Here is a 110,877-nt window from a genome sequence, read left to right on the forward strand (position 1 = left end):
ACAAGTCTAATAATGGAGTCTTATTTGGAATGTTATCTGATATGAATAAGCGGCATTCATTTCTTTTTTTTAAAAGTGCCCTTTATTCGAGGTATAAACAATATGAAATGCATTCCAATTTCATTATCAAAGAGTGATAACTCACTTTCCTCTATCATTTAGTGCAACTTTAATCTCTTAAAACGAACGTATTATCAATTCGTCTTCAAAATAATATAAAGTACGTCCTCTCATTGTCAAATTTGTTTGTTTTTTTTAAGCAGGATGTAATATTTGTCCATTTTGCCTGATCCTTACAGATTCCAACAATTAATGCTTCTTCCAGGTTAATTAAGTGTATTTGTAGCCTTAAGTTTGTTCCGCATCAGTCCCTCAAATCCAAATATAGAATTATCATTTTTTATCCATATACATATATGACAAAAAGGTATCATTTCACTTGAAACTAAACAGTTGTTCATGTGGTATTTATAGTTTTGTGATCTAAAATCGCACTGTCAGTTTATATTTAAAAAATACAAAATCTCAGTGCATTGTACAAAACAACCTAACACGAAAAAGTGAAAAACGATTACTGGCGAACACACAGCCTCATCGGAGAAGCATGTATTCCCCAGAGAAGAGATTGACATCTCTACCAAAATACAATAATTCCCAGTAAAAAAATTAGACTTGAAGCTCAGTTTCTTTTATCCTTATATTTCTGATTACATAAACACCAAGGGAAGTTGTGAATTTTAATTACACTTCATATTATAGTTACTGAATCATTTGATAGACGTTATGATTTGTTTTCTCTTAGAGGTTACCTAAGGCGCTAAACTTTATAAAGGTACTAATAAAAATGAAAGAGATAGCAGATTAAATCAGTACAATGGAAAATATCCACGTTATTGTAATACTATTCTCTTAATTAAGTTCCTAAACCATGATGAGATAAATTCAAAGAATCTGTCGCCGTTGTATGGTTTTCTTTTCCCAGGGTCATATCCTGATTTCTCTGTTCATCTACAATAATTATGTTTTGTCTTTATACAACGAAAGAAAGTTGATTGACATAATCATAACTTTTGATAGAAAACACACATTGTTTATTGATTAAAGTGATTTTTAAGATTTGATGAATTAATTATGTAAAATTACCCCCCTATCTATCGCCACATGCTTCTCAATATTCAAATAAGAGACTAGAATATGCAAATGTTGAATATTTTCTTTTCCATATCACGGAAGATACCATTGTTATAAGATCATAGTGAAAAACGCTTAATTTGACATAGAATATGATTAAAACCTTAGTAGTTTTGAATGTGTTATATTGAAAATTTGCAAACCAAGAAATGTATATAGGGGATGACAAAGGGTATTTTAACTTATGTATGATACTGTAATATATTAATTGAAACAATAAAACAATAGTTCAAAACTTTTCAAAGCTGAACTTATTTTTAAGAAAAAAACTATATCAAAGAGATAGAAAACATGTCACATTCAATATTTTTTGTTTTTAGATTTATTTTATAGGGAAGGTGAAAAAAAATGCAAGCCTTATGTTACATGGATACCTATACATACACTGTTATATTGGTATAATGTAATTCACTGTCTTGCAGATTACTAGTGGTTTTGAATCTGTTCTTAGATTCTACTTTATATATCCCTGAGATGTTAAAATTCATATTACTTGTTGTCGTGGCCAGTTTGTCCTTACAGGAGACGGAGACCAGAACACCGAGCAGACGAGGTATGTCTTTTTTTAAAATGTATTTATTCTCACTACTGATTTTACCGATTTTAAACTGTGGTAGTTTATGCCACCAGAGAGGTATGGTAATTCATGGCACCTGTTTATATTGTAATAATCAATCATTATGAAAGCGGAGGTTAGGCGTACTGTAAAATATGGTATAACACACACATACACACACACACACACACACACACACACACATATATATATATAAAATCCCAGAATGTGACGACTCTATTTACTAAACTGCTCCATCGGATCAAATTGATACAGGGAAGATAAAGTAAGCATAGAAAGGTCTTAAAATTCCCAACGATTTCAGAACTGTCAAATTTGCAAAGCAAATGTTTGGTCGCTCTCTCCGCGTGACTCGAACTCGTACCGCTGTGACGCCAATGGCAACTACGCAAGCATAAAGTCCAGCGCCCTAGACCACTTGACCAGCTAGGCTATATTAGATTATAGCTTTCGCTGGCCGGGTCATTCCTCCTCGTATGACTAGTCTAGGGTTGTGACTTAGTACACGATGTATGGTAGTACAGGACAGTTCATCTAGATGTTATTATAGGATTATTGATACGAGACATAATTTGATTACTCAGTTCTTTTTTTAACTTCCAAATGATGCTTTGACATTAAGCCTATTTTCTCAGAAATCATTTCTCATTCCTTCAAATATCAGCCAAGTCGGTTCCGCTTTTTAAAAAACCCATGTACAAATTTAAGCATCAGTTTTTGTCCTCGTAGGGCTACACTGTAACATAGTATATAATTAATTACGTCGCATCTATCTCCATCAGAAGAATGATAAATTACTTTTCAATTGGTCCAATCAATATATTCTTCGAAAATAACATTCGATCATGAGAGTGTATTTGTTCATGTTCAGCACTTTTTAAAATCATTTAATTTATAACGAAGAGTATCAAATCAATGTTATACTAATTTGGGTTATTTGACTACACTTTTGCTACACGTATTTTTAGACGCCTGTATCAAATTCACTTGTGAGAATGGGGGAAAACGAAAACTTGTTAGGCCCTCGCATAGAACATATGGCTATGGTAACAGGTATGGATATCGTTTGTGGCGCCGTCGGTTCTTTCCTGTATGTGTATGCAAAGGGGAATGGTCAGGAAAACAGTGTGAAAGTAAGACTTAATATAATTGTGGGAAGAACGTCTTCTCTAATTAAATTGATATTTTTTTAGCTTGAATAATACATTTATTCTGGAATATTATAACGTGTATTTGTTTCTCACATTCCTCGGCAGACAATCTTATGTTACAGCTTCTTAAAGTATAAACAGTGAAATCTGTATAAACCGAGTTTGAATAACAAGAAAACCTGTCTTACAGTGATAATTATTAAAACTCCCTATTTATAAATCAAAATGTACTTTGAACTTTGGTAAACTAAACATCTGTCTACGCAAAACAATTTTTCGAGTCCTACACGGGTTTGATTTAGACAGATTTCATTGTATTTCATATCTTAAAGACTGTATACATGTATATTGTCATGGTTTATTCATGGAATTTAGTTGTGTTGTTGGTGATAATCTATTATTGCATTTACAGAATGATAGCAATTTATAAATTATCAATTATGACGTAATAATTTGGATTGCAAATGTGACGTCTTCATTTACGACCAAGAGTACTTTCAGAACTGGTTTTGGCTTTTATAATACTTTAAAACAAACTTCTTTTGTGAAGTTGACAATGCATTTGAGTTGTTAAAGTATTCGATGTTTTTTATATGCACAATATTTTGTATAACTTTCTGGATAATACTGTTTAGTAAATCCATGTACAAATGTGCAATGCAACGGTGGAAAATGTATTATCGACGACAATGGGAATCATCAATGTATTTGTAATCTTGGTTGTAAGGGACCACATTGTAGTGTTGAAGGTAAGTCATCTTTGATTTTTTTTAACGAAAAAAAAAAAAGATTAGAAATATATATCGAACAACACGATGTTGTACTGAAGGTAAAATCGGACTGCTTTGTTATATTTGTGATTCGCTTACGATTACTTCAACTTGAAATCGTATTAAGTTTAGGTCATTACACTCACATTACAATATATATATTGTAATGTGAATGTGTATATGTATTACATTTTGATATATCTTTTTTTATTAAATGTTAGTTTGGATTATAAATCTACGTCTGCTCACTATCCATCTGTGCATTTATAAAGAAAAGTATCATTTACCAAATATAATATTTATGTATCTATACATGTATATTCTAACATTCATTATACAAGTTACATATTTTGTTACAAATTATAGCCAATTCTGATTGCTCAACTAACAATGGAAGTTGTAAAGTTGGTTGCACTGATACAGAGACTGTAGTCCCATACCCATGTTGTAACAGAACTGTTTGTTGTAGGCCCTTAGGTAGGTAAAGTAGAGGGCCTTCTTTGATATACCTTCTTTACACTACTGTTGCGTGTTAAACAAGATAATAATACATCCAACCGCCTTGCAATTCAGATAAACATCAATGCAATAGCAAATTCTGAACAAGTTTAGCTTCATACAGAATGATTATAGTATTTATTAATATATATATATATATATATATTGCTATATTGATGAAAAATTTAAGTTCACCAATTGTAAAACAACCAAATTTTCTACAGTTGTGTGACATCAACATGCAACACACTAAGCTCCAAAACAGCGTCAGACGTTCGAAATTATTTCTAGACGCTGCAGTCAGCTTCCACAGAAAATACAAAAATCTTGCAAAGTCGGGAAAATCTCACTACATCACCTAACGCAACAGAACTGGTTGTGTGGTCTAGAATGTGTTATTGCAAATAACGGGAGTGTCATCTTATCCTCAGGTTCTTTGTCATTTAATTATCAGATAACAAAAGATAAAATACGAAGGTGTATATAATTGTCACCTATCCTTTTATTCTCTAGATGAAGTGTTCAAATGTCACATATGAATAAATGAATAATATTAATCTAATGAAACCATTAGATATCTTTAGATTAATTATCGGAGTTGAAGCCCTAGATTTGCATATAAACTGGAAGTGCAAATATTTCAGTTGACTTCCTAAATAAACCAATGATATCGAGGTGTTTTAATCAATAAGTGGTTAACAATCATGTGAAAAAAAAAAATAAATAAAAAAAAAAAATAAAAAAAAAAAAAAAAAATAAAAAAAAAAAAAGCAAAAGGCCTTTTTTAAAAGATTTTTCAATGAAAGGATATTAATTTTAGGAGAATTACCTATTCTTATTTTGGTTGGAAAATTTTAAAAAAAACTTTGTCTTTACAATGCTATCTTCCAGTATCTAGGTTTTGAGCTGAATGTTGATTACTTTTATTATTATTGTGTTCATTAAGGACCACCTGTTGTTATGGTAATTCAAACTGAGGCTAACGCACTTTTGAATGAAAATGTTTTGCTCAATTGTTCAGTAGAGTCTGAACTTCCTATCATTGATATTTATTGGATAAAAGACGGGACAAGATTGAATTCCTCGATGAATGATAGATATACTGGTGGAACAAAAGATGAACCAACACTTAAAATTGTTCAGTCATTAAAGACGGACAGTGGAAATTACAAATGTGTGGCAGTAAATATTGCTGGATCAAATGAAAGCCTTCTGATTACTGTGACGGTTGGATGCGATAGTTGTAAGTTTTGATTTAGAAAGTAGAAGTAAAAATGTATTTTGGTGAGTGCTTTGATATATAATTATTTAGTAGCTTCATCAGAAGCAATGTTATCCCACATGTTATGTTTCCATGATTATTGAACCAATGTGAAAAAAAAACACTCTCATGTCTAGGCAATGCAGTGTTTGTAAGGATTTTAGATGAATGTATGTACTTATTATGGAAGTGTCGTACAATTTGCCCAGAATCAATAATCCAATAATAGTGAGGGCCGAACTTTCAATTCAGTCAAATATGTACACAAGATTAATACATAGTGTATGAAACATGTTGCTATATTTCTTATGTATTAAAAGCGGCGTTTATGGTAATATGATAAACAAAGTATAATGAAATTCAGAGTCAGACAAGTCAGACTACTGGGTTGTTGAATACCATCGGTGACCTTTGGTCCACCAGTAGTGGCGTCGACCTAGATGTATAAAGGAAACAACTACAGTTATGTATTTTTCAAATTTCGATAAGCTACACACGTGATGATGTCGTCGAACTTTTACCAAAGTCTTCAATTGAGTTACTAATTTTGCTGTCTTATTTTACCTTCCAGTGTCAGTTAACGTTACTACCAGGACAGTTAGTGTAAATGTGATTGTGGACTGTAATGTTCAGGTGAAATTTGACATTAACTTCGTCCTTTTCACCAAAAACGGTGAGGCCATGGTTATGAACATGACTGATGAAATCAGCAAGATTTTCGAATCACACAACTTTGATGGACTCGAAAGATTCAATAAATATCCTAGCAAATACAGTAACATAAGCGATCTAAATTCTCCTTCTTTAACAATTTTCAATGCGACACAAAGTGACAACGGCTTATACAAATGCTTTGTCTGTATTGTGCGGAATCCTCTTTCAGATATATGTGTTTGTGCTGGAGAGGACACAACCGTTGTCTCCATAGAATGATTATATAGAGGATGTAAGTATACTTCGATAACATCGCTTTAATAATAATTATAATCATAATAATAAAGGTAACTTTTTTTGTAACTGAAAATGTCTAACAAAATAGTTAAATGACATTCTAAAAGTTAAACTTTTAAAACGCATTTAAACTGCTATCGACTAAATGGGTGCCTTCATCGTCACGTGATTTTAGAGTCTCGGATTGCGAGAGAGGATATTACTACAGTTTGTCGGTCATTCCATCAAATCTTTGCGAACGACTCTAATACATTTTGAGAATGACTTTATTTAAATTTGTAGTCAAACAGAAGAATTTGCATCAACTTAATTGATAAGAAACCAATATATATTGTTTGTAAGGTTATATAATATCATGTCTTTGATCGTTTCTAATAAGTAACAATTTACATTGTCTTTGATCGTTCCTAAATTGGTATCATTTATTGTAGGTACTGTTCCTTATTCACTGGTCATGAAATTCAACCATTATCAAGGTTTCAAGGACTGGAAGACAATGATCTAAATATAGTTCTTATGACCCAAATGCATTGGTGTAAATCCTTACTATAGAATAACGTTCTGTTTATTGACCTTGCCCTACTTACATATGAAGGATACGAACTTAATCTAATTAGTTAATGTATTGTCCAGCTAATATGAAAGAAATAATTGATGGGTTTGATGATAAAAGTAGCATATTTGGTATAGTAGTAATGTTTGACATCACAACCAATATCACAATATCAGCTATAGACCCACCTTCAAAATTTAAACATGGTTGATTTGCTCAAGATGGCCATCAATGTTTATAAAAATGAAATGTTTCGCAAATATGATAAGCGAATTTGTTAGCATACATCTTTAAGCCCTTGAAAAAAGAACAACTTACAAAAAATCAATTAAGTTAAACAATGGTAAAAATTCCGTACATAAAAAGAACTGAAGTTTTTAACCCTTGTAACTAAAACATGGTGAGACATATTTCAAAACTAACTGAAAATGCAGGTGTGGATTTTCACGAGAAAAGCAATGAAAAATATTTCAAAATCAGATAAAAAATTTAAAAGCTGATTTTTCGGGGTTGGCCCTTCTATAGGCCCAAACAGACTTAAAACCTGTTGAATATATTAAAAACATAGTTTTATTAAAACAAGTCGAAATTGAAAGAAAAATAAACCTTTTATATTAATTTAAAACACTTATTTAATCCCCTCGGTCCCTTGTGATAAGAAGGTAGAGGCCAGTGACCCAATTACGAATAACAAGCATCCTCAGGCAGCAAGAAGCTATATACCAAAATTTGATGACAAATGAAATTTAGTTCACTTCAACTACAGTGATTGCATGGAAACGAACAAAATTACCGATGCCGACGAAAACCAAAACAGAGCGAGCACGCCACGTGGATTCAGTGTTGAAATCACGTCAGTTCTCAACATGGAAACAACGTTGAAAAATGGTATTAAAATGAAAATTGAAATGACGTGGAAATCTGACGTTGAATCAACGTTACGTTATGACTAAAAATCCACATATAAAGAAAGTTGAAAGTTTACTTAATATCCACGTTGAATTAAGCCTGATCCTTAACTGCAGTTATTGAGTTGAAATAGGCCATGTTATCACCAAGAAGATTTTTATTGATGTTTTGTTTTGTTGTCATGTAACAAAATTTGCTTTTGTTTATTTAGTATATTTTGTTGAATCGACATCATCTGCCTTTGAAACACTTGTGAAATTATATACCTTCTCTTTAAGTTAGAACCACATTCTGTCTACCAGCAAAAGTTTGATCTCAATATTAAGAACAAATAACTAAGGAATGTGTATCCGTCAAATCTTTGGAAGTTTAAACTGATATGGCAATACTTTGTAAACTTGCTGCTTTTGTAATATTTTTAAATCTTATCTCATTGCACTCACAGTCACACAAGACTTTCATTGATATATATATAGACCACTAGGCTATATAGCTTTCGCTGGCTGGGTCATTCCTCCTCGTAGGATTAATCTAGGGCTGTAACTAAGTACACGATATATGGTAGTACGAGACAGCTCATTTAGATGTTATTATGTAGGATAGAGGATCAAATTAATGATGCATGTCACAACAAATCAATATTATACAACGTCTCAGAATGTGACGATCCTATTCGCGACACTGCTCCATCAGATCAAATTGATAGGGGGACGATATGTAAAATAGTCTGAAAAATTCCCACCGATGTTAGAATAGTCAAATCGTTCCCTCCGCGAGACTCGAACTTGTACCGCTGTGACATCTATGGCAAAACCGCCAGCTCATAGTCCAGCGCCCTAGACCACTCGGCCAGCTAGGTTATATAAAAATATAGCTTTCGCTGGCCGGGTCATTCCTCCTTGTAGAATTAATCTAGGGCTGTAACTTAGTACACGATGTATGGTAGTACGGGACGGTTTATCTAGGTGTTATTATGTAGGATAGAGGATTAATGATGCATGTCACAACAAATCAATATTATACAACGTCTCAGAATGTGACGACTCTATTCACTACACTGCTCCATCGGATCAAATTGATACAGGGAAGATAACGTAAACTTATAGAAGGGTGTGAAAAATTCCCAACGATGTAAGAACTGTCAAATGTTATGGTCTAGGGCGCTGGACTTAGTGCTTCGCAAATATGACAGTTCTAACATCGTTTGGAATTTTTCAGACCTTTCTGCACATTTACATATCTTCCCTGTATCAATTTGATCAGATGGTGCAGTGTATCAAATGCCATCGTATCAAATGTCATTTTTTTCATGATTTATAAAAATTGAATCAGCCATTTGGTCCCAATTATACTAATATTCCGGATTGAAACAGAGTTGCTAAAAGCCCTTGTAAAATCATGTACAATTTTTGTTACAATTGAGTACTGTTGGCTTAACAACATTCTAGAGCTACTGAAGAAAATAGACAAACTTAATGTACATCTACATATTATGCCTGAGATTCCTAAATATCACCACATTCCATTGATCAATTAGGGAGGTATTGCGCTCGGAAGAAACAAGAACTGACAAAGATACGATTAGGGGGTGACATGCAGGTTGTGATTTCTATATGTTCATCAAGGGAATATAAAGACTATTCTTAGGTTTGTGATATTAATAACATATGTAATATGTACTTACAGGAGCAGGTGTGATTGCATTGTAAGCTCTTCCAAGTGTTACCAATTCTTTTTGTACCATATTTATTTTCCATGACTGTAACTTCTTTTCAACAACTCAATGCAACTTAAGTGTCCTGGAAGTGAAGGTATATTCGATAAATTCCGATAAAAAGCAAACAATGTATAAAACAGAAAACATTTTTTCAATCCGAATCAAATTATTTATCAACATGGAATAAAGTCAACATCGAATCAAGATTCCCTCCCCCTTTTTTTTCGAATAACAGTAATTATACTAAATTTATCATTAGTAATACGAACTAAGATAGTAAATAAGCAGTCTTGTATACAAATACAAATACAAATACAAAATCTTTATTTCACGTCGATATGTTAAAACAATACAACATAACCTCCTTGGAGCTTTTAAAATCGACATACATGCACTACAATAAATAACATTTACATCACAAGTACAATACATGGCAACTATCTAGTCCTTTTCATGCAAACATACATAAATCATCAGTCAACATATAAGGCAAATAGTAGCAAATGTAAAATAGGATTAACATGAAAGAGCAGCACTATAAATAGGCAACAATGTAAAGCATAAAGCAGAGCTGTAATGTATAGCAAGAAGAACAATGACATGACCTTCCATGACTTTAGAAGATTCTTAAATTGAGTAGGAGATGAGTTACTACGAAAGTGGTCTGGTAGGACATTCCAGGTTTTTGCAGCAAAATATTTAAAGGAGTTTAACCCATACCATGATGTTCTGATGCTGGGTAGTTTTGCTGTGTTCTGATATCTATATTTAAATTATATTTATTTTCCTTTATTTCAATTAGGTCATGTAGATATACTGGGCTCTGACCATTTATTATCTTGAAAGTTTCAACTGCAATATTTATAATTCTTCGTACTTTCAGGGATGGCATTTTTGATTTTAACAAAAGCCCCTCATATGTGCTAGTATAGTCGTTATAGATAAAGTTAAGGACCATTTTTTGATTTTTCCCCCATTTTATTAGTATTAGCCTCACTACAGAAGTGCCAAGAGACAGGACAATAATTGAAATTGGACAAAATAAAAGAGTGGTAAATTGTTAACCTTCCCAGTTTATTTAAGTGTTTCCCTATCCTTTTTAAAACATTTAACTGTTTTAAGGCCTTTTTGCAAATGTTGGCTATATGGGTATCAAATTTCAACTGGTAATCTATTGTTACTCTTGTCACATTTATAATAAAATAACTCATATTTTGAAATAAATGGCTCAATCTGCTCTGTAATCGGGGTTTTCTTCTCCCAATCCGTGTATATTTACCTTCTTCAAATTTCAAAAAATTCAAATGTCGAAAAGCGCCTGCGCGGAGTGCAATTTAAAAACGCCATTCAGAAATCCTGTTATTTTCGTTGGATTATATCGTACAAGCTGAGTAGTTCCAATTGCATTTAGTACACATTGGCGGTAAATATCAAAATTATTTAAAAACATTTGTTACATCACATTTGACAAGTAATCAGCGTCAGTGTTTTTACGATTTCTCATAACACTATACAACTATTTAAACTCAGTTTGGAATACTGAACTGTTCTATAACAGTAAGCTTTTTAAAATTATTTCTATAGTATGACTCTGAAGTAGAAAAACCTTTAATGAATTAATGTTTAAATTATTGAAACAACTTCAGCGTTGATACAATGTCGACACATCCATGTTGATTTCATCGACGTGGAAACAACGTAGACATTTCGTCGGAACATCAACGTGGAAATTATCCACATGGATACTACATGGAATTGACGTTGATCCACGTCGCCACCAAATATCCACCATATTTCTACGTTGATTCAACGTGAAGTGCCCGCTGGGAATATATAAAGCACTAAACAGGAAATCGAATCTGTGAATTACTAAGTACTACACATCTTGTTTGCCCTTCAAAACTTCTGAATAGTGTCTGTACACTAGCACTTGTAGATAATCTTGACTATTATCTGTATCTGAGCTAGACTCCTACACAAGATTTATGTATGGCACTGGTTCGTGGATCGTGATTGTTCCAGCATCTGGTTCCATGACATGTGGGAATTGATAGATTGAGTGTTTCAATAAAAGTAACCTCAGCTAAGCGTAAATTTCTTAAAGATTTGTTAACCATGGCACTGCTTTTTGTTTCACGAAAAGAAAATTCACAGATATCGAAACTGTCCCTATTTTAAACGCCTTGAGAAACTCCCGCGAGTTGAAAAAAATATTTAATAATCTGTTTATTGCTGTTTTGCTGAATTGTAAGGTCTTAGTTTTTTTTTAATTTTCAGTTTTCCTGACCTAAATATGCGGCGACGTGCTACGTGACGTCACGTATGTTGTGCAGCAGTGAAAACAAATCGGTTAATTATGACGGTCGCGTTTAAAATTTGTGGAATAATTTTGGGATTTATTCATTCTAACTGGGTAAGATACTGTATTTAATCATTTTCCATTGTAGACTAAAAAATATTGCCACAAATTAGCTAATATTTTATACGCAGTAGACAAACAGACGGTTATTTGGGTCGTCAAATATTCCTACGTTGTTGCTTGTATGTCACGCGAGGACATAGAAACTGGCAATAATTTTCATTCTCACTTGACTGGCGTGAGATTGAAAATTATCGTATGGCAAGATCAAAGGGATTTTAAACAAAATAGCGATAATATACGGTTCATTCCACTTGAACCACAGATTCGTGTTCCATTATTGGTTCGTATGCAGTGTTTCGCCTCAGATGACGATTCAGACGAAGCGGAAACAGAATTATGGAAAGTTGGTTCGTACCGGTTAATGGAAAACAAGACTGGTTTGCCATAAAAAACGTTCGAATAGTATCTTTGAACCAGGACTTTTAGATGATCCTGACCAATTTCCGTGTTCAACTTCTAGACAGGATTTTTAATGGCGTTGGTTCATGTTTTTTGACTGTCCCAGCATCTGGTACCATGAAACATTGGGGTTTGAAAGACATTATACATCGTTGTTTTTCCAAAAAGATGGTACACCTAGATACAAATATATAGCTCTTGGTAGAAATTCCTCATACTTTGTAAGAAATAATTCCAAATCATCTTCCAAATATACAGAGGAAGATGATTACAAAATGCTGGAATTTTTAATCGACTATATATTTGTCCAGTGTGGTGGGCGTGTTTTTCAACAGACGGTCGGCATTTCAATGGGAACAAATTGTACTCCTTTACTTGCTGACCTATTCCTTCACTCTTATGAGGCTGACTTTATGGCTGATCTGATCCGAAAGAACGAATATCGTTTGGGTAGATCCTTTAATCTCAGTTTCCACTATATAAATGACGTATTATCTTTAAACAATCCTAATTTCTGGGATTTGATACATCGCATCTACCCGAAAGAACTTGTGATATAGGATACTACAGACACTGTGAAGTCAGCCTCATATCTTGACCTACACTTAGAAATCGGTGGTAAAGGAAAACAACTGACCAAACTTTACGACAAACGTGATGACTTTTCATTCAGAATTGTCAAATTTCCTCCATCTGTGGCAACATCCCGTCAGCACCTGCGTATGGAGTGTTCACAACACAATTCATACGTTATGCCAGAGCTTGCCGAAACTACGCAAACTTTTCGTATCGCCCTAGAACTCTAACAAATAGGGTTCTGGAACACGGTTATGTTGCTACAAGATTGAAGTCGTTACTACAGAAGTTTTATGGTCGTCATCATGAACTCGTGGATCGTATGTTGTATCCATCTGAGAATCAAGTAGAAAAAAAAAAAAAAAAAACAAAAAAAAACAAAAAAAAAACGAAACTACAACGACTTGACTATTTTTATATTTTTCAATGGTTTTGTATTTCTCATCAATACCCATTTATAGAATTGATATGCATCATCTTTGTTTCGATGTCGTCGAAGGGGGTCATGGGAAATATCATTTTGAAGGGCTAAATGTGCACATTTCAAAAATCTAAAGTTTCAATACCGATTTTTCATACATGTTTGAAGAATAGGGTATGGATGGAAGATAGAGTAAAAAACACATCAAAGCAAAACAAACAAATTAGTCTAGAAACGTATTAAAATGCAAATCAAAGAGCCATTATCGTACTTACAAACAACACTGAATTAGGAATTAACATTTAAAAGTAAAGTCGTTCCATGTTTTATGCTATACAAACAAACGTCAATGCAAAATTAACATACGTTATTGCAAAATTAATGGACAAAATTTTATAATTAACACCATGTGGAACAGGTAGCCGAGAATTAACGCTTGATGAACGGCTTTACTTTCCTTTATGGGCACATACAAATTCATGTCATAATTGCGTTATTTATAACGCGCTACTTCTTCTAAGTCTCTCTCCGACAAAGTAGCGCGATGTTTTTGATATGTAACGGGTTACTCTTCACAAGTGGCGCGTTTCTTCAAACTTACAGCGATGTACCGATATGCCAATGACCCTTCTCGTTTTTCGAAACTACTGTCAAATTATATATGCATGTCTCATCTTCACTGTAAAGAAAGAAGAAATGTATTAAAAATTTAGTGCGTGAAATTTCAGTTTTAATAAAAAAGCAAAAAGGAGACGGAAGATTTTTAAGTTTATAACATGTATGCAAATATCGCGAGAAAATCTAACTAGCCTGAAGTCGTTGTATATTAAAAGATGATTGACTTCAACTGAACGCTATTATGTGCAAAACAAGCGCACTACTTTTTAAAAGTACGACCAAGGAAACACACTTGTATTATATTTTAACAATAGAATTGCGCTATCTTTGTAACATAAATGTAACGCTCTACTTCCAGAAGGTAGCGCGTTAATTTTATTATGTAGCACGTTATAGTGCGTGGGGTGAGATAACCCCGTGTACTCCAACTCATCAATCGATATATGATTTTCAGCTACCCTTATACCTTCTATTTTCGAATCATTTTGTCGGAAAAAATACACTGAAGCATTTTAGTAACTTTTGCTTATTTTTAAAGCTTATGTTTTTTTTTATTCTTCGAACTTCTATTTTTACAAAACAAAGTAAATTGACAAATATTGATATCAGCATGTAGCCCAAATGTCTCAGCTTTGCAATGGTATCAAGAAAGTTGCAGTATCACTTAGCGTCTATGAGTAAAATAAAAAAATGCATCCACCACCAAAAACAACGCTTAAATTGACATTTTTTCTTTCAAATTAAAAACCCTAAGAGAAAATTGGTTCATTTGATATTTTCTGTTAGTGTTATCACAATTAATACTTCTTGGTTTTTTTATACCTTGAGGCGATTTTCGTAGCCAGGATTCATCAAACTCGATGTTCAAGTTATTGCTGAAATGTAACATCTCATATTTTGTATTATTAGATTGATGATTTAAGTTTCTACATAAAAAAACAAGAAAAACCTTTTTTTATGAAAAGAATTTTCAAACCACGTTAACACAAATAACCCCAACCCCTAGAAAACTGGTTTTGGTATCAAAATTCTTATTCACAGCATATCGACAGTGTAAAACTCATGTTTTAGGATTTCAACATAAAGATAATGATGTACCAAAAATATCTGATCAATTCAGGCATTTAGATTTTCTTTTTGGGGTTACAATTACTATTAAATCGAAAAAAAAGGGAATTTTCAGAATTTCAGAATTTCTTCTTTACTACCTGTTATTTAAAATACCGTTGTTTTAACAAACTTTTGTGTGATACAATACATTTATATAGTGCCTTAATGTTCAATCTTTTTCGAGTCAATTTAGGTGAAAAATTGACAGACCTATCCATGAACAAATTCCTGAAGTAAAATGTTAAACGGTGTAGAATAGAAATGTTTGGTAATATTGCTTAAATTATCGATGTATCCAGGATATTGGCTTATTTCAGGAGCGTATTTTTGAGTTTCCATGTGCCAATAATAAGTAATTTCCTTAAAAGGAATTTTTGGAAATTTCATGTTTTCGTCCATTTCACCGGGCAATATTTTTCAAATACAGTTCCTCAAACAAGCTTTTGAATGTTCAAATGCAATTATAAAAAGTCCAGTTAGATGAAAAATTGCCAGCCCTTACCATGAAAAAAATATCTCAACATGAACCCATATGTAAAAGAAGTCATATTGGGTACTAATGTTTAGTTATCGGTGTATTCAACATATCTGCTGATTTGAGATGCGTACTTTATTTTATTTTATTTTTAAGGTGACAATAATGAGTTTTTCATAATGAGGAGAGTTTTCGAAATTTCAAATTTCTACAATTTCAGATGTAATGTGCAATGTTTTCAAGTACCGTACTTCAAACGAGCTTTAGTATGTTCAAAAACATTTATGAAGCATCTTAGCTTTCTAATGAGCCAAGAGAATGCATTATTAAACGTATTCCATTTCAGGCCATTTTGGCGACAAATGTTACCTCACCCACTAAAATCTGCCCAATGTGAAAGAAAATGATCGTTTATAGCATACACGAACTGTACGCAATGTCTGTCTGACATTTATTAGGAAATCTTCGTTTATCAATCATATTGTCGAGCAATTATGTTATAGGTATTCGGAAGACGACAACATATTTTAAAATGAAATTTAAGAATTAACAGATTTTCATGAATTGTATATTTTGTTTAAAATATTCCAGTTTTAACATGATTTTGTTTGCTATCATTTTTTTGATAAATATAAGGTTTCAAAATGTTGATATTCCTGATAATTTTTAATTCGGTATCGTTTGTATTAAGAGTAATTATTCTGAATTAATTTGTTTGTTTCATTTCATAATGTGTCTTTTTTCCGCCCATAGTAGGGTCATTAAGTGCAAATATTAAACAAAATTTGAAGGTAAGGTAATATTAAACGAAAAGTTATAATCTGTACATCATAAATATGAATTTTGTTTCACTGAAAAAGAATCTGATTGGGGTCAATACATGCAAAATGCTGAAGTCCATAGAAAATAGGGTTGTTGCATATCAAATGAAATGTTGTCAAGTGTACATTAAAAAATCATGATGAAAATCTCGACATTTGCATTTGATAGGTCACTAAGTACAAAAAGGAAATTGTTTTAGAATGTTAGGTTGTTATATGTGAAGCAAAATATCTAAATGTAATATTGTAAATTTCGGATATTTGCCAACTATTTCGAAGTTGTCTACTAAGATGATGATAAGTTAATATGAATGATTACACCCAAATGTCAACAGTTTCGCGGAGTTGCATTCTTGTTGCTAGGTTATTTCCGGATTAGTCTCAATTGCAATATTGCGGCCGTCGCTGGCAGAGCAGTACACTTTTTTTAAATTCGTTTTGGTATATTGTGTTCACGTTTAGACCATGTTTTCCGAATTTCAACGTTATTGAATCACTCCGCTTCATGCGTTTTTTTGTCTTTTGTTTTGGTGATACTTGGACAATTTAATTTCGCAGGAAGAGTAATTTATCCTTCAAGATCCTTCGTTAGTCATTGAATTATTACTTTTAATGTTGACAAAAATTTAAAAGCAAGTTCACTTCGTTTATCTATAACGTGATTGTCGGGGGATTTAAATATATGGCATACAAACGGTGAATTTTCCGGTTATTCAAACGCAAAATAGGATAGTAGTTTATGTTTGTTATTGTAGCTTTTTTTGTTGGAAAAATATGTTACAAAAAACAAATCGTGTTTCATTGCGATAATGAGGCCGAAATTATTATAATACTTCATGTCAATTTGCTTAATTTTAATTGATTCAATACGAAGGTAATATTCTGCTCTATCACATGGCTCCGAGGGTGATAGTTTTTTTTTGTTTATTACCGTCTCATGAAAAGCTTAACTGGTTCTGGAAAAAATAGGTACCAGTTCGATTCTATTTTAGTGATTTTGTGTTTGATGGATAATCAATATGCGCAACGTTCATATCAATAACTGATAACATTAATTAATAGGTGTATTTATTTTCTGTACTTACTGAATGATGCCAAATTAGATACTATGAATCTATACCTAAACTTTTCGAATTGTATTGTCAAATTAAGGAGTGACTGCGGTTAGAACTGAAAAAGAAAGTGTTAAAATGAAAATTTATGTCATTGCTGTTAAATGTCAATACACTGCATTTTTGACTTTTTTGTGTTTGTTTTGTTTTGTTTTGTTTGTTTGTTTGTTTTTCTTGCTATTGTTGTTAACCATGTAAAGACCTATGGTAGCAGTTGTATTGAATAACTATATACAAGAACACTTAAAACAAAGAAAAAAAAAACAAAAACAAAAACAAACAAACAAACAAACAAACAAAACCAAAAACAAAAACAAAAAATCATTTTATTGACATTTGTTTTTTTTTTAATTTGTGAACAAGAAAAGGTCCACCATTGCTACATTGAATACAGATCCTAAACAAAAGACAAAAGAAAAAACATACGAAACTGATTGTTAGGACTTACTTTCAAAAAGAATGACAATGGAACATTCAGTATAATAAAATAATAACATATGGCTTAGAGGGTGATAGAAATTTTGTTACCCCTTGAAAATACGTTGTCACCTTCGGCTACGCCTCGGGGTTAAAAACTGCTCCATCAACCTCTTAGCTATATGTTATTTATATAATATCGTCAAAAAAGGTGATGAAAAATGCATGATATTATGAAATTGATGCATACCTTAACTGGTTGTCCATTGAACATAACTTCACTATACAGTAATTAATTGATTGTTGGGGTTTAAAGCCCAAGCAGCAATAGTTCAGCTATATTTAGGCGATGAACATGATAGGGATGATAATATGTACATGAAATGATGATGATGAAATGAAAAATGGAATGGGACACAAGGATAATTGCTTGAGAAATTTTGATTGCCACTGGAAATAGGGAGAAGTGGGTAGGATCAGACAATTTAGCCTCCTGTGGCGGAGCCCAATGGTTTCTACTTTTAGAGAAAACACAGAAGGTTATTTGAAGTGCGAGGAACGTGGTATCTTTTCCAACACGTTGCAACACCATGGTTTGCAGTCAGGTTTCCGTATTATGGCCTGACGACGACCCCAGCATGTAACATGCCAGGGGTACCCTATTCCACTACCTGGAAAAAACAACCCAGTTGCTCTGTAGACGGAGCGCCCTAGCCCCGGCTAGGATTCTGAGCACTATTTAGTCCCCTTTTACGACACGCTTAGCTATTGTTTTGACACCCGGATCTGCACGGGGCTTTTATGGAAAACAAACTTTAACAAAGTTGTGGTTTATTACACAATTGTAATTTCAGCTTTAATTATTAGGTTACGATTCGAATATTTATAATGGTCATAGTTTTAGAATCGGGGTACCACATTAGCCGCAACAAAGATGGAAGATATCTCATTCAAACTCTTGATTGATCAATTTCTTTGCGTTACACAAGAAATATTCACATGCCGAAATCTGTCATTAAAGAAATTCAGTTATAATCACATGATAAATATAAGGTGTAAAAGCAAACTTATTTCTTCCGTTACAATTTTGTTGTCAAGTACATCATTTTAATTTCCTTGTCAAATAGTTAAACGCCAATTATGAATCCGAAAACAAGGACACAATTCAGCTGGCAATTAGTTTGGTTTGATTAATACGGTACAAACAGTTATATGCATATATATGTGCCAATTCTAATTAACGTAACTAAGTTACATTGTAATAACAAAGCTTGTATTTGTGCTTATTACTATAAGGACAAAGTTTTATAATATAAAAGTATTATCTTAAGTTTATAATTTTTTCTTTATACTATGACCTGTTAACATTATTTTCCACAATTTGTCTAATGATAGCTCTTTTTTCCATAATTATTTATCAATTATACAATTTTGCTGGTCCAACTTTCTCTTTTTGGACCAGGTCGACTCCTGTTCTCGGGCAATATTTTTTTTTATCTATAAACAAAAATCCCAAATTGTCATAGTGTTTTATTACACGGGGAGTCATAACATTCTTTAACTTTGAGCTTGACCATTAATTCTTAGACAAAGGTTTATACTATTAGTTTCTGCAATCCATATATCTCATCCATGTGTGCCTCCATATACATTTTCGCAACAATGAAAAATACGGGTCACATGACAAATGCTCATCTAGTAGTCTTAGAATGGACTAGACACTGGTCACACTCCAGCTGATCTGATTTTGTCTGGTTTAAGTTCATGTCTGACAAGCAGTACTAGTTTGCCTACATGACACAACATGTATTATTGTGAAAGTATTGTTGTTCGTGGGTACCAATTTTCGTGTATTTCGTTGATTTGATCAGCCACAAAATTTGGTTCCGAACTAAAAGGAAATTTTCCATTCGTTTGAACGATAGAGTCGTCAAAATCCACGAATTCAAGAATCTACAAACTGGTCACTTTCCCCCAGAGCTCGGAAATTGGTACCCACGGAAAAAGTACTTTCACAGTATTAAAAGTAGGATGTTGCTATGTATTTCTTAGTCAGCCATATGCCAAAATATTTATTTTAAGTAGTTAGTCATATGAACTGATAGTTTTTATCTTATCGTGTTATTTTGTAATATAGACAAATAAATTTTTCATACTCTTTTTGTGTATAAAGACGTATTAAATTTCGGATAGTTAATCAATTTAAATCAAAATTATAGAAACATGTGTCAGTGTCATTTTTGCTATTCTTTTTATGTTCTATAGTAAATCATGATATAAGATCACAACTCGACTTGCTCTCGTAAAAGTGAAACATGGCCTTTGAAATAAAAGTTGGACCGGAGGATTATAAGAATGTGATTGATATCAGAAGTAATGTTTATGGTGGATTTGATTATCTTCCCGCTATATACCACGACACCCATCTTTTCAAGGCTATGTAGCTGTTAAAAACGACAAGTTTGTAAGTATTATCGGTAACAATTTTAAGTAAATGTCATTAGAGAAAATAAATCTTGAATAAACGGTGATTTTGTAAGTTTTTTTTCTGACATTAGACGGCATAAGAATTGATTTTTGATGTCTGCATTGCACATTTATTTTTATAAATGCATATACTTATTTTGGATAAGCGGAATGGTTTGGGCTTTCATTTTATATATGTTCAATCATTTCATTTATATATGTTCAATCAATGTATTTCTTTTAAAAGTTAAATGATGCGTGTTGCAATTATTTGAATTGAATTCAAAGCAGCTAAATAAGCGATGTAACGGAGAATTAACAAAATTAAGGAGGTTAGCCTAAGGTAATTGACGCAACTCTTACAAATCATTGGAATGCTTGTATTCAGTACTTTACATCAATCTCATATAAGCATCAAAGTGATTTCATTCTCTTTAAAATTAAAGATTGATAGGCTTTGTTGGAGTTACTATGATACAAACATATCACCGATTTCAAGAATTATGTCCCTGACCCTAGTTTTACCTTCAGAAAAGACCTCTTTAAAATCAGATCCAGATTTTTGCCATTTTTTTTCTTAAATGGTTTTCAACATTTTCAATTATAAACAAACTCTTGAAAAAAATGTCTTTTATTCCTCGTGGAAATTTCCAATTATATTTCCATTTCTTCTGTTGGAGTGACCATGTAAAAATTATATCTTCGTGACTAAATTTAAAATAAAATCCATGTGTTTTGTTCCTTGTTTAGTGTGACAAGTTATTTCCTATCATAACTGACAAAACTTCTTGTATTTGAAATTGTCAAGCTAAATATATATCAAAAGCACCTGATTTTTCAAAGTTTGTTTAATGTGTGAAATGTATTCGACGAAAATTTGATAACTTCTGATGACAAAATGCACTATACCCAAATTCATGTGGTTTCAAACTGCAACAAACGAGGTATAGAATATAAAACGTAAACACATTGGTTTAATGATTATATCATTTTTATAAGAAAAGTTCATGCACTCAATGCACTGTTCATTTGGACTTGCGTGCTCTGTTTTGTATTTTTCTAGATTGCATTTACACTTTCTATGCGAGTAGATGGCGGGAAAACACTTATTACGCGAGCATCAAGGGTTGGTTTGTTTGTTTGTTGGAGTTTAACGTCCGAGCAGCAATATTTCAGCTATATTCAGACAATGAACATGAAATGGATGATAAAATGAACATGAAATGAAAAAAAAGGATGGGTCACAAGGATAATAGGGTCGACAAATTTTGATTGCCACTGGAAAAAGGGGGATGGGTAAGGTCAGGCAATTTAGCCTCCTGTGGCGGAGCGCAAAGGTTCCTACTCCTATCGAATACCACAGCAGGGTTCTTTAACGTGCGAGGAACTAGGCATCCTTCCCAACACGGTGCACCACTATGGTTTGCGGTCAGGTTTTCCGTATTATAGCCTGACAACCCCAGCATGTAACACGCCAGGGGTACCCCATTTCACCACCTGGGGGACACATCCCAGTTGCTCTGTGGGCAGAGCGCCTAGCTCCCGGCTAGGTTTCTGAGCACTATTTAGTCGCCTTTTACGACAAGCTTAGCGCTGCTGCAGGCCTATTCTTTTAACACCCGGACTTGCACGGGGCATCAAGGGTTGGAGAAGAATATGAAGGAAAAGGGGTTTTCGGACAGTTCAAAAAGCAGGTCATTGAGTTATCAAGTCATAGAGTTTCGCAAACTTATTTCTGCATTTGACAACACAAACAAAGCAATTACAATAAAAGTAATTAGGAACTTATTCATACATTCAATTCAGTGTGTTATAATTTTCATATAGACAGCGTTTATTTCATCTAATGAATTTGTACACTTTTGTTTTGACTGATTTTTACTAACGGTATATCACAAGACAAACATTGTGGAAATAAGATACCTTCACTTTCACAATCAGTTAATAATATGCCCTTAATTCAAAATAATCTATTACAATAATATTATAAAATAATCGAATACGTACGCTGGACCGGATCAAAGTTCATGCAATCGCCGTAAAAATGCATTAACGTGACTAGACTTCTAGAAGAAGACGACATCAAATCTATTTTAAATTGTTCGAGAACATGTGGATAACTTTTCCCTGAAAAATGACTAGTTTGTAACTGGATACCATTCCGTCTACTGGAAGAAAATATTCAATTAGTAATGTTTACTTCAACCCTTATTGTCGGAAGTTTCACTCCAGATTGTTCTTTGTTGTCATGTGGAAACTCATATCTTTGTGCAAGAAGTGTGATTTGTCATATCAATATTTACGGAAACGAATTGGGAAACTTAGGGTGAACACTTAGAGAAGCATATTATGCAGTGTAGTGAGAAATTAATTGAGGGGGAACTCATTATATTAATTCATTGTTTAGAGAGTGTGAAAATTAAGACAGACGGATTAATGAAGAAACATGGCTTCATACGAAACCCGAGAACACCATTTCATATATATCACATGGTTGAAAACCCCGTTTAAAAAACGTTAAGGTATTTTATGCAGTGAACAAAAAGCAAAGCAAAAAATATATATGTAAACGTAGTTACCTGTTTGTTTGTTCTTTATTTATATTATTACATGTTTAACCGTTTATATAAATATACGAAATATTTCTTAGTTTAGAAAGTCATTTTCCTTCATATTCAATACTTAGTTTGTTTCGAATCGTCTTTCGGTATTTCTGATATTTGTTTATCTACTTCGTAGCAAATGCAGCGGCAAAATGAACGTGTACTAAGACGTGTATTCCTAATATAGTATTAAACTAAAAGACAATTTAAATCCTAATTTTCACAGGTCATCGTATTATAATTTTCCGCGTTATAGTGTATAGAGGGATTTTTTTTTGTATTTTTTGATCGAGTAGACCAATAGTATTTTGATCACATGACAAGTTTTTGTCACCTCTACACCAGTTAAGACGTTTCAAATTAATTTCAAAAGTTTGCAACATATGGCTGTTGTCATTTTTTATCTTCTATTATATGAATTTTGACATTTTTTCAGAGTAATTATCTTGATACGGTTATCGCATTGAGTTTTAGTTCGGTGTTTTCTGACCGGCCATGTTTTTGTTAAAAAGAGTCATTGTTCCATGTTTTCGGCATATTTAATTTATCTATTGTTTGACATACATGATTTATGTTAGTGACATGTATTTTATTTTTCTGTGTCCTCTATGTTCTGTAAACTATCGACAATCGTATAAATTGCTTGATTTTAATTTTGTCTAAGAGTATGGCATAAATACTGATGATTGTGTTGATCGTTGTTTAAACTTTATAATTTCTCATTTTAGTACAAAAACGTTTCAGTGGATCGAATGTATTGATTAATGTTGATATATGTATACGTAGTTGAAACTAATCATTTTCAATTTGGTCTCTTGTCTTACTATTCTGATTAAGCACGTTTTAATAATTTATTATTTTCTGATTAAAGGGACCAACGGCCTGTAATCACAAGACAAAAAAAAATCCGGATTATTTTTCTTACCCCTTTGAGATATTGAAGCCATTTTTCAGCTATTACCTTCACTATGTGTCCGTCATTCGTCGTCATTTTCCTCCGTTGTCGCCGTCCGTTAACTTTTCAGACATTATCTCTTCTGAAAATACTAGAAAGATTGTAACAAAATTTTCCTTTAATGTTCTTTTGGGTATATTCAAAAATTTATAGATGAAGATAATTGATCTGACATAAACATGGCCACCTTAACTAAAAATAGATCTGACGTCGAATTGCAGAATTGTGCATATAACTCAAAAACTGTTGGGTTGAACTAAAATCTGGTAGTGGGGTGAAGTTGTTCAATATAGTGAGACGGACCTACATGTATGTCGAAATTTTCGGAACGATCCGTTAACGCATGCTTGAGCTATGGGTCCTAAAATAAATTTTACCGAATTTGACATTCCCAACTTAGAAACCTTCTGGTTTGATTGTAATTTAACTTGGATTGAACGTTCCGTAGGAAGTCTCTAACCATCTCTTTGTTGGGACTTTTGCTTCAAAAAAATATGGCCGCTGTTATGTAAATATACCATAGAGGTCAAATAAAATATTAAAATTAATTAAACACCAATGGGTCTAGCTGGATCCTGATAGGGTAAAATTGATCAGTATGGTAAGGCGGACATGTGCCCTAATTTTCAAATAGATATGTTGACCGATGTTTGGCTCATATCATGGAAGAGCCAAAAAAAGACAATGCGAGATTTATCTTATAATTTGAAAACCGAGTGATAATTAAGATGTTTCCATTGATCAACTGATTCTTACCAATTTGAGATTTTTTTTTTTTTAAATAAAATTCGGGTCTCAACAAGATTTAAAAGTCAAAGACTATTGCGCCTTGCTGAGTTTTTCACTGCTACTTAAGGGGCTTGATAAATAGATGTTGTGCTTTGAGCACTTATGTAAAGTCGAGCACGTCGAGGAATTAATTCTACATAAACTGCACACTTAAATCTTAAAGAAAATGCATTTCTTTCGTATGTTTGTTTGAATTTGGTAAAGTCTTTTAATAACGCCTAACATTGCTCGCACTATAGATGTGCAGTGCAACCAAAACCCGGCTTTTACGTTGAGTGATTTTTTTTACATTAATTCTAACGTCCGTTAAAACCACCAAAGAATATGCACAGTTACAAAAATTGTTTTACTTCCAAAATCGATAAACTATTCCAACCTATTATACGGCATGCAACGAAAATCCATTTAATAGTACTTAATTTGAAATAAGAAACGGAATGAATTTGATAGTATTAAAATATAGATATAATTTTCGAATTGACTTTGTGTATATAAAATAAAACTTATCTTACATTCAGGGGAGGGGAACAGGGCCGAAACCCTTGGGTAGCGAAGATGCATTAATTCCACGATTTTACCCTCTCGCCATGTAGTAGTATTAAACTTGAATTATGGAACGGAGTTAATTTGAGACTTTTAAAATAGATAGAGTTATCGATATCTAATTAAAAACTGACTTTGTGTAACTATATAAAATTAAACTTACCGTTAATGAGAGATAACGAGATTTAATTATAGACTTAAAACTAAAACTTTCGGTATGCATGTATATGATAACACTGAGCCTGGCTATTTGTTTCGGGTTTTCTCTATGATAATCCATAAGGACAAATTTAAACTTCCCGGATGTGAGCCTGGCTACACAAAATGAGCCGCCGATGCAATAAGACAATCTGCATCTAAATACAGTCTACGTCGTAATGCGTTTTTGACCCTCGACACAATATTCCGGCTATTACACCATGTCGACCGAGAAACTATTCTTGGCTGCGCGGTTGATAGGAGATGGGAAAATTTCACAGATAAAATGTTTCTATTTTCTCAATGAACTCTTTTTACAGTATAAAAAACATAAATATCTATACAATCGATTGTGGGCATTGACGTTGCGGTCATATTTGACTGTAAATGATGCCTATCAAACTATTAATGGAGGCGTACATTAACAGCTTTCCGAATAAAAATTATTTATTTGTATATTTATATATAATTTATAACCTACACTTAGAAATCGAAGAAAAAGGAAAACTCATGACAAAACTAAACGACAATCGCGGTTATTTCTCAATCCAAATCTTAAATGAACATTTCTGTATTTAAGGTAATAGCTTCGTTGAATATATATGCAATAAATACAAAAATAAACAAATAGCTCATTTTAATCGAACATTTTGATTACATGAAAATGTCTTTTAAATATATACAACATATATTAGTCATATAAAATGTGATTAATTTTTATTCTTTTTAGATAAAATGAGTAATCAAGGGAACCAAGGTTATAGCGGTAATCAAAAGAATGTAGTCATGGGACAAAGACCAGACATGGAAAACAGACATACACAACAAAGAACATAAAGTAACTAAAATCATACATATAAAGTAACAAAAGCAAATGAGCAACTCGGAATCCACTAAAAACTGGGAGCATGGACCAGGTGCACCGGTAGGGTAAGCGTCCTCTGCTTTTATATAAGCATCCGCCGAGTTGCTCATAAAAAGTCAAGTCCGGGGTAGACAAACGAGGAAAGGAAAACTATGACACGTTGAATAAATCAGTTTTCATGGTGCAGATGGATACACTATAATGATCCACGAGGGCATAACGACGACCATAAAACTTCTGTAGTGATGACTTCAATCTTGTAGCAACATAACCCTGTTCCAGAAGCCTATTTGTTAGAGTTCTAGGGCGATACAAAACGTCTGCATAGTTTTGGCAAGCTCTGGCATAACGTATGAGTTGTGATATGAACACTCTGTACGCAGGTGCTGAAGGGATGTTGCCACAGATGAAAGGATAGTTGACAATTCTGAATGAAAAGTCATCACGTTTGTCGTAAAGTTTGGTCAATAGTTTTCATATACCATTGATTTCTAAGTGTAGGTCAAGATATGAGGCTGACTTCAGAGTGTCTGTAGCATCCTTTATCTCAAGTTTCTTGGGGTAGAGCCGATGTATCAAATCCCCGAAATTAGGACTGTTTAAGGATAATACGTCATCTATATAGCGGAAACTGAGATTAAAGGTTCTAGCTAAACGACATTCTTTCGGATCAGATCAGCCATACAGTCAGCCTAGTAAGAGTGAAGGAATTAGGTCAGCAAGTAACGGAGCACAATTTGTTCCAATTTGGAATGCCGACCGTTTGTTGAAAAACACGTCCACCACAATGGACAAATATGTTGTCGATTAAAAATTCCAGCATTTTGTAAACATCTTACTCGGTATATTTGGAAGATGATTTGGAAATATTTCTTACAAAGTATGAGGAATCTCTACCAAGAACTATATATTTGTATCTAGGTGTACCATCTTTTTTGGAAAAAAACAAAGAGGTATAGTGTTTTTAAGTCGGGATTTTAACTGAGTATGGGGAATAGAAGTATACAGTGTTGAAAAAAATCATAGGTTTTAATGCTGTTATATTCAGATGATAGTCTTGAACTGATTGTCTCTAAAAGATCTTTCGAATGTTTCAGGATCCACATTGAATTACTACCACTACGGGATGACAAGTGTTGTGGTAGGACTGCAGACCCTCTTTGACAGTTGTGAGTATAGAAGTTGAAAGTTTTGAAAAAGGTATTGTGGTACATTTTGCAGATCCAGATATGAAACTTTGTTTGTATGGATTATTACGGAGTTTAGGAATCCAGTACATAAATGGTAAATCACAATTATCGTCCCTGGTAGAGAGATCAAAAGAGGATAGCACAGATTTATGGTTTTCCACAATCTCTTCTTTGGAGAGTGTAATAGCAGTATAGGTCTTATCACTGCTATTTTTTTTCTACGTCTACCTCTGATAATAAACATTGGATGTAAAACGTTTAGCAGACAAAAACAATGTTGTTTTGGGCTTTGTCTGCTGGTACGACAACATATTTGTCATGTATAGTAGACAATGGTTTTGCTACATCGGGGTCTTTGAAAAATGATGTAGCCATGGCACTCATTGATCTACTTAAACCTGTCATTCGTTTCAAAATTAAAGACCTCACGGCCTTTAACAACTCTGACAAAGAATCAATGTCTTCTTGTTCTCGTTATCCATTTTCTTGCATAGTCCCCGACGGCATCCATAAGAGTTAATGACAATAATAATAAGAAGTAAGAACAAAATCACAAATAGTATAGGTAAATTTCTAGTCTTTATTTATGACGAAGAAATGAGAGTATAATAGTTATTGTGGTCACTTTTCTCGAAGTACTAATTGCAACAATATGGATAAAATTTTAAGCGAGACAGCTTTTAACTGGAGATTTAATATCGGTCGCGTTTTTGTTTATAAGATATAAAAAAATACCGTAATGACTATATATACATCGGATATTAGAAACATACCTTACATAAAATGCAAAATACTCAATTACACATTTCCTTCATTTCATTTTCATTCAATACCAACATGTATGGGTAATTTATGTCTAGATTACTTTTTACGTGGATGAAAAATCAAAGAAATCAGTGCAATAGAATACCGATTTTAAATTTGCAATAAATAAAAATGCAATATTTCATCACTTTTGATTTGCAGATTTGGAAGTTATAGTAATACCTTTATATTCAATAAAAAATCATGGAGTTTGAAATAAAGGAAGTAGGATATGAAGATTAAAAGAATGTGATGAATATCAGAAGTAATGTTTATGGTGGATTCAATTATCTGCCCGATAATTATCATGACGTCATCCGGCATTCATCATATCAGGGCTATGTAGCTGTTAATGGCTACTTTGCAAGTGTTATCGTAACTAATTAATTAATTAACGTAATTAAGTTGATAACAATATAGAATAAAACATCCAGCAGTGCTATGGATTTCACTCATTTTTCATGTGACGGGTGCCGCTGGTAGAGTTACAAGAAATATTTATACGATATGTTTTTTTCATTTTGGATTCTATTAGCCACAATGTGTATGTAATTCGTCATTTTCTCAGTACTTTTTGTTATTAGTATTTTCGTTAATTATTATTTTGATTGTCTCAACTGTTTTATTTTTGAATATCATAAGCAGTCAAAAACCCGATTTTTTTTAACAAGAATGTTAATTAATTGTGCAATTCAGTAGACTGTTTCTCTGTGTAAAACTATGTTTAAATGACTTGGTCCGGCTTTCGACAATTAATGTTTTATATCCTTAACCTTTCAAACAATTTTCACACTGACGGTGTCCTGTCTTTCATTAATATTGTAAAAACAAACAAATTTTTGGCACCATAGTTTTATACAGTATGTACAAAGGTTCGACGAAGGTCAATTTGATCGAAACTATCTTCTTTAATCTATCCATTGACAATTACCTCAGTAGTGATACAAATGATACAGGCCGGAAATAAAATTATTTGATTTGTTTTTATTGTCATAATGTTAGGTCGCATTTATTCTTGGAATGAAATTGGATACGACTGCAGATACAAATAAAGCAATGACGCAGAAAGCAAAAACTACAGAATCAGAATTTACCATCTCTATGGAAATGGTTAGTAAATTATAATTACACTTAATACTGTAAAAGTATGAGCAGGTAATGAAATCTTATAACTCTCTTTTAACCAACGCTCATTTGATCGAAAAATACAATCTGCTGCCCAGATGATATATTTGCTATTTCAAAGCTTTTCACCTCTGCTATGTTAAGTAATAAATTCTGCCTGCCTATTTATTCAAATCAGTTCAGTGCAATAGAAACAAAATCGCGGCTTTGTAATTAATAATACTTATGCCTTGTGAGTTTTTGTTTTTATATCCTGCCAATAAGCTAACAGAATGATACGTAGTAAACCAGGAGGAAGTTTTAAATCCGCAGAGGAGATTCTGGAAAATAAGTTTATGTATATTGGCCTCATTTCATACAATATTAGTCCTGTTCTGAAAACATTGATTTACCAGCAGAAAACTACAAAAAAATATATTCAAATGTTATGTTGCATCCGCGTGTATGTCGTCAATGGTACATGTACAATCTGTGATGAATCCAAAAAGGTATAATCAAGCTACTAATTGACAGGTCACGAGCTTTTAGTCTTGTGCTGTTTACTTGGGAGATATTGTCCACAATTCCGTTGTTTTGTTTCTTAGAACTGAACAGTAACGGCTTCTTTTTGTGTATAAGAAAGTGATCAAGGAACCAAGATTTTAGCGGTTATGTCATTCAATGACAAAGACCAGCCATGGAAGACAGACACACACAAAGAACAAATTAACCAACATAACACATACAAAGTGACAGAAGTGAATGAGGAACTCGGACTCCCTTAAAAACTGGGAGTATTGACCAGGTGCACTGGTAGGATAAGCGTCCTATGCTTTTCTAGTTAATCATAAAAAATGTCCGGGTTAGATGAAAGAGGAAGGGAACAATGTGACACGTTGAACAAACCAGTTTTCATGGCGCAGATGGTTACACCGTAACGATCTACGAGTCCATGATAACGACCATTAAATTTCTGTAATGATGACCTGTTACAACATAACTCTGTTCCAGAAACTACTTATATGTATTCTAGCACAATACAAAAAGTCTGTGTAGTTGCGGCTAGCTCTGGAAAAACGTATGTGTTGTGATAGGAAAACTCCATACGCAGGTGTTGATGGGATGTTGCCACTGATGAAAGGAAAGTTGACATTACTGAGCGAAAGGTCATCGCGTTTGTCGTATAGTTTGGTCAAGAGTTTTACTTTACCATCGATATTGATTTCTGGGTGTGGGTCAAGATATGAGGCCGACCTCACAGTAGTTTCCTTTATCTTAAGATCTCAAGTTCTGTGGAGTAGATGCGATGTATAAAATACTCGAAACAAGGACGCCTATTTAACGATAATTCGTTATTTATATAGCGGGAACTGAGATTAAAGGATTTAGTTAAGCGATGTTCCATTATTTTGTTCAGATTAACAATGAAGTTAATCTCATAAAATTGAAGGAATAGGGCAGCAGTAAAGGAACATACCACACTGAACAAATATGTTGTCGATAAAACATTCCAGCAATTTGAACACAACTTCTTCAATATATTTGGAAGATGATTTAGAATTGTTTTTTTTTTCAAAGTATAAGGAATCTCTATAAAGAACTACAAATAACGAAACATTAAATGTACATCGCATTAATACTTAGCTTAGCTACCAATTGTGAACATTCAAATACATTTAAAAATCCCTTTAATAGACTGTGATTAAAGATGTCTATGGTGTAGTATCTTTTGATATGGCACAGAGTCAATTTTATCTCATCATTTTATTTGTGACAATGTAACATTAAACGTATTGGGATGTCAGAATAAATGGCAACATTGCTTTGGGTTTGTAATGTAGATGACAGGAAATGTTCTTTAACAAAATAAATTAAATCATGAACCGATCATTAGTTGTTTTGCTACTTCTTAAAATTGCCTTTTATGTATTTTATCACATTTTCACCATTTCAGTCAATTACAAAACAAAATTAATTGCTTAATAAGCATCGAAATCTGTTGGATATTATTCTTTTTAAAACAATATTACATTTGTAAGCATCTGCCATCCACCTTTGTTGACACCCTTTTCAAACTACCAAAACAAATTGTTCTCTGTAAATTAATTTCAGGAACAAATTCCTTATGAATGACCAGTCACTGCAATTTTCATGCAAAAACTGTCCTGTGATACGTCGTTTAGAAAAAAAAAACATACAGGCAGCTTTTCCCAGAAAACAGACTTGTTCGTGATTGTATACCGTTCTGTTTGTTGGAGGAAAATATCCTACACTGTCCCACTTATCATGCTAAGTTCAACCTTAATTGTTGGAAGTTTTAATTGCGTTCTGATGACTTGTCAGAAGTCATATAAATGTGTTAGAGGTGCAGTTTGTAATATCAATATTTATGGAAACGACTTCGAGGACTTGGATGAACACTTGACGAAACATCTCCAACAATGTAAAGAGAAATTCACCAAGGATAGAAGTTTGATAATGATATATTGCGTAAACACATCAAACGAAAAGGCAAATAAATTGATGAACAAATATGGATTAAAACAAAACCATTCCCCAAGGTTTCAAAATTCGTATGTAGTCGAAAAAGCATGAAAAGTGCATGAAGTCAATTTATCGCGAAAACAAAAATTGGAGATATGTTTCTCACATAGTTAATGTTTATTTGTCTATTCTCGTAATTTTTATTTTTCAATCACGAAAAGAAATTCATCTTGAGTGTCTATCGTTACAAGTAAGGCATATGACTATAGGGTTATGTTATTTTTAATTAATAAATAGTTATATGGATTTTCTTATCAACGTTCCAACAGTAATTGAACCGATCTAAATTGAAATGATATTTCCAATTTAGAATCACTTTATCATAAATATTGGGAAGCTGTCTGAAATACTGACAACTGAAGAAGTTATGTTAAAGAGCAATTCAGTACAAAGGTATCAGTGACATATATGCACCCATAATTGCTATCACTTATCCATCACCGATCAGTTTCCGATCATTGATCGCTTCAATTCTGCATCACGTGACCGATGATCAATTTGTGCTTTTTACGGATTTGTTTGTTTCGATTTTTTTTATTTTTACTTAAACACAACATGCAATAAATTCGCATATTAATTCGTTTTCTTTTCTTTTCAATTTACAACTTTTGGTAAGAAAACAAAATGTTGATTTTTAGTCTTTAGGCTGTCAGTAAATCTACTACGTCATTTCATTTGATTCGTTCCAACCAGAATTCGGAAACCGATCATCCCTCGATCAATTTACATAACAAATCACCAAGTGACCAGAAAAAGTGCGCAATTAATCAATGGTCCAATCATCACTTCTTTTCTTGCTTGTTATATTGCGTTTAACTGATACAGGAAGTTTTTCCTAGCATTACGGGGATAAGAAGTAACCCATACATCTCTTAGCTTTGTCCAAAAGATTGTAACCTTAAGATGCATACATTGGACTAGTCATTAAAGCTACGTATACTCTCGAGGTTGTCAGTAGAAGCTGGTAGATTAAGTAAACCCTACATGTACTTAAGTCAGTTACGTACAATATGAACTATTCTAGAGTTTTGGTGCGCTGAACGGGACGTGAAACATGTGAAGATCATGCGAGGGCTCATGCTCATGTTTTTTTTTAATTAAAGATTTAAACTTACATTTTACGTCATATCCAGGTTTTATTCGGGTTCTGAAAATTTAGCACTTTTTAAAATTGCATATTTCTAAAGAAATCAATAAAATCACTATACAAAGAGTTATCTCCCTTTAGAAACATACCTTACATAAAATGCAAAATACTCAATTACACATTTCCTTCATTTCATTTTCATTCAATACCAAATAAGTTTGCTCACTCAGTGCTTAAATAAAATGAAAAAAAGAGGAAGGGGTATACTTCTATATACATGTATAAATTTCAATTTATATAACAAGAACGTTTGGATTGTAAATAGCATCTTAAGAAAGTAATATCCCAAGTTTTAATTTATTTCTTTTTGATAACTCCTCTAAACCAGTGAAATTATGTCTTCTCTTTTTCAAAGTTTGAATGAAATGTACTGTAAACATAAGTGTTCACATGTTCTTGTATCTTTCTATGAAACTTCTCTTCAAGAAAGTAGAAAATCTTTCAGTCTAAAACACAACAAAATTTAGATCTATGATCTTCAATGAATATGAATGAAACACACATTGTATTTATTATATGAAACACTGAATACACTGAATGCAAACAAGGCAAATAATATATCTGGAGATTTGTTACTGGCATATGTTTTTCAGCACATACATTGTAAACACTAAGCAAACTGAAAAACTACAATGTAGGGTTACAAAATAACTGAAGGACTAAGGATAGATTATACTGCTGAAAATGATTAAGTTCAATACGTAAAAATTCATACTTAATATTTGTCAAGTTAGTAATCCTCATCTTCAAAATGTACTGGTATACAAATACACAGATCATATTTTTGTTTCTGAATTCAAGAAACTTGAATGTAGGCTTTTGTTTGTTTGTTATTTTTTGTTTGTTTTTTGTTTGTTTTTGTTTCACAAATATACATGTACATGTTGTACTTGCATTATATAAGGTCTGCTTCATTAAAAAAAGTGTTCACAGTTGAAATAATGTTTTACCCGTTATTTAGTAGAAAAAGACTCATTATGAAAATTATAAATTTTTTTTGTTCGTGTAAAATTATATTCCTATTACATGTACTACAAACTCCACATTCACACTCATTGGAGACTAGTATACTTGGAGAAACGCTCACTTATTGATTAAAATGCAAAATAAAAACTTCAAATATGATGAAAAAATGTGTGGAAATTTCAATGAACTCTTCAGTTCCATAGCCTTCTGAGGAGTTGCCAATTTACCGATACACGGCATGATCAATATATACTCAAGCTTTTCATTATCGTGGAGAGAAATAATTAAACAGACATACGCTGTCTGTAACACTGAATGTTGTAGATATCTTTACATTCTAAATTTCCATATTTAATGCTGGTTTTTCTAGATAAATACACACATATCAAAACTTTTTTATCGATTTGATTTCAATTTTGTTTCACAAGTCAAATCACACAAATTCACAGTTAACAATTTTTCAGCAACTCGGCGGGTGTTTCTAGTAAAGCAGAGGACGCTTACCCTACCGGTGCACCTGATCCATGCTCGAGTCCGAGTTGCTCATTTACTTTTGTTACTTTGTATGTATGATTTTAGTTACTTTATGTTCTTTGTTGTGTATGTCTGTTTTCCATGTCTGGTCTTTGTCCATGGATTACATTCTTTTGATTACCGCTATAACCTTGGTTCCCTTGATTACTTTTTAGTTACATAATTTACAGTATAGTATACTTCAGTTCATTCACATAAAGTACACCAAGAATCCCACTCTGTTCTTCATTTTCGTTGGTTTTCATAGACAATTTCATTCTCGGTTTTGTTTGTTTTGTTGTGTTGTGTTTTGGTTGTTTTTTTCCTTTTTTGTTTATCTTTTGTGATATGAATTGACATGTAGATCATATACTGTTTAACATCAGCAGAAAATTGTTTAACTACAGCAAATCAAGTTTTGTTTTTGTTTTCTGTGAATTCTAATTACTCTCATTAGATTAGCTATCCAATAATTTGACTATTTATATGTTATTAATGCGTTTTTCAAGAGAAAACTACCTTCTGAATGACTTGTCACAGCTAGACCCTGAGCATCGTAACCTCCATGTTCAGTAAAACATCTCTCATATTTGAGCTGTGCACTTCATCGCTTTATCTGACATGGTTCTTTCTCGACATGAAATATTGAGACAAAATAATAGTTCATGCAACCATACTAAAACATATCGCCGTTCTATTCAGTGTGTATGTATAATATGGCTAATACAGTACTAATCAATGTTGTATTGATCAGCTGTCTTGGACACAATGCCCAGGATTTTTAGTACAATAAGGACCATTTGTTCCATTATTTGTACACTAAACTGCATCACATTGATATACATGTAAACTATTAATTTGCCTATGTTAAGTGAATATTTAGTAAGGTACATCTTCTACTACATTGTATAATGTCTTACACAAGAAGGCCAATGTTTTATCTTAATATCTTCTTTTTGTATTGATTGACAGATTTAAAAAAAAACATTCAAGGTATTTGAGTTTGATCAACTACTACATGTAGATATTTGATAACATTGAAATTCAATTTTATATACATCCATGAGTAGGGTGTAGTAATGCCCAGTTAGCAATATACATGTATTTGTCTTTTAAGGGGTAAGTCCAAGGCACACTGCTGTTGTGAGAATACTTGCACCATTTAATATAGGCCAACCTTTCATCTTTAGTTCAATTTTATGTTACTTGAGTATAAAGTGGCAACTCTTTAGCTGTACCTGTGTAATATGATGTTTAGAGGACCAGGTGCAGCATGCTTTAAATTGTGATATGCAGGTTTCCTCGTCGTTCATTAGAGACCAATGGGTGGCCTTCAGCTGACATTTTCATCCCGGTAGAGTTGTGTCTCTTCGACATATACACCACACCTTTTCTCGTTCTACAATGTTTACATTTTTTTCTATTGTTTTTTTATCATTTATGATAAAATTATTGAATCTTAAAACCCAATCGGTTTTAAATCAGCTGTTATGATACGATGCAGAGTGTAATGCAGTTTAGCTTATCATAACACCTGATTTAATTAGAACTGATAAAGAGATACGTTTATGTTTTATGTCCTGAAAACAAATATTTGGAATAATTGTTGGCTTTTATATCATTAAACAATTTTCACTTGAGCCAGTCTAAATGGTATGTTCCCTGAAATGATATTTTCAATTTAGAATTACCTCAACTTAAGTACCCGGAAGCTGCTTAAATACTAACTACTGAAAAAAATCATGTGAAAGTGCAATCGAGTACAAAGGTATCAGTGACATATATGTCATGACCTGCATTTGTACATGCAAACAAACAACCTCTCACTCATGCTCATAAGAATGTGGCAGTTCATGGGTTTGCTCCCTGGCTTAGACACGCAAGGATACAAAATTCGTAGTCACTGCTTCTCTGGCACGCGTTTGCAATATAAGAGGTTGAATTATGAATGGTTGGCTGTGAAATATACATGTATCAATGAGTCTGAGTCGGTGCTAACATGCCTAACTACAGGTTGTTGCTTCAGTCAACTCTTACAATATATACTACCCTAAGCAAACTAAACATATATTTTTAAACTGTTAGTCTTAATATGCTGAATACCAATAGAATCGGATACGGAATATAAGTGCGATGGACATTACGTCAGTGACATTCGTACTTCAAATGAGCACGGCATTCCCACTTACATGATTTTAGTTCACATATAAAAAGTTTTATCAAATTTTGATAAAAAATAAATTGAAGTGATGCAAAACGGTAAAAGAAATTAATGTTTTTCAATATTTTCTACTTCGAGCTCTTACAGGTTTTACCTGCCTCATATCATATTTATTTGTAGTTTAACTTATAAGAGTCAACTGGTACAAAATTCTTTTCTGCAACCAGTGGTAGCACAAGTTCTTCCCTGGTCTGTATTTTCAATGCAGTAGATACAGAAACATCTTATAGAGAAATAGAATATTGTTTTCCCGAGTAGTCTGTATGTTTATGACTGATCTTAAAATCTTTGTTGGGACCATATTGACTCCTTTGTAAAAAAGTAGAAATGGGCTTTCTGGTATACTTACAAGTGCGTGGACTGTGAATGATTTACACTTGCTCAAGAGTTTTAGAGTTTCTGTCCTGTATGTAGAAATATTTTCTACTCTCTAACACGTGATATAGATGGACAAGATGAAGTGAGTGGAGGTTCCCATTTTGCAGTGAATCATTTTACCTCACAACAGAAGAGTGTTTGCCTTGTTGACTACCAATGCGGAAACAATTTATTTTTCATATCTTTTAGAGATTTCAATGGTAATTTGTCAGCAAAACAATAATTAAATACTAGATATAGCTTTATTTAAACAATTTGCTGACATTCATTAGCGGAAATGATTGCTACAAGCAAATTATTCGAATGGAAATAAGTTGCTACATATTAATTGCCATGATATAAATTTATGGCTTTAACTCTCATTTTTGTCTAAACCTCTGAAAACCTTAATATGCAAATTTGAATATATATTGTGAAGAACCGTTTGTGTACCCAAAACGCAAGCTTTCTCTAAAAATAATGCGCTCTTTCTTTGTTTTTTTTTTATGCTGAGGAAAGTTAATACTCAATAAACCATAGCAACATGTCAATTACTGTTTCAAATAAATGTAACTCCAGCTATCATTACTTTTTACATTTTTATTACTAGTTTGTGTAAATAACAAACACAAACATATTTTTTGTCGTTTCATTATTTTTGCGTTTTTGTTTTTGTTTTTGTTTTGTTTTGTTTGTTGTTGTTTTTAGCTTGATATTTTATCCATTTCCACCCCCTTGTTTTAGATAATAGAAAATAAACAGAGGAAAATATGACATTTTATCCTTTAAAACATATACACTATTTAAATCAGTCACAATTTATTGATTTGCGAATACTGCAGAAATCGGTATTTTTCAATATTTCAATACTTTTTTCGTAGAATGACAGTTATTATACATTTACGAGAAATTCATATAGACCGTAGTTGCTTGGTATTTGTTGCATGACTGTCTCTTTGTCAATCATACCACATTTTGTTCATATAAAATTTTTGATAGCTGGCAAAATAATGAATATTCCATAAAGAATCCACATACAATGGTGAACGAAAATTTCTTTTTTTCTGGCTCTATTATTTCAAAATGGATATTCATTCAAGGTAATTTTTGAGGAAAACTAGAAAAAATTATCAACTAGAAATAAAAGAATGATCTACCTTAATAACAATTCTGGAATGACAGTAGTGTGTTGTCAAGAATCATTTAATTTTATTTCTTCTAAAGAGGAAGTTGAAAGAAAAAAATCAATACACACTTTTGCCTGAATTCATTATTAAAATCTCCATTTGTACACATTTGACTTTGGATGGTTTTGATATCCGAGTTTTCATTTGGTGAAACAAAAGGCAGTGCAATGGTAGACGAATCTAGCAAGCATTTAAGGCTTTTACGCATAGCTGACGTTACTTTTTTGAAACACCTAATCTGTTTCAGTCGGGATTTTAACTGAGTATGGGGAATAGAAGTATACAGTGTTCAAAAAAAAATCATAGGTTTTAATGCTATTATATTCAGATAATAGTCTTGAACTGATTGTCTCCAAGAGATCTTTCGAATTGTTCAGGATCCACATTGAATTAATACCACTACAGGATGACAAGTGTTGAGGTAGGACTGCAGACCCTCTTTGACAGTTGTGAGTATAGAAGTTAAAAGTTTTGAAAGAGGCTTGGTGGTACATTTTCGAGGTTCTGCAATAGCCTTTTATAATTGAAAATGTTAGATGCAATGGGTGAAGTATAAGAATATTAAATATTTGGTATGGATTTATCTTTGAAATATGGGGGAAATTTGTTGGTAACGTTTTGTGATGGAACATGTTAGTCAAATTAATTGCATCTATACCTTTGTTGACAAACGATAGCAACAAGTCAGAAACAGGAGTGTCAAGACCTGTTTTGTAAAGGGAGTGTAGTTGAGTAAGAGGTATAGAATAAAGTTTGGTTCTAATGTGATGAATTCTAAGAGATTTTTGAATGAAAGGAAGGAGACCATCTATGGTGACGTATATTGGCGATGGTCATGACTCTTTTCCCGTCTTGAATTTTTTTCAAAAATTTTCATCACATTTATGCTATTGTTATATTGGCTTGAAAGGTTTTTAAGATGGTTCATTAAGCTCACCAAATGTCATTTGATTTGAAGCGGTAGAAAGTTTTTTGAATTTTAAAAAGGATATAATAACCTCTGTGGGAAAATTAATAATGGTCTTGTACCTGTGGTATAGCTGGGCTACTAGCCGATAATTATAATAATCAGTATGTATGCTCAATAACGCTCAAGGTTGCAGATATTAATTACCAACCATTCTTGAACTCTGTTAGTAAATTTGAAATGATATTCGTGGTAAATAGATATATTTTACAAATGACGCAATATGATTAAAAACGAACTGACAAAGGGCATACAAATGTACACATGGCTCAAATAACATAAATACACAATATGTTTTTATATAACTTTCACATACAAGTGGTTGATCAAGGTTGATAAAAGGGGAGTCGTATCCAGTCGTTTTGAAAATGAGGTTTCAAATATTTATTTGCCCATTTTTGACCATTCTTTCTTTAAAAAATTCTGATTTTTTTCTCACAAGTGGATAAGGGTGTCCCGTTCCCGGGAAACCATCCCTAAATCAGCCAAGGAAAATAAAGAAAATGCGTCTTAGAACAATTTTGGTAAAGTGCCATTGGCCAAAATGTTCAGTGTATAAAGATAGAATTCGAACATTATTTATGGTTCACCTAAAGTCATAATTGTTGTTTTTCTGCATAATGTTGACTACGAAGAATTAATTGATTGCTTTAAACAGTATTTAAACAGTAACAGAGGCTGACTTAATAGCTGATCTGATCAGAAAGAAAGAATATCATTTGGCTAGATCCTTCAGTTTCCGCTATATAGATGACGTATTATCTTTAAACAATCCTAGTTTCGGGGATTTGATACATTGCATCTACCCAAAAGAACTTGAGATAAAGGATACTACAGACACTGTGAAGTCAGCCTCATATCTTGACCTACACTTAGAAATCGATGGTAAAGGAAACCTATTGACCAAACTTTACGACAAACGTGATGACTTTTCATTCAGAATTGACAACTTTCCTTTCATCTGTGGCAACATCCCTTCGGCTACTGCGTATGGAGTGTTCATATCACTCATACGTTATGCCAGAGCTGGCCGAAACTACGCAGACTTTTTGTATCGCCCTAGAACTCTAACAAATAGGCTTCTGGAACAGGGTTATGTTGCTACAAGATTGAAGTCATCACTACAGACGTTTTATGGTCGTCATCATGGATCGTTATGGTGTATCCATCAGCACCATGAAAACTGATTTATTCAACGTGTCATGGTTTTCCTTCCCTCGTATGTCTACCCCGGACTTGACTTTTTATGAGCAAATCTGCGGGTGTTTCTAGAAAGGCAGAGGACGCTTACCCTACCGGTGGACCTGGTCCATGCTCCCAGTTTTTTTATTGGAGTCTGAGTTGCTCATTTACTTTTGTTACTTTGTATGTATGACTTTAGTTACTTTATGTTCTTTGTTGTGTATGTCTGTTTTCCATGTCTGGTCTTTGTCCCTGGAGCCAAAAGATATTCTTTCTTTCTGATCAGATCAGCTATAAAGTCAGCATCATAAGAGTGAAGGAATAGGTCAGCAAGTAGAGGAGCACAATTTGTTCTTATTGGAATGCCGACCGTTTGTTGAAAACCATGTCCACCACACTGGACAAATATGTTGTCGATTAAAAATTCCAGCATTTTGTAAACATCTTCCTCTGTATATTTGGAAGATGATTTGGAATTATTTCTTACAAAGTATGAGGAATCTCTACCAAGAACTATATATTTGTATCTAGGTGTACCATCTGTTTTTGGAAAAACAACGATGTATAATGTTTTTAAGTCGGGATTTTAAATTTTTAAATTTTTAATAAGGGCATATGATATTGAATTATTATCTAAAAAGAAAAAAAATGTGTATACGTGCAATCTTAAGTCTAGCTGCATCCTTTTATTAGAATACCTATAGAAACAAGTTGTGCAAAAATAATATTACCATCACTTAGTACTTCTCTGGGAAAGAATTAGGCAAAATACATATATTTGAGTATGGAATAGGGGCTTGCGAAACACCAGTGACCGTGTTTCTTTAATATCATCTCCACCCGCAATGTTGCAATCCAGAAGTATATCCTGATTCGCAAGTTTAAATCAATAGTTCTTAAAGACGTACACTTGTCGTCAGTATTAAAAGATTTGCTTCCCAGTGCTGCCTACAGAAATAGGAAGAATCTGAAAGAGCATCTTGTTATTTGTTCTTTGAAGAGTGCCACTAGACTCTTCCTGTGAGTTCCTACGACACTTCACCCGACCATCCTGTTCGAAAGGTCCTTTTACCTGGGAACGCAAACGACTTTAATTTAAAAGATGGTATCACCTGTACATCAGAAAACGCCGCTGTGGTTTGTAAACCCTGTACAATGGTGTACGTGGCGAGATCTATCGGAGGTTGGGTGATCGTTTAGTAGAGCACAAAGAAAGCGTCACAATGGAGTTTTGTTCAGTCGGTAAAAGTTTTCTGGAGGCAAACCACAGTGTGGACGACAATAAAATATATGTCCGCTTGGAAACATGTTCTGGGGAACAACAAAGGTTCCCAGAACAGTGTATCGTCAGCTTTCTTGGGATGTCCACCCCTATTTGGAATGTCAAAACCCGCATTATTTAGTAACCAGCATTTTTTTTTGTCAATTGCTTTTCGTCAGCTACACTTACAATATCATTATTTTTCATCTAGAACTTGATGCATATAAACAAAGATGAAGATCAATTTTGAAGGGCACCTTGTCTCTGTGGTGTGTGTCGGCAAAAAGGTTTAAATGGTCAGTTTGTTAATTAACTGAAGCTGTTCATTTTATTTTCCTCTTTGTGATTTCCACTACATGTCTTGTTTAATATTCGGTCGAGAAATGCTTAAATGCCACCTTATTGCTTTTCTTTTTCAAAAAACATTATATAAATATCTTGGTATCTTTTCAATAATTAACACTCGGATACAATTTCTAATCAATGTTTCCAGTTGAACTGTCGAATCATTATTCTAATTTTTACAACTTAACACAATTTTCCTACAAAGGGTGATTCCAGGGGAACTTCCGAAACCGCTACTTAAATCACTGGTAAATTTGGCTATCATTATCAGTCTTGTCATATGTCAAAAAGGCCCTGACCGCCAACTTTTGACCCCGATGAGCGATTTCAATCTCTAGGAATCGAGTATCGATTAGCGGTCGATTGTTGGCCTATTCGAGTACTACTAGATTTATATAGTGGCTGCTTGATACGGTTAAGGGGGGGGAGGCAAAAGTCATTGCAAATATACATCTTATATGTATAGCTTATGTGCCCAAGATTTCTTCTGCAGTGAGGAAGGGACAAAAAATATACACAGAAACTGTTAACTTGCGTAGTGGTATTAATCATATTTTGTTTCTAGAATAAACCTCATTTAAGATCTTTCAGATTTAGAATTCCAGCACAAAATATCGGACATTCAAAAATTTTTAAAACCAAGTTTTATCACTTTGAATGATATATTTTACCACCATTATGACGAACCACACTGTACAAAAAATGCAAAACATACAAAGTTCTAAAAACCGACTTTTTCTTCACTAGTGCTCTAGATTTTACATACAAAACTATTCAGACAAGAAATCATGATGACTTCAGTTTAAATCCATCAAGTAAGTCTATGGGTTAGAAGGCAACTTATGCTGTCTAGTATTGGTCGGAGAAACACAAGAATGATTAGACAAACACTTGTGTGATCACCATTCGGGAATTAACGCAAACAAATTTCAGACATTTCAATCAACAAGTTCGTTCAATGGTTTGAATTCTTGAAAGAAATCTTTCACCCTACAAACAGTTCTGTCCTAAGTGAAAACTACCGTAAGTAAATAGAGGAGTACTGGATACGCAGACCAGGAACGGCATAACATCCAAAGTATGAGAAGTCAATGTAACAATAACGTAAATCGGGTGAATTTATACGACAAATTTTTAAGTTTGTTGATAGAAAATTCTATTTTGACATTTCATATTACCTTACATTTACAACGTACGAGTCCTTGTTTTACTCAGCGTAGAAAGCAAACGGACCATCTGCTAGAATTGTATACCGTTTACAACCTATATTTACTTTACTGTAATACTTTTGTGTGTACATACCCTATCAGTCATTTTAATTTTAAGATAAAAAAAAGGCATCCTTCCCCCCCAAAAAAAACCAAACAAACAAACAAAACAAAACAAAACAAAACAAAACAATAAAACCGAACAAAAACCAAACAATAAAACAAACAAATATGAATATAAATCTTTGACTTTTTTACAATTTTTGAATGTTTTCGTGTATGCATTTTTTGTCGTAATTTCTTGAATATATTATTTTGAGATTTTTTATATTACTTTTTCTATCATGTAAAATGTATGAAATAGCGGAGACGTGCTTCGTTTAAATCCGTGTATCTCCATCAACCCATCTGTCCTAACTTTCACCTCGTCCAAACAGTGAATCAGTATAAAGATTTTCCCGTCAATGAATTTATCAATACAATGCTTAATGTACTTTTTCAGGTGTTCACCTAAGTAGTCCAATTCGTTTCCGTAAATATTGATATGACAAATCACACCTCGTGTACAATGGTACGAGTTTCCAAATGTCAACAAAGTACAGTCAGGAGTAAAACTTCCGACAATAAGGGTTGAACTTAACATTACCAATTGAATATTTTCTTCCAGTAGACGAAATGGTATCCAGTTACACACCAGTCGTTTTTCAGGGAAAAGTTGTCCGCATTTTCTTGAACAATTTAGGATAGATTTGATGTCATCTTCGTCTAGAAGTCTGGTCAAGTTATTGTTTATACATGAGGAATTCATAACGCCGTTTGATACAGTCAAGCATTCGTAATGGATTATTTCCTGAAATATGTTTATATTGAAGTAGTGTTTAATAGAGTTTTCATATATGGAGAACATTAATTCTTTCAATCTTATTTCTAGAATATTTGTCTTGTTTGAAACAGAATGTTAACTCTATTCAAAGTAAAAGTATAGAAATGCACTTTATGAAGAAAAAAAAAACAAAAAAACGCTATCTATATATAATAAATAGTATTTTAAAAGTTATAACACAGTCGATTGAAATAATAAATAAGTTAACATTATAATTCTAAATAAAAGCCCCATTAAAACAATGATAACTTCTACGTACTCTTTCCATAGAAAGGAAAAATTGAGATTCAACGGAATCTGCTTTTCGCATCATCGCTTTGTTTGTGTTGTCAAATGCAGCAACATATTGCTCAACTCCTTGACTTGTTAACTCAATGACCCGCTCATTAAACTGTCCGAATATTCCTTTTCCTTCGTATTCTTTTCTTACCCTTGAAGCTCGGGTAAGAAGCGTTTTCCCGCCATCTACTCGCATAGTAAGTGTAAATGCGACCTAGAAAAAATAGAACATGAACGATACATTGTGAAGTATTGTCAGAATTGGTTTAATTGTTGTAAATAATGAATATGCAATGTGGATTCACACCTCGTTTTAAAAAAAGAAACATCTTATATAGAAAATAAAAATGAAATACAAATTGTCCCATTACCATACATACTCAAGGTTGCTATCACCTTTTTACTCCTTCCGTTTTTATATACACGTACTTATAATTAGGATATTAAAAAAAAAACGCCGCCGGTAAAACCCCGACTTGGAGGGAAATACATGTACGTGTAACAAAACTATAAACATAATTATCTGACAGAGAGATATTTCTTCTGGCCATATGAAGCGTTCGAACAAACATTGTTTGCGCTGCAATCCCTACATACTGCCAAATTGTACATTATATTACGTGTATCATTATTACTGGGAGAACATTTAGGTATTTAGGTAAAAGAAAAGACCAAAAAAAAAAAAACGTAATCTAAAAATAAAAACTAGGTGCTCCTGGTATATTTGTTAAATACAAGGTGGGAGTTTTGTTTGTTTTTTTTTTAAATAGGTAGTTACTTGTCACGCTTGTCACGCTGTAGCCTGACTTGTAGGGTGAAGTATCCTCGATATTAAAGGAGACATGACACAAAAATATCATTTTCATGTTTATATTTATAAAAAAAATCTATATGAAAATTATAGTATGTTTAGATACGAGTATAATACATGTTTACTCATCAGGTTAATGCTAAATAAAGTTATAATGATTTATTTCTGTTATCATGACGACCTAATTAATATGCATAAATGAAAACCGGAAGTAACGTCATTGGTTCTCAATCTCCATTTGGGTGCAATGAAAATGTATACACGTGCCCGAAAAAAAAAAAACAACTTGTATTTATAATGCAGAGTGGTCCAATGAACTGTGTGTGAGTGCAATAATCGTGTTTAGAAAGTATGTAGACTAAAGTTCTTCTCGTATTCTGTCAGCTTTTTATTTTTGTTAGTCATAGATACCCGCGTGGCGAAAACACACCTAATTTGCACACTATTATAAAGACTTGAACAGGAGGTTGCACATGAATAGTGACATTCTGTGTATCACTCTTTCTTTTGTCTTACGAATTCTGAAATAAAACAATTTACGTGGAGAATTTGACACAATACATAATTTATAATAGGCGACCCTAGGTTAGTTTAAGGGAGCTTTTCTGGTACGAACAATGTTTTTTATAGGTCACTTAAAATAATTAATTTTAGCAAAAAAGATTAAGGACACGAGGAAGCTTCAACACGAAACCTTTAGGCCACACCAAATTAATGTCTTGTTCGACTTAATCGCCGCTCCGATCCGGTCCGACATTTTCCCGCGTTTTAGTTATCGGCGATCATTTCCGGTTCGTTTTGTTTGCACTTTGCAGTCGGAAACTTCACCAAAACAACGTTTAAAAGTGATACATGGATGATTCTGTCAACGTTATCACTTCTGTCTGGGAGAAAGGCAAGAATATTCGTCCAAATACGTTGTTTAATGTGAAGAAGTCGACGACTTTTAGCGACGTATTCGAAAAAAAGTATTGGCAATGACGACACCCTTCTAAACATCGAAATTGGATGTTCTGTGTCCGATATAAAATCTTCAAATCTTGTCGTCGTCAATTAGGCAGCAACGTCTCAGTTTGTGAAGAATTTGGGTTGAAATTTGTAAAATTTGTCGTTTCTAAACCCGAGAGTCCTGCGGGGAGTCCTGTTCCGTCTTGTTCAAATTCAGGCAAAAAAAATGCTTTCAAGATTTTGATGGGTACAGCCAAAGCTACGGAAGTTCCGGACAAAATCACTTCAGATGATAAACTGATAGCTCCCCAAAGGTTATACAATGACATTATTGATTTCCTTAAAGGAGAAAATTTAAGATGGAATGCAAGTTGCATTGAAAGTGGGGAGAAAACTGTTAGGGTTTTGAGGGATGTTCTATTGCACACAACTTCTCATCATGATAGATTTTCAGAAGCTGGTTGTAGGTTTCCTGACAAGTTAAAGAGGTTTTCTGGGTATAATGACTGGAAGAAAAATCGACATCAAAACCTGTCATTCAGTCTGAAAAACTTGACGAGTATTGTGATGACTTGATCAGTATCATGGAACTGCCATCAAACAATACTGGTTCCAATAAAAAATTAATAACTTTAATACAAGAGTTACTTGAGAGCATAAGAAAGATGAGCTCTAGAATGAAAAAAGATAACAAAACTCATAAGAGTGTATTTCATCGTAGGTCTGAACCAGCCCGTATCCCAGAAAGGGACTGTTCTTCTGAGGTTAGGTCAAAGGTTGCAAATGTCCGATACAAGTACAGGGTTTTAGATAGATTTGTTGAGCGCCAGGGTCATTACACTATCGTGGACTTGAGTGATTTGACTTCAGAATTTGACAGGTATGATAGGCGCAAGTATATTGCAGACTTGCAACTTTCACAAACAGTCATGATTTATAAAATGGCTTATGGAAACAGTATAGGTACTTTGACTATTATCTGGTCTGTACCTAATGAGCCATCACCTGAGCGTGAAACTAGATGTGCACAGGTAATGACTCGAGTCAATGCAGACTTACCTACTTATTCCTCAAGAGATATGAGGAAAAATTTCATAGAGAAATACACCTCCCATTTAAAAGGTTCAAAAAGTGTGCTTCGTCACTTGTATAGGGAGTTAACAAATGATAGCAGTGCTCCAGATTCTCAGGAACATGGTATAATTGACGAAAGAGTAGCCCAAATACTTTTGTCCTCGGACGATTCCGAGTTATTAATGGATCATAGGGCTCTTAATGGTCAACCTGGGGAGACAAAATGTTGTTTTTTATGATGAATGTGAAAAGTTCTTTCAAGAAAAACTAGCCCCAGTAGTGAATGAACGTAGACATAGGCAAGAGTTATATATGCCCCTTGCTATATCTATAGAAGATTTAAGGTCACAAGTAAAAGAAAGACTACCTGAGGATGTTCCCGTGCCGTCATCAGAATCCCTCAGACTCCAGTTTTTTCCGTCACACCAATATGCAAATACTGCACTAAAGTATCCAGGAAGGTTTGATATAAAATTTAAAGTCCAGTCTCGCCTTAGCCATGCTGATCATTTTGATTCAAAATATGTTTTTACTCAGTAGCAGTATATGAAACAGATGGCTGTCAAATATAGAGATAATGCTGTTATGTGTTGTCTCGATGACAAAGCTATTGTTCCGGTCAGGGAACCAGAAATTCAGATTTCCACTGGTGTTCGTGGGCACAAGGTTCTTGCCCCTTTATCAGGAAGTCATCTCTCTGCTTGCGACCATGATTTTCATACATGTGGAATTGTACCCTCTGTGGTAATGATCAGTACTATCCCTGAAAATTCATCAGACTCCCTTTTTAATGGTACAGTGCATGTTTCAGTGAAAGATAAGATTTTCCAGCCTTCAACTGCAATGCGGCATGCCACAGAATTACTTAGCATTCTAAGAACATACGAGTCAAATGATGATGTGAATTTAGAAAAACCAATTCTTTTCTCTTTACTGATGGTGGGCCTGACCAAAGGGCGACATTTGACACAGTTAAACTTTCTCTTTTGGTCCTTTTTATTCAGCTTGATTTAGATATGTTGGTGGCATTGAGAACAGCCCCACATCATAGCTGGGTCAACCCAGCTGAAGGATGTATGTCCATTTTAAACTTGGCCCTGCAGCATGTTGCTCTTGCTCGAGAAAAATGACAGATGAATTTGAAAAAGCAATAAAAAATAAGAGCTCTTTATCTGCTGTCCGTAAAAATGCAGAGCGATCTAATGCTTTTAAAGAGGCATTGATTGCTTCTATGGACCCCGTTATAGCTCTGTTGAAAAACCGTTTTGGAAGAATGAAGCTGAAAGGTGAATCACTGATTGTACATGATGCTGCAACTGATGAAGCCCTGAAATCAGTTGTTGATCCCATTTGTAATATTTTAAGTGACAATAGCTTGACCTCAGATATTGACAGTAAAGGCCTGAAATCTCATGCAGAGTTTTATAAATTCACCAATTCTCATGGCAAAAGCACTCACTATTGTTTTCAACTGAAAAAGTGCACACAGCCAGACTGTGGTTACTGTGTTTTAAATCCATCAACGTTAGAGAAGTTTGAAAACCTGCATTTTCTGCCTGACCCTATTCCAGATAAAGAGAATGTGTCGTATCAAACATTTCAACAGGTTTTTCATACATGTACTGTTAGTGATATATGTTTGGTTACAGTTATACTGTATAAATGTATGACATAATTTTGCTGGTGATTCAGTGTTTTTTTTTAAATCATCTTAAATCCCCCACATTTAAACACAAGTATACATACACTTTCTATTCCATTTTTAATTTTTTATACAAAAGGTTTTGATTGATTGATTGAAAATTAGAATTCGTACTTCAGTAGACCAAATTTCAACTTGTCATGTCCATGAAAAAATACTGATCTGTGTCTATCATTCAATATACACCTTGACTGTTTTGTATACAGACAAAATCTACCAGTCTGGACTACAATATGTGACCCAATATACAAATGTATGCACTTATTCACAAGCGTTTGTGATTCATTTATAGTTGACTTAAACTTTGAATTGATTTTTTTAATCTTTTACAGTTATATGGTACCAATACAACAGATATGCACAGACCGTCTCTGCAGGAGCCATTCATGTCTAACTTAGTAGACAAAGACAACAAAGCCCTTTTAAATGCAGGAAAAGTGAGGGCAGTAATAAATTGCTCGGAATGTAATAAGCCTAGATGTCTATACGCAGCAACAAAATTAACTGTTGATCAGGTATGAGGTCACTGTTATTGCATCTACAGATTTAATTAAAAGTTCAGGAATTAAGATCGTTATGAAATACAAGAAAAAATACATGTATGAGTTTAAATTTAGTTGAAAAAGGAATGTTGATTTGTTGATTTAAAAATATGTTTTTGACAGTTTTCCTTTCTGTTTTAAGCACTATCACTTCACAGCACCAAGTTTAAGTTTAGGCAAAAGCGCCTTACGAAGAAACAGAAGAGATAATTCTGAGGCTTTATTATGATTGATACCAGACAAACTGTTAACTTTTTGTGTTCTTTTTCGTAAATTTATTTTTCAACTTTTCCATGGGATATGAAATGTGAAAGTTGTTATTATTCATTCAAACGAACTGTTGTTCATGGATCTAGAGATCTAGCAGTATTTTTGTGACATTTTCAGTAAATGAATATAAAAAGAACCTTTATAATAAAATTTAATATGCTGTTTTCATGGTCTGCACAATAAAATTTTGAAACATTTTGCCCTATTTTTATCCTGGAAAGTGAAGGTTGATGCGAATATGTAGTAAATGTCAAGGTGACAACATCCCATCTCTGTAGTAACTGGCTGAAAATAAGACATCTAGAGATTGCCACATCAGTTTATTTGACCTATAGAATAGACAGGGAAAATACATCATATACTCATGATACTGGACAACCACGTCATTTTAAATGAATACACCTTTTTAGAAGTTAAAAAACAGTAATTCGATGGGAAAACAATTTTTCGCTCCATCAAATTTAAAAAAAAAAAAAAAATTCGCTCGCCGCCCCACTATTTTTGTCTTAAAAATCCGAAGAACAAGAAACATTTTTTGGTGTGGCCTTATGGGTTCTCAAATAAAATAACATGTTCGTATTATCTTATAGCTGTACTTACGGGGTGCTGGTACACTTGTCAGGAGTAGCATTCCGTAAAAAGAGGGGTGAAATCAATATTTTCATCGAAGATTGAGTTTGGAACAGTTTAAATCTTAAAATGTGAATTTTGTAATATGTAAAAAGTTCAATCGAACATGACAGAAGATAATGAAATATTTCTATGTAATCTTCGAAAAGAAGTGGTGTCTTCTCTCTGTGGATTCTAGTCTTCACATATGTAATAGTTAAATATTTCTGTCATTGTTTATCATTTTCTTCTCGAAGTTGTTTAAATTGATACAAACTTCCAATATCTTCACTCTCAGTTGTAGAAATCATGTAAAAAGTACAGAAGCCCCACGCATTGCAACCACTCAATATATGAATTGAGAACCAATGACGTAGCGCGGTCACATGTTCACATGGCTAATTCAAATTGGGCCATCGTGGTGAAATTCTAGATATTTCCAAACGCTTAAATTGTTTGGTACATTGCCAATCTAGTTTCCCTGAATTATGGTATATAGAGGGATGGGAAATGTGCATGAGTATTAGGAGCGGGGATTTTGAATTGGGGAGGGTGGGGAAATAATTTTTAAAATATATATTGATATGAAAAATGTAATGAGTTTAATCAAAAATAACATTTTAAACATTAAAGAATTTCAAAATAGGAAATTCATTTCGATGATGTCAACATGTGACAAAAACATACAATGGGGATTTTACAGGGGGTGGGGAATGGGGGATAGTATCTGTTGTAATTGGAAAATTAACACCATTCAAGAACTGTATTCAATTCAATAATGTATATATTTACTAAAAATGCAATGGACTATCTATTGGGGGAGTGGTATATGATGTAATTGGGAATTGTATACCATTCAAGGGCAGTATTAGAAAAATAAAACTTACAAACTCGTCGTTTATTACAGCAGCATAACCCTGAAACGATGGGTGTCCGATGACGTCGTGGTATATAGCGGAAAGATAATCAAATCCACCATAAACATTACTTCTGATATCCATCACATTTTTATAATCTTCATATCCAACTTTCCTTATTTCAAATGCCATGTTCAACGTTAAAAAGATCAGATGCAATTGTGATCTTGTATCATATCTTATATATGACGAGTCATGAAACCTAATAAGATAAGAAAAAAAATAATATGCATGTTTCATACGTTTCTGTAACATTGGTTAAAACTGAATAAATTTTCTTAATATAATACTTTATTATATTAATTTTCAAGAGCAACACTATGTGTCAATGAAGTACATGTATTATGCAATGTGCTAAAGCAAGGTGAATTCGGCTATTTGAAAAAAAAATACCTGATCGTTTTGAGGATCCAATCTCTGCATGTAAAAATTGTTTGTTGTTGCCGCTGAAGGATGAGGCAAATAGGCGGTAACAATTTTGCATTTATATTTCTTTAAAAAATAATAAAAAAAAAACATTTTGAATTTGAAGTTAATAATTATGTAGAAACAATTAATATTTTTATGAATAAGCTGAAATATAGAAGAAACGATTTGCATTGTATATTGTAAAGAAAATAACTCTAGAACTGAATTATTTTTCCGACTTAAATGCGATCATAAATCACAAGAGAATCAATGTAATGCCTTTTTAAAGCCGTGTTAAAAAACTACAGCAAAGACACTGATCATGATCATGTTTACTTTTAGAAACAAATTAGGTTAAATGTAGGAAACAAAATAAAACACAAAAAACAAACAAACAAACAAAGCACGATCAAATACACATTTAGACTAACCTGTAAAGTAAAACTAAGCTATGAAAGCAGTGTTATTACCTTGATCCTATGGTAAAGGTTAACCTTAAGTTTGAAACGTCAAAATACTGATATTACATTACAGATATTGATTCACCAATCTTGTAGACTATCTTTGTATGTCACGAAATCAGTACAAAACGTTTGTTCTATTTAGAAAACTAGTATGGAGTATTCATATCACTCATATAACTCATACGTTATGCCAGAGCTTTAGGAAACTACGCAGACTTCGTTTTGTATCGTGCTAGACTTCTAAAAAGTAGGCTTCTGGACCAGGGTTTTGTTGCTACAATATTGAAGTCATCGCTACAGAAGTTTTACGGTCGTCATCACGAACTCGTGGATCGTTACGGTGTATCCATCTGCGCCATGAAATCTGATTTGTTCAACGTGTCATAGTTTTCCTTTCCTCTTTCGACAACCCCGGACTTGATTTTTTTATGAGCAACTCGGCGAGTGTTTTTAGAAAGCAGAGGACGCTTACCATAACGGTGCACCTGGTCCATGCCTCCAGTTTTTAGTGGTGTCTGAGATACTCATTTTCTTTTGTTACTTTGTATGTATTATTTTTGTTATTTTATGTTCTTTGTTGTGTATATCTGTTTTTCATGTCTGGTCTTTGTCCCTGAATTACATTCTTTTGATTACCGTTAGAATATAAGTACCCTTGATTACTCTTGCACAAAAATGAATTTTAACCTCAAGTAAAGTCTCATATTTAAACAATTTATATTCTAATACATTATTTTAGCTAAATATAAAACGAAAATTGAAAGAACATTTCAAGGAGGATTTAATAAGTTTTTGTGTACAGGTAAACAGAAACTAACTTTGAGATGACTGTTGATTACTCTCAGTTGTCAATTCAATAAATACTCTTAACATCTTTGTTATTGTGGAAAAGCTGTTATTAAAAGTGTTATTTTTCACTATATTTTTTTTTTATAAATTTATTTCATTCATATTTCATATTTTTCATTTTTGACTTTTTTCATTTTTATCTGTTCTCTTCAAAAGTCTGAGTAGCTCTACCCTTCATTGTATTTTGCATTTTCATTGCCCAATCTCAAAATTTACTTTTTTATTACTATTTGTTACAGTGAATTATACTGGAGGTTTGGTCGTTCTATGTTTTACTCTAGTGAGCAGTACTTTCAAGTGGAATGAATACTCTGGGTTTTTCATAGAATGTCAATGTAGAACCAAGAGGCTAGTACACCGGAGTAAGAGTTGCCAGCAAAAAAGTTATTTTCGTAATGAAGCTATTAACTCAAATTTGACTGTTTGTGATTTCCCATAAATATCTTGTTTAATATTTGCTAGATGTTTTAGATGATTTATGAATTGATGTTGTAAGACATAATGTGAACTATGGTTTATACTTTATTTCGTGTTTGAATGACACACTTTATACATTCATAGCAGAAATGAGTATTAATGGCTGAATTAACATTATAAACTAGTAAGCATGACTATTAGAGGAGAAATAAGGTATATCTCAAAATTAAGAAATATCCTATAGAGGTAAATAACACTCGATTGCTTGGTCAGACAAGCAGATAGTATAAGTATAATTATAACTTCAGGTTTTTTTTTTATAAAAGAGGTTTAAATGGAAGCAATACTTTAATTTATTTCAGTAAAGGCCTATTATACATAAAGAAAAGTTTTAAAAAGAATCACCATTATGTAGTGATAGCAGTGTACAAGGATTTTTCAGAAATTGAGGTTTCCTTGAGAAAAATCCATATAAAATCAACTTTCCCACAGTCAATGACTGCTTTTCTTACACAACAAATCCTTACAGCATATGAAGTTTTCAACTTGCCACGGGAAAGTGTAACTAAGTACCTACCTTTCCCTGACCCAAAATTCACTTGCCCCGGGTAACGGGAAATAGGAATCGTAGAACACGGCCATTAAATACTGATATGAAGTTTTTAATATGTTTAAATCCACATTTTTCCTGTAAATTTGGATACCTGGGGCCTCTTGTTTACCTTATATTTCATCATAAACATACTACAAATTACAAAAAGCCTACAATTCCTGACAGGTTATTATATGATTGAATCTTCTATCCCTAAAACTTGGTACTATCTCAGAAGATGCAATTTTGTATTGAATATAATGCATTAGGAACCATACACTTGTCTAAATTATACATTTTTGGGATGTCATATAAGGATCATTATATGAAAAGTTAAGGAGTTATCTATCTTTTAAGTGAAATAGAAGAAAGGGTCCTAAGCAACAAGAACATGTACAAAATGCAGAAAAAATAAGACATGTCAATAACAGAGCACTTATAGAGTATAGGGAGACATTAAGTACAGTAACTGCTGACTCAAAAAAAAAAAACCCATATATCTTAGTACATGTATATGTGTATTTCAACTATCTAGACTGAATTCTTCAACTTCAGATACAGAATGAACCATAAAAACATCTGGTTTGTTTGTTTGTTTGTTGGGGTTTAACGTCCGAGCAGCAATATTTCAGCTATATTCAGACGATAAAAAACATCTGGAACATAAATTTCTTCATTTTAGCCAAATATCAGTGTAGGTAGATCAGTACTATTTATTTTGCCAATAGGCAAAATGGTGAACTTTCGGAAAATTTCACCCTTTTAAAATAATGTTGGAGATAGTAACTGACTTTTATCCAGTTCTATCTTCATTTTCCTATCCGAAAAATGTGACCAAATTCACAGTTTAACCATTTACCTTTTATGTTCTAAACAGATGATGTTTGGGGTAAAAGCCCCCGGCCCTCGCCCAATTTCTGATGAAGATACACAAATTAAAAACATAACATAATGCTATATGAAATGGCTTAAAAAACATAATGAAATTACATTCTGGTTATCTGTCTCTTTTTCACTCTTGATAGTATCATATCCATTCTAAGTGGGGACTAACACTATAGGTATGGTACAGAATTCAAACTCCTGCTAGATTTTAATCTTAATATTCTGTATTTCTAAATTCAGATTTTGAGATGAGGATAAAGGAAATTCAAAAACATTACGGTAACCATGGGTAACTTCACTAAAAAAACTCAATGAAAGTTGAAAAATGAATTTTGATTTAATAACAAAAAACAAATAAAATATATATTAAACAAGAAGTTGTCCAACAATTTTGACTCAAGATAACTTTGATAGGACTTATCATTAGGATAATTTCAGTAAATGAAAGTGTAAATATATATTATAGTTTTCAAGACATTGGCTGAAAACTGTAAAAAAAACCAAAAAAAACAAAAAAAAACATTTTCCCCTGTCAAGGGCAATAACTCTTATAAGATGCGTCTGACAAATTTTATGCCTGAAGACTTTTGTAATCCTAAAAATAAGGATCATTTCAGCTATGAAAGAATTTGGCTAAACTGAAAGGTTTTGGATATATGCAATAAACTACTGTCTGACCATTATGTTCTATTTTCAGTAACAGTGACCATGTTTTTCAACAGATCAAAAAAACCCACGTCAATGCTATACAGGATACCCAAGAGAACACTTATACCTAGTTTTGCTTCAATTGGTAAAATAGTGTCAGAGGAAAAGATTTTTGAAAGAAATAAAATTAAAAATAGCAAAAACCTTTGAAAAAGGGTAATAACTCCAACATGGCTTAATAGATAAAAATGAATATTTGACCACAGATAGATCTCATCATGATGAATACTTTTACTCCTTTCAGAATGGGCTAAACCCAAACCGTTTTGGAGATATATGCGAAAAACTATTGCCTGACCGCTATGTCCTTTTTTTAGTAACAGCGGCCATGTTTTTCGAGGGATCAAAAATCCACACATCAGTTCTATGCAGGATACCAAGTTTGGTTCCAATTGGTCAAGTAGTGTCAGAGAAGAAGATTTTTGAAAGAAATAACATTAAAAATAGCAAAACACGTCGAAAAAGGGCAATAATTTCAACATGGCTTCATAGATTAAAATGAAAATTTAAAAGCAGATAGATCTCATCATGCTGAACATTTTTACCTATTTGGCTAAACCTAACTGTTCTGAAGATATATGCGAAAAACCACTGTCCGTCCCCTATGTTCTATTTTTAGTAACAACGGCCATGTTTTTCTACGGATAAAAAATTCCCAAATCAGCTCTATGCAGGATACACCAAGGAACATTCATACCAAGTTTGGTTTAAACTGGTTAAGTAGTTTCAGAGGATAAGAGTTTTGAAAAAATGTTAACGACGGACGATGACGGTCGCCAAGTGAGGGCAATAGCTCACATATAGCCTTCGGCAAAACATTTTGACTAAACTGAGAGTATGAAAATATTAAAATTTTATCAAATTGGGATAATATATACTCAATTTTTATTCTCAAGAGAGTAACTATTACCGCTTAGGGAATGATCACCATGAAATCATAAACAGATATAGTTCGGAAAACATTTTAATAAATCTTGTAAAAATCAACAAACCAAAGTTCAAGCTATTGAGCCAAAACAGAATGTCTATGAATGACGGAGACAATGAAGACACTGAAAATGGCAACAAAGCATCATACCATTATACAACAACAAAATTTTTGCACTTGATTAAAACCATTTATTATACCATCATTAGTGTGATAGGGTTAGCTGCACATTTCTAATGGCTGACACTCAATTTATTCGATTTCATATTCTAATTTGATATTCAGTTCTCCAGTTTAATTAACTGTGAACTAACAAACCATCAAGAAACTTAATATCGCCCAGGAATAGCTCTACTTAAATCAACAATGAAATGCTTTGCAGGACACAGCTTGATACGAACACAGAGGTCAAATCTGGAGCAGCTAGGGACAATATGGACACACTTATTCAAACTTGATACAACTTTGAACTTAAGATTACTATTAGATATAAAACACAGGATACGTATATGACCAGAATCTTAGTTCCTACTTTTGGCCCTTATTCTTAATCGGTTTCAGTTAAAACCTCAAAGGGCACCTTGTAGTTTCGGGCACCTTTGTGCTCCCATATTCTTACTTTGCTCTACTAACAATCCAAAATACCAGTCTTCCCTTCATCATATGGCAACTTGTAGTAAAATTTATATCAGATCCATTCACTTTTTCGCAAGTAATTGTCCGGACATGCTTGTTCCAGACATCTTTTGTGGCCTCTCATTCCAAAATTCTTGAAGTCTTAATCCTCAAAATGAATCCAAGTCTTCTTTTGGTGATGAAGCACCTTCTAATACAGTCATATTCAAAGAGATCACTTTATTAAAACATGTAATAGTCAAATTATTGTCTGGACTTCAGGACAAACTTAACTCCCAAAATCAATACCAGTCTGAGTATTGTCATGTAGAATATTGTGGAATACAGTCATAGTCATTCATATTCTTTAACTAGAGTTATACATTTAAATTTGATAAAATGCTCGTTTTTGGCCTTTTTCACTTTGATAATTCTAAACCGGTTAGAACCATAAGACACAAAATCAATATTAACCTTCCTTTTGCAGTTTGTAGCCTTGTTAATAAATCTTGTAAAAATCAACAAAACAAAGTTCAAGTTATTGAGCCAAACCAGAATGTCTATGGATGACGTAGACATTGTGAAGACATTGACAATGGCAACAAAGCATTATACCATTATACAACCACAGAATTTTTGCACTTGATTAAAATCTTTTATTATACCATAAGTGATATCTGCAGTCCATTTTTGAGAATTTTGTCAAAAACATCAGATAAAATATTCAGGATATTAAACTCACAGATACACATTGGTCAGTAGACAGAGGTTCCGCTCCACACTGTGGCTTTATTTCATCAATTAATCAGAGAATACTTCTCCTCATAGAAAAACAGTTTTAGTTGCATGAATCCAGTAACAATCAGGTACTATTTAATAAAAAAAATATTTGATCTTTATATAATGTAAGCACTTGTCTTCAGAAATTTAATCAACTTCAGTCTGGTCTCCAACTTATAAAGTTTGTAATGGTGAACAGATATAGTTTAAATTTCTGTTTATTTATTTATTATTAGAAAAAACTCAGCTGCAGTTTACTGCGTAACAGGAGTATATAAATGTATATATAAATATAAAGTAAATACATATAAATACAAAATATCACACATAAAGTTATCAAGACAATATTTTCACAATATTATTGCATACAAATAGCATATCTAATTAAACATCTTTTGCAGTTTTTGCATGAATATCGACACATTTATTAATACCTTTATATTGCAAAATTTTATCATGCCATACATTTTTTCTCTACTTGGATACCTCGTATAATATGATGGTATAAACTTTCTTCTTAAGTCTAAAACTACATTATTATTACACGCACAAAAATAATGATATTCGTCCCCAAGACCAGTTCCACAAATTCTACATATTCTATCTTCCCTTTGGATATTCCTCAACCTCCCCATTTCAATGGGAAACTTTATATTACATACCCTTAATCTACAAAAATTTATCCGTTAACTCAACTTTAATTTTAAAAGATAAGGCTCCAATTGAAATTCATGTTTAAAATTAGAATAATATTCACCTCTAGACGAGTTGTTCATATCAGTAAACCATTTTTGAATAAAGTGGTCTTGAAGACGCTGCTTGACGTTAATTTTCATAAAATTACCATTAACATTCTCTTGGATATTCCATATTTCACTGAGTCCACAGTTATCAAATATAGATTTTATATAGTTAATCCGCTTAAAATTATATTCACCATGTTCACACATGTAGAATAATAATTTGTATAATTTACCAGACAGTTTATTTTCACTAGAAGCTAATTTATGCCAAAATCCGACCATTTTCAGTTTGATCTGCAATTCAAGTGGAAATCTCCCAAGTTCCCCATAAACCATAAAGTTTGGCGTAGACGCACCAATTTTTTCCGTGCTTGGACAAAATTTCCATTGTAGTTAAATAAAAGACCCAAGTAAACATAGAAGTCTTTTATTTCTATATTTTGATTAAACAATTTAAAAGAAACATGTTGATGTGATTTCCTTTTAGAGAAAATAACAACCTTTGTTTTTGCTACATTTACACTCAATTTCCAATCAGTACAATATTTTTCAAAGACAGAAAGTGCCTTTTGTAACTCTGGTGCCGACTCCGCAAAAATAACAGTATCGTCGGCGTATAAAAGAATAAACAACTTTATATACATATTAAGGTTGTCCATAACCTTTTCACTCAACATTTTTAAACCATCCACAGAGTTTTCAGACAAATATTCTTCCGAGTCATTAAGGTGTAAGGCAAAGAGAAAGGGAGATAACTTTTCTCCCTGCCTTACACCAATTTCACATGGAAAGAATTCAGTTATTAATTCCCCAATCTTAACACAAGACTTAATATCAGTGTACATATTTAATATAACATTAAACATGTTCCCACCAATATTATTTTTTACAAGTTTTCGCCAAAGTCCCACCCTCCACACAGTGTCAAATGCCTTTCTAAAATCTACGAAGGCACAAAATAATTTTTTACCCGAATTCAAATATAATGAAATTAAAGCATGCATGACGAACATACTATCCTGAACAGAATAACCCTTTCGAAATCCACCCTGGGCATCAGTAACAATCCCAATCTCATCTGACAATTTATTAAGTCTCGAATTAAGAATAGAGGTAAACACTTTTCCCAGATTTGACGTAAGACAAATTGCACGGTAATTATCTAAATTGCTTGAGTCTCCCTTGTTTTCGTATAATGGTTTAATTATCCCTGTTAACCAAGATTTTGGAATAATCCCCGCATTAAACACCAGATTGAAAAGTTTCATATAAATAGGCAGGAATTGATGTACCTTGCTTTTTATATATTTTTTAACTACTTCATCGTCCCCGGGATCTTTACCATTGCATAAATTTTTCACTGCTGACAAAATTTCGTCTTCAGAGATTTCCCTATCTAAAATATCAATAATATCGTTATTCTCTATATTGTCTAATAAATCTTCAATATTGTCTTCCTCTGCGTCATCGCTCTTATTTAGCGATTTAAAATATTCATACAACTGTTCAACTGTGATATTTACATCATTCTGAGACCCCCCTTTATCTAATCGTTTCAGAATTTTCCAAAATTTCTTAGAATCTTTTTTCGACAAATCCCATAAATCAGATTCTAGTTTATGTTGAAAATCTCTGAAACTTTTATTTAGTTCAACCTTATATGCCTTCCCTGAAAACTTCATATCATCCCGGTTTTCTTTATTTTTTAAAAAGGCTATACCTATTCGTTTTTCTTTACATGCTGCATTGAACCAAACTTGACCCGAAGATTTTCTCTTAGCTGAACTTCTACGGAATGTAAATACTTTCTCAGCGGTACTTTTAAAAAGATCGCAAATTTTGTCAACAGCACTATTTATGCGTATTTTTGCGTCATCACCTTGACCTGGATTAAATTCCACAGACAGCAATGACGATATTTGATCTAATTGTGTGACGTCACTGAATATTGACTCGATAAACTGGTCTGCCTTGTCTGGACACCACTGCACATGCGTGGGTGGATTACTACAATTATCATTGGAATGCGTAGTAAAATTGTTCGCCGAAGCATGAACACAAAAATACAAACTACAATGAACGTCTGAAAACAAGGGATTAAAATCAAGTATATTGAATTCTTTTATCAAAGGGAATACTTTAGACGACAAAAGTAAATAATCAACTAAGGACACATTATTACATGTAGTTAAACCTTTCATATAATCATTTCCAGGTAATCTACTATTACCTATATATGAATTGTTGCGTTTACAAAAATCTATAAATTTATACCCATAATTATTGGGCGCTGAGTTATCCCTTGAAGACCGCTTTAAAGGTACACTGTTTTCTAATAATTTCTGAAAATCATAGAGATACAACATCAAGTTTTCATCGTCAAAATCTTCTAAATTTTCAAAACGACTGTTATCAGGAATAACAACATCGTCCAATAATTTCGTTCTTGCATTCATATCACCAACAATTGTAGGTAAACAATTAAATCTATTACACATATCTATCATTTCTGTTTCAACCTCGTTAAATGCTTCATTACTTGTATACCTTGTATTTTCTGGTGGTAAATACATACACCCAATAAGCAGACTTTTATCAAAATCAAATAATTTTTGGTCAATAATAAGCCACCGTGCAAATTCAAACTAGAATTTGGAAGTTTCAAAAAATGTTCAAATTTTTTCCTGTAGCAAATAATTATACCACCAGATTTCTTATCACATTTCGATCTGCTTTTTGCTAAATAACTATAACCTTCAGACATTTCAAGTTTATCAAAATTATCAGTCTTAGATTCCAAAAATATCAGTACGTCATTCTTGATAATTAGTTCCTGAAATTCAGGTAACAATACTTTAGACCTCAATCCACAAACATTTAAATATACAAAGTTCAGATTTTCAGTTAAATTTTTACTGCTTTACAAACCACTCCTGTTACGGAGTTTGGCCTAGCTATGCTTTTGCTGTTTACCTTGCTTTTCAGCAGACGACGGAGTAGTGGTGGCGCTAAGATTGCGTTTAGTACGCATGGCTGGTGTGTGTACAATTGCTTCAGTCTGTGACTGAGAGTTTGACATAAAAGAAGTCATTTGATTAATAATTTTGTTTACACCTTTACCACTAATGTGTACACCACTGGAATAATTAACATCATATAAAGACCTAGGTGTATTACCATTGTCAATGAAAACACTATATATATCAATTAAAGATACAGATTTGTCTCTTTTACTAAGCTTAGTAAGAAAGCTGTTAACACTTTGGTTGTGTCATTAAGTTTTATAATGTGTTGACCTTTGCCTTTACGGGGAAGTACTGTACACAGGCCTACTCGAGTTTCAGGAAATTTTGTCTTAATACAGCCAAGGGCACATGTCACACTTAAATTCACTTCATCTGGATCATTCCTGTTTCGGGTCACACTATGACATTCTCAACACAACAGTTGGTTTCTTCAACCAAAGGGGTCACATGTTCAAGCAATTCATCAATTTTCTCAAACGATGCACCTGATACTGAAGCGTTTAAAATGTCAGGACTGAAATCACCCAGTCATTTACAATTTGAGGCACCCGAAAGCACAGTTTTACCATTTGATGTTTCGAATCTAGAACTAAGTTCGGCAATTGACTCATCATCTTCCTGTAGCGTCTGGGCCATGCTTCGCCTACCTTCAATAATTTCGGCAGCATATTCCCCCATTTCTCGTTTTGTTTGACCATCCTGAGACTTTTAACAATCACGTTTAATGTGACCAGGCAACTTGCAATAATTGCAGACAACCTCTTCGAAACAGCCTTTCGCTATATGACCTAGTTGATGACAATTATAGCACTCACGCTGTCTAATGGGTTTGTCTTTACACTTAAAAGAGGGGTGGTCAGTACCATTACAGAATTTACAAGCGGTTCTGTTATTGTCAGCAAAAAGCCTGACTTCGTGCTTACCAAATAGCACTTTGTTAGGCAGAACAGGTACACAATTGAGGAGTTGTAAATATCTCGTGCCATTTTCAATGTTAGTGTCTTTGATATAGCCTCGCTTAACAGAACCTTCAACAACCAGCCCATATCTAGTCATGTTAGTTGTAACGAATATGTCACTAAGTTCTTAGGGAATGTCTTTAATTGTAACATTCGTTAACTGGCTATCTACATTAACAAAACTGACTGACCTGTCTCGAAGTTTAAGTCCGACGGACATTAGTATATCCTTTTCACTTTTTTCATTTAAAGAAACAACACATTTTTTCTCTGTTAGCAGTATAGCATTAATATTTTGTCTAGGAACCACAGATTCAATTGCGTTAAGTACCTCTGTATGGTTTAAGCCATTGAAAAACTTTGTTGAGAAGTGAATAGATAGGTCTCTGTTTACATCGCCCATTATGGACGTGAACTCTAATCACTCCAACACAAGAGATCACAACAGATCAACACACATTAATCAAATAAACGTCAAAACCTGGTGCAAAACACCAGATAAAAGTATGTATTCCTGCAGCATGTTGTTTTGTCAACATATTTACACAGAATCTTACTCCATAGTGTTTTAAAACAAATCCAATTAACAAATTTTCAAGACCCCGTAAAAAACACGACCACTGCCTCCAAGGATCGACAATCCCTCCCCCTATTTACACTACATACTGGTAGTTTTCCTTTAGGACTAAAGCATTCATAAATACTGTTAACAACAGTATACCATTCTGACTATGGTTGTACTTCTACATAGAATCACATATTTTAATGTCATTACATTAGTATCACATGTCACTTTACTCATGGTTGTTGTAATACATAATTCAAAACAGAGCAGTATTCAATATGTTGCATCCAGTTTTAGGCCAAGAAAAAATCACACATCAATTCATTATCAATTACACTATTCAAAAATGCTTGTCTTAAAATAACATTCCCATTTCCAAGATGTAGCCAAGATTAAGAAAGCAGGGAAATACTGGAGCTTGCAAGTGTGATAGGGTTAACAGCACATTTCTAATGGTTGACACTCAATTTATTCGATTTCATATTCTAATTTGATATTCAGTTCTCCAGTTTAGTCAACTGTGAATTAACAAACCGTCAAGAAAATTAATATCGCCCAGAAATAGCTCTACTTTAATCAACAATGAAATGCTTTGCAGGACACAGCTTGATATGAATACAGAATTCAAATCTGGAACAGCTAGGGAAAATATGGACACACTTATTCAAGCTTGATACAACTTTGAACTTAACATTACTATTAGATATTTAACACTGGATAAGTATATGACGAGAATCTTAGTTCCTACTTTTTGGCCCTTATTCTTAATCGGTTTCAGTTAAAACCTCAAAGGGCACCTTGTAGTTTCGGGCACCTTTGTGCTCCCATATTCTTACTTTGCTCTACTAACAACCCAAAATACTATTCTTGGTCTTCCTTTCATCATATGGCAACTTGTAGTAAAATTTATATCAGATCCATTCACTTTTTCTCAAGTAATTGTCCGGACATAAGGAAAATGCTTGTTCCAGACATCTTTTTGGCCTCTAATTCAAAAATACTTCAAGTCTTAATCCACAAAATCAATCCAAGTCTTCTTTTGGTGATGAAGCACGTTGTAATACTGTCATATTCAAAGAGATCTCTTTACTAATACATGTAATAGTCAAATTATTGTCTGGACTTCAGAACAATGCATGTTTCTGGCCACCTTTTGACCCTAACTTCTAAAATGTTCAAATCTTAACTCCCAAAATCAATACCAGTCTGAGTATTGTCATGTAGAATATTGTGGAATACTGTCATAGTCATTCAAATGCTTTAACTGGAGTTATACATTTAAATTTGATAAAATGCTTGTTTTTGGCCTTTTGCAGGTTCATAATTCTAAACCGGTTAGAATCATAAGCCACAAAATCAATATTAACCTTCCTTTTGCAGTTTGTAGCCTTGTTAATAAATCTTGTAAAAATCAACAAACCAAAGTTCAAGTTATTGAGCCAAAACAGAATGTCTAAGGATGACGGAGACAATGAAGACATTGACAATGGCAACAAAGCAACATTCCATTAGAGTAATAAATGCAATTATTGACACGTTATAGGTGACGTACTTTGTACGTCATGAATTATCTATACGGTTGTGACATTTAATAGGGGGAGTTATCGTATATTGACCTTACCTACCATGATGTAAATACAGTAGTGTTCGCTTTTACCGTATAGGCTTATAACGAATTCAGGCTTATAACGTATTAGAACATATTTTCAAGTTCCAGTTTTTTTTAAACAAATGCATTTCGTCATTGATATAACGAATTCGCTAAAGTAAAATCAGGGATATTACAAATGTTTTCTTAAGGCCCGGAGACAGATATATTGCTGAAGTTTTCCCGGATAAAACGAAGGGTCAATTTAATTGTTATGTAAACATCGGACACAAGTTGTTTGCTCGAGGATAGTTGTATTGTATCCATCTGCACCATGAAAACTGCTTACCCTACCGGTGCACCTGGTCAATTCTCCCAGTTTTTAGAGGAGTCCGAGTTGCTCATTTGCTTTTGTTATATTACTTTGTATGTATGATTTTAGTTACTCTATGTTCTTTGTTGTGTATGTCTGTTTTCCATGTCTGGTCTTTTTCCCTGGACTACATTCTTTTGATTACGGCTATAACCCTGGTTTCCTTGATTATTCTTGTTCAACGGGCCATAGTTTTCCTTTCGTCGTTTGTCTATCTCGGACTTGACTTTTCATGAGCAACTCGGCGGGTGTTTCTAGAAAAACAAATGGCGCTTCCCCTACCGGTTCACCTGGTCCATGCTCCTATTTTGTAGTGGAGTCGGAGTTGCTCATTTGCTTTTGTTACTTTGTTTGTATGATTTTAGTTACTTTACGTTCTTTGTTGTGTATGTCTGTTTTCTATGTCTGGTCTTTGTCCCTGGATTACATTCTTTTGATTACCGCTATAACCTTGGTTCCATTGATTACATTCTTTTGATTACCTCTACATTACTCTTTGATATTATGGAGCAGACAACAAACAATATATGTTTTATTTATCCAAGTTAGCACGGTTGTAGCTTGGCGCTTCCTGCTCATTGCGGTTCTTAGTAGCTCTAGATGAACTAATTATTGATAGAACAGAAGAGCAATGTTAAATAAAGGGGTATATTTTGATTTGTGTTTTTTTTTTCAAGAATTCTAATCAACTTGTTTGATTTGAATTACCATGACCACAGGAACGAACTGAGTAAGCAACTTGTTCTTGGAGACCTCCAATGCATGTATTTAAGATTATACTAGTAATTAATTTGTATTTCCTTCACATACGCTGTAATAAATCTTATATTAATTCCAATAATATCGCTTTTATTTAGATTTGCTCTGTTATATTATGATACTAAATATGTTATTTGCTTTAAATCCTCTTTTTATTTGAAATGTTTCCAAATGAAGTACCAGGTGATAAAAACAATGCACATAGTATCATTGATACATATCGCCTTATAAATATAGATTGATTTCCTCTTCAAGTCATTGTTCAACAACCAAATTTCTATTTTACTTACTAGTGCACACGATACCAAAAAATCCAATTTGAATTTTTTGTAACAATTTTGTAAAAAAAAGGGGAATTAACTATTTCTGGAGTGTTAAAAAATCGCTTGAAGTGCTTGATAAATTACATGCTTTTTGGGGATCCTTCGATTCTGTTTTAAGTTTTTATTTTTCTACCCTATTCACCACACATCTAAATAATCTTATAAAACAAAACTTCACATATCTTATTAAATGGTCCTTTCATAACTCGTGAATATCTTTGTTCAAACGAAAAATATAAAAATAACTACGTTACTCGGACATTCTTGGATATATCAAATCCTTTTCAAACAACATTTCGTAGATGCATTTAATAACAATTTTAGACATTTGGACGATATTTGTGCTTTTATCAACGACAACGTTAATATCTATACTAAAGCTATATATCCTGAAGAACATTCTTTTAATAAAGCAAATATTATTCACATATTAAATTAACTAAACCGTTGAAGAGGTTCATTCGTAAGGGATATAGTCATGATATTGTCGTCAAATCGATAAGGATGGCATTTGTCGGTATTAACATTGGTTCGCTCATAGGGTCGTGACATAGAAGTTAAAACACTCTATTTAAAAGCAGTTTTTGGCATAAAATTAATTATGTCCTTATTATAGGACTTATAATGCATAGTGATTTTCAACCCCGCATGGGAAGAATTGGAATTAATTTTACACACGATGGAGACATATATTTTTTTATAGGTTTAAACGCGACTGGAGCCGGCATGTTAGTTAATCTCCAGTAATCCTTATTTTGTACATTTTTGTAATTTATATTCAGTTTCTTTATTTCCGTTGTACGTGTAACAAGGGACTCGTGACTTTAAGGTGTGTTTAATTGAGTAATATTTTTTGCACAGTGTCCATATATTAAAGGGGGAGGGTTGAGATCATACCAAAGTACTTTAACCCGGCTGCATGTTTTGTGCCTGTCCAAAGTTATTAATTTCTGGCATTTGTACGTATTGTTTCGTTTTCATTTTCAATTTAATTTGATGTTGCTGGAGTATATATGGGCAACTATTTTGCTGTACTTTTGTATAATGTTGTTTTGGGAACAGCGCAGCCTTCTATGCGGTATGAGATTTTCATAGTCGTTGATTGAAGACCTGTCCTGTCATTGTTTGTCCCGGAGAGGTTGTTGTCTCTTTGACATATTCACCATATCCATTTTCGTTATATATAAATATTCATTTTCTTTCAGGCGTTAACGTATGGAAAAATGAAAAAGAAGAAATGTTGGAAACAGAAATGAATTCTGAAGGTAAAGAAGGTATAACAAAATCTAACGAGATTTCTTCAGGTGCTTTAGACAAAATTTGTTTTGTCAAAGATACATCGAAGGTCGCACGAATTCAAGATAAAACGCCTTTATATAACACTTTTATTACTGAGATAAAGCGATAGTGTCCTAATTCTTTTTTGTGACATAACACCTTATCTCTTTTCTGCAGAAAATGTGACAATGTGAATTCCAAGAAACTAAAAGCCACCTACTGATCACATTGACTCAAAACTCTGCCTAAAACTTGAATAAAATATTCCCAACTGTAATTCCGTGACATATACAGTTAAATTTTAAAAAATTTCATCGCCATTTCCAAAGTTTCTCCTTGAAATTGCTTCCAAAGTATGCATGTAAGTATTAGATGAATTTTGCTGATAAACTAATAAACATTCTTATGATCAGCTGCTTGCTGATCTATCTTGCCACTCTTATAAGGCTAATTTTCTCAAAAAAAAGAAAGAAATATCGGTTAGCCAGATTCTTTGTTGGCAGTATCCAGTATATAGATGATGTATTTTTTTTAAACAATCCACGATATGGGGATTTTACACATCGCATTTACATCGAAGAACTTTGGATAAAGGACATTACAAATATTACTTAGTCAGCTTCATATCTTGAAGTACTCATGTTCAGTAGAAAAGAAAAAAAAATAATGACCAAACAATACGGCAAACTCGATGACAACTCATTTTGTATCGTCAACTTTCCTTTTATGTAGTACATCCCTTATGCACCTGCCTGAAATTTTCATATCACAACTCATACGTAATACCAGAGCTTGCCAAAACTACGCTTGCTTTTTGTAACATACTAGACTTTTTACAATTAGGCATCTTCAACAGGGTTATCTTGCCACAAGATAAAAGTAATCACTACAAAAAAATTATGGTTGTCATCATATACTCGTAGAACATTATGGTGCATCAAGCTGCACCATGATACACGATTTGTTCACTGTGCCATAGTTTTCCTCTTTCGTCGTCCATTGACTTGACATTTCAGCTCACGCTACCGGTACAAAACACTTCGTCCATGCTCCAAGTTTTTAGTGAGTCCGAGTTAGTCATTTTTTTTATTTCTTTTTGTTTCTTTTTACATGTTATTTTCATTTTTTTTCATGTTTTGTGTTCTGTTGTAAATTTTCCATGTCTAGTTATTCTTGAATCATATTATTTTAATGACCGATACAATTCCAGTTCCTTTTATTTTCCTTCCATGCATTTAATGATGGTTGAAATGTGAGAAGATTTTGCGCCATGCTCAAAATTATACGGACACAATAAAAAATAAAAGATTAAACATATTCAATAATATATGACCAATCGAAGTACAAAGGCATACAAAGGATCAACTAAATTTTTTAAAAAGTTTGTTCGAAAGGCACGTAATGTAGTATTGAACCAATGTTCAATAAAGTTAAATCCTTACACTGTTCAAAACATTTGTTTCCATTTTGAAAATTCCAGTGACTCGGGGGACGCAAAACCGTGTGAAAAATAACAGTATGTAAGACTATTCAAATCCTGTCTGAACAAATACCATCGGACAGTTTAAATATAGATCTACTGTTTTCAAATGTAACATGTTTATACAAATTTAACCTTAATATATGGCCGTTACTATTACCTCCCTTGTTTCATCATAACGTGGCGTTTCTGTTGATGGCACTTTCATTTATTGATTTTGTGCATCAATACTGTTTTTTTGTGTAATGTCTTGTTTCTTCGCGTTCAGTTTATATATGTAATCTACTTTATTTGGTTCGCTACATTGTGTATGTAGATTTTCCTATTTTCACGTTCAGGCCATGTATTAGGATTTTGACGTATTCGAATTGTTCCAATATCACTCTTTCAGTATTTATCACTAGAATGAAATGTCAGTTTATAATTTTATATCTTGTTATAGAGATTAACGTATGGCAGAATGAAAATGAAGAAATGTTGGAAACAGAAATGAGTTCAGAAGGTATAGTAGGTATATTAAAATTTCACTACCTGTACTATATTGTCTTCATGGTCTAATTTAGAGAGAAGAATGTGCTAAAATTGATACATTGATAGCTGTGCGAATTCAACATCATGCGCGTCGATATAGCGCTTTACATAATAAGCTTAAACGATTATATATAAATTTGATTTTAATGTCCCCGTTTTTACAGTCCTTATATACATCGCGTGAGATGAATTTGAGTAGAATCCATTAAAAAAACATCATTTTTCGTTTCTTTCGTTTACTCAATTTTTCCGCATTCAATTCTCATTTTACAAATATAATTTCAGACTTTGAAACCGTCGAATACAGAAAGTCTAAACAAAAAGCATCATCATTGAATGGTAACCCTGGATGCAGTGGAAGCCTACTCTTTAGGTCTTTTGGAAGAATTTGCAACTTCTTTTGGAAAGAGCGATCGAATTTTACATAACAACTTTATTAAGATATTTATATGTGTGTTCAGTGGTTAGTGTTTTCAATATCTAGTTTTAAATATGAAAGATGCTCGATAATAAAAACATAACTTCTTGAGATTCCAAGTTAACAATTGTTTAGCGTGGTTCAGATAGATATCCCTTATTGTTTCATTACCTTTATGTGATTGAAATGCAAATAAATTTCGATATAAAGAATCATTCTACTTTTGGCTAAACTAAGATTTCAACAACATTCTGGATATAAGTTTGTGATACCATATAATTTTGTTGATCACAAATATTGTATCGAAATCTATGTCAATTCTGTTAGATAAATTTATATGATAAATCTACAACATGAATTCAAAAACCAGAACTTGAACTCACTGTCAAATTGGTAGTAAGGACTTCGGTACAACGTCGCATTTCCAATCTAATGTACTGCATGAATAATCAACCAAAATTAGTATTCAAAGCCAAAGACCCTGGACAAAGTCTCTAACAATAATGTTTTACGAATGCCTAATACAGGAATTATTAATCAAACACATATCGGGTAATCCTACATACAAATGCAGAACATTCAACAAGGATGACATCTAAGCTAACTACCTCCTGCATGGCCTCGGTTAATATTCTTTCAAGTGAGCAGTCTCACGGCTTCCATGATTTGTCCTGGATTTCGAAATAGATTAGAATCCAGACAAATAATGTACATATCAATATCATCTACTTGTTCAGTTTTCTGAACTGCTGCCCAATATTTCGTCTGCAGTAATCAACTAAACATAACTAAAAAAGACAAAAACATACATCCCCCCCAATATAAAAAAGAAAAAAAAAAACAAAAAAAGGGCAAGCAAACGAAAAATAAAACAAAACAAAATAAAATAAAACAAAATAAAACAAACAAACAAACAAAAACAATGCATATATAATCTTTGCATTAACAATTTTTTTTTGTTTTTGTGTATGCATTATTTTGTTGTGATTTCTTAAATAAATTGAATGAGGTTTTTACATTACTTTTTCAATTATGTATAATCTTTGAAATAGCGGAGACGTGTTTCGTTTGAATCCGTGTTTCTCCATCAATCCATCTGTCCTAACTTTCACCTCGTCCAAACAGTGAATCAGTATAAAGATTTTCCCGTCAATGAATTTATCAATACAATGCTTAATGTACTTTTTCAGGTGTTCACCTAGGTAGTCCAAATCGTTTCCGTAAATATTGATATGACAAATCACACCTCTTGTACATTGGTACAAGTTTCCAAATGTCAACAAAGTACAGTCAGGAGTAAAACTTCCGACAATAACGGTTGAATTTAACATTACCAACTGAATATTTTCTTCCAGTAGGCGAAATGGTATCCAGTTACATACTAGTCGTTTTTCAGGGAAAAGATGTCCGCAAGTTCTTGGACAATTTAGAATAGATTTTATGTCATCTTCTTCCAGAAGTCTGGTCACGTTATTGGTTATACATGACGAATTCGTGATGTCGTTTGATACAGTCCAGCATTCGTATTGGATTATTTCCTGAAATATGCTTATATTGAAGTAGTGTTTAATAGAGTTTCCATATATGGAGAACATTAATTCTTTCAATCTTATTTCTAGAATATTTGTCTTGTATGAAACATAATGTTAACTGTATTCAAAGTAAAAGTATAAAAATGCACTTTATGAAGAAAAAAAAAACGCTATCTATATATACTAAATAGTATTTTAAAAGTTATAACACGGTCGATTGAAATAATAAATTAGTTAACATTATAATTCTAGTTATAACAATGATAACTTCTACGTACTCTTTCCATAGAAAGGAAAAATTGTGATTCAACGGAATCTGCTTTTCGCATCATCGCTTTGTTTGTGTTGTCAAATGCAGCAACATATTGCTCAACTCCTTGACTCATTAACTCAATGACCCGTTCTTTAAACTGTCCGAATATTCCTTTTCCTTCGTATTCTTTTCTTACCCTTGAAGCTCGGGTAAGAAGCGTTTTCCCGCCATCTACTCGCATAATAAGTGTAAATGCGACCTAGAAAAAATAGAACATGAACGATACATTGTGAAGTATTGTCAGAATTGGTTTAATTGTTGTTAATAATGAATATTCAATGTGGATTCACACCTCGTTTTGAAAAAAGAAACATCTTATATAGAAAATAAAAATGAAATACAAATTGTCCCATTACCATACATACTCAAGGTTGCTATGACCTTTTCACTCCCTCCGTTTTTTTATATACTTATAATTAGAATATTAAAAAAGAAACAGGGCCGCCGGTAAAACTCAGACTTGGAGGGAAATACAGTTACGTGTAACAAAACTATTAACACAATTAACTTACAGAGAGATATTTCTTCTGACCATATGAAGCGTTCAAACAAACATTATTTGCGCCGCAATCCCTACATAAAGCCGAATTGTACATTGTATTACGTGTACCATCATTACTAGAAGAACATTTAGGTATTTAGGTAAAAGAAAAAAAAAACGTAATCTAAAAATAAAAACTAGGTGATCCTGATATATTTGTTAAATACAAGGTGGGAGTTTTTTTTTTAAATAGGTAGTCACTTATCACGTATGTCACGCTGTAGCCTGACTTGTAGGGTGAAGTATCCTCGATATTAAAGGAGACATGACACAAAAATATCATGTTCATGTTTATATTTATAATAAAAACTATAGTATGTTTAGATACGAGTGTAACAAACGTTTTCTCATCAGGTATAAAAATAAAGTTATAATGATTTTTATTTCTGTTATCATGACGACCTAATTAATATGCATAAATCAAAACCGGAAGTAACGTCATTTGTTCTCAATCTCCATTTGGGTGCATTGAATCAAGGGAACCAAGGTTATAGCGGTAATCAAAAGAATGTAATCCAGGGACAAAGACCAGACATGGAAAACAGACATACACAACAAAGTAACTAAAGCAAATGAGCAACTCGGACTCCACTAAAAACTGGGAGCATGGACCAGGTGCATCGGTAGGGTAAGTGTCCTCTGCTTTTCTAGAAACACCTGCCGAGTTGCTCATAAAAAGTCAAGTCCGGGGTAGACAAACGAGGAAAGAAAAACTATGAACCGTTGAAAATGTACACAAGTGGCCGAAAAACTAGCTTGTATATATAATGCAGAGTGGTCCAATGATCTGTGTGTGAGTGCAATAATCGTGTTTAGAAAGTAAGAAGACTAAAGTTCTTCTCGTTTTCTGTCAGCTTTTTATTTTTGTTAGTCATAGGTGCCCGCGCGGCGAAAACACATCTACTTTACACACTATTATAACGACTTGAACAGGAGGGTGCACATATATAGTAACATTCTGTGTATCACTCTTTCTTTGCCGCTGGGTTATAATTAACAAATAATAAGCGCGGTAGACTTAATTATGGCCAAGAGGAAGCGTGGACGGCTTCTTTTATCATGACATGGTTTTGTCTTACGAATTTTGAAATAAAACAGTTTACGTGGAGAATTTGACGTAATACACAATTTATAATAGGCGACCTAGGTGAGTTTAAAGGAGCTTTTCTGGTACGAACAATGTTTTTATATGTCACTTAAAATAATTAATTTTAGAAAAAAAAGATTAAGAACACGAAGAAGCTTCAACACCAAACCTTTATGGGTTCTCAAATAAAATAACATGTTCGTATTATCTTATAGCTGTACTTGCGGGGTACTGGTACACTTGTCAGGAGTAACATTCCGTAAAAAGGGGTGAAATCAATATTTTCATCGAAGCGCGAGATCGGAACAGTTTAAATCTTAAAATCTGAATTTTGTAAAATGTAAAAAGTCCAATTAAACATGACAGAGGATAATGAAATATTTCTATGTAATCTTCGAAAAGAAGTGGTGTCTTCTCTCTGTGGATTCTAGTCTTCACATATGTAATAGTTAAATATTTCTGTCATTGTTATCATTTTCTTCTCGAAGTTGTTTAAATTGATACAACTGTAAGTACATATTCGCTCGCAAACCAAAACTTTCAATATTTTCACTCTCAGTTGTAGAAATCATGTAAAAAGTACAGAAGCCCCACGCATTGCAACCACTCGATATATGAATTGAGAATCAATGACGTAGCGCGGTCACATGTTCACATGGATAATTCAAATTGGGCCATCGTCGATGTTGAATCAATTTCTTCTCAATTAAACGACGTAAGTGACGACAGGGGGCGTTTTATGATATGTATGAAGTGTAATAAATCAAATAAACCAAAAATTGAAAAAACAAAATTTGTGTGTAATGTTTCCTTTAATTGAAGACTCATTAGTGGCATTGAGGTCACGTGTTCAAACCGGTTGTGTTGTTGTCTCTGTGACTTATTCACCATATCCATTCTCGTGGTGAAATTCTAGATATTTCCAAACGCTTAAATTTTTAGGTACATTGCCAATCTAGTTTCCCTGAATTAAATATGAAAAATCTCACCATTTAACTTACAAAAAATACACCGATTGCAAATGTATAAAATGAAAGCCTGATTTCTTCCGCTCGTCAGAAATAAATGAATGTTTTTTTTTAAAGAATCACCAATGTGAAAATTTCAAATCAATTCTTGTCTAATGTATATGCTGTCTAGTGCAGTACGTGTATGGTATATAGAGGGATTGGAAATGTGGATGAGTATTAGGAGCGGGGATTTTGAATTGGGGAGGGTGGGGAAATCATTTTTAAAGTATATATTGATATGAAAAATGTAATAAGTTTAATCAAAAATAACAGTTTAAACATTAAAGAATTTCAAAATAGGAAATTCATTTCGATAATGTCAACATGTGACAAAAACATACAATGGGGATTTTACAGGGGGTGGGGAATGGGGGATAGTATCTGTTGTAATTGGAAAATTAACACCATTCAAGAACTGTATTCAATTTAATAATGTATATATTTACTAAAAATGCAATGGAGTATCTATTGGGGGAGGGGGATTTCTTCTATGGGGAATGGGAGCATAGTATATGATGTAATTGGGAATTGTATACCATTCAAGAGCAGTATTAGAAAAATAAAACTTACAAACTCGTCGTTTATTACAGCAGCATAACCCTGAAAAGATGGGTGTCCGATGACGTCGTGGTATATAGCGGGAAGATAATCAAATCCACCATAAACATTACTTCTGATATCCATCACATTTTTATAATCTTCATATCCAACTTTCCTTATTTCAAATGCCATGTTCAACGTTAAGAAGACCAGATGCAATTGTGATCTTGTATCATGACGAATCATGAAACCTAATAAGATAAGAAAAAAATTACTAAGCATGTTTCATACGTTTCTGTAACATTGGTTAAAACTGAATAAATTTTCTTAATATAATACTTTATTATATTAATTTTCAAGAGCAACACTATGTGTCAATGAAGTACATGTATTATGCAATGTGCTAAAGCAAGGTGAATTCGGCTATTTGAAAAAAAAATACCTGATCGTTTTGAGGATCCAATCTCTGCATGCACAAATTGTTTGTTGTGGCCGATGAAGGATGAGGCAAATAGGCGGTAACAATTTTGCATTTATATTTCTTTAAAAAATAAAAAAAAAACATTTTGAATTTGAAGTTAATAAATATGTAGAAACAATTAATATTTTTATGAATAAGCTGAAATATAGAAGAAACGATTTGCATTGTATATTGTAAAGAAAATAACTCTAGAACTGAAATATTTTTTCGACTTAAATGCGATCATAAATCACAAGAGAATCAAAGTAATGCCTTTTTAAAGCCGTGTTAAAAAACTACAACAAAGACACTGATCATGATCATGTTTACTTTTAGAAACAAATTAGGTTAAATGTAGGAAACAAAATAAAACACAAAAAAACAAACAAACAAACAAAACACGATCAAATACACATTTAGACTAACCTGTAAAGTAAAACTAAGCTATGAAATCAGTGTTATTACCTTGATCCTATGGTAAAGGTTAACCTGAAGTTTGAAACGTTAAAATACTGATATTACATAACAGATATTGATTCACAAATCTTGTAGACTATCTTTGTATGTCACGAAATTAGAACAAAACGTTTGTTCTATTTAGAAAACTAGTATGGAGTATTAATATCACTCATATAACTCATACGTTATGCCAGAGCTTTAGGAAACTACGCAGACTTCTTTTTGTATCGTGCTAGATTTCTAAAAAGTATGCTTCTGGACCAGGGTTTTCTTGCTACAATATTGAAGTCATCGCTACAGAAGTTTAACGGTCGTCATCACGAACTCGTGGATCGTTACGGTGTATCCATCTGCACCGATTTGTTCAACGTGTCATAGTTTTCCTTTCCTCTTTCGACTACCCCGGACTTGATTTTTTTATGAGCAACTCGGCGAGTGTTTTTAGAAAGCAGAGGACGCTTACCATAACGGTGCACCTGGTCCATGCTTCCAGTTTTTAGTGGGGTCTGAGATGCTCATTTGCTTTTGTTACTTTGTATGTATTATTTTTGTTATTTTATGTTCTTTGTTGTGTATATCTGTTTTCCATGTCTGGTCTTTGTCCCTGAATTACATTCTTTTGATTACCGTTAGAATATAAGTTCCCTTGATTACTCTTGCACAAAAATGAATTTTAACCTAATAAAGTCTCATATTTAAACAATTTATATTCTAATACATTATTTTAGCTAAATGTAAAACGAACATTGAAAGAACATTTCAAGGAAGATTTAACAAGTTTTTGTGTATAGGTAAAAACAAACTAACTTTGAGATGTCTGTTGTTTACTCTCGGTTGTCAATTCAATAAATACTCTTAACATCTTTGTTATTGTGGAAAAGCTGTTATTTTTCACTATATTTGTTTCATAAATTTATTTCATTCATATTTCATATTTTTCATTTTTGACTTGTTTTATTTTTATCTGTTCTCTTCAAAAGTCTGAGTAGCTCTACCCTTCATTTTCATTGCCCAATCCCAAAATGTACTCACTTATTACTATTTGTTACAGTGAATTACACTGGAGGTTTGGTCGTTCTATGTTTTACTCTAGTGAGTAGTATTTTCAAGTGGAATGAATACTCTGGGTTTTTTCATAGAATGTCAATGTAGAACCAAGAGGCTAGTACACCGGAGTAAGAGTTGCCAGCAAAAAAGTTATTTTCGTAATGAAGCTATTAACTCAAATTTGACTGTTTGTGATTTCCCATAAATATCTTGTTTAATATTTGCTAGATGTTTTAGATGATTTATGAATTGATGTTGTAAGACATAATGTGAACTATGGATTATACTTTATTTCGTGTTTGAATGACACAATTTATACATTAATAGCAGAAATGAGTGTTAATGGCTGAATTAACATTATAAACTAGTAAGCATGACTATTAGAGGAGAAATAAGGTATATCGCAAAATTAGGTAAATAACACTCGATTGCTTGGTCAGACAAGCAGATAGTATAAGTATAATTATAACTTCAGGTTTTTTTTTCTATAAAAGAGGTTTAAATGAAGCAAAACTTTAATTTATTTCAGTAAAGGCCTATTGTACATAAAGAAAAGTTTTAAAAAGAATTACCATAACGTAGTGATAGCAGTGTACAAGGATTTTTCAGAAATTGAGGTTTCCTTGAGAAAAATCCATATAAAATCAACTTTCCCACAGTCAATGACTGCTTTTCTAGCAAAACAAATCCTTACAGCATAGGAAGTTTTCAACTTGCCACGGGAAAGTGTAACTAAGTACCTAACTTTCCCTGACCCAAAATTCACTTGCCCCAGGTAACGGGAAATAGGAATCGTAGAACACTGCCATTAAATACTGATATGAGGTTTTTAATATGTTTAAATCCACATTTTTCCTGTAATTTTGCATACCTGGGGCCTCTTGTTTACCTTATATTTCTTCATAAACATACTACAAATTACAAAAAGCCTACAATTCCTGACAGGTTATTATATGATTGAATCTTCTATCCCTAAAACGTGGTACTATCTCAGAAGATGCAATTTTGTATTGAATATAATGCATTAGGAACCATACACTTGTCTAAATTATACATTTTTGGGATGTCATATAAGGATCATTATATGAAAAGTTTAGGAGTTATCTATCTTTTAAGTGAAATAGAAGAAAGGGTCCTAAGCAACAAGAACATGTACGGAATGCAGAAAAAATAAGACATGTCAATAACAGAGGACGTATAGAGTATAGGGAGACATTAAGTACAGTAACTGCTGACTCAAAAAAAAAAACCATATATCTTAGTACATGTATATGTGTATTTCAACTATCTAGACTGAATTCTTCAACTTCAGATATAGAAAGAACCAGAAAAACATCTGGTTTGTTTGTTTGTTTGTTTGTTGGGGTTTAACGTCCCAGCAGCAATATTTTAGCTATATTCAGACGATAAAAAACATCTGGAACATAAATTTCTTCATTTTAGCCAAATATCAGTGTAGGTAGATCAGAACTATTTTTTTCCAACTATGCAAAATGGTGAACTTTCGGAAAATTTCACCTTTTTAAAATAATGTTTGAGTTATCCAGTTCTATCTTCATTTTCCTATCCAAAAAATGTGACCAAATTCACAGTTTAACCATTTACCTTTTATGTTCTAAACAGATGATGTTTGGGGTAAAAGCCCCCGGCCCTCGCCCAATTTCTGATTAGGATACACAAATTAAAAACATAACATAATGCATAATATGAAATGGCTTAAAAAACATAATGAATTGCATTCTGGTTTTTCACCCTTGATAGTATCATATCCATTCTAAGTGGGGATTAACACTATAGGTATGGTACAGAATTCAAACTCCTGCAAGATTTTAATCTTATTATTCTGTATTTCTAAATTCAGATTTATTTAGGGTTTGAGATGAGAATAAAGGAAATTCAAAAACATTACGGTAACCATGGGTAACTTTACTAAAAAAACTCAATGAAAGTTGAAAAATGAATTTTGATTTAATAACAAAAAACAAATAAAATATATACATTTAAAACATTCCCATTTAGATCCTCGTTAAACAAAGAAAAAATCACTGGCCATGAAAGGTCCTATATTTTTTTGTAATTATGACACCATTATATTTCGCAAGTAATTTAACAGACGAACAGAGGGGTAAGGTAAGAGCATTAAAGCATGAGTTTTTAGGTTCACAAAGTTACACATGCATTGTTGGAAAAACACTACGGGAGAGTAAAAATAAGTGTTTTACCTGTTAAATTCTAAAATACTGTTATGGACTTCAAATAAAACTGCTGCTTTACGGTGTTTTCCAATGTATGCAATTTAGTGGAAGTAATTTAGCATGCGCTGTACGTGCATGTTTTTTTTTATTTTCGTGATCAATTTGACATGCCATTCGAAAATACATGCTAAGACCTTGTCGACAATACACATTTTATTTTCTGGGATAAGAAAAGCAGTCAAACAAAAATTATTAGAAGAATATACATCATTTTCAATACTAAGAAATGAAGTGAAATGGATTTTTGCAAATTTCGTGTAATTTTCAGAACTAAACAGATGAATTATTAGGCAAAACATTATTAGGGTACGAAAAAAGATGGTACATGTAAGGGTTACACATTTCGGTCCTTACCATCCAATATTACGACAACGTTACCTTATCGAACTGACAGTTCCAGAATGTAGCTGTTTCTAAATCTAACAAGTTTTATACAGCGTAAGACAAAGAGACTTAGGACTTGACCTCGTCATCCCCAATCCGAACATACAATAACAAACACCGACATGCAACAGCTTCGACCTTATTTCCAAGGGTTTTTATTTACTTATTTTCATAAAATGAATTAGTCAATGGAGTGGCATATATTAAACGTAAATAAACCGAGCACTTAAGATTTCATGTAGGGAAGGATTTAAAACGTGGTTTTAGGGTATTTGTGTGTGTCAGGGGGGTATTTTTAACAAGATAAAATAAATAAATAAGTAATTAGATAAATAATAATAAAAAAATAAATAAATGTTCCCGGGACTTCGAGTTATTCATATTTTACTAGTTTTATAGCAAGATCATAAGTAACCAATCATCTTCGTCGTTACGTATACTAAGTCGGCCTGACAATGATTAATTTCATCGTAAAACACAGTTTATCGCCGATAAATAAAGTTTAGCGACAGTAAACTCTAGTTTCAAATCGTTAATTGTAGTTAGTGCACTAGAAATACAATTTATCGTAGACAAACTGTTATTCGCACCACGGTAACCATAGTTTACGCGCGACAAACTCTGTTTATCGAATTTTTGTTACTGTCGCGTGCCATATTGATTGGTCTCTTCTCAACGTTAATCAATCACTAGTTCCTGATGTAAAGAATAATTAAATGTACTTTATTGAATTGATAAACTCTAGGCAATGGTCGGAATAGTAAAACAAGAAAGTCAATTTAACAAATGGAAATGTCACGTAAAGTTGAATACAACCGTTCTTGTCCTGACTTGACAAAAATATTTCCGATAGAAACAGTGGGTTCAACAAGGTTGTATAGCGCATTAAACTCTCCATTCTATTACGTTTCATTGTTTTATTATTAGGCAATACAAACCACCAGGTAAAAAAAAAATATCAGCATCTAGTGATGCAATAAATGCTGAAACCTAAACCTTGACACCTAATTATGAGTCGTGAATCTCCTCTATGGACGATTTATTTTCATATATAAATTAGTACTTGACATGCTTTCTCTAAGACTTTTTTGTGTTATCCGTCATTTATCGCGACATGTTGTTGCCGTTAATGTGTGTACCCTCACTTGTGTTTACTTATTTTCTCTTTCGCAAGTTCTATGCCAAAATTAGTCGCTTTGAAATCTACATTGTTTACTGAAATTCGGTTTTCCTTTTAATACGACAGTTACGGTGCTTTTCATATTAAGGTTATCTTAAACTTCCTCAATATTCGGCAGTTCTATTTAGTGAACACGTGTAAGAGCATGAACTAAATAGAAGAGCAGTTGTGCCTGTACTGGATTTTATCATTTATCTTTGTTTTTATTCCTTTTATTTCTATTTGAATTCATTGTGTATGTTCTTTGTCATTGTAGATAGTTTTCTGTACCCAGTCAGTAAGAGTTATCTTTCTTTGTGGGTACCTGTTTCGACAAATATCAGAAGCACGAGATATATATAGTGTTACACGGTAAACATAAAAATGTCCTGGCACATTATGAAATATGTAATAAGCCACGTTCATTGGGAAACAGAAGGTTCAGTGTCATATATCAACCATCAACATTATGTGGTGTTAAGTCTGTGTTGTAGTTACTTCCCCCAACAATTATATACATGTAGTTATATGTAACTACTCTCTTTACCGTGTTAGTTGCGTTAATTCTTGTACTTATATAAAATCTAAGTACACGTATTTGTTCTAATCTATAGCAAGCGAGAGAGATAAGCAGGAAAACTAAAAAATTAATCAACACAAGTGTCCTGATAATTAATACGATTATTTGGAAGAGGGATATTACGGAAATCCGCAAAGAACAATAATTTATGCTAGAACGTATGTTGTGAATTCGATATTATCATATCGTACATTGTATTTCGATATATTAGATCCTTAGTATAGGATTAAACACTGTTTTTCCAGAAATTATCAATGTGTAAAATCGGACTACTAACTCGCAAGACCAATAAAAGTCCGAGGACTTTTACGTCAGGTTTGTGAGTGAATGGTTCGATTTTACACATCCATAAATTCTGGAAAAACAGTGTTTAATCCTTATAATTCCATTCCCTAACTATCTGAAATATATTAATTGTTGTTTTTGTCTTGTAGACTCTCATTCAGTGAAACTGACATCCAAAATTGACACTGCAAATGGTGGCATTCAAGCTGCAACCTTTTATTTGAATACATATAGTGACAAGTTGCGCAAAAATAATATTGGCATCACATTAAGTACTTCTCTGTGTAAGAATCAGGCAAAATATGTATAAGTCAAAGTCTATGGAAAAAAGAGTGAGAAACACAAGTGACCGTATTCCGTTGATACCATCCTCACAGTGTGGCAATCCAGAATTATATCCTGAATTAAATCCATAGTTCTTAAAGACGAGTACATGTCATCAGTATCCAAGAATTTGCTTCCCATTACTGCCCATAGAAAGGAAAAGGTGGCGGGTCTGAAAGTGCACCTTTTTACGTGTTCTTTCAAGAGTCTATTAGACGCCCCCTGTAAAGGCATATTACACTGTAAGCGACCACACTGTGCGACGTGTCCTTTTACTTGTGAAACTGGCGAGGTCGTCAGGCCAGCCAACGTCTTTAAGTTATAAAAGATGGTTACCACAGAAAACGTCGTTTACGCTGTGATTTACAAACGCTGTAAAATGAGTAACATACAGGCTACACCCATTAGAAAAGACGTTTTTCCCACAATTATATTAAGTCTTAATATAATTGTGGGAAAAACGTCTACTCTAATTAAATTGATATTTTTTTAGCTTGAATATTACATTTATTTTGGAATATTATAACGTGTATTTGTTTCTCACATTCCTCGGCAAACAATCTTATGTTACAGCTTCTTCAAGTATTAACAGTGAAATCTGTATAAACCGAGTTTGAATAACAAGAAAACCTGTCTTAACGTAATAATTATTAAAACTCCCTATTTATAAATCAAAATGTACTTTGAACTTTGGTAAACTGAACATCTGTCTACGCAAAACAATTTTTCGAGTCCTACACGGGTTTGATTTAGACAGATTTCATTGTATTTCATATCTTAAAGACTATATACAAGTATATTGTCATGGTTTATTCATGGAATTCAGTTGTGTTGTTGGTGATAATCTATTATTGCATTTACAGAATGATAGCAATTTATAAATTATCAATTATGACGTAATAATTTGGATTGCAATTGTGACGTCTTCATTTACGACCAAGAGTACTTTCAGAACTGGTTTTGGCTGTTATAATACTTTAAAACAAACTTCTTTTGTGAAGTTGACAATGCATTTGAGTTGTTAAAGTATTCGATGTTTTTTTATATGCACAATATTTTGTATAAACTTTCTGGATAATACTGTTTAGTACATCCATGTACAAATGTGCAATGCAACGGTGGAAAATGTATTATCGACGACAATGGAAATCATCAATGTATTTGTAATCTTGGTTGTAAGGGACCACACTGTAGTGTTGAAGGTAGTCATCTTTGATTTTTTTTAACGAAAAAAAAGAGATTAGAAATATATATCGAACAACACAATGTTGTACTGAAGGTAAAATCGGACTGCTTTGTTATATTTGTGATTCGCTTACGATTACTTCAACTTGAAATCGTATTAAGTTTAGGTCATTACAGTCACATTACAATATATTAATTGTAATGTGAATGTATATATGTATTACATTTTGATATATCTTTTTTTTTTTTATTAAATGTTAGTTTGGATTATAAATCTACGTCTGCTCACTGTCCATCTGTGCATTTATAAAGAAAAGTATTATTTACCAAATATAATATTTATGTATCTATACATGTATATTCTAACATTCATTATACAAGTTACATATTTTGTTACAAATTATAGCCAATTCTGATTGCTCAACTAACAATGGAAGTTGTAAAGTTGGTTGCACTGATACAGAGACTGTAGTCCCATACCCATGTTGTAACAGAACTGTTTGTTGTAGGCCCTTAGGTAGGTAAAGTAGAGGGCTTTCTTTGATATACCTTCTTTACACTACTGTTGCGTGTTAAACAAGATGATAATACATCCAACCGCCTTGCAATTCAGATAAACATCAATTCAATATCAAATTCTGAACAAGTTTAGCTTCATATAGAATTATTATAGTATTTAATAATGTGTATATATATATATATATATATATATATATATTTTTGCTATATTGATGAAAAATTTAAGTTCACCAATTGTAAAACGACCAAATTTTCTAGAGTTGCGTTCAAAACAGCGTCAGACGATCAAAATTATTTCTAGACGCTGCAGCCGGCTCCTACAGAAAATAAAAAAATCTTGCAAAGTCGGGAAAATCTCACTACATCACCTAACGCAACAGATCTGGTTGTGTGGTCTAGAACGTGTTATTGACAATAACGGGAGTGTCATCTTGTCCTCAGGTTCTTTGTCATTTAATTATCAGATAACAAAAGACAAAATACGAAGGTGTATATAATTGTCACATATCCTTTTATTCTCTTGATGAAGTGTTCAAAATGTCAAATATGAATAAATGAATAATATTAACCTAATGAAACCATTAGATATATTTAGATTAATTATCTGAGTTGAAGCGCTAGAAAAAAAGACCTTTTTTAAAAGATTTTTCAATGAAAGAAAATTAATTTTAGGAGAATTACCTATTCTTATTTTGTGGGAAAATATACAAAAAACCCACAAACAAACAAACTAAAAACATTCCTAGAATTTCCATTCGTCAAAATAATCCGATTTACGGTATTGCCCAAGTTTGCGTGTCAAAACGTACTGAGAATGTGAATGTAAAGAATATTTAGATCAACCTGTTCACACACACACTATTCATTCTTGCCAATAATTTTTGAAGACTTTGTCTTTACAAGGCTATCTTCTGGTATCTAGGTTTTGAGCTGAATGTTGATTACTTTTATTATTATTATGATTCATTAAGGACCACCTGTTGTTATGGTAATTCAAACTGAGGCTAACACACTTTTGAATGAAACGGTTTTGCTCAATTGTTCAGTAGAGTCTGAACTTCCTATCATTGATATCTGTTGGATAAAAGACGGGACAAGAGTGAATTCCTCGATGAATGATAGATATACTGGTGGAACAAAAGATGAACCAACACTTAAAATTGTTCAGTCATTAAAGACGGACAGTGGAAATTACAAATGTGTGGCAGTAAATATTGCTGGATCAAATGAAAGCCTTCTGATTACTGTGACGGTTGGATGCGATAGTTGTAAGTTTTGATTTAGAAGGTAGAAGTAAAAATGTATTTTGGTAAGTGCTTTAATATATAATTATTTAGTAGCTTCATCAGAAGCAGTGTTATCCCACATGTTATGTTTCCATGATTATTGAACCAATGTGAAAAAAAAACCACTCTCATGTCTAGGCAATGCAGTGTTTGTAAGAATTTTAGATGAATGCAAGTACTATTGAAATCGCCACATCAAGGGAAAATTCGTATTATGGAAGTGTCGTACAATTTGCCCAAAATCAATAATCCAATAATAGTAAGGGCCGAACTTTCAATTCAGTCAAATATGTACACAAGATGAATGCATAGTGTATGAAACATGTTGCTATATATGTCTTATGTATTAAAAGCGGCGTTTTTTGGTAATATGATAATATGATAAAGAAAATATAATGAAATTCAGGGTCAGACAAGTCAGACTACTGGGTTGTTGAATACCATCGGTGACCTTTGGTCCACCAGTTGTGGCGTCGACCTAGATGTATAAAGGAAACAACTACAGCTATGTATTTTTCAAATTTCGATAAGCTATACACGTGATGATGTCGTCGACCTTTTACCAAAGTCTTCAATTGAGTTACTATTTTTGCTGTCTTTTTTTACCTTCCAGTGTCAGTTAACGTTACTACCAGGACAGTTGGTGTAAATGTGATTGTGGACTGTCATGTTCAGGTGAAATTTGACATTAACTTCGTCTTTTTCACCAAAAACGGTGAGGCCATGGTTATGAACATGACTGATGAAATTAGCAAGATTTTCGAATCACGCAACTTTGATGGACTCGAAAGAGTCAATAAATATCCTAGCAAATACAGTAACATAAGCGATCTTAATTCTCCTTCTTTAACAATTTTCAATGCGACACAAAGTGACAACGGCTTATACAAATGCTTTGTCTGTATTGTGGAGAATCCTCTTTCAGAACTATGTGTTTGTTCTCGAGAGGACACAACCGTTGTCTCCATAGAATGATTATATAGAAGATGTAAGTATACTTCGATAACATCGCTTTAATAATAATTATAATCATAATAATAAAGGTATCTTTTTTGTAACTGAAAATGTCTAACAAAATAGTTAAATGACATTCTAAAAGTTGACCTTGCCCTACTTACATATGAAGGATACGAACTTAATCTAATTAGTTAATGTATTGTCCAGCTAATATGAAAGAAATAATTGATGGGTTTGATGATAAAAGTAGCATATTTGGCATAGTAGTAATGTTTGACTTCACAACCAATATCACAATATCAGCTATAGACCCACCTTCAAAATTTAAACATGGTTGATTTGCTCAAGATGGCCATCAATGTTTATAAAAATGAAATATTTCGCAAATATGATAAGTGAATTTGTTAGCATACATCTTAAAGCCCTTGAAAAAAAAGAACAACTTACAAAAAATCAATTAAGTTAAACAATGGTAAAAATTCTGTATATAAAAAGAATGAAGTTTTTAATCCTTGTAACTAAAAAATGGTGAGACATATTTCAAAAGAAACTGAAAATGCAGGTGTGGATTTTCACGAGAAAATCAATGAAAAATGTTTCAAAATCAGATAAAAAAATTAAAAGCTGATTTTTCGGGGTTGGCGCTTCTATAGACCCAAACAGACTTAAAACCTGTTGAATATTTTAAAAACATAGTTTTATTAAAACAAGTCGACATTGAAAGAAAAATAAACCTTTGATATCAATTTTAAACACTTATTTAATTCCCTCGGTCCCTTGTGATAAGAACGGTAGAGGCCAGTGACCCAATTACGAATAACAAGCACCCTCACGCAGCAAGAAACAATATCTCAAAATTTTATGACAAATGAAATTTACTTCACTTCAACTACAGCGATTGCATGGAAACGAACAAAATTACCGATGCCGAAGAAAAACAGAACCGAGCGGGCACGCCCCGTGGATTCAATGTTGAAATCACGTCAGTTCTCTATATGGAAACAGCGTTGAAAAATGATATTAAGATGAAAATTGAAGTGACGTGGAAATCGGACGTTGAATCAACGTAACGTTATGACTTAAAATCCACATATAAAGAACGTTGAAATTTACTTAATATCCACGTTGAATTAAGGCTGATCCTTAACTGCAGTGATTGAGTTGAAATAGGCCATGTCATCACCAAGAAGATTTTTATTTATTTTTCGTTTTTTAGTTAGTTAATTTCTTTTTGTATATTTAGTATATTTTGTTGAATCCTACTCAACATCATCTGCCTTTGAAAAATTTATAAAATCATGTACCTTCTCTTTAAGTTAGAACCACATTCTGTCTACCACCAAAAGTTTGATCTCAATATTAAGAACAAATAACTAAATGTAGGAATGTGTATCCTTCAAATCTTTGAAAGTGTAAACAGATATGGCAATAATTTAACTTTGTAAACTTGCTGCACTGTAACATTTTCAAATCTTATCTCATTGCACTCGCAGTCACACAAGACTTTCCTTGATATATAGATATATATATATTGCCATAGATGTCACAGCGGTACAAGTTCGAGTCCCGCGAAGGGAACGACCGAAAATTTGCATCGTGACAGTTCTAATATCGTTATATATATATAAAGGTCTGAAAAATTCCCAACGATGTTAGAACTCACAAATTTGCGATGGCAAATTTTTGGTCGTTTCCGTCGCGGGACTCGAACTCGTACCGCTGTTGTGACATCTCTGGCAACACCGCCTGCACAAAGTCCAGCGCCCTAGACCACTCGGCCAGCTAGGCTATATAAAATATAGCTTTCCCTGGCCGGGTCATTCCTCCTCGTAGGATTAATCTAGGGCTGTAACTAATACGCGATGTATGGTAGTACGGAACAGTTCATTTAGATATTGTTAGGAAGGATAGAGGATCAAATTAATGATGCATGTCACAACAAATCAATATTATACAAACGTATCAGAATGTGACGACTCTATTCGCTACACTGCTCCATCAGATCAAATTGATACAGGGAAGATATGTAAAGTATAGAAAGGTCTGAAAAATTTCCAACGATGTTAGAACTGTCAAATTTGCGATGCAAATTTTTGGTCGTTCCCTCCGCGGGGATATAAAAATATAGCTTTCGCTGGCCGGGTCATTACTCCTCGTAGGATTAATCTAGGGCTGTAACTTAGCACACAATGTATGGTAGTACGGGACAGTTCATTTAGATTGTATTATGTATGATAGAGGATCAAATAAATGATGGAGCATTGTAGCGAATAGAGTCGTCACATTCTGAGACGTTTGTATAATATTGATTTGTTGTGACATGCATCATTAACAAAAAGGTGTTTTGAAAAAAAATGCCACGCCTTTTCTGACTATTATCCGAACATAAACGTTCAAAACAGGTAACCGTCCTTTTGATATCTTTGATATCAGACATTTATCGGACCTTTTCATTATTGAGGTTAAATAGACCTGAGACGTTTTGAATTTGCATTGGCTGTATAAGTGGTAGTTGGGCGATGACTTACAAAATGTACATTGCGCTCACAGATTCATAAGCGGTAAGACGTCACTAACCTACATTTCGAGACGTCCTATTAACGTTTAACGTCATTTTGTCTGTGGACCGAGTTAGTTATCTAGTCCTTTTCATGCAAACATACATAAATTATCAGTCAACTAATCAGGAAAAATAGAAGCAAATGTAAAATAGGATTAAAATGAAAGAGCAGCACTATAAATAGTCAAAAATGTAAAAAAGCATATAACAGAGCTGTTGTGAATAGCAAGCAGGACAATGACATGACCTGCGGTTCCATGAGTTAAGAAGATTCTTAAATTGAGTAAAAGATGATTCTCAGGTCATTCCAAGTTTTTGCCACAAAATATTTAAAGGAGTTAAACCCATACCTTATGATTTTATTTTATCTAGCAGAAGATTATGTGGAAGGCAATCAAATGCTTTGCTTAAATCCATCAAAATTGCAGCTATAAATTTATTATCATCCAATGCTTTTTCCAGTCTTCCACTATTTTCAATAATGCAGTTTGAGTATTGCCTTTTTCTGACAAATCAAAAATGCATGGGTGTTTATGTACTAATATGGGGTAGGCATTGTCTAAATCAGCGAGCAATGTGAGTTTTCCCATACATGTGCCGTCTGTGCGAGACTTATAAAAATAATAAAGGAATAAAGGAAATTACAAAGGGTGTGGGGGGTCAACCTAGATGAAAATGTTTGCTTTGCAATAATTTTCTTAATTTATATTTAAGCAGCAAGCAAAATCAATATTTCTATTTGAAAGCCTGTCTTGTTAATTAAGGGGAAAGTTTTTTTCAATAAATGAATAATTTTCCCCTAAATTCCAACCCCTTTCCCCTCGCTCTCACAATGACCAATAACTTAATATCACTTCGCAATGCTTTACATTTTTATCCCTTATGGTCATCTCTTGCAACATTCATTTCAGTTTTGGTCTGTCATATCAGTCTGTACAGATACCGGAAATATTACAGTTCTCCACGTACGCATGGTGGGAATATTTTACACATATCATGTGATATAAACAAAATTCAGACGACAGCTGCAAATTTATGGTAATGGGACAATTTGTATTCCATTTTTATTTTCTATATTAGATGTTTCTTTTTTCAAAAGAGGTATGAATCCACATTGAATATTCATCATTTAGAACAATTAATCAAATTTTGACAATACTTCACAATGTATCGTTCATGTTCTATTTTTCTAGGTCGCATTTACACTTACTATGCGAGTAGATCGCGGGAAAACGCTTCTTACGCGAGCAATATGTTGCATTTGACAACACAAACAAAGCGATGATGCGAAAAGCAGATTGCGTTGAATTACAATTATTCCTTTCTATAGAATGAGTACGTAGAAGTTATCATTGTTTTAATGGAGCTTTTATTTAGAATTATAATGTTAACTTATTTATTTTTTCAATCACTGTGTTATAACTTTTAAAATACCATTCATTAGATATAGATAGCGTTTTTTTTTTCATAAAGTGCATTTCTATACTTTTACTTTGAATAGAGTTAACATTCTGTTTCATACAAGACAAATATTCTTGAAATAAAATAAGATTGAAAGAATTCATGTTCTCCATATCTGAAACATCTATTCAACACTACTTCAATATAAGCATATTTCAGGAAATAATCCAATACGAATGCTGGACTGTATCAGACGTTATGAATTCGTCATGTATAACCAATAACGTGACCAGACTTCTAGAAGAAGATGACATCAAATCTATTCTAAATTGTTCAAGAACACGCGGACAACCTTTCCCTGAAAAACGACTAGTAACTGCATACCATTTCGTTTACTGGAAGAAAATATTCAATTGATAATGTTAAGTTTAACCCTTATTGTCGGAAAGTTTTACTCCTGACTGTACTTTGTTGACATTTGGAAACTTGTACCATTGTACAAGAGGTGTGATTTGTCATATCAATATTTACGAAAACGAATTGGACTACTTAGGTGAACACCTGAAAAAGTACATTAAGCATTGTATTGATAAATTCATTGATGGGAAAATCTTTATACTGATTCACTGTTTGGGCGAGGTGAAAGTTAGGACAGATGGATTGATGGAGAAACACGGATTCAAACGAAACACGTCTCCGCTATTTCATACATTTTACATGATTGAAAAAGTAATTAAAAAAATCCCAAAGTAATATATTCAAGAAATTACGACAAAAAATGCATACACAAAAACATATTCATATCTGTTTGTTTTATTGTTTGGTTTTTGTTCGGTTTTATTGTTTTATTTTGATTTTTTGTTGCGGGGGTGGCTTTTTAATCTTAAAATTGAAACTTAAAAAATTGTCGTATAAATTCATCCGATTTACGTTATTATTACACTGACTTCCCATACTTTGGATGTTATGCCGTTCCTGGTCTGCGTATCCAGTATTCCTCTATTTCTTTACGGTAGTTTCCACTTAGGACAGAACTGTTTGTAGGGTGAAATATTTCTTTCAAGAATTCAAACCATTGAACGAACTTGTTGATTGAAATGTCGGAACTTTGTGTTAATTCCCGAATGGTGACCACACAAGTATTTGTCTAATCATTTTTGTGTTTCTCCGACCAATACTAGACAGCACAAGATGCCTTCTAACCCATTAACTTAGTTGATCGATTTAAACTGAAGTCATCATGATTTCTTGTCTGAATAGTTTTGTATGTAAAATCTAGAGCACTAGTGAAGAAAGATTCGATTATTAGAACTTTGTATGTTTTGCATTTTTTGTACAGTGTGGTTCGTCATAATGGTGGTAAAATATATCATTCAAAGTGATAAAACTTGGTTTTAGTTTTTGAATGTCCGATATTTTGTGCTGGAATTCTAAATCTGAAAGACCGTAAATGAGGTTTATTCTAGAAACAGAATATAATTAATACAACTACTCAAGTTAAAAGTTTCTATGTAAATTTTTTGTCCCTTTCTCACTGCAGAAGAAATCTTGGGCGCATAAGATATATATATATATATACATACAACGTCTCAGAATGTGACAACTCTATTTGCTACACTGCTCCATCGGATCAAATTGATACAGGGAAGATATAAACGTATAGAAAGGTCTGAAAAATTCCCAACGATGTTAGAACTGTCAAATTTGCGATGCAAAAGATGTATATTAGCAATGACTTTTGCCTCCCCTTAACCGTATCAAGCAGCCACTATATAAATTTAGTAGTACTCGAATAGACCAACAATTGACCGCCAATCAATACTCGATTCCTAGAGATTGAAATCGCTCATCGGGGTCAAAAGTTGGCGGTCAGGTCCGTTTTGACATATGACAAGAATGATAATGATAGCCAAATTTACCAGTGATTTAAGTGGCGGTTTCAGAAGTTCCCCTGGAATCACCTTTTGTAGGAAAATTGTGTTTAGTTGTAAAAATTAGAATAATGATTTGACAGTTCAGCTGGAAACATTAATTAGATTGTATCCGAGTGTTAAATATTGAAAAGATACGAAGATATTTATATAATGTTTTGTTGGAAAAGAAAAGCAATAAGGTTGCATTTAAGCATTTCTCGACCAAATATTAAACAAGACATGTAGTGGAAATCACAAATAGGAAAATAAAATGAACAACTTCAGTTAATTAACAAATTTGACCATTTAAACCTTTTTGTCGACCCACACCACAGAGACAAGGTGCCCTTCAAAATTGATCTTCATCATTTAGATGCGTCAAGTTCTAGATGAAAAATAATGATATTGTAAGTGTAGCTGACGAAAAGCAATTGAAAACCGTGCTGGTGACTAGATTATGCGAGTTTTGACATTCATTCCAAATAGGGATGGACATCCCAAGAAAGCTGATGATACACTATTTGGGGAACCTTCGTTGTTCCAAAGAACATGTTTCCAAGCGGACATATACTTTATTGTCGTCGACACTGTGGTTTGCCTCCAGAAAACTTTTACCCACTAAATAAAACTTTCCATTGTGACGCTTTCTTTGTGTTCTACAAAACGATCACCCAACCTCCGATAGATCTCGCCCACGTAAACCATTGTACAGGGTTTACAAACCACAGCGTCATCGGCGTTTTCTGATGTACAGGTGATACCATCTTTTAAATTATAATCGTTGACGTTCCCAAGTAAAAAGACATGTCGAGCAGGATGATCGGTTGAAGTGTCGTAACTCGCAGAAAGAGTCGAGTGGCACTCTTCAAAGAACTAGTAACAAGATGCGCTTTCAGGATGCAGCTAGACTTCAGATTGCACGTATACACATTGTTTTTTCCTTTTTAGATAATAATTCAATACCATATACCCTTTAACCTCTACAGTCTTAGTTTTTAAAGAGTTTTTATTCCATTTGACATTAAAAATGTCTATTGTAATTAGACTATACGTATTCGTTACATTGTATATGTACATTTGTATGTAAGTTTTTTTCCACTACTACGTGTAAAATAGTATCACGGGAGACGAGTTCATTATTCTGTAAGTATATTTTACCGCATATATAGAAGTGTATGTATAAATGCTTTCTAGAAAAAGAAAATGAAATACTATTTAAAGCAATCAATTCTTCGTAGTCAACATTTTACAGAAAAACTACAATTATGACTTTAGGTGAACCATAAATAATCATCGAATTCTATCTTTATACAAATTGAACATTTTGGCCTATGTTACCTTACCAAAATTGACTCCCCTTTTATCAACCTGGATCTGCCACTTGTGCGTAATAGTTAGAAAAAACATTTTAGTATATTTATGTTATTTGAGCCATGTGTACATTTGTATGCCCTATGTAATTTCGTTTTTAATTCTATTGCGTCATGTGTAAAATATATATATTTAACAATAATACCATTTCAAATTTACTAACAGAGTTCAAGAATGGTTGGTAATTAATATGCGTATCTGCAACCTTGAGCGTTATTGAGTACACATACTGATTATTATAATTATCGGCTAGTAGCCCAGCTATACCACAAGCACAAGAGCATTATTAATTTTCCCACAGAGGTTTTTATATCTATAAACTTTCTATCGCTTCAAATCAAATGACATTTGGTGAGCTTAATAAACCATCTTTAAAACCTTTCAAGCCAATATAACAATAACATAAATGTGATGAATTTATTTGAAAAAAAACCTAGACGGGAAAGGAGTCATGGCCATCGCACTATACGTCACTTAAGTTACATGATGTCTCCATAGTCTCCATAGATGGTCTCCTTCCTTTCATACAAACACCTCTTGGACTTCATCATATTAGAACCAAACTTTATTCTATACCTCTAACTCCACTACAATCCCTTTACAAAACAAGTCTTGACACTCCTGTTTCTGACCCCACCTCATTATACAGACTTGTTGCCATCATTTTGGATATTGGTTTCCACAGACTTTTAAACCAGTTTGTGTGAAATATGGTCCATCTGGTCACGTCGTGATGGAAGATTTAACCATCATCGAAAACGAATGTCTACTTAATATCCTTTCTAAAGGTCCCAGTACCGTGAACAACGCTCCATAAATTGGAATTATAACTTTAAAGTTCTTATGGATGTCGTGGAGGACTATGCAAGAAAATGGATAAAACGAGAACAAGAAGACATTGATTCTCTGTCAGTGGTTAAAGGCCTTGAGGTTTTAAGTTTTAAGGAAATCAATGAGTGCCAATGCTACATCAGTTTTCGAAGACCCCAATGTAGCAAACACATTGTCTACTATACATGACAATTATGTTGTCGTACCAGCAGACAAAGCCCAAAACAGCATTGTTTTTGTCTGCAAAACGTTTTACATGTTTATTATCAGAGGTAGAACTAGAAAATAATAGAAGTAATGTGATAAGACCTTTACTGCTACTACACTCTCCGAAGAAGAGATTGTGGAAACCATAAATCTGTGTTATCATCTTCTGGTCTCTGTACCAAGGACGATGGTTGTGATTTACTGTCTATGTACTGGATTCTTAAACTCCACAAGAATCCATACAAACAACGTATCGTAGCTGGATCTGCAAAATGTACCACCAAGCGTCCTTCAAAACTTTTAACTTCTACACTCACAACTGTCAAAGAGGGTCTGCAGTCCTACCACAACACTTGTCATCCCACAGTGGTATTAATTCAATGTGGATCCTAGACAATTCGAAAGATCTCTTAGAGACAATCAGTCCAAGACTATTATCTGAATATAATAGCATTAAAACCTATGAATTTATTTCAACACTGTATACTTCTATTCCCCATACTCCGTTAAAATCCCGACTGAAAACAGATTAGGTGTTTAAAAAAGTAACCTCAGCTATGCGTAAAAGCCTTAAATGCTTGCCAGATTCGTCTACCATTGCACTGCATTTTGTTTCACCAAATGAAAACTCAGATATCAAAACCATCCAAAATCAAATGTGTACAAGTGGAGATTTTAATTATGAATTCTGGCAAAATTGTGTATTGATTTTTTTCTTTCAACTTCCTCTTTAGAAAAAATAAAATTAAATGATTCTTGACAACACACTACTGCTATTCCAGAATTGTTACTAAGGTAGATCATTCTTATATTTCTAGTTTATAAATTTTTCTAGTTTTCCTCAAAAATTACCTTGAATGAATATCCATTTTGAAATGATAGAGCCAGAAATTTTCGTTCACCATTGTATGTGGATTCTTTATGAAATGCTCACTATTTCGCCAGCTATCAAAACTTTTATATGAAGAAAATGTGGTATGATTGACAAAAAGGCAGTCATTCAACAAATACCAAGCAACTACGGTCTATATGTATTTCTCGTAAATGTATAATAACTATCATTCTACGAAAACAAACAGGAAATATTGAAAAATACTGATTTCTGAACAACAAAACAAAAACACAAAAAAAAAAAAAAAACAAAAAAAAAAAAAACCGCAGGAACAAAAACACAAAAAAACAAAATGAAACGACAAAAAATAGCTTTGTGTTTGTTATTTACACAAACTAGTAATACAAAATGCAAAAAGTAATGATAAAAATCTAACTTGAGTTACCATTGAAATCTCTGAAAGATACGAAATAAATTGTTTCCGATTGGTAGTCAACAAGTCAACACTCTTCTGTTGTGAGGTAAAATGATTCACTGCAAAATGGCAAGCTCCACTCATTTTTTGGATCATGTTCATCTATATCACGTGTTAGAGAGTAGAAAATATTTCTACATACAGGGCAGAAACTCTCAAACTCTTGAGCAAGCGTAAATCATTCCCAGTCCATGCACTTGCAATTATACTATAACGCCCATTTCTACTTTTTAACAATGGAGTCAATTTGGTCCCAACAAAGATAGTATTTTAAGATCAGCCATAAACATACAGACTACTTGGGAAGACAATATTATATTTCTCTATAAAATGTTTCTGTATCTACTGCATTGAAAATTCAGAACAGGGAAGAACTTGTGCTACCACTGATTGAAGAAAAGATTTTTTTACCAGTTGACTCTTATAAGTTAAACTAAAAATAAATATGATTTGAGGCAGGCATAAGCTGTAAAAGCAGGACGTAGAAAAAATTGAAAAACATTAATTTCTTTTACAGTTTTGTATCACTTCAATTTATTTTTCTTCAAAATTTGTGAACTAAAATCATATAAGTAGGAGTGCCGTGCTCATTTGAGGTACGAAAGTCAATGACGAAATGTTCATCGCAATTATATTCCGTATCCGATTCTATTGGTATTGAGCATATTAAGACTTACAGTTTAAAAAGAAATGATTAGCTTGTCACGGACTTGACTTTTTTATGAGGAACTCGGCGAGTGTTTCTAGAAAAGCAGTGGACGCTTACCCTACCGGTGTACCTGGTCCATGCTGCTAGTTTTTAGTGGAGTCCGAGTTGCTCATTTGCTTTTGTTACTTTGTATGTATGACTTTAGTTTTTCTTTGTTTTGTGTGTCTGTTTTCTATGTCTGGTCTTTGTCCCTCGATTACATTTTTTTGATTACTGCTATAATCTTGGTTCCTTTTATTACTCTTTCAAAGTCTTAAATAGCAAATTATATTATACATAGTCATACCATGGTCGGCTGGATTGCTAGATTTTTATGTTCACAGTCCCTTGAATAATGTCCATTTCTATCTAGGTTTTGTTGATTGAGATATTGATTGTAATTAATTATCCTATTTTTTATGCATTTCAGGAAGAGAATGTTTGACCAATCCAATTCACCTTGCCTGTTGATAGGCGACATGCTTATGGTGGTCTTTATTGTAAGAATTGACCGAAGCAACAACCTGTAGGTAGGCATGTTAGCACAGACTCAGACTCATTGACACATGTATATTTCACAACCAACCATTCATAATTCAATCTCTTATATTGCGTGGCAGAGAAGCAGTGACTACGAATTTTATATCCTTGCCAGGGAGCAAACCACATTCATATGAGCATGAATGAGAGGTTGTTTTTTTTTGCATGTACAAATGCAGGTCATGACATATATGTCACTGATACTTTTGTCCTCAATTGCACTTTCACGTATTTTTTTCAGTAGTTAGTATTTAAGCAGCTTTCTGGTACTTACGGTGAGGTAATTCTAAATTGAAAATATCATTTCAGGGAACATACCATTTAGACTGGCTCAAGAGAAAAATGTTTAATGATATAAAAGCCAACGATTATTCAAAATATTTGTTTTCAGGACATAAACCATAAACTTATCTCTTTATCAGTTTTAATTAAATCAGGTGTTATGATAAGCTAAACTTCATTACACTCTGCATCGTATCATAACAGCTGATTTTAAACCAATTGGGTTCTAAGATTCGATAATTTTATCAGAAATGATAAAAACAATAGAAAAAAATGTAAACATTGTAGAACGAGAAAAGGTGTGGTGTATATGTCAAAGAGACACAACTCCACCTGGATTAAAATGTCAGCCGAAGGCCACCCATTGGTCTCTAATGAACGACGAGGAAACCTGCATTCACAATTTAAAACATGTTGCACCTGGTCCACTAAACATCATATTACACAGGTACAGCTAAAGAGTTGCCACTTTATACTCAAGTAACATAAAATTGAACTAAAGATGAAAGGTTGGCCTATATTAAATGGTGCAAGTATTCTAACAAGAGCAGTATGCCTTGGACTTACTCCTTAAAAGACAAATACATGTATATTGTAAACTGGGCATTACTACACCCTACTCATGCATGTATATAAAATTGAATTTCAATATTATCAAATATCTACATGTAGTAGTTGATCAAACTCAAATGACTTGAGTGTTTTTTTTATAATCTGTCAATCAATACAAAAAGAAGAATTTAAGATAAAACATTGGCCTTCTTGTGTAAGACATCACACACTGTAGTAGAAGATGTACCTTATTAAATATTCACTTAACATAGGTGAATTAATAGTTTACATGTATATCAATGTGATAGTTTAGTGTACAAATAATGGAACAAATGGTCCATATTGCACTAAAAACCCTGGGCATTGTGTCCATGTTATCAATATAACATGGATTAGTACTGTACTTGCTATATTATACATACACACTGAATCGAACAGCGATATGTTTTAGTATGGTTGCATAGACTTTTATTTTGTCTCAATATTTCATGTCTTGAAAGAACTATGTCAAATGCAGCGATGAAGTGCATAGCTCAAATAAGAGAGATATTTTACTGGCAATGGAGGTTACGATGCTCAGGGTCTTGCTGAGACAATTCATTCAGAAGGTAGTTTTCTCTTGAAAAACGCATTAATATACATATAACAAGTCAAATGTATTTGATAGCCAATCTAATGAGAGTAATTAGAATTCACAGAAAACAAAAACAAAAATGGATTTGCTGTAGTCAAACAAACATTTTTCTGCTGATGTTAAACAGTATATGATTTACATGTCAATTCATATGAGGAAAGATAAACAAAAAAGGCAAAAGACAAACAAAACACAAAAAAACAAAACTAAAACGATAATGAAATTGTCTATGAAAACCAAGGAAAATGAAGAACCGAGTGGTATTCTTGGTGTACTTTATATGAATGAACTGAAGTATACTATACTGTAAATTATGTAACTACAAAATTGTTAACTGTGAATTCGTGTGATTTGACTTGTAAAAAAAGTGAAATCAAATCGATAAAACGGTTTTTTTAAATTGATATGTGTGTATTAATCTTGAAAAATCAGCGTTAAATATGGAAATTTAGAACGTAAATATATCTACAACATTCAGTGTTACAGACAGTGTATGTCTGTTTAATTATTTCTCTCCCCCATAATGGAAAGCTTGAGTACATATTGATCATGTCATGTATCGGTAAATTGGCAACTCCTCAGAAGGCTATGGTACTAAAGAATTCATTGAAATTTTCACACATTTTTCGTCATATTTGAAGTTTTCATTTTGCATTTTTATCAATAAGTGAGCTTTTCTCCAAGTATACCAGTCTCCAATGTGTATGAATGTGGAGTTTGTAGTACATGTAATAGGAATATGATTTTACATAGACAAAAAAACTTAATAATTTTCATAATGAGTCTTTCTCAACAAGCAAACAAACAAACGCGTACATACAAGTTCCTTGAATTCAGAAACAAAAATATGATCTGTGTTTTCCAACTTACACGGTATTCGTGTACCAGTACATTTTGAATATGTGCATTACTAGTAACTTGACAAATATAAAGTATGAATTTATACGTATTGAACTTAATCATTTTTAGCAGTATATGCTACCCTTAGTTCTTTAGTTATTTTGTAACCCACATTGTAGTTTTTTCAGTTTGCATAGTGTTTACAATGTATGCGCTGAAAAATATATGACAGTAACAAATCTCCAGACATATTATTTGCATTCAGCATATTCAGTCCTTCACATAATAAATACAATGTGTGTTTCAGTCATATTCATTGAAAGAGTAATAAAGGGAACAAAGGTAATATCGGTAATCAAAAGAATGTAATCCAGAGACAAAGACCGGACATGGAAAACAGACATTCACATATGGTAACTAAAATCATACATAAAAAGTAACAAAAGCAAATGAGCAACTCGGACTCCACTAAAAACTGGGAGCATGGACCAGGTACACCAGTAGGGTAAGCGTCCTCTGCTTTTCTAGAAACACCCGCCGAGTTGCTCATAAAAAGTCAAGTCCGGGGTTGACAAACGAGGAAAGGCAAACTATGACTCGTTGAATAAATCATGGTGCTGATGGATACATCATAACGATCCACGAGTTTATGATGACGACCATAAAACTTCTGTAGTGATGACTTCAATCTTGTAGCAACATAACCCTGTTCCAGAAGCCTATTTGTTAGAGTTCTAGCGCGAAACAAAAAGTCTGTGTAGTTTCGGCAAGCTCTGGCATAGCGTATGATTTGTGATATGAACACTCTATACGCAGGAGCCGAAGGGATGTTGCCACAGATGAAAGGAAAGTTAACAATTCTGAATGAAAAGTCATCACGTTTGTCGTAAATTTTGGTCTATAGTTTCCTTTACCATCGAGTGTAGGTCAAGATATGAGCCTGACTTCACAGTATCTGCAGTATCCTTTATCTCATGTTCTTTTGGGTAGATGCGATGTATCAAATCCCCGAAATTAGGATTGTTTAAAGATAATACGTCATCTAAATAGCGGAAACTGAGATTGAAGGATCTAGCCAAACGATATTCTTTCTTTCTGATCAAATCAGCTATAAAGTCAGCCTCATAAGAGTGAAGAAATAGGTCAGCAAGTAAAGGAGCACAATTTGTTCACATTGAAAAAACACGTCCACCACACTGGACAAATTAAAAATTCCAGCATTTTATAAACATCTTCCTCTGTATATTTGGAAAATGATTTGCAATTATTTCTTACAAAGTATGAGGAATCTCTACCAAGAACTATATATTTGTATCTAGGTGTACCATCTTTTTTGAAGTTATCAGATCTAAACTTTGTTGTGTTGTAGGCTGAAAGATTTTCTACTCTCTTGAAGAGAGATTTTATATTAAGATACAAGAACATATGAAAACTTATGTTTACAGTACATTTTTTTAACTGTCTTCCTTTGAAAAAGATAAGACATAATTTCACTGGTTTAAAAGACTTATAAAAAAGGAATAAATAAAAACTTGGGATATTACTTTCTTAAAATGCTATTTACATTTCAAACGTTCTTGTTATACAAATTGAAGTTTATAATTGTATATACTAGTACACCTCATCCTCTTTTTTTATTTTATTTAAGCACTAAGTAAGCAAACTTATTTGGTATTGAATGAAAATGAAATGAAAGAAATGTGTAACTGAGTAGAAGCATGAAAAAAAAATTTTTTGCATTTTATGTAAGATATGTTTCTAAAGGGAGATAAATCTTCGTTTAGTGATTTTTCTAATTTCTTTTGAAATATGCAATTTTAAAAAGTGCTAGTTTTTCACAACCCGAATTAAACCTGAATATTACGTAAAATGTAAGTTTAAATCTTTAATTAAAACTATGAGCATTAGCCCTCGCATGATCTTCAGAAGTTTCACGTTCAGCGCACCAAAACTCTAGAATGCACAAAGTTCATATTGTACGTAACTGACGTAAGTACATGTAGGATTTACTTAATCTACCAGCTTCTACTGATAACCTCGAGAGTATACGTAGCTTTTATGACTAGTCCAAGGTATGTATCTCAAGGTTACAATCTTTTGACAAAGCCAGGAGATGTATGGGTCTCTTCTTATCCCCATTATGCTAGAAACAAATTCCTGTATCAGTTAAACGCAATATAACAAGCGAGAAAAAAGTGATGATTGGACCATTGATGAATTGAATGTAATCCTTTTCTTCAATTCTTTAATTATGCTGTATTACAGTCCCTGAACTGATCCGCGTAATTTTTTGACGGATCGATCACTGATAATTAAATGGTCGCAGACGGATCGATAACCGATGACCTGTGTCCGATCTGATCACAGTGTAGTTATGTAAATTGATCGAGGGATGATCGGTTTCAGAATTTTGATTGGAACGAATCAAATAAAATGACATAGTTGATTTACTGACAGCCTAAAGACTAAAAACCAACATTTTGTTTTCTTACCTAAATTGAAAAGAAAAGAAAACAAATTAATATGTGAATTTATTGCATGTTGTGTTTTAGAAAAAAAAATCGAAACCAACAAATCTGTAAAAAGTACTAACCGATAATCGGTCACGTGATGAAAAATTGAAGCGGTCACTGATCGGTAATGGATAAGTGATAGTAATTATGGGTGCATATATGTCACTGATACCTTTATACTCAATTGCTCTTGAACATAAGTTCTTCAGTTGTCAGTATTTCAGACAGCTGCCCAATATTTACGATAAGGTGATTCTAAATTGAAAATATCATTTCAATTTAGATCGGTTCAATTATTGTTAGAACATTGATAGGAAAATCCATATAACTATTTATTAATTAAAAATAACAGACCCCATTAGTCATTTGCCTTACTTGTAACGATAGACACTCAAGTTGAATTTCTTTTCGTGATTGAAAAATAATAATCACGAGAACAGACAAATAAACATCAACTATTTGAGAAACATTTCTCCATTTTTTTTCGCGATAAATTTACTTCATGCACTTTTAATGTTTTTCCGACTATATACGAATTTCGAAACAATGGGGAAGGGTTTTGTTTTAATACATATTTTGTCATCAATTCATTTGTCTTTTCTTTTTATGTGTCTACGCAATATATCATTATCAAAATGCTCTCCTTGGTGAATTTCTCTTGACATAGCTGGAGATTTTTCGTTAAGTGTTCATCCAAGTGCTCGAAGTCGTTTCCATAAATATTGATATTAAAAACTGCACCTCTATCACATTTATATGACTTCTGACAAGTCAGCAGAACGCAATCCGGATTAAAACTTTCAACAACTAAGGTTGAACTTAGCATGATAAGTCGGATATTTGCCTCCAACAAACAGAACGGTACACAATCACACACAAGTCTGTTTTCCGGAAAAAGCTGCCTGCATGTTTTTGTACTACTGGAAATAACATATATGTCATCGTTTTCTAAACGACGTGTCACAGGACAGTTTTGGAATGAAAATTGCCTTGACTTGTGTGACAATGCTGTATTTTACGGTCTTTAGAAAACAATAAACACTATCTCAGGTTCTAATAGGTTCTTTATTCATTCAAAGAAAGTATGGTTATAAAACCCTGAAAAAACAATAAAGATATTCTAACTATCTATTCAACAATTACTATAAAATACCTTATAAATCTAGTAATTACATATGATACAGGAAAAGTACAATATTCCCATAATTACCAAATATGAATATATTAAAAATGTATACAGTAATATCGGATCTGTTCAAAATGAGCATCATGCATTCTGATTGTAATCTATACTTGTTTTACATAGTTAAATGCACATCTTAAAGAATGCATCTGCACATCACAGTAAATAATATATTTGCTGTATTCGATCGTGTTTTAAATGTTGTGTAGTAAAAATATAAAATAACATATTAATTAAGCAAAAGCAAATGTTAAAGCAACATTACACTATGTTAATAAACAATACATAAGCAAAGCAAAAGCACACATAGGTACAACAAAACATACCTTGCAGGTTTTGCAAAGGTTAGGTTTACAACCCAAGATAATCTGCTACATAGTACACAGTAATAATAACGTACACTGTATCCACCTGAAGATATAAATATTAAGCTACTAAAAATTTAATCAAAAATGGACAAAAATATTATCTCCCTTGTCTATTTATCCAGTTATTTACATATTGAGTTTATATGCTTATTTAAGTATTAAAATCATAATCAAACACTCATTCAATATGATAAAATCCTAGTTAATGGTTTTTATGTCAAAATTATCATTTTAACCATTATTTATAAATTATTTACAACCATCAAATAATTTATATACCAGATTTAATTGATTTATCTGTATTAGTTACTTTATGCAGTTTAATATATAAGTTTAAAAGTTTATATCAAGTCACACACACTTACACACACTTTTCATACAATCAATCAGCCATTCACACTATGTCATTCATAAATAGGATATAGGAAAAGAATAGGAAACTATCCATAATAAGAAGTCCAAAATATGAGTTCAAGTTAGACAAACAAAATAATGGCTTCCATCTGTCAAAACATATAAAGTCAAGTGACCAAAACAAAGACAAAGGATTCCCGCCTAAAATATGACACATGATTGTCCCACAATTCCTAACACCAAAACTGACCAATAGAAATAAATAACCAAAAGTACTGTTATAAATTACTACTCTGAAAATAATTATTACAAGATTAGAATTACTAAATTAAGACTAACTGCTATCAGGAGAATACTTTCAGCTGAAAACATGAATACTATAAATTAACTGTAATCATGTACATTCAATCAGCTGAAAACATAATTTCATAAATTTAATTAAGAATAAAATTAATGAAATACTAAACTATAATTAACATGACAATTAATAAAAATATGTACAAAACTTGACTCTGCCACACACTTCCCCCCCCCCGCAGTGAAATGACGTCCCGTCATTTTCTAGTGGTGGCTACCAATGTCCAAAATGGTATGAGCTACATCTCTCTCTAAACCTGAAAATAAAGGAGTATTTGATAGGGAGGAGATATACTCTACCTTCTGAAGCCATTCTGCTTTCGTCGGTGGATCAGGTGGGCTGACAGCTGACATGACGTACTGGTCAGACGAGAGCCAAGCAGGTGATTTCCGCTCTCTTATCGAACGTCGTACAGGGACCGGTGAGACGGGCTGGTCTAAAACAGGTGGGTCAATCTGTTCTTCAACATCCGTCAAGTCGGAAGCGCTTCCTGTTACGTCATCCAGGTCCAACCGTTGGTCTTCCGCGGGCTGGGCGTCCCCAATAGGATCTGGATCATCGTCATGTGCTGTCTGTTCAGGAACTGATTCCTCAGCAAGTGAAGATCTGCTGTCATTCCTTCGTTCTAGCACATATCCAACTGTAGATCTGTCGTCATCTGAAGTGTCACTTGATTCTTCATCAGAGTCGGGTACAGTTGTCCGGTCTTCTTTTGTCCGCTGTCGTGTCCTGAGTTTAGGTACGTGTTTCTTCTTCCTAGGTTTCGGAGTAGGTGCTTCATCTCGAAGAAATCCAATAGGTAGAAGAAGGTTCCTGTGTAGGGTACGTGTCCTGCCTTCACCATCTTCTCGTACTATGCTGAAGACTGGTATGTTGATGTTGGGTTGGTCTAGGACCACGTACGGTACATCTTCCCATACATCTGCCAACTTTCCCTCTGGATGTTTCACAATCTTTACTAACACCCTGTCACCCTTCTGTACATCTGCACCTGTAATCCTGATGTCGTAGTTGTCCTTCTGCTTGGCCTGAGCTTGTCTGGAAGCTTCAGCAGCTAACTTGTAGGCGTGGCTCAATCTGTCTCGAAGCTCTGAGATGTACTTCCGAGTAGGCTGCTTAATGTCCCGCTTGAGGCCGAAAGCTAAGTCGATTGGTAGTTTCGGGTGTCTACCAAACATCAGAAAGTAAGGAGCGACTTTGGTGGATTCATGTCTGGTACAATTGTAGGCGTGGACCAATGGTGCAAGGTGGAGTTTCCAATCAGTCTTCTGGTGCGCCTCTAAAGTACTCAGTAATCCAATAAGGGTGCGGTTAAATCGTTCACACATCCCGTTCCCCATGGGATGGTAGGGTGTTGTCCTGGATTTCTTCATACCGGTCAAATCACAAAGCTCTTTGATGACATCACTTTCGAAATTGGTACCTTGGTCGGAGTGGATCCTTTCTGGAATTCCATAATGCAGGATGAAATTATCAAAGAGTACTTTGGCTGTGGTCTTCGCTGTTTGGTTCCTGGTGGGTATCGCTTGGGCATATCTAGTGAAATGGTCGGTGATCACTAGTATGTTCTGGTGACCTCTAGACTGCTCCAAGGTTAGGAAGTCGATACAGACAAGCTGCAGCGGAAACGGAGTCTGTATGCTGACCAACGGTGCTCTTTGACTGGTATGAGGGGTGTTCTTCACACATCTTCCACAATGTCATATCCAGTTCTCAACATCTTTGTCCAATCCTGGCCAATAAAATCTGTCTCTGACTAGTGATGTTGTTCTGTCTTTGCCAGGATGGCCCATATCGTTGTGAAGTGCTCTCAATACTCTATCAACATGTGCTGGTGGTAACACAAGCTTGTCTATTTCGGTGCCATCTACGTTCACTTTCCTGAACAGAACGTCGTCCTTTAGATGGAGATGGGGGAACTGGCGTATAAGTGGTGTTGGTCCAACTTCCGCAACTGTAGGTCTTCTTCCATCTCTGACGTATCTGGCAAACTGTTTCAGTAAGGGATCCATTTCCTGTGCTCGTTTCCAGTCAATGATGTCTTCTGGTATATCTTCATCCTCATCCTCATCAGATGGTAGTGATGATGGGTCGACTGCTAAACTCTCGACTAATGCTGAAGTGGCTGAGTTGCAGATGGCTTGGACTGATTTCTTGGAGATGGTTTCCATGTCATCAGGTGGCAAACGACCAAGCGCATCTGCGTCTCCATTGGACTTCCCTGGTCTATAGATGATATCGAAGTCGAAGGCGGCTAAGCTGGCTAACCATCTATGTCCGGTGGCATCGAGTTTAGCTGAAGTGAGGACGTAGGTCATCGGATTATTATCTGTCAGTACTGTAAATGGTGCGCTGCAGAGGTAGTCACGGAACCTCTCACAAACGGCCCACTTGAGAGCGAGGAACTAAAGTTTGTGCGCTGGGTATCTTGCCTCTGACTTGGTTAATACTCTACTGGCATAACTGATGACCTTCTTTCCATCTTCTTGGTTCTGGTAAAGAACTGCTCCGAGTGCTGTGCCTGAAGCGTCGGTATGGAGCTCAAAGGGTAGCTTACTGTTGGCATATCCTAGGATAGGAGCTGACACTAGTAGGTTCTTCAGTCTTTGGAAAGCATCTTCCTGTTCATTACCCCATGTCCAGTCTTTCTGTTTGTGTTTCTTGGATTTCTTGGATGTTGGTGAGGGCATCAAGTCTGTCAGGTGTTTGCTGATGACGCTGAAGTTCTTGATGAAACGCCTGTAGTATCCAACGAATCCAATAAAGGGACGGACATCTTCAGGGCTGGTAGGTGTTGGCCAGTTCACTACCTTGGCTGCCTTGTCGGGGTCTACCTCAACGCCGTCTTTGGAAACGACATGTCCAACATACTTTACCTTTCTCTTAAAGAAGGAACATTTGTCTGGGCTCAACTTCATGTGGTGTTGTCGGATCCTGTCGAAGACTTGGCGAAGGTTTTCTAGATGCTCTTCATACGTTCTTCCAAAAACAATAACATCATCTATAAAATTGCAGCAGATCTTTAAGTGCAAATCCGATAGGCACTCCTCCATCATGCGCTGGTACGTGGCCGGTGAATTAGTCATACCAAATGGCATCCGGTTATATTCATAAAAACCGAGCGGGCCAGCTGTGAAGGCGGTTATCTCTTTATGCTCTTCAAGGATCTCTACTTGGTGGTAGGCACTCTTGAAGTCGACTGTGGAGAAGAAGGAGCTGCCTGATAATGAGTCGAGGAGGTCTTCAATTCTTGGCAAGGCGTAGCTGTCTTTCTTTGTCTTCTGGTTCAGTTCCCTATAGTCAACACATATCCTCAACTTGCCATTCTTCTTCCTGACCAAGACTAAGTTGGATGTCCAAGGACTGTGTGAGGGTCGAATCATGCCTGCCGACATCAGTTGACGAAGGTGTTCTTTGACCTCATCATACATGGCTGGTGGTATACGCCTGTATCGTTGCTTGAATGGTCGGTCATCAAGTAGATCAACTCTGTGTCTCACTTCTGTATGGCCTATATCTTCATCATTCTTTGAAAACATGTCGTCGTATTCCTTGATTAAGTTGACGCCGGTTTTGAATTCTGTATCTGTCAAGTCACTCTGAGTCAGCTCTATCTTGTCAAATATGGATGATGATGTTGATGATGTTGATGTATCAGGTAATGGAGGTTGTAGTGTCACTGGTTGTATCTCACAGAGGACTTTTCTAGGTGGTATAACGATGGTCTTTGTAGAGAGGTTTGAAATGCTGACGTTGATAATACCATTCCTCTTGTATTGGTACTGCACAAGACCAGGTTCTATCTCTAAATCTGTATTCTTTGGTTGTAGCTTAGATGGATGGAGCATTGCTGTAGCGGTACTGTAAGGCAATTCTTTGTCGAAGAAACCTAATATCTCGCATCTCTCGTTTGGCTTGATGGTAACTGGTTTCTGTGTGGCATTCTTAACTATGGCTAATGTGTTGTTGTTCTTAGTAAGTTCCTGTTCTCTTATGTTGATGGATCTAAATGTCATGTATCAACACCAAATTATTTGTAAATAAGATTTCAAATAAATGATGAGTACTTCAATGCAATACAAAAATGAATGTGTGAATGTCAATGAAATGCAAAAGTACTATCTCAAGGTGTATATGTGCTATGCAAGTGTATATATGTCAATGTACAATGTACCTAAGTGTAAGCAAATGTGTCTAAGTTTACTCCATATCTACACAAGTGTATGCTTAGGTGTATCAGTATATGCATGTGACTAACTCACTAAGTGTATCTCATGTATCTCAGCTTACATGCACATCAAAATGTTTTCAAAGTGTAAACAAAGTGAATGTGTGTATCTGTACAATATGTATGTTTACAAATGTGCCGCTCAGAGACTAAGTCGATAAACGAGAAAAATCGACAAAATATTTTTTAATCACACAATATGCTAAGTTTTATTTGTTGTTAAACTAAATAAAGTGAAAGTGAAAGTAAACCAAATATAAATAAATTATATTGATACTTCCGGTTGACCTTGACCTTCACTAATAGGTGTGTTTGTGTGTTGGGGGGGGGGTAGGGCTGTGACCCTATGCAAACACACAAGTGAAAATGTATAAGTACAAATTCATAATACCCCTGTAAAATTGTCTCAAAAATAATCACTATGTTCGATAATACACAGTCAGATAAATTATCAAAATAATTCGTATGCAGTTTCTAAAAGTAAATTTACAACGGTGTTAAACTATGACCAAAAACTGCATGTTTCTGTGTGAAAATGACAAAGTTCGTTTTCGGTATTTTAAACACAAATATTTATGAAATAAATATGACAGTTACTTTGTAAACACACAAGACAAATGACATTTACAAAACATAAACGTACACAAACAAATAACATTCAATTACTGACCATAATCGATGAACAAATCTGTCTGCTTCTGTTGGTTGACAAAAACGAATTTCCGGAAGTCAATATTCAGGTTGTCGTGATCACATGTTGAATGTTTATAGCTAGCTAGACATCGTGACGTAGTAAAGTAGTAGTCTGACGTATCACAGGTGTACACACATGTTAAACAGGTGATTGCGCAATATAAACAAAGTTGTCGCTACACAGTACACTAAACCAATACTTCTGATGAATTCACGTGGGGCGCCATTGTGACAATGCTGTATTTTACGGTCTTTAGAAAACAATAAACACTATCTCAGGTTCTAATAGGTTCTTTATTCATTCAAATAAAGTATGGTTATAAAACCCTGAAATAACAATAAAGATATCCTAACTATCTATTCAACAATTACTATAAAATACCTTATAAATCTAGTAATTATATATGATACAGGAAAAGTACAATATTCCAAATATGACTATATTAAAAATGTATACGGTAATATCGGATCTGTTCAAAATGAGTATGATGCATTCTGATTGTAATCTATACTTGTTTTACATAGTTAAATGCACATCTTAAAGAATGCATATGCACATCACAGTAAATAATATATTTGCTGTATTCGATCTTGTTTTAAATGTTGTGTAGTAAAAATATAAAATAACATATTAGTTAAGCAAAAGCAAATGTTAAAGCAACATTACACTATGTTAATAAACAATACATAAGCAAAGCAAAAGCACACATAAGTACAACAAAACATACCTTGCAGGTTTTGCAAAGGTTAGGTTTACAACCCAAGATAATCTGCTACATAGTACACAGTAATAATAACGTACACTGTATCCACCTGAAGATATAAATATTAAGCTACTAAAAATCTAATCAAAATGGACAAAAATATTATCTCCCTTGTCTATTTATCCAGTTATTAACATATTGAGTTTATATGCTTATTTAAGTATTAAAATCATAATCAAACACTCATTCAACATGATAAAATCCTAGTTAATGGTTTTTATGTCAAAATTATCATTTTAACCATTATTTATAAATTATTTACAACCATCAAATAATTTATATACCAGATTTAATTGATTTATCTGTATTAGTTACTTTATGCAGTTTAATATATAAGTTTAAAAGTTTTATATCAAGTCACACACACTTACACACACTTTTCATACAATCAATCAGCCATTCACACTATGTCATTCATAACTCTCAATCTCACAACTCAAACCAGTTAAAATAAGGTTTCATAGATATGTTAATAAAGGATTGAAGTAATAAGACTAACCTTCAAAAGAATAGGAAACTATCCATAATAAGAAGTCCAAAATATGAGTTCAAGTTAGACAAACAAAATAATGGCTTCCATCTGTCAAAACATATAAAGTCAAGTAACCAAAACAAAGACAAAGGATTCCCGCCTAAAATATGACACATGACTGTCCCACAATTCCTATCACCAAAACTGACCAATAGAAATAAATAACCAAAAGTACTGTTATAAATTACTACTCTGAAAATAATTATTACAAGATTAGAATTACTAAATTAAGACTAACTGCTATCAGGAGAATACTATCAGCTGAAAACATGAATACTATAAATTAACTGTAATCATGTAGATTCAATCAGCTGAAAACATAATTTCATAAATTTAATTAAGAATAAAATTAATGAAATACTAAACTATAATTAACATGACAATTAATAAAAATGTGTACAAAACTTGACTCTGCCACACTTGTCAATCTTCCAGGAATTAGTTCCTGAAATTAATTAACAGAGAACTGTTTGATTTGGTAGTTTGAAAAGGGCGTCAACAAAAGTAGATGGCAGATGCTTACAAATGTAATATTGTTTTAAAAAAAAGAATAATATTCAACAGAGGTCGATGCTTATTAAGCAATTAATGTAGTTTTGTAATTGACTGAAATGGTGAAAATGTAATAAAATACATAGACGGCAATTTTAAGAACTAACAAAATAACTGATAATCGGTTTATGATTTAATTTATTTTGTTAAAGAACATTTACTGTCATCTACGTTACAAACCCAAAACAATTTTGC

General features: G+C 33.2%; 2 protein-coding genes, 1 long non-coding RNA gene and 1 pseudogene across 4 annotated transcripts in view; 3 read left to right on the top strand and 1 right to left on the bottom strand.

The window, feature by feature from the left end:
• LOC148604860 (uncharacterized) overlaps positions 1-7,244 on the top strand; it is a 19,543-nt gene extending 12,299 nt beyond the window's left edge. Inside the window, exons 6-12 of the mRNA XM_088549789.1 lie at positions 1,614-1,744; positions 2,737-2,901; positions 3,555-3,668; positions 4,056-4,166; positions 5,134-5,430; positions 6,020-6,394; positions 6,831-7,244. Of these exons, the coding sequence (XP_088405915.1) occupies positions 1,614-1,744; positions 2,737-2,901; positions 3,555-3,668; positions 4,056-4,166; positions 5,134-5,430; positions 6,020-6,381 (1,180 nt within the window). The 3' untranslated portion in view covers positions 6,382-6,394; positions 6,831-7,244. The remainder of the gene's footprint in view (positions 1-1,613; positions 1,745-2,736; positions 2,902-3,554; positions 3,669-4,055; positions 4,167-5,133; positions 5,431-6,019; positions 6,395-6,830) is intronic.
• Positions 7,245-43,661: 36,417 nt separating this feature from the next.
• LOC148604861 (uncharacterized) lies at positions 43,662-109,827 on the bottom strand. The gene is made up of 14 exons (XM_088547523.1): positions 109,563-109,827; positions 108,812-109,161; positions 103,160-103,244; positions 75,554-75,652; positions 75,142-75,362; positions 71,899-72,132; positions 71,111-71,626; positions 70,743-70,853; positions 62,381-62,519; positions 59,804-61,345; positions 54,989-55,046; positions 51,370-51,601; positions 44,474-44,740; positions 43,662-44,214 (listed from the first exon to the last, which is right to left on the bottom strand). Exons 4-14 carry the CDS (start codon positions 75,642-75,644, stop codon positions 43,690-43,692), a joined length of 3,936 nt encoding a protein of 1,311 aa, XP_088403649.1. The 5' UTR covers positions 75,645-75,652; positions 103,160-103,244; positions 108,812-109,161; positions 109,563-109,827; the 3' UTR covers positions 43,662-43,689.
• LOC148604862 (uncharacterized) lies at positions 46,529-49,832 on the top strand (annotated as a pseudogene).
• On the top strand, positions 67,583-70,167 carry LOC148604863 (uncharacterized). Of its 2 annotated transcripts, none has more exons than XR_015916192.1 (3): positions 67,583-67,646; positions 69,582-69,646; positions 69,956-70,167. It is a non-coding gene; the product is annotated as an uncharacterized LOC148604863 (long non-coding RNA). The 2 variants fall into 2 exon arrangements; XR_015916191.1 differs by having other exon boundaries at positions 67,589-67,646; positions 69,582-69,641.
• Positions 109,828-110,877: the final 1,050 nt, after the last annotated feature.

The sequence above is a fragment of the Perna viridis genome, chromosome 10, assembly GCF_037379345.1.
Source record: "Perna viridis isolate PV_CMFRI_1.1 ecotype Kerala chromosome 10, ASM3737934v1, whole genome shotgun sequence".
Taxonomy (NCBI): domain Eukaryota; kingdom Metazoa; phylum Mollusca; class Bivalvia; order Mytilida; family Mytilidae; genus Perna; species Perna viridis.

Coding starts and splice junctions, on each gene's coding strand:
- LOC148604861 (XM_088547523.1), bottom strand. CDS start 75,644: ATGCAAAATTGTTACCGCCTATTTGCCTCATCCTTCATCGGCCACAAC. Junction 62,520..70,742: donor CAGGACAAATCATGGAAGCC/GTGAGACTGCTC, acceptor GATTGTTAAAAG/TCTCAGGATGGTCAAACAAA. Junction 61,346..62,380: donor TAGATTCGAAACATCAAATG/GTAAAACTGTGC, acceptor ATTTACCACCAG/AAAATACAAGGTATACAAGT.